Source organism: Acanthopagrus latus, chromosome 9, assembly GCF_904848185.1.
Source record: "Acanthopagrus latus isolate v.2019 chromosome 9, fAcaLat1.1, whole genome shotgun sequence".
In the NCBI taxonomy this organism is placed as follows: domain Eukaryota; kingdom Metazoa; phylum Chordata; class Actinopteri; order Spariformes; family Sparidae; genus Acanthopagrus; species Acanthopagrus latus.
In genome coordinates, this window is record NC_051047.1 from 20,719,690 (window position 1) to 20,863,868 (window position 144,179).

Here is a 144,179-nt window from a genome sequence, read left to right on the forward strand (position 1 = left end):
GAATTAGCCAAGAATTAAACAGCTATATATAATATCTGTTAGTTTAACATTACAAACTCAGAATTATATATATTTTTTTCCCCATAAATTAACAAACAAGCTGTTCTTAGAAGGAAATTATGGCCCCGGTATGGCTTGAAGCTAAAAAGGTGGCAGGGTCTGCCAAATATAAACAAAGTAATATTCTGCATGAAAAAAAAAAAATCAGTAAATAAAGATCTTTCTTTTCTTATTAAAATTCCTTCCACCAAACTACACAGCGCACCTTTAACCTTTTATGTCTTTTAAGTATCTTTAGCATTGTTTGTTGTTTTGCACCTACTGACCACAGCAAATTCCTCATATGTGTAAACTTGGTTTTTCACGCTTTTAACGATTTTTACGGTTTCCAGTTGTAACATGCTAACAGCTGTATTTTTGTGAGTGTCACTAACAAAAAGTAAGGTACAGGTCATTGCAGTGTGTGTGTGTGTGTGTGTGTGTGTGTGTGTGTGTGTGTGTGTGACAGCTGTGTGGCTCGACCCCATCACCTGCTGTAAACACACTGCGGCTGCGTTCCAGTTCGCATTTTCCTGCCGTCAGTCAGTGTGGATATCCCTCCGCGCTGCGCAGCCTGGATTCCTCCACACGGTCTGGAACTAGTCCCGCCTCTCAATGCCAACGGCTGGCCGGGGGGGGAGGAAGAGGAGGAGGAGGAGGAGGAGCCAGGTCGGGGCTAGACTGACACGTAAGAATCCTGCGTGAATGTTCAAGGAAGACCCCTCATCTTCCCCCCTCAAAGTTGATGTTGATACAGCTGCTCGGCGTCAGACTCGATGCTCAGCTGAGCCGCTCCGCACCAGAAAGCCTGTTCGGACGCTTTTGTGGGAGCGACGCGGCGCGGTGGAGGGGGAGAGACCGTGAGGACGGGAGGGAGCCAGCCGACGCACAAGATGAGATTCTCGGCGTTTGTTTCTGTGCTGCGCTCGGTCGGCCCGGTGGTGATAGGCATTTCTTTAGGGTTCACGTTGAGCCTGCTGAGCGTGAACTGGACGGAGCAAGCGTGTTACCTGGACGGTAAGGACGCGGGGGATGTGACCCTGGGGCAGGACGGGCAGCTCAAGGGAGCCCGCAAGCCCAACTCCATCTCCACCGTCAACGACGCCGAGTCCGAGGAGGATTTTGAACCCAGGATAGTCCCGTACAAACAAGTGCAGCAGAGCGCCCCGAAGAAAGTTTTCAGGTGAGCTTGTTGTGTGACTGTCACACACTTTACCGCACACACAGGCTGATAACACACACACACAGGCACACACACACACACACACACACACACACACAGACGGCTTATACACAGAGCTCAGCAGGCCGCAGTGTGGCTCATCCTCACTACATAAAACCACTGTGATGGTCCACTGTGTGCCAGGTGTACAGGTGTCACCTGTCCCACTGACAACATAACAGAAACTCATAGGACACAACAAAGTAACTCATTTTTAAAGGTGCACTGTGTAGTATCGGGGAAGAAACCTTCATAAGAATAGAGAGATCTTCTTTGACTGAATTTTATTTTTATGCAAACTGACCTTAAATATACTGTTTTACTTTGTTGACATGTGGCGGACCCTGCCAACTTTCCAGCCCCAGACAGTGTTCTTGGGAACTTATTTTCCTCTCAGAACAGCTTGTTTGTTCAGTTATGGAAAAGCTAAATATTTCTAACTTTGTCCTATTAACTCATTAATATTTGTAAACATCAAAAAACTGATTTTGAATTTCTACACAGCTACACAGCAGTAATTTGAACTTAACTTGGATTTAGGACAAACAAGACCTTTGAACACATCACTTTGCTCTCTGGATAGTTGTGGGGAACTTTTCTCACTACTTTTTGACTTTCAATTCAATGTACTTAGTCAGTTAATAAAGTTTTAATCGATAATGAAAATGACATTTCTCTCTGCAGAAGTTTGTTTCTAATTATAAAAATTCAGAGTTTGAATTTCTTCTCCAAAATTAAGTATTCTTCTCTTCCTGATGTTATCGGTCAAATCAATTCTTCCCCTTCCTGGGAGCCACTGAGCTATTATTAACCAGGCTAAGATATTTTCCTCCATGTCTCTGAATGCTGAAGGATCTCTGGCCCACATTTTCTTTGTAAACAGTCAGACTTTTCCAAGATTTCCTGGATAGAGACCTTGTTTCAGTGTTTAGCCTTCACGCCCAGAAGCGGTTGAATTCTGAGAAAGCGACTTTTCCCAGTGGACGAGTCCTGCAGAGGCCAGAGCTGTGAGCATGCAAGCATCCAGGATTCAGCAGGAAGAAATCTTATTTTCATCATCGATTCAAAACTTCTTGTTCCTTGATTAACTGACTGTTAGTTGTTAAGTTAATTGAATGACAAAAAAAGTAGTGAGAACTGCTCCCCACAACTATCTGCAGAGCAAAGTGATGTGTTCAAATGTCTTGTTAGTCCAAGTAAGTTCAACCTACTTTCAAGGGGCACTATATATTTTGTGAGAATGAATTCAAACTCAGAATTGTTATGTCTACATTATTAACAAGGTAATAACACAAACTCAGAAATATTTCTTTTTTCCATTACTGAATAATCAAGCTGTTCTCTCGTGAGTATAAGGTCCCCAGAACACTGTTTGAGGCTAGAAATGTGGCAGGGTCCGCCACATATAAACAAAGCAAGACAGTATGAGATCTTCCTTTTCTTATGAAACTTTCTCCTCCAAAACTACATGGTGCACCTTTAACAAAGTCAAGTATTACATCTTTACTGAAATGACACAAAGTATTTTGATTTCAGATGCCTTTAGTGTACGAACTAATGTACTCACTGGCATTATATACATAATTGTGTTTACTTTGTACTGAAAATGAATCATTCCCCTTTTTGCTTGAGCCCCATCAAGGAGCCCAACCTTGAGAACCACTCCACAAAACTATTAATCCATAAATCATTACAGCTCTGATGAAAGGCATTCAATGACATCCTGTTGATATAGTGTATAAATTGGGTTGGGTTGTGGTTGCAGTGATGAATCACATTACAAGTCCTTGCATGTTTACTTTTCCAAGTAGTTAACGGTTTTTCTTGTTTGTCTGCATGTCCAGGCAGTCAAAATCATCCCAAATTCCCATGGAGTTTGGTTGACAGAACCACAGTATTGTGTCTGGGTCATCTGATAAGCTAAACATTAAAATCTCAGCAACAAAATTGTCAAAACGTTGTCTTTTAGTGTGATAAGTATGAGAATTGTTGGTGAAAGTTAGTCTTCTAGTATTTATTGATTAAAAGCAACATTTATTCAGTAGTTATTTGATGTCTTTTTCAGGGCTAAATACATAAGCACAGAGTTGGGGATGCGAGAGCGTCTGTTCGTCGGGGTCCTGACATCCAAAAACACCATAAACACCCTGGGCGTAGCTGTCAATCGCACCATTAGCCACCACCTGGACACCGTTGTCTTCTTCACCGGCATGCGCAACCGCAAAGTCCCTCACGGCATGTTCGTCGTCTCTCACGGCGATGAGAGACTGATATGGAACATGTTCCAGAATATCAAATACATTTTAGACCATTACATCAATGAGTACGACTGGTTTTACTTTGTCCAAGATGACGCCTACACAGAAGCTGACAGGATCAAATCCCTGGTGGATCACCTGAGCATGGACCGAGAGCTCTACATGGGCAGTCCCGAGGAGTTCATCGGCGGAGAGATGGAGGGGAAGTACTGCTACGGAGGCTTTGGGTACCTCCTGTCACGTACCTTGCTCCTGCGACTTCAGCCCTTCCTGGAGAACTGTCGGAATGACATCCTGAGCGCGAGGCCCGACGAGTGGCTCGGAAGATGCATCATCGATTACACAAACACAAACTGTGTCAGTGAATATGAGGTAGGAGGATCTGATATTTAGCAATTCCGAGAATCTGAATCACTGTTTTTTTTTGTCTGATTGCCAAAAAGATAAACTGATTTATGAATGCACTACTTTGACTCCGATGTCAGTTAACCCAGTTGCAATGTGAGCTGTTGCAAACCACAGATATGTTGAAACTTGACATTTCTTTCGGTTTAGTATCCTGTTTTATCTTGTGCTGTGCTTATGTTCTGGTGAGGTTTAGGCACAAAAAAGACACTGTCAGGAAAATATCATGTTTTGGTTTAAAACACCACAAACATGGCTACTTAACAAACCACATGACAGTGAATGTAGATAGTCAGTAATTATTAGGAAATTTGATTTACAGGTACAAAGATCAGCCCAATCACCCGAATATATTTTGTCAATACGAGTCTCTGAAAAAACAAAGGAATTTGTTGAAACTTTGTGTTTCTTTGGGTTCAAGTTTTATATTTCATATGGTGACTAGACAATGTTTAAAATCGAATCTGGTGTTACATTTAGGCACAAAACCCACTTGATGAGGGTCAGAAAAAGATCGAATTTTGGCTTAAAATAGTCGCTCGAGTTGACCCGTTGCGTGTCAAAAATATCTCTTTTTGTTGCCACAAACATGGCAGGAAACTGTCCCTAGGTCTCTTTAAATATCGAGTGGTTTCAGACTTTGAAATGTTGAAACGAAGTCTCAAACCACAGCCAGTGGCTTGGCAGCCTTCTCGCCTATAACTCCACCACAGTCCCCGCCCCCTCCCAATATGAATGTCAGGGTCGTACACATGTTATATTAACATAAGAGTGATTTTCAGAAATGTAATCTTTTTTTATTCTGGTGACTGGGCCGCGTCAAAAGAGGTCAAAACTCCAGCAACACATGTTGGACGTGGAAAAACTTTGTTGTTAGACCATTGCATTTAGGCTTGTAGGTTGCAAGCCAGTGACCGCAGTTCAATACTGTGTTTCTGTATTTGTTTGAAGCTACAGAACATTTTTAAGGAGACAACGTCCAGTCAGGTTTGGTGCCACAAAAAACATTTCCAGCCGTGTTTGTGGCGACCGAAGCAGGTGTTTTAAGCCAAAACACGATCTTTTCTGAACCTTTGGCTTTTGATCCCAAACCCAACCAGAACATTGGCACAGCGTTGTTGCAACATAAAATTTAACCTAAACAAACTTCCACAGAAATGTTCATCACCAACATTTATTCTGGTGATTGGGTAGTAGCTGAAAAAATGGAAGTAAAGCACAAGTACCTGAAAATTTTACTTAATAGAACTTGGCATATATTTGAGTAAATAGTACTTAGTTACATTGCAATAATAATTATTCTAAATTTTGGCATGATTTTCATTTTTAATGCAAATGTATATCGGTTCCAAATATCGGCTACTGGTCTCCTTGATCACCAACAGTTGTACCGGCCCTGATGAAACCCATATCAGTCTATCCCTGTTGTATTTATTCAACGCCGTACGTCTCTTTTAAACAATGCACACATTTTTAATCCTCGAATCAACCCTTTGGCCTCTTGATGTTTGACGTTTTAAAGGGAACAGAATGAGGTCGTCGGCAGTTAAAATGAATGAGGACGCTGTCAGTCAGAACAGTTGTGAGACAGGTTACAGCGGGGGGCTCTCCCCCTCGACATGAAAAACAAAAGTGTCACTGCAGAAATCATGCTCTGCCTCCGGGACGGCACTTAAAACTGACAGGCAGCTATATAAAACTGTAATTACCATGCTAGCACAGAGGTGGTATTTATATTACAGAGTAGATTGCTAATACCCTTTAGCCTTTCATTTTTTTCCCCCTCCCCACAGCTCCAGCAGCAACGTGGAATAGGTAAACAGGCAGGCAGAGCACAGCCTGGGTTCAACCTTGCTTAGGTTCAATGGTGTGAAAATCCCCTGTGGGTCAACATGCTCTGCTCTTGTAATGTCATTAGCATTTAAGGTCAAACAAGCTCTGTGGAGCCCTGATCTGCCCTACTGCCCTTTCAGGTGATTGTTGCTGCATTTGGCACAGTTTGCTTCGTCCCCCTGCTAAAGTTTGTGGATTAAAATACATTGTTGGAATGTTTGTTCATGTTAATGTGTCCTTAAGCTTCTTTATAAAATATATGCGCAGGCCAATATTTTACTGTCGACTTATTTCCACTGTCCCGTGCTTCCATTTTCTCCTCCTTGGCCGTGACCCAGTGCAGGAAACCATCTTGTGACACAGTTGAGAGTTACATGGCTAACTAAAGTGCCCTGAGCCAGAAGAGCTCCAACAGAGCCCACCTAGATAAGGGAGTGGAGCAAAGGGGGGAAAAAGTTAAAAGGTCTGGTGTGGCTGAAGAAAACAGCTTGAACACTGAGCCAGACATCAATTTATGTGCAAAGAGAGAACATTGATGACAATTAGCCATGGACAATGCTTCACTAAGTGTTCCACTTACAAGCTGGAAGCTGTTGGCGGAGTGTCCTCGCTGCTCAGTTTAAGCAGTGTCTCCGTTCTTTGTTCTTTTAATAGCTTTATCAGATTGGATTCACTTTTTTTTTTAATCGCTCAAGCTCCTTAGGTGGTTACTCTGTTTTCATCTTAAATGACTGTGTCTTGCAGTGGGATTCAGGTTACACTGTCAGCCATTTGTACAGGACTCACCCTTAATTCCCAGACTTCTTAACCCGATCATAATTTGGTAATAAAAAAAAGTAGCAGAATTAATTAAGATAAAACATCTTATTCCCAGAGCAAATACAGTTCCTGAAAATGAGCAAAAACTGTGGTTATATGGGAATAGTGTTCTATTCTTACAAAAGGAATCTGAGTTTTTACTGTATAATTATGGTTGAAACATGGAGATGAGCCCAAGACGCTGCCTGCATAGCGTGGATAGTGTAATGTTTGTTTCAGGGGAAGTAGTGCAGCATGACAACTTGAAGTAACATAAGGCATGTTTCTGTCATGCTGGATTTAAGATGTCTTGTGAAAAGAGCTCTCTGTTTCTTCTCAGGGGCTTCGGTACCATCACTATGAGCTGGGAAAAAACTCGGATCCCAGCAAAGAGCAGAGCGAGCAGTTCAAGAACGCTCTGACCGTCCATCCAGTGTCTGACCCTGAGCAGATGTACCGGCTGCACAGATTCTTCTCTGAGATTGAACTCCAGAAGACTTACGATGAGATCGCTAAGCTGCAGGTAAGCTGATTTTCAAGCGTCTCCCGCAGTTGAGTCAAAAATAAAAACCTTAGAAACCTGAATGAGAAGTCTCCAGTCGCTTAACTCTGTTGTACCACAGTTTCAGCGCAGTATTTGTTGTGTAAGTCACGGGTTGGCAGCTGTCTGGATCAGAATGCTTCTTGTGTTTTCACAGGCAGAAATAAAGAACGTGAGTGTGGTTGCCTTTGAGGGCAACCGAAGCGCCCAGTGGCCTGTGGGGATCAATCCACCTTTTGAACCCAAATCTCGTTTTGAAGTTCTGAAGTGGGAATACTTTACAGAGGAGGAGATTTATTCATGCATCGACGGCTCTCCGAAGTGTGAACTACGCGGCATCGATCGCATGGATGTGGCTGATGTAATTGACGTAGCCATGGGGGAGCTGAACAAGAAGTACAAGCCTGTCCTACACCTGAAGAAGCAGCAGCTGATTAATGGCTACAGGCGCTTCGACCCCACCAGGGGCATGGAGTACACTCTAGACCTTCAGCTGGAGGTTGTAAACCAGAAAGGTCACAGCCGTTCCATTACCAAACGGGTTCATCTGGTGCGACCTTTGAGTCGGATTGAGATTATTCCCATGCCCTATGTCACTGAGGCCACAAGGGTTCACATCATTATACCGCTTACTCTGCAGGACCGGAGCTACGTCGACCATTTCCTGGAAGTCTTTGCCTCGAACGCTTTCGAGACCAGTGAAAATGCCATCCTAACGTTCTTGTTTATTTATGACCCAGTGGAGGCACAGCAAGTTAACCAGAATGATATATTCGCCGGCGTGAAGACTCAGATAAACGCATATGAACGCAAATACCCCACAGTGAAAATCCCATGGATAAGTGTGAAGACGGAGACGCCGTCGCAGATCAAATTCATGGACATCATCTCGAAGAAGCACCCGGTCGACACGCTGTTTTTCCTGGCCAACGCCAACACGAACATGAATTCGGAATTCCTGAACCGATGCCGCATGAACTCCATAAATAACTGGCAGGTGTTCTTCCCCGTCCATTTCCAGGACTTCAAGCCTGACGTGGCGTATCACAACCAAGAGCACCCGGTCACAGTTGACCTGGTCAGGGATGCGGGACATTTCGACCGTCAGGCATTTGAAGAAGCGTGTTTTTACAACTCTGACTACATGGCGACACGCACACGAATGGTGACAGACGTCCAGGAGAACGAGGAGATCCTAGAGACCCTCGACATCTACGACATGTTCGTAAAGTATTCGGGCCTGCACGTGTTCAGGGCAGTGGAGCCGGCGTTGCACCAGAAGTACAGCTACCAAGCCTGCAACCCTCGGCTTAGTGAAGACATATATCATAGATGTGTTCAGAGCAACTTGGAGGGTCTCGGCTCGCGCTCCCAGCTCGCCATGTTGCTGTTTGAGCAAGAACAAGGAAACAGCACTTGAAAACACCGGTGAACTTCTGCTCGAGTGTTGAGGAGCTGGTGTTATAAGTTGACCCTTAAAGACAGTCCATGATTTGGGCTGTGGTCACTTATGTGACCCTGCCTGACATTCCCCATTTTTTTTTTTTCTCTCTGTGCATCGAGGGTCATTCGGTTTAGCTAGTTTTGGAAAATGAATGCAGTACATTCCGAATGAAACCCGTACTTAAATGTTTACAATGCTTGTCCGTGCAGATGAGTTTCTAGAACCAAATGTTTTTTTTTTTTTGCTACTCGAACAAACAGAGCCTTGACGTAGGGCGGGCTTCTCTACAACATCCAGCAGACACAGGGCTCGAGTCGCTCTCTTATTCCAGAATTCACTGGGATTTAATCTGGTTTGGGTCTTTAACTCCTGGAAGAAATGTCTTCCGTTCAGCCAGTTCATGTTGAGGGGGTAAGGTAGAATATGATTTTCAGATGCTGTGCTGGTAAAGCTGCTTATAGTTTTGTTCGAGTTGAGAGGGGTGTCGGTTGCCTCGCAGTGGGATCGGTAGTACGAGCAGCACGTTTTATAGAATGTCCTTTTGATTTGATAATAATATCAGATATCGCTGAATAGAGCGTCAATGTAAAGCTCTAATAGATGTGTATTAATATATTGCTCCACAGGTTGTGTGGGGAACTGAAACATCGAGCTTTTGATATTTACTGATTTTACAAGTATTTACAAAAGCACATCTTTCTATTTGTGCCTTGACACTGACTATACATGGTGACCGTTTCGTGATGTTACACAGTTTCGCTGTTCACCCATTCAGGTGATGCACAGCGGATGTTTTTTCATGATCAATCTTAGGTGTTGTTACAACATGCGCGGCTGTTTCGATGGGAGGATTAAATGGACTGTCAGTTAATCGTATTTTTTTGTGGAGATATTATGATCAACCATCCACAGATTGTGTTAGTGCCTCAAAGCAGTTTCTTGAAAGTATCTTCTGTTAGTCTTCAAAGGTCATAGAAAAGTTAAAGACAAGTGTTTTTCCAGTTAAATGCTGCAAGAAAATTTACACGCAGGTGGCAAAGAACAAATATAAATCATGGGGCAAAAAAACAAAATCACCTCGGTGAATGTCTGAGGTGATTGCAGAGGTGTGTCATTTTGTCCTCATTGAAGTGAAGTGGTACTTTTTAAAGCAGAATTTAATTAGTTTAGAAAGTTGAGACGAATGTATTCTGTATTTTTCCACGTCACCAAGCAAAGCAGACAGTTTTCTACTTTTTAAAGTTGTTCCAAAGTGTTTTGGACTGTATTGTTAAAGATATTGTAAGTTACTGAACGCTGCCTCCAGAAAATGGTCGCTTTTTCTCCCAGTTGCAGTGCAGTTCCAGTGGGAGGCCATTTTCTACATTTTTGAGCGAGGATGGAGGTAGCAGTACTGGACACCAGAAAGTTATTAGTGTATTATAATGTGCAATATTAAAGATAACGTAACTATATGGATGTCCGATGGAGGACGCGACTTTTAATTTTCATTTTGCTGCAAGTCCAGCAGTGTGTTTATCACAATACTGTATGACATTACATCAAGTACGACTCATGCTTTTTGTTCATTGTTAGGTAAATACACTGTAATTTGTTTCGACAAGAGACCTTTTTATGTATTCTGCTGACACTAGACACTTTTCATCATTACTTTGAAATACATAAAATTGAGGCAAGTCCTTTTATTTAACTTTAATTGGATGAAAGTATACGGTGGAAACGCTACATCCACAGCGGTGGTCCTCAGCAGTGTTTCCTGCCACGTGAACAAAGACTATAGAGGTTAGTTCTTGTTGATTTTTTTTTTTTTTTTTTTGTACGTTCATTTTCAAACGCATCTCTTTCTTCACGAGAGCAGTTTTTTGGGTTTGTTTTTTTCACGGCGACAGTGCTCCAGCTGACATTAATATGAATGTTCACCTTGATTCTTTTAAAATACACTAAATAATGTGCAAAATTGGAAACTGAATCTTCCAAGAAACCACTGTGAAAGACGGAGGGCTGAGAATTACAATATGAAGTTACTGTGGTGATCTGCGTCGTCGTTGCTTCCTGTCGACGCCAGGATCTTAAAATTTAAGCGAGCGTGGCAGATTAATCATCCCGCGTTGTTAACACGGCCGCCATCGCTGAGCGGAGTCTCTGAGTATTTTGTCCATAACTTATTTATCTGTCATTTCTCGATGAATTATGCAGATTCTGAATACTTCTGCACTAACAGAGGCTTTCATGACATTCTCTGTACATGTATAAATGTTTTATAGACTCTATTTTTAAGCCTTTTTCTAGCTTTATTTACACCGCAGTTGACACTTCATTGTTTTTTGGTGACCAAATGAAACCTATACTGTATTTGACTTTATATTTTGTTCCTTGAAAATCACGTCGTTTGACAATTTAAATGTGTATATTTCACTTTCAATTGAGTAAATTTTTTTTTTTTTTTTAAAAAGCAGTCAAATACATAGACTTCTTTTAAAAAATTTCCCTTGATGTGTGGACCTGTTGGTTTACATTATTTTTATGTATGTGGGTACTAGTATAACCAAAGCAATATGTTTTAATAAATGTTCACCACATTTAAATATGTGCTGTAATTCCCAAATGAACTGTGAATTATTGTAATTTTTAATAAAGAATATTTGAATATAAACATCTTGCTGTTATTGTCTTTTATTTTCTTTATAGGTAAGAAAAAAAATCATTCTTGTATTCCAGCTACAGAATCCAGTTTGTCCTTTAGGTGTCAGCAGAAGAGCATGTTTATCGGCCGCAGCACAGGTCCTGGATCAGTATCTGCCGTCGGTATTTTGTCGAGGTGAGCGGCGTTCCTGGACAGTTTCAATCACATTTCTGATACAAACTGGCGTGTTTATCTCCATCCACGTTCTTCCCGGCATGTTGCTCAGAAAGGACTGCAGTTAACATTCCTGCTCATGTCAGAGCCGAGGTATTCCCTGTGTCTGGGCTGGGTAAAAACAGGGAAAACGTTGCGACCTTAATTATAGCTTTAGTTATTTCAAGGGTCCGTATGCGCTACCCTGAGGCATGCTGTAAAACCACATAACTACAGAGCAGCTGGGAGTTAATTGTAAGTCATTATTTTGTACTTCGTTTTACGTTCGGTCCCAGGACTTTCTCCTCCCACACAGGGACGCAGTCGTTTCAAGTCGTCTAGAAACTGGTGCTGCATGTTTTTTAGTGCTTCAGGACAACTTGGGTCCACAAGGTAGAATTAAAAAAAAAAAACATTTAGGAAATGAACACAAAATCACTTCACTTATCCTAACTAGATAATTATACCTCTTCGAAGAACGTCTGACTCGTCACGAGTCCCCAAAACAGACCTTTTAAGATGCCTCACGTCTCCTTTTAACCTTGTGAGACGTGTCGGTAACACTTCATTTTACATGTAGGTGATAATTACCAAGTCACAGGTTTGAATTTGCCTTAATATTACAACAATAACTACCTCAAAATGTATAGAAAATAAACCTTAATAAATACAATATTCAGCTGTTTTACAATAAGTTAATAGATAGCTGGTAATTATTTAGTACATTTCCAAAGGCAGGAAGAAACAAAGTACAGATACTTTGTTACTTAAGTGGATTTTTCAGGTACTTGGTACTTTTATTTTTCTGATAACTTTCACAGATTACATATTTTGCACACCTTAAGATCGACAGGTGCGCAGGATTAAGTTGAGTGACGACAACGGTACTTTGACCTTCATCAGGTAATCCTACAAGACAATGGGGGAGGCTGTCTTAAGCAGGGATGTGGACTCGCACGGCGCAATCAGGCCACACCGCAGACAGACATGCCTCAAAATCCCAAATCAAACACACCTGGACCAACAAACCTGCGCCACTGAATGACTCCCTGTACTTTAGCACAAATATCTGTACTCTCTACTCCTTAAATTTTACAAAACAGGCTTGTTACTCTCTTTTTAATGGTCAATTATTAATTATTTACAAAGCTTTACTGACCCAAAATGTCTTTATTTGGTGCGCTGGTAATGACACTCCAAAAAAATGTACAGCTGGGACAAATCCTACTGATTTTACACTGATGTGAGGTGAGATTGAGTTAGCGTTGCACAGAAATGCCCAGCAGAATTTTCCTTCAGAGGGTTGAATCAGAAGAAGTTGAATCGGTACTTTTACTTACTATTGCTTGAGCGAAGAACGTGTATACTTTAGCCACCTCTGTACATTTCCAGGAAACTCCAAACAGTTATTTGTTGTTCAACCTCTGCTGATCGTTCTGTTTTAACGTTTTGAGGTTTCCGTCTAACCTCCCCTCGGCAGGCAACTAACTTGAAGAGAGCTGCAGCAAAACTAGAAGTTTCCTGGAAATGAACAGCTATTTATCAACTGCTCATTTGAAGAAAGTATATTATTATTATCATTATTATGATTATTATTATTATTATTACTACAATTTTTGGGTAATTTAAAATTAATTTTGATGTAATCATTGTGGTAATTCTCTTTTTGAAATGCTTTATTGCCATATTTCCTTCATTATCTTTCACATGATTATTTGCTCATGAGTCCTATGCACGTTTACATTCACATTTTACTTTTTTACGCAACTGAGTGAATAAATAACGAACACCAACTCAGTAAAACAAACAAGCTCATACCAACAAATATGCAGACTTGTAAAATGAAGTGTTACCATATATATTTTGTTTTTAAATAACAGGTCAGTGGTGAAGAGGCTTTTAAAATGGATGGGAAAGATTCAACTACATTTTGAATGTAAAGAAAAGCAAATGGACAACATGGAGTGACAAAGTGAACTGGGCTCTGGACTTAGGAGGCACTGGTTTTACCAATCTAAACTTTAATAGTTATCGTATTTACCATATTTAACATTTATAAAATGTGTTTTAACAGAGGAAATAATCACAAGATCACACTTTCTGTACAAAATGTAAGCGTCTCTTGTTGCTGCGGTGACGGTCCATTTCCATCTCTGTCAGATGACTGATGATATCTGTACTTATGAATTCCTGACAGCTGCTTTTTTTTTTCCCCCCCTTTAAAATATCCCCCTCAGTGACCTTTCAGCTAAAAATAAACAGCTGGAAAAAAAGGACATAACAGCACACATTCAAAACTTAACATCAGTGGCCCGGACGGATTGAATCGATCTTTATGGATAATGTCATAATCACATACAAGGCTGAACGTCACGGAGCTATAAAAAGGTAGGCCCCAAAGAGCTGTGCAAGAAGTAGAGGCTTGAGGAATCCGAGGAATGTGAGCTACATGCTGTCAAGCGGGGAGGTTGTCCCATCTGCTACAGTGCAGACCTGCCGCCCACCTCTCGGCCCCCGCGGCACCTCACGCAGACTGTAAAATCAACTCTATGTAATCGACTCATATCTGTGTTTTAACAGACAGATTTAATCAGGTTGTAGCTGAAAAACACAACATCTGGAGGATAAAAACAAAAAACAAAACAAAACAAAAAAAAAACAACTCCTTTCCACATCGACTCCAGGCCCTACCATTCAAACAGAACTCGACAGTGATAATGCAGCCTCGTATTCATCTCGACACATCGGCGCCTGTGTGACTTGTCTGAGGATAGCTACAATTATTGATGACAGAGGAGAAGATTGTTATGCATAGCCTGTACAGGATGCCATCAGAGACTGTGATTGGGAACCTTTTGAAAATGTCAAAGTGACACATGATTATGAATATTAAACAGCCATGTATAGCCCATGATTACTTGACAGGGGGAGGGGATTTGACGGATGAAGGACTGTGGAATCTCATTGTGAGCTAAAAGTGATGTACAGCAATGTTGCGGCAGCAGAACGCACCGATCAAGTTAACGGAACAATTATGCTGTCGTTCCCTAAACATGATATCCTGCAGTGTGAAGTATTTAATACAATTTTTTCCTCGACAAATGTTGCGAGTTACAGAGTGGATTGTCAAAGGCCTGTCACTGATATACTGTGCAGGTTAAACTGTAAAAGTTAGCCAAACAAAGTCAGTATCTCTAAAGTTTGGAGAGTGAATGAGCTGCTAGCTCACTATGAGGGGGAAAAACTTGATCAACATCCCCAGCGAAATCAAAATATTCGTCTAGTGATGTAGCGCACGCAGTCATGTGTTGCAAATGGTTGTGTCCTTTGTTGGACGCCAGCTTTGTCAAATATATAAATGGATAAATAATAGACAGCAATAAAGCAACATGTCTCACATTTTTCAGGTCAGAGTTAATTAAAAGAAAGACCACATCTCAGGCATTACATCATTTCTGAAAGCACATTCATGACTGCGTCCCGACATGGTTCAGTGGTGATGAATACGGAGCTGAGCAAACATTTGCAAACGGTGATGTCACTGACATTAAATTGAAGCCCAGTAAGACAAAGGGATTAGAAGGGAGGAGCAGCAGGGAGGACCAAGTTCAGAGTTTTGCAAGTCTCAAGTCCTAAACTCTGCGCTTAGAGTCCTAAACAAGTGATGATGTGCTCTTCACCAAATTTACACTAATCGTGTGTGGTTTTAAATGAATGGAGTGACATTAACGTAACATTACATTGCAAGTTCACTGCTGTAGCGTTGGCAAAGCTTTGCCATCAAAGCACGAGGACGGGGAGGAAACCTTTCAGAGCAACAAAATGTAACCTCCTGGAGAGAGACAGCTGATTGTAGAGTATCATCCGCAGTTTGTCAAATACTGAAGCTTTGGGCTTGCAGCTCGGGTCAGATGGCCGGCCAAAGCCTTACCACCTGAGGATGACACTCAACAGTCACCTATCTTTCTCCAGGAAATTACTTTTGGTTAATTTAACACTCGCCAGTTTAAACAGGTCGTCGCTGTACGACTGCCTGCTGAAACTGAGCCCGTGGTGCTGACAAACTACAGGGGCTCTTTGGTAGACAATGGATTGCTGCGATACTTTATACTGTTATGCTAACATTAACTAAAACTGAACCATGTTAACATCAGCCTTGACTTAGAGCTCTATTTGCAACTTGAAAGAAGTTGGAAGCTTGGTGAATCTCAATCTGTGATTTTCTAACCAGAGCCTTTTTTGGAAATGAATATCATCAACCCCAGTCGATTCAGGAAATGAAGTGATTCATGGTGCGCTTTATAAATAATATAGCCTACCTTTTAATAATTTGGCTTGGGGGATTTTCAAATGAAGTCACAAGTCATTAGTTAAAGTCAAATTGGAGACCAGTTTTTCATTGATTTTGTCGAGTCTGAAGTCATCAAATAGTGACTTGGATCCACACCTCCCGTTGTGCCAGATTGCCTAGATTAGCTCGTCCAGCTAGTCTTAAAAGTTCAGCACTAGCCTGTAGTTAAAACATAAACCTATACAACAACCTAAAGCCGTTTAACACAGCAGGATCTTAATGTAATGTAACCCAAGGGTGCCACCATAGTCAAAGGTTCTACTTTTGTTTCATCCCCAAGCAAAAGTAGACACTAAATACGCATTTCAAGTACTTACAGGGTCGCAGGGTCGTCACATTACAACGAAGGTGACCAAAACAAGCACAAGAACAGCAACTACTCCTACAACTGATAGATATATTAAAAAAGAACACAGCTTAAAGACGTCTGGGTAAAGAACCATTGCAAGCAAATGATTTCTCAACATCTGTAAACACATGGACAAATGATGCAGGTAAAGAACTGGAAAATACGAAACAACTGTAAAACTATGAAGCGCTTCGAGGGACTTGACGTTTTGGGCACACCGGCTGGCTCGAGCAGCAGCCTGCAGCACCCATAAAAGAGAAAGAAAATCTGTAGCTGCTTTATTCATTACTTGCTACTTACTTAACTGTCCTACCATAAAGATTATCGTGATATGACATAGTGTTGTTGATGAGAATGTCTCATTTTGTAGGTTACGGGTTGTTAAGTTCCTGCAGTGCATAAGGGCAACAATGACAAACATGATTATGAATTAACTTTCAATTTTTACTGAACATTTCCACCTTCTCATAGCTTGTGCTCTTTAAAACTGTTGCGTCTGCTCAGTTACAGAAAATTTCAGCCTCCAGAGCTAAGTGTAACTCCTGTGTACAGTTTTGGTTCCGATTGTAAAAGCTGCTCTAATCCTTCTACGGCAACAAAACTCCTCTTTCTTGCTAACTACTCTGACATTTTTTTTTTCATGGATCAGCTCCCCCGAGTCGCATCAGTCCAATGTGCTCAGTGATGTGTGCAAAATGTTAAAGTGCACATGCAAACAAACAAACAAACAAACAAACAAACAAACCAACACACACACAACCACACGCTCTCCCTCTCTCTCTCTCTCACACACACACACTGTAAATAGCTGCTACACTTTTACAGTGATACTGGCCCACATGCAGAAGGAGATGACTTTGCAAAAAAAAATAAAAAATAAATAAATAAAAAAATCTGTTTCTTATTGCTTATGTCAGCTTAAAGTTGGGATGCTAACCCAGAGTGAAGAGTGGATGGTCGGCAGAAATGAACAAGAAGAATAATTTAAGTACAACGTGTCATAACTGAAAACATCATCCGTATGCAGAGGATTTATGTGCCGTCTTGGGGGGAAAAAAAAAAGCAGCAAACGTATAAAAAGGAAACGATGGAGATGATAGTCGGTCCGTTTTTTTGTCACCTGGAAGGATGTGTTGATGTTTGGCAGTCTAACCTGTCTGCAGATTGTAAGTGTACAGTAAATGCTACAATCGTGATATTGTCATATAAAAGTCTTTTTTCTCAAATGTATAAATAACTAAAATTAATATTACTTAAGTTATATATTAACGGAATATAAACAACAACCATTGAAACAGAACTTTTAGATCCTTCTCATTTTTAAAGTTGGACTTTATGTACAGGTACAATGCTACTCTCTAACACCTTTAACCACAAACCAGACAGAGTGTATCATGTGGAAAGATGCTGCTAGGTCTTCTAAGCCAAGGTCATACAGTTCAGCCTAAATAATTCCCCTCATATTTCGGATGGATGTAGCACGAGTAGGGTTTGCTTACTGAAGTATTCTCATCTTGTATACAATATAGAACATATAGATAATAGTATCTCCTTAAATAATTACATAATTTATAATGTGTGATGGCTTGATATGGTACAGTGTGTTTTTTCAATGACGCAGGAGGAATAGTTTGAGGGGAGGTAAATGGACGGATACCAAAAATCAGAGATGCTAGCTAAATAAATTATGCTTTTCCCCTTTTTTGGAGTATAAACTGAATCAAGGTGGCATGCAGTCCTCCTCTTCTTCCCTTACAGTGATCATGTACCAAATGTTGGTCCTGGAATCACAAAGTGCCTGACTTCTTCTTCTCACGTGAAGCTGGACGAAGCTGAGAGGGGTCCCATCCGGAGAGGAAAACCAAAAGAAAAAGCGGTGTCCGATTTGTGCCTACATACTGTACGTACAGGTGCTCTGTTAGCAGCACGAGTTTAGTGTTCGACTTTGGCTGTAGCTTTTCACTGGTGACAGCAAAAGGACCGACGGAAAATGCCAAGGGGTCTGTTATTGATCTCAACACAGACAGCTCTTATCTTTTGGTGTCACCAGGACTGGAAACGATGGTGGGCTCTAGCAGGCGAAGTCCTCAAACACGCCGTGGTGCCCGGCGTGATGGTGGTGAGGGTGAGGGACAGGGTGAGGGTGAGGGTGAGGGTGAGGATGAGGGAGGTGGTGGTTGGGGAGGATGGTGTTGGCGTACGCCCCCTCTGGGTGACTCCTTGTCATGTCGTTGGGCTCCTGTTGAAGGAACAACAAACAAGACAACTTCAAGACAGAAAAAAACATCTATATAGGTCGACTATGAAAGCAGCTTATTACGGCCAACATCGAGATTTGTTCTTAGGTGGCACCCTCCAGTGGATATAGTTATTATTACTGCAGCAAAGGAGGAAGTAATTTAAGGTGGTCAGGGCGGACCTTCGGTTAAACGATCACAGGACTTTTATCCAGGCAAACTCTGCCCGTGTTTGATGTGAAATCAAAAGTTGATGGTGAGTTCTTCCAAGTTATGAACCATAGTTAACTAATGTCACATACATAGCTTGACTTAGGTGACATGACTTATGTAAGTTTGTAAGTGAAGTTAGTCAAGTAATATTTTATCCGTATCATTTTGACCCAAACCACAAACCTAATAAAGCTGCCAGGATATGAAGAAGGTCGAGTATGCCTGTCGCTGATACACTGCCATGTTACGAGGCTGTTTTGTAAACGGTGATATATGTTATTTCAGGAGTCGCTGGCAGCCAACCCAATAAGTCAGTGAGGTTTCAAGATGTGTTGTCAAGATAATGTTCAATCATTTGAGACAATAAGTGGGTGATGATGTTCGGTGAAATGACTCAGATTAACCTCTCGACAGCGTAAACCCTGGCACCCCTGACACCGCTGTTATTGCCTTGATCTTGATTTAGATGGACGTTTGTCTCCACCTCCAAATGATCCCTGGTCCTTGAACTGGTTCTGTTCAACGTTCTTGGAACCTTGGTGCTGTCTAGCAAACGGTCTTGTGTTTCAGCCAGTTTGAGCAGGACCATTTCAATCAAAGATGCTTTACCGACGGAGGGCGTTGAACAGTCTACAACAACCTCAAAAATATGAAACACGCTCACTTCGTTTTTGTTTTTTTTTTAGCTCCAGCTATTTGGAAATAATTCATTTTTTATGGAAATGCTCTGAATGGTTCAGACTTGGTGTGCAAAACGGAAGAGGACCGTTTCCACGTTGGTAGAAAAGAGACATCATAGTCATCAACAGATGGTGTGAGGGCATACGTATATAATAGTGAATGCAAACATGGTGCCTATTCAGTCTGGTGTACTGGGAAAATGCTTTTTGAGCTGCAAATACATTTTTAGCTGCAATATCCCGCGAGAGGCTCCTCGTAAGCAAGGCTGAGCAGCGTCATTGTATCCAGCTACCTTCATGTGTAAAAGCTCGCCTGTCTCTGTCCAAAGTTGAAAAGCATGCCTCCCAACACTTGTAAATATCTAATGTTAAATAAAGATTTGTGGTTTTAGTGGAGCTTTGTGTTGCTATCTACACCACAGCTGACCAGATATGGTATAATTTGCTCTCTACAGGCCTGGAGACACCTCACAACCTCACAGTGATGACTGCACCTGGCTGCTGTTTGCTCGTAGTAACAGCACCAAACTTCCCCTAAAACCTCAAGTTGGATGGATTGAAAAAAAACCAAACAGATTTGATGTGTTAATTTGAGATCTTCAGACTTCAACCCTGCTCTTCACTTCATGAGATTAATATTGATGTTCTCACATAACTCTCAAAAGAAAATGTATGAGTGCATTTCCCCAAAATGTTGAAGCACTCATTTTAAATCTAATTTAATTTAACAGATTATGACAAAATAAGTCCAGTGAAATGATGCTGTGATGTTAATGCTGCAGGTTTAAATGACACCTGTCATTTTCTCTGCTGTCGCTGGCGATTGTTAATTTGGTGTGATGGCCGACTGAAATTCTTGGCTCCTGTCTGCTAAAAAACACTGTGTAAAACTGGTGTGTATAACACTTACACTGTATCTTTGGCCATGGTTGTAGAGAGTGAAAGATACCAGTAGAATTCCAGGTAGATGAGTATAAATTTTAAGTCAATCGACAGCTGAGTTCTCGTCAGCTTGAGTGGATTTTCTGTGAATTGTCATTGGATTTTTTTCAATAGACACTGAGGTTTTTCTCCACATACTCTAAACTAATCTGCCGTCTACATCTGTACGGGAAAATAACATTTGATGTAAGCCAGTCACACCCTCCAAACCCAATCAGAGCTGCAAATATTGAATACCGACCAAAATTAATCTTTTCTCTCCTCGGGCTGACTTGTTTCGAGATGATGTTATAGGTTCAGTATGTAGTATGGAGACACTGTTATGCTTAGAAGTGAGACAATAAATCTGCCATTCAAACACAAGAAACTTCAGAATGAAGTTGTGCAAGAACAAAATGCGAGTGCCAGGGGAGGGTGTGTAATTTTCACAAGTGGTTAAGACTAATTAGGAGCAATACATTCTTCATTATTTTAGCAGTGGAAAAATTAATTTGCTCCTCTGTAAATTATTCCCTTGTAGTTTCTTAATGCAGTTACAGCACTGCAGGGGGAGGCTGTGTACTCATGAAAACAGTGCAGCTTGTGGTACAACGTGTGCCCGTACCTTTGTCTTCATCTCCTCCAGACCCACTGTTGCAACGGTGCTCGTCTGCTGCTTGCTCTTCTTCTCCTCTTTCTGCGGCCTCAGCAGGCGCTGTAGCCGGCGCTTGATCACCTGGTTTTCACCCGTGGCACGTCGGCGGGGGAGGGCGAAAGAGCAGAAGATGAGCGAGGGGGGAGACAAGAGACGCAGCAGAGTGAAGATTTCATTCGCTGTGATGTCTGCATTACAGTCTCTGCCTCTGATTTTTTTTTTGCTTTATATTCATACATGTTTGGTAGTCAGCAGGCAGCAGGCTGGAAGTCTTATACAGCTGAGTACGGGAGTTCATTTCACGATCGGTGTTAGTGGCATGTCCTCAGCACAGACCTGAGCGGATATTAGTTTCTCCGGGCTGGGAATCAAATGAAACTCCTCACATGCACAATAGGAGATAACATGCACCCACCTGTCCTGAGCTTTTTCTCACGATTATGCCTTGGAAAAACATTTTATGTGCTAACATATACACTTTTTCAACATTGAAATTAAAACAGACAATGACATTGCTAATGTGTTGTGTAAACAGTTACAGGCTGTTGCAGCAGATTTCTCGCTGAAATCCAGCTGTTAATTAGCGCTGATTGTATGTCAGCTCGATCTCATCTCACATTGTGATTGGCTGTTATGTGTGTGCGCTGATGCTGCACCTCATAGATGTAATCCAGAATTTCTAGGATTGTCAGGATGCTGGCTCCGATGAATAGGCCCATCTGTCCACCGATGTCACCTAAGAAGAAAGAGGGCAAGCACAATGGATACAATGGCTAAGCACAGCGATTACAAACCCTCTTTATGACTCTGTTTAAACATGCAGTAAAAGAGAAAAATCTTACCTAATAAACCTGCAACATCGTAGGCTTTCTTCTGCTCGATTGTTTCATAGTTCAGGGCTTCAAAGAAGATGTCCAAGACCAAGAAGTTGTCTCTGGATAAACAAGCAGAGTGTCAATGTCAAACAAAGTGAAACACACTTGCTCACACACACACACAAAAAATCATAATCTGAAAAAAGATAAATAAATAAAACACCGTTCCGAGTCATCTTTACGCTCACTGTAAATTGTCATGATGGGATTGTCAGGCCTGCAGCGCTCTACACAGATCCAACCAGCGATTGTGAGATAATGAGGTGTTTCAGGGTTTAACCGAGATGAGCAGAACGAGCAGTGACAGCGTGCTCAGTCACTGCCACGTCTCTGATCTCTCTGGATTTAGAAAGTCTGGTAATATTAAGCGTTGTGAAGCATCATGAGCTCTTTGGTTTAGGCGTGCTTACCTTCCACATCCCCCGTTACACGAGGCAATGAGAAGGGCTTCAGGATAAGTGCTTTAAGTTTATCATAATCTGCTGGTACATGAAACATGTCGTGAAACAGGATTAAAAGTTAAAGTCGCTGCGAGTTACAATGTCAAATCCATCCCACAGTATTATTGTGCTGGATGGAACAATTGGTATGATGTTGTTTGTCAAATCAGTCTCAACACAAGGTTGATTTATGGCCTTTTTCTGGAGGTCTAGAGCACATCTCACAGTTGTGTTTGTTTGTGTTTATTTGCATAATACAAAAATAGAAAAGTAGAAAGGTTAAAACACAAGAGGAAAATCATATGGTAATAACAGATGTGCAGGCAGAGGCAAAAAAGCCAAAAGGCAAAACATCAAAATTCAAGAGCAAAACAGCTCAAGACAACAAATTTGGCTCTACAGTATTGTTGCTGTATTGTTACATACTATTTTATGTTAATGTGGCCGTGAGCCTGGATCCAGCCCAGTGTGCAGTGCTAAATATGCTAAAGTAATCATCAGAGACAGAAGGCTGCGTTGTTTTGTAATAAACTGAACAACCTGCAGTTTGCTGATTTGCAGAACCTAATGGAGACGTATTATGCTCATTATCAGGTTTATACTTTTATCTTGGGTTACCACTAGAAAAGGTTTACATGTTTTAATGCTAAAAGAACTCATCAGTTCGTGCAGCACTTTTTTCCCCCTCTATCTGAAATGCTCTGTTTTAGCTCCTCCCTCTCTTAAATACCCAGTCTGCTCTGATTGGTCAGCTCACACATGCCTGACCCAGCAGTGCTAATGTCAACAGAGCAGCTGTGTTAAATTAACTCTTGTGCACTAAACTAGCTGCTAGACACAGATTATGCAAATGTGTGACATGGTGATGCAGTGTGATGTCACAAAGTGGCAGTATTAAAGGCGGGGCTACTGGCGAGGTGTTTCAGGAACAATTTTTCTGTGGGACAGAGGAGCTTCCGTTGGTTAAAGACTTTTACCTCTTGAACTTTCAAGATCTTTTTCACGCACAATAAAGTATACAGAACACTGAAGGGATGGAAAACATTAAAGACTTGCATGGTGTGAACATGTTATTTGTTTAAGGGTTAATCATAAAAACAGAGGTTTTGTCAAACAAATACATTGAAATTTCACACTCAGTGTTTGATGGTTTTTATTATTCTCTGAGCTTTAGTTTTTGGTTTTCTTTTTTCCATTTTCGACTGTTTGGCACAACAGGAAAGACCACAGGGGTTTTTCTTTTTTCTTCAGGCAATCTGCCTGTTAGATATTTTGTCTAACAAAGTTGACAATGTTTTGGTGCGACAGAGAGGTACAAAATTGAAGGTTTTATCCTCTCCGGATCATTATTGTTGATTTAATTCTGAGACAGTCTGCTCTTTTAATATTTCTATGTGGATAGTACAAATTTCCCTAAATGAGGTGCTGGAAGAAAAACTTCATTATTTTTTCTGTGGGGACCTTGACAATCAATGACAAATTCAATTCAACCTGAGGGCTGTCATGGAGAGTTTGCCTAAGGGACTTTTATCAGATAGTGAAAAGTATATGAAATTATAATCCTGCATCGATTTAATGGAGAGTGCTCTGCAGACCTTCAGACCAGAAGAGAACAACATCTCAGATTCATATAATAAATGAATCTAATTTTCAGATTAACATTATTCATAATGCATATACTTGTAATGACATCATGGTGCCTCACAGTCAACTTGCTATCACCAGAATTTCAACAGAAATACAGAATTCACCTCAGGACAAAATTCAAATTGCTGCCTGCGTGAACATATAATTGACTTCTGTTTGTATTTATGGTTGTCAGATAGTGATCACAGCCTGGAGGTCAGAGTTTATGGCCCTTTTTATTGAGCGCTACATCACTGCTCATATGTGAGTTTAGTCTTGAAGGTTCCTGTCGTACCTGATGTAGTCCTCTGACTTGTCGTATTTCCTGGAGAGATAGCGAGCGGAGCCCTTGCTTGGGATTTTGACCATGGAGAGCTCTTTACCGTAGCGGGTGAGATTACACGGCGTCTCGCATGGACAGGTATCCCCAGTGTTCTTCTGCTGCTGCGCTGCAACACAAAGGAAACAGCGATTCAACAGAGTCAGTTTCAGTGCTGATTTGTTGGCAATCACTCTACCAGAGAAGCATATAAAAGCCTTGTATAAAAAAAAAATACTACATAGTGTCTAGGGACAAGAAAGGGTATAGTGTTGAGAATGGGAGAGTGTCCTAGAAAAATAGTGATTTTTTTACCTCTTGGGGGAAAGAAAACAGGCTGTAAAACACATCATTTATATATCCTCAACTTATAAAGATATTTATGGGTAACTTAGCAAATGGCTGCCAATTTGCACACCCTTCAGATTCGAATCAGCATTAGAATTTATTTGAAATTGAGTTTCTGAACACCAGGCAAACATAAAGTCAATATTAACATCAGTTTTAGCTCTGTTTTGGTCTCCACCACATCCTGAGAAAAAACATCTGGCCCTTTAGCTGCTAACTTGCTAACTTTGTCTGTGTTGATTGATTGAAGAGGTGTAGTGGTGAACAAAAAGCAACAGCTGGAAACAAAATTGATGAAAGTCAGTGAACCAATAAAATAAAACCAAAACAATTAGCTAAAAGATGCTAAAATGTTCTGTGTGGGAAATGAAGACTTGGGCAATAGTTATCTGTGGGTTTGTCACCCCTTTCACATCGCACATCATCATTTGATCCACTGTTACAGTAAAGATATTGATTGGTGAACAGACAGGTAATTTCAGCCGCTAGGTGTCACTCAATCCAAACACTAACATGTTGTGATGTAGCCCTTTCATTTGCATACTGCTTTATTCTTTTAAATGTAACACTTCTGTATGATGAATAAGATTAACCTAGTTCATCAGTCCAGATGAAGAGGAGGAAGAAGAAGAGTGACTAGATGCTGTAACCTCCTGTGTTTACAACAATGATTTGCCTTTAAACACTAGTTAGCGGCTTATAATCTCGAGATCTGTTGCTAGAGAAGCATTATCAACAAAATGATTGTTTTCATAAGGTACAGGGCTCCTCTCTTCAGGCCCACTAGAGACGTATTAGCACCTTGTTCTCAAAGTGTGAAGTTGTAGTGCTTTTTCAGTCAATATTTGCACACACAGCCCTGTTTCAAAAGCAAACTGTGCTGCTCTGATGAAAACGCACCACGCCGAGGGGTTTTTTGATGTGGCTGGGCCTGAAGCAACGAGTCTTTGTGTGATCAGGACCTGTGGCAGGAGGAGCTGTTGCTGCTGGACTTCATCTCAATGTCAAATTTAGTACTTTTCTACAAAACCTACTGAGTCGGGTACTCAGTGTCGATCCTGGAAGTGCTCACACAGTGGCTGGCTAGTTAGTTTGCCTGCATCCTTCTCGACTCTGCATCATGTGCTCTTTATTAAATATTATAACTTCATTAATCTCACTAGAGGTAATTTCTTTGAACAGCTTGTGCACACTAGAAAAAAACCCAAAGTAACATGTAGACACATTAATGAATAGAGAAAAATATGCCAAGGAGCCCAGTGGAATAAAAAAAAAAGTCTATACATTTTTACAATTCCAACAACTTTTAAATATACTAAATAAAATCTACAGACCATTTTAAACACGAATCACTGAGGATGAAGATGAATATCCATATACAAGAGCATAGTGATAGGAACTAGAGGGGGAAAAGGGGCTTTGACGCCACTGACAGGCGAACAAATGTAACACACTTTGAATAAAATTACAGATTTACTAGTAAAAGAAAAATCAATAAACCATAGGTCCAGTCATTCTATATACATTTCACTGCAGCACTGCTACAAATTGCGTCTTTAATTGGCTTTTAAATGACTTTAAACTCCAAACCACAGAAATGACCCATTTTCTGATTAGTTGGCTGGTGTCCACTAAAACTTCATAACACGCAAAGACATTTCATTTATGGGCATATTGTTGCCTATTTCAGACTATAGGTAGCCATAGCAACAGCACTTATGGACCACATTAAGTGAACCCGCAATTCTAATGACAGTGAACTAACACCCTGTTCCCTTTGGTGAGTGGCTACGTTGCAAGTAGAAATGAGCAGAACTGTGTGGCTTTTTCAGCTCAGATTTGTAAGGAGAGTTTTTTTAAATTCTTTTTTTTAAAGCTAACATGTGTGAAGGAGCAGATTTTATGCACTCAGCATCATTAAATTATACCACATTCATGCCTAGAAAAAATTAGCCGTATTGAGTGTTCCTCCCAGTTGCATTGACAATTTTGATGCTCGAAGACATTCGTTACAACCTTTAAATCAAAAATTTTACTGAATGTGTAGTAAGTATAGGATGAAAAGCGCAATGAAAATGTCAGGTCACATCAGATTTGACAGACTTTCATTTTTTAAACTCTGCTGTGTTAAAACTGGATCGACTGGTATAATTGGCAAAGTAATGTTTTACGTCTGACTCTTTTATTTATGAGAAAACAGCTGTCAAGGTGTTTTTGTTCGGAGAATAAAAGGCACTGCAAGCCCCAGTTAACATGCAGACATAAACTGTTCACACGTCCACTAATACATATTCACCAAACAACACAACATACACTGGAGAGTAAATAGCTTTTCCTAATCTCTCTTTTCAAATTCCACATGCATTCAGTCCAGAGAGAGGGACCACTCAAAGTACTAATTATAATTTGATGATTTATGATTTATTTTATAACCAACAATAAGGTTAGGTGCATGCAGGAGCACGGCGGCATATATTCTTTGTCTGATACGGGGAACAAAAACACCTTTGCAATATAAATATATAAATTACATTCTCATTTATTACCTTTCACGGAGGGCGAATATATTCACACTTTACGATTCAGGACTATGACCCGCATGAATACGGCCCCATTCTCGAAAGATATATCTAAGATTTCATTCAAACATCTCGTGAATAGGGTTTGAATTCAGCAAAGAGAGAGACATAATTAAATTTCTGGCTTATTTGGATGAGAAATGATAATTATACTTATGTGTTCGCAGTGATGAACATTTCTCTCTCTCTCTCTTTTTTTTTTTTTTTTTAACGCAAGCGTAAAAGCCTTTGAAGCCAAGGCACCTTTGTTCAGTTATGACGTCTGCAGGAGGAGAGTGAAGCCGGAGCCGAGGGTGGGGGCGCAGATATGCAGGACCGGAGCGCCGGTTTTAATATTAACAGTTCAACAATGGAGGCAGCACAGCCATCAAACTCTAAAGTGACTAAATCACAATGAGGAAAAGTCATTTCAAAATATCAAGTCTACCTCCAGGTATTTGTATTACAGTCACAAAAATAACAAACAACAACAAAAAAAAAAATCCTTATCATATTTACTGATTGTGTTTCCATTTCCCTTTGGGGGAACCTATTGTAATGAGAAAAGAAATGAAGGAGGATTGTTTCTTACCGAGCGCTTTGTCAACACAGTTGATTTTACTGGGAGGGCAGATATCTGCAGTTCCTGGAGAGGAGAACAGAAAATGAGTCTGATCAATCAGACACAAAATGATCAGTGACCCGTGTCTGCAGCAAACAACACTCCACAGCTTATTATTCATCTCCAAATGAAGGCAGGCACACAGAGGATGACTTCCATCCACGGCGCCTGGGCCATCTTGGACGTCCGTCCTTGATTGCACTGAGAAATGGAGCATGCTGGTTTCACCCGTGAGGCATATTTAGAGAGTCTTTAAAAAACAATCAATGAGTTACTTCCTCGCAGACAAACTATTATTGCCCTGACCATTAATGGCAGGTATTCATCAGCAGCACAATTAATTGGCAGAGGTATGTCTGTCTGACTGCGAAATGTTCGTGGGTTTAATGTGTTTGGACACGTCCCTTTTTCTGTGCTACAACACAATCACCAGAATGAATGTTTCTGCAAGCCACGGATATGTTGAAACTTAAAATTCAAATTTTAAATTTGTATGTCATGCGCACTACGTGCTTATGATCTGGTTATGTTATAACATAACCAATGTTAACTAATGTTAAGGATCAAGTTTTAGTTTGGTTTGCAGAAACATTAACTGCCAACATTTCATTGTGGCGACTGAGCTACGCTGGTATAGTGACCATGAGAGCTCAGCGCTCACACAAACAAAACATAACAAAATTCTGCATATATATAACAGCAGGACCCCAAACTTCCCTCCCTAAAAAATTATTTAAAAAAAATAAGAAAAGACTGCTTGGACTGTGGAAGAAGAGAGCTCTTTCTCTTCCACCCTCCCTTAAATATGTGTCAGGACTAATTCCCTGATGAGCAGCACCTGAGAGAAGGGAAGGAAAACAGAGGAGGAGAAAACACAGAAGGGAGGGAGTGTGTAACATACATGAGTAGCATTTTTCTCTAAATGTGAAAACAACAAAATACAGACTGGGGTGCTACGGGCCCCCCTCTGTAGCACCCCAGTCTCACACGAAAATGTATAATAGTTACGTTGGTCCACAAGGCAAAATTTTGTATTTTCACTATAACACCTCTTTTTTAACTTCACAAAGTGAAAAATGATACAAACAACGAACAAACAAGCTGTGGATTCTGCCATAGCAGGGTTTATAGCAACGACCATAGCAACGTAGCAGCGCCTATAGCGACCACCTGAGCAACGATATCTAACGTGACAGCCCCACAACTTTTTGGCGAAACTGACAGTAATTTTTGTAAAAGACTAACAAACTAAACACCACAAACATTCACTGATTCTGAAAATGAAGTGCATACTTCTCGATAAAAATGTCATCGAAACACATTTTAAAGTTACACCTATCTTAAAAATTCTGCATTCTCACTGAGAATAAAAGGAGTGGCAGTCGTGTTTTTTCTGCTCTTGCAGCCAGAAAGTTGATGGTCACTTGACGCGGATGCAGGCAAGAGAAAAGAATCAGCCAAAAGAATTATGCTTTGTGTCTCATGGGCTTTTAAAGTCCACTATCTGTTAGCGGGTTGGCAAATTAGCTTAAACGTTATTTCCTTTGGTGGGACAACAAGCTTGCTGCAGCCATGTCTGGGCCTTGTCATCACTTTTTCAGTGTCTCCTGGAAAAGGTTTTTCATCGTCATCTGTGGTTCTTGCAGCTAGCCTCTCTATTTTGCAGCTTCAGCTCTGAACACTGGCACACGTTGTCAAACTAGTGATGGTGTTTTCTTAATTTGCTTGTTTGATCTATTTCAGTGTGTTTTCCTCAGTTTCAGTTGAGCTCTGGCAGCCTTCACAATCACTAACAAATGTTGATCGATACGCAGTGAAATCATTTCTTGATGATCTGAGGAGTGAGCCTATTCACATTCAGCCGACTTTTTCCATCTGTGAGGTATTGAGTTCATACTTTTTTTTGCGATGGCTTGACACCCAAATAAATCATCATTAAACCTCGGAGAAGGACAACTTTCCTTCCTTTTTCTTGTGTTTTATTTTAGAAATGTGTTGAGTGTGGAGGCAGAAAGCTGTGCAGCGTCTCTGTCTGTCTGCTGTCCACATATTAAGAACAGGAACAACTTAAAAGCTATATTTGGGCCGGTCAACCAAAGATAGAAATAGGCCGGAACTCTGAAATATTCATCTCGAACCAAATAATCCAGGAAAAACACAATTTTGCTTCTATGCCTTGCAGTTCAGGAGTAAAAAAAAAAAAAAAAATCTTTATATATATCAACGTCACACAAGGCTCACCAAACTTTAGGAATCTGTGCAGTCGGTTGTGGGACATCCTCCAAATAAACACAGCTGAGGACGACACGGATACAAAGACGACAATATAGTTCAATGCTTTTTAAAACGACAGGAAACATAAGCACACAAAGTATGAAAATGTGAACAATAAAACTTGTTCAAAAGGCCAGAAGCGACAGACTTGTAAACAAAATGTAGCATTATGTAAACTCGTGCTGGTGACCATTTGTGGCATGTTAAGTGGACCGTTAGCAGTTGCTGGATTATGTAAGCGAGCATGAGGGAGAAACGGATTACAAACATTCGTGCCGTTCCTCTCAAAAGCCAACTGTTATAATGAATGAGAATCTGAGGCAACACCAAACTGTTACTGCTGTTGTTTATGGAGGAGGAGAGAAAAAATGGATTCTGTAAATTGTTGTACGGCGCGGCGCTCCTACATTTCATTGATATGGCACTTTGTTGTCAAATCGAAGCTGTTAAAAGATTTCCAGGTCACGAGCTGGCCTCACGCTCCCTTGGCAAGCTTTTGAGCCAGTGACTCTCTGGAGCCTTACGAAGGAATTTTTAGCAAACTTAATATGCAACAATAAATTTTGTTCACTATTCATATGTGCAATGAACTAATGCGAGCTTCCTGCCTGCATCGAAGCCCTCATCTGAAGCCAAACTGGGCAAATGGCCTGGAGAAAGCTTCCACATTTGTTATATCTGATATAATAAATATCATACCTGATGTGATACATCATCACGGGAAGCAAAGTGGTTTGGCTGCACCCTTAACACCTCTGCTCTCCGTGAACAGCCCTTTACTGTCTATTGACTCTAAAGTTTCCCACTCTGTGGTCTTTTTTCATACGTCTCATTCATTTGAATGATCGTGGCAATAAAGAATATTTTCTGTAAGAGGTGCAGTTTCCTCAGACCACTGACTGATGAGACAGAGGGCTGTTTTTCCAGGTTTGGAAGCATAAGATGGGTTTGCAGGTGTGTGAGACAAAAAAAAAAAAAAAGGACATAAAAAAACGCTGTTAGAAAACATGCTTATATTGACATACACTGAAAAATATATTGTTATCTACTAAAACATTAATTTTCTACATATTTGACATTAGATTCCAATATATTGTCATAAATGTGCATTTACATAACTAAATTGGCAAGATACTGTACACTGATATGTATTCAAAAAGCTATTATGTACAATAGATATTTGCAAATATAACTAGATACTGCTCCGCTGCCATGACGGCGTTCTCAAGGTTCTCAATGCTCGTGTTCATGTGTAGAGACCCTGGTGATACTACAAGCAAAGTTTCATGTTGTTTTCATGTTGTGTCGAGGCTTCTTGGTGTGATTCTGCTATTTCCTGTCTTATTTTGAAATTGTGCCCTCGTGTGTCCTGTGTGGCGTCTCAGATCCTCCCATTGTGTGACTTCCCGCCCCTTTTCTGTGTTCACCTGTTCAGTCAGCACAGTGTGTGCTCCCTGATGTCTTTGTGTTTCTCACCCTTGTGACTCCCAGTGTTTTCCAGTGTTTTCTAGTGTCTCCCTGCGGTAAGTTTTCTGGTTTTTGTTCCTGGCTTCATGTTTCTGCTTATCTCTCATGATTTCTGCTTTGAACATTCTGCTTTTGATTTGCACTTTGTTGAGCCTTTTGTGTTGCTGCTTTGTTTTCTGGTGTTTCCTCTTCGGTGTTTTTGTTAGATTCCTGGTTTTCGGAGAATTTGAGATTCTTGTTAATAAAGCTCATTTTCAGTTCCTGCCTGCTTGCTGTGTGTTTCTGTGTTTGGGTCCTAATATTTGGGTCCTTTAAAACAGTAAAGTTCATAAAGCTGTAACTGATATTTATAATATATAACTTTATAATACAGTGTAGTTCATCTAAAGATATTAATTGGATGGTCATTACAAGGTTGCAGCTGTTGTGTATAAACCTTCATGATACATGTTTAACTATAACTTTAACTATTCACTATTAAATCTTCCATTTATTAATGATGGGTTGTATTAATCATGTACAACATACACATTAGACAAAATATATCTCCAGTGCTGGGATAAGTAAAGTGAAATCATTGAGATTTTGATGCAGTATGATATAGGATTTTGCTAGTTTTTTCCCCAAATCATGACTCATGTTGTAACACAATCACATATCATGTACTGAGGTAGGCACTTTCACCCTGCAGAGCACACAACTGATTAGAAACGTGTCCGCCTCGCAGCCTGTCCAGATCAAATTATTAGCTGGATTTCTCCCTCCCGATCAGACCGCCACTTCGGTCTGGCAATCACAGCTCGCAAATGGAATTCTTGAAATGTGCAACCTGAGAATGTGAGGGTTTTTTTTTTTTTCTTCTTTTTCTAATTTTAATTTGAAGAAATTTCCTTTGTCAGTCACATAATATATCAGATCCGTTAAAACGAGGTTAAATCAGTATTAAGACTCGTCTCCACCTCGAATCAAATGTCTCCCGCCGAGTTGTTTATCCACATCGATTGGCTTCCTCATATTTTTCCGTCAGGCTAAATAACGCTGCAAATGTCAGCTGCTCTGTGTAGATATGTAAATGAAAAATGCTCCCTGCATACATTCCGAGGTTTCCTACGTTTGACTTCAGATGCGACCACCTCAAACATGCCCACTTATCAGACACAGTTTGCATTCGGTGACTCATCTTCTTTGACTTCACCCCCGCCACGATGACGCAGAGACTGAGTATGTCCAAACATCTCACTTTGTGTCGGTCTCTTGAAACGTCTCCCCGAGCTGAACAGGGAAACTGCGTAAATGGTGAGTGTCCAAAGTGAAGCAATATCTATCTGACACACACACAAAGCTTTGGATTGTGTCTTCTCTTGCTGCTTGATTCTGCTTTCGCCACATCTCAACAATAGATTTATCTTTATCTGTTTGTCATTGCTTTATCAGTGCAGTGCTTCTCAAGTTACCAAATAAACTTCAGAATGTTGCACTGAGTCATTGTCTCTGTGTGCTTTTAATGTTTCTATACTAACTGTGCAATTTTTACATTTAGGGCATTTAGCAGACACTTTTGTCCAAAGCGATATACAGTAATTCATACATTCATACACTGATGGCGGTAGCAGCCCTGCAAAGTGCTGACCAGCACATCAGGGGCAGTTTGGTTTTTAGTATCTTGCCCAAGGACACTTGGACATGCAGACAAGGGTGATCTTGTGCTCATTGGAAGCATTCTGTTGTTGTGTAGGTCGATGTTAAATTGATCCAACATGAAGGACATGAGCTGCTTATAAACCACCTACCAATGGAAACTAAACATGAGCGCCATCAAGTTCAAAAATAATAATAATAATAATAATAATAATTATCAAAATGATTAATGATGGTCACTGACGCTCTCCCAAACACCTGAGATGCATGAACAAGTGGATCCAAAATTCATTGACACTATCATGTAGTTTGAAGAGTTGCTGTTCAGAGAGCTGCCAGCACTGCTGAAGAGCTTCCCACTCCAAATATCAAGCATCAAGGTCAGGCGCCGAGCAGCACAAATTATATCTGGGCCGGAATTATTCAAGTGGGCCAAAAATAATGACTTGTTTTGCACAATGGGTCATCTACAGTGATACCATGCAAATACTGGCCTGGTTTTTCAATCAGACTTGGCCAAAATAATTTTTAAAACCAGAGAGTACTCTCTGTTGGAGTATTTTGTTCTCCTGGGTACCAGCGTGAGCTGGGTTACTTAATAGACACGATGTCGTGACCCTGAAGTTCCCACAAAACATGACAAAGACTTGTGTTTGTGTGTTTCTTACAGTGATTGGATGTGACTAAGTACATTTACTAAGTACTGTTCTACAATTCTGTTCTACAACAAGTACATTTTTGTGTATGTCTTAGTTGACATTATGTTTTGTTACTGCTGCTTTATACTGTATGACATCTGACATTTTGGAGGCAAATGTACTTTTTACTCAACTACATTTATTTGATAACTTTAGTTACGAGTTACTTTGCAGATTTCATGTTGCATTGGGGACAAAGTTTTTAAAACAATACAGTGATACCTACACATACATTATTTACTTCGAATTGGTAATTTTGACTATTAAGAAAATTTAACTGAATTTTTTCGAAGTTACTTTATGACTTTTACTAAAGTACTATTTGTATTTGCAACTTTTAATTTTACTGAAGTAAAAGAAACCTGGAATTTGTCTGATTATTAGAAGTTATGTTTTTTATTAGATTGATGTTAAAATGTATTTGGCTCTGATGCTGTGTACAATCTGCAAAGGAACATATAACTGCATTATTCAAATAAATCTACTTAAGTAAAAAGTACAACATTGAAGTATGAAGTTGCAGTTAAAACTGTACTTAAGTACTTGAGTAAATACAGTTATATACTTTTGAGTACTTTGATTTCCCAGTTCCGGTCACACATATACAGTTTTATGTTCTTAGTTATCAGTCTTTTTGAAGTTCCTGCTGTGACAGTAACTTGACATCAGTGTTCAGTGATTCACTAGTTACATTTCTTTGTAAAAGTGAGATTAGGGTGCTGATCTTACCGGGCATGTGCACCATCCTGCAGTTACACACCCGCAGGACCTCGTTGGTCTCGCAGAGCAGGCGGCAGGCACTGATGCTGTACGTGTCGTATCCCGGGAACTTCTCTTTGCTGGTGGAGCGGCAGTTCCCCCAGGGCTGGGGCAGGTAGGTCAGCTAAGCACACAGAGATTTATTAGACCCCAGTCCGAACCACCAGGGGTGAGTGGCTGCAGGGAGAACAGTAATCTGGTGGTGGTAGTGTGGTGGGGGAGCGGGGGAACGGTGTAGCTGTGATGAAGAAGACCTACCCTCTGCTCCTGACATGAAACAAAGGTCTGGAAGCCCGGAGAGACGCCGAAGCCCAGCTGGTGGATGTAGGGAGGCTCGTCCTGACTGTGGATCTGAACTCGGATGCCGGCCTCCAGGGACGTCTCATCTTCAGGATGAAACAGAGCACGGGCACGGGGCGTTGTGTAAAGGGAGAGTACAAGGGGATTTCAGACGGCTGCCTCATCTGACAGCTTGGTCTCAGTTTGAGGCTAACGACAAACCATATATCAGTCGCGTTCGGAAAAAAAACAAGCAAGTAGGGGGTTAATATCATGTGACAGCTACGATCTGAGGTAGTGTGTTTTTTGTCCAGGAGTTTCCTTTTCACAAAATTACATTTTCCAGGTTGCCGGAATACAATAAAAAAAATGCATTATTTACAGTACATGACCCTGAGAAATGGATGCCGGTTATTTTCGTATTTATTTATATAAATCCCAGCAGAGGTATCTCGTGCTGTGGCATAGGATGGGATTATATTGGACAAATGGTTTTGAGGCTTACTTGTCTCTCTCCAGATGGGCAGATACTCATCCTGCTGGATATCCAACATGATCTCCAGCCCATTCCCCATTCCGCCCTGCTTGGTTTTCCTGGATGTGGTCTTGTTGCCATTAAAAGTGTAGCATTTCCCATATCTGGTGTAAACCTGGAAGAGAATAGATTCCCCTATCACGAACATCACCATGAACATGACAGTCCGCATGCAGGCTGTGACAAGAGCAAACTCGTGTTGCATTGAAATGAAGGCAGAGATATGAGGGAATAAATAAATAAATAAATAAACAAGCTGAGTATCTGCTCGAAGGAAGTTGCTGAATATTACCCACAAACCTATGCGCGCAGTCTGCTGGCTCAGTCCCTCGTGGACTTTGATAAGCTGTATTTGAATGAATTCCCAACACACACCCCGCACAAACACTCACACAATGCGGCTCAATAGCACTACCGTCTCACTGAAATATCAAATGGCATAAAAGATTCTTTAATCTCCCCTCAAAAGAAAACAAAAGACAATAACAGCGAGGCCGCTTTGAATGAGCTATCACGTCACCACCTATCAGAGGAGCTGTCTCTGTGGGGGACACATCATCTCTTTATTTATGCTGCTCATCTAAACTGCTGCACTGCAGAAAATATCCATCCTACAAGTCCGTTATCTCGAGTGAGTTTTTAAAGGGGCGATCCGTGACCTGCATGTAATAAAAAGCATCCACCACCACAGTCTTCAGCGCGGGACGAGAACATGCCACCACATGAGTAAAAACAACAATACGTTTTGATCCTGAGTGATTGATCACATCGCGGATATGTTGAGGAAAAACTCGACGGACCAAAATGATTTTCAATTATTCAATTGGCCGCTCGCTAACCTCCTCCCCTCGAGCAGTGGCAGCCCCTGCATGCCGTAACAGCCGACCTCTCAGGCTTTAGATCTCCCCACATGCAGGAGGGGCTTGCATAGGGCTGTAGTGGCAGCATTTGAAGAGTATGGGGGTAGTGTATGTTGGAGCTATGGTTGTGGTCGAGTTAAAGCGATTGGTTCGAGACACAGATTCATATTTCTCTTTCCCCAAGTAATAGAGTGCTACAGGGACCACGTATCTTTGTAGGCTAGATATTAGGAAAAGAAAAAGAGAGACTGTAAAAGGAAAAAAAACACTGATTTTGATTTTAAGGACTAAACAGGCTTTCAAAAGGTGAAAAGTAAGGAATGGACTAAATAGTTTATTGTTATATGAATATACATCTAGCAAACGCTTTTATCCAAAAAGACTCATATATACATTATTATATATACTCACATATACATTCATACACTGATGGCGGTGGCTGCCATTCAAGGTGCCAACCAGCGCATCAGCATGGACACTTTGGCATGAAGACCAGGGGAATCGAACCAGCGACCTTCTGATAACAAGACACTGGCTCTACCTAACACACCAGCGAAGGATGCCAGACAATTCTTTCTTTACATATCTGCTACATGAATCAACGGACATGTTTGCTTTAGTCTTTTGTAAGGATATAATCTATTTACCCATCAAGTCTATATTATTACATCAGTCCTCACTTTGCAAACAAGTTAACTTGGACCATCAAAAAGCCAGAGACTTTATTTTCAACCGACTAGCTGGCCTAATCGTGTACCAAGCTAACCACTGTCAGAGCTGATGAAATCTCCATGTGACAGTTCTCATTTCATCCGACAGATGCTGATTGGTAGAAATGAAACGCTACACTGTTCCCTGATATGCACAAAAAAAAAAGGAGAGAGAGAGACTGCCAAACAAAAACAAAGTCCCTAAATCTGGTTAAAGGAAAACAGGCTTTTAAGAAAAAAATGTTTTCGTGACTTCTAACAGCAGCAGATTTATGAGCCCTGCTGCACATGCCAATCCCGTGGACAACTATCCCAAGACTGCAGCTTTCTCCTCTAAATGACATGCATTCATGGTACATCTTTTTTACACTGTGCAAAAAAAAAAAAAAAAAGAGTAATCTATTGGATTCGCCCAAACATCAAATGAAAGAGGACAGTGATGAAAGCATTAAGCCGAGGAAATCACATGGCGGCAGAGGTCAACCGACAAGTCGCTGGAGAAATGACAGTGAAATAACAATCGAGCTGAGTAGACGGCAGACATATCATTAAAGAGACGCTGTGACAGTCTGAGCATTCTCCAAAACATCGACTTCTGTGTTCTGACTTTGATATCGGCTTGATCCAGCCTAATGAGGGCTATGATGTCTAAATAAGGGACGCCGGTGGAACAACACAAGCTCTCATTTACAGACCACAGGGTGTATTCACATCTGAGATGGCTGAACAGCAAATCAAAGCCGTGGTGTGTGGGGTTCAGTCAAGTAATTCCCCCTTGGAACAGTGGGCAATTTCACAATATCCACAACAGTGATTAGAGCAAGAAATGAGTAGCATTTACAAAAAAAGCTCAGTGTTTAGAGAGACAGCCGTGTTTCGTGCAATAACAGACCGCGAGGCTTTTGATCTGCGCTTGTATTGCATTGCATGTTTGTATTGAGTGCGGGCGTGTTCTTGAATGCTTTGCAATTGACAACCTTCAAAGCGAGTCTTAGTTGGGGATTCAGAGAAAGAAAATGGCTGACACAATTACAGATCTCAGGTCAGGGCCGCGGTGTGGTACAAAAGGGGTCTCCATGGTGAAAATGTGCTCGGCAGCCACTTAACACTTTCTTGCAAATTGCAGCATCTTTTCCCAGCCGGTGTGATTAGAGGATTGGGCGTCGTCGAAAAAGTGGGGGTTTTGGGGGGGCCCCCGGCGAGCGGGGGGCTCAAGTGTTCGAGTGTGACTTTTGACTGACATGTGCTATTAGGTTGAAATGGTTTAATCTCTTTTCGGCTGGTGCGGAGCAGTTGAGGAGGTAAGCTGCACTTATCATTGATCCCCCCCCCCCCCGTTCATTGACACACTTAAGCCTCGGCAGGCGGAATTTATCTGATGGAGCAGGCAACAGAGGCAAAGGAGGATTTCACTTCAGAAATGCTCAAAACAGCCCCGACCAAGTGCCTGGGTTCCGCTCGAAAACTTTGGGCTCTGGAGGATGCCCGTGTGTTCACAAATGATGTCCCCGGAGAGTGCGGCGAAGTTTTCCCATCATCTCACCCAGGAAATGGTTTTTGGCAGAGCTTCTACTGGTTTTTTTTTTCTTTTTTTTTCTTTTCTCTGCCTCTGAAGCCCCCACACCTCCACCTCCACCCCCACCACCCCAACCCCTCTCTTTCTGCATCTGCAACTTGATTGATGGAGCATTTTTCCTTCCGTTACATCCTGCACCAAATTTAGCAAAGGTAACAGGGCTGACTTGGGCAATTCCCAAGAGGGAACTTGGCATCGCTGTTGACGAGCTGAAACAGAGCAGCGGCACGGCAGTTACATCCAAATGAAAAGAGGGTTTTGTTCTTCTCTCAGCGACTCGAGTTGTTTACAAGAGCTAATCATCGCGGCACTTAACGTAGCATTGTTCACTCTGTTCTCATTCTGAGGTCTGAAACAATATCATTCCATTGAGCAGACTTTTAGATGGGGACGGATCAAAACATGCAGCTCTGTATCATTCTACAGGTTAAGTCTGAACACACAGGCTCGTTTCACAAACTTGAAGCTGTTACATCTTTTGCTGAATACCATGAGTGCTGTTATATATGTTCGGTATAATATCATTTTTTGTATTTCAATCACTGGCCCTGGGATCCCAAAACCACGGAGGTCCTGAAGGCCTGAAGGGCTCGTGTAGCAATTATCTGGAATAATTACTAATTTGCGTATGCATCACCATGAACTGAAATTAAGAAAGGCTGTTACAGGGCTGTATTTATTTATTTTTTTAAAGTAATGAATCAGACTTGAATGTGTTTGGAGTTGCTTGGTCACAGGACCCACAAGTTCAACTGTGGATAACAGTATAATTTAACGCTCGTGATTTCTCTGTCGTGACATGTCAAAGTGTTTTCTTGCTGTATAGTTTAACGGGATGCAGCTTTGGTTCAGATTTACACACATTCTCTCAAACACTTGTTTTTGACAGTGGCTGGCTGGTCAAGTCGATTCAGTATTATCTCATGACAAATTTTAATTAGAGCAAGTTGAGACCAAGTTGTAGTTTAAAGAGACCCACAATTCTCACATGAGCAAGCACTTGATAACAGCAGTGAGAGGTGAAAAACTGCCTGTTGAACATAATGTATGTAACAGAAGCCAGATATTGAGTTGGTGGAGACCAAGACAGAACAGGTGGGCAGAAACATGACGCCAAATAAATGTTAATGCCACTCCGTATCTGCTTTATCATCAATAAACAGTGACCTTTTTTTGCTAGCAAGTTGACATTTTGAAGGTGATACAGTATGCCTCTGTTGTTTACAGCTTGAAAACCAACAACAACCTAAAATAAAATAATCCAAGTCGCTTATAATTTTGGGTGGATTTATCCTTTAAATGCATTTCTATCTTCACGCTCTGTCGTGTTTGAGGTTGTTGTTTTGTCATTTCCTGTTTTATTTTGAAGTTCTGTCCCCATGCTTTATGTTTAGCTTTTTATGTCCTCCCTTTTGTCCTTTTCCCCGCCTTTTCCCTCCTTCTATTAGTTAATCACCCCTCGTGTTTTTAAGTCCTTGTCTTCTCCTCTTTGTCAGTTTGTCAGTTCTGTTTGTCAAGTGTCTCCTGACCCTGTTTTATTTTTTGCCCTTGAGTCCCAGTGTCTCTCTGTCCCGTCTTCCTGTCATGTGTTTCTGGCTTTTTGTTCCTAATTCCTCATTTTATTTCTGGTTTGTTGTTTGATACTGTTGCTTTTTTTGGTTTTCTCCCGTTTTGTTTTTTGCCTTTTCTTGCTACATTTTTGGATTTTGGATTTATTACACTTGGACCTCGGCTTGAGGTAAAACTCAGCTTTTGTTGAGCTGTCTACCTTTGTGTCTGTTTTTGGCTCTCCTTTGTTTAACCGTGATGTGCTCAGTCTCACAGAGGGTTCTGTGTCAAAATGCAATCAAACACCTTTATATTCCAGCTGATATTACACACTACACATTCCTAAATAAATGTGTGTTTAATCAAATGACTACAAATTAACTCCCGCAGCCAGCCAGGAGAAGGGTTGTGTTTCAGAGTATGATGTTAAGTGGATGGTTTCTGACTCTGTGGGTAAAATAAAATTGCCATTTGCATTCTGCGGTGTGCACTGTACATTATGGGCACTTAATAGAACACATACATAATGCAATGACAGTGGGACAAACGGGAGGCCCTATTTTACCCTGGGGGCCCTTTTCCTTGTTAATCAGGCACTTCTACTGCCACTTAAGTCTGCTCTGTATACACGACGTGTACTGTATGACTGTCCGAACTGGAAGACGGATCCCCTCTCTGTTCCATTCAACAAGGCGTCTGAACATTTTCCCGTTAAAGCTTTCTGAGGCAAACCTGTGATTTAATACGCGTGGCTTCACATGAAGGTACAAAACGGGATGTCCGCGTCTGTAGCAGCAACAAACTTTGCAGCAAGTACTTTGGAAAGATGACTGACTTCACGTATTCATCGATTATAATGCAGTCTTTAAGGTCAATTCATGACGTGTCTTCTGCTGTTGGTTGTTCTTCTAAAGTGCCTCGTTACATCTCTGTCTCACCATGCTAGATGCATTAAGAGACCAACCCCTTTACATGTAATTCATGAGCCCTGGTGGGATAAACTGTTAAACACCCTCTTTACGACCGTGATCTGACAGTCTTGTGGCACATTTTAAAATAACCTGAAGGACTCACTTCAGTGCTTCTCCAGAGGACATCCATTTCCCAGACAAGGCTGCGTGGCATCGGGCAGGAGGATTTAAATTCATTTACAGAGGGTGGTCGGATGTGCCGAGGCACTGATTGGCAGTTGAAAACCATTAAGTCCGGCTCATGCAGGTTTAAGGTTGAGACAGAGCGTTCCTTGATTTAATGTGTTCATTATGTCCTCCTGGCAGGAAGATGTGAATCACGACGCGACAAGAACTGAATATTTACATGGTATCTCCAAATGTTTTCTTAGGACCAGTGATGGTTGCCAGTCGTGGCAGAAATCCCTCTGATGTTATTTATTCTATCCAACTTCTCAAAGCTTGAAGAGTGATGATGGAATAATGGTTGATCAGACCATCAACCATTTAGTTTGTTTCAATGGTTTTTCAAATTTTGGTGAAATAATTATCTGTCCTAGTTCAAGACCCTCCTCTCTGAATATCGAACCAATTGCCAGAGAAAATGTAGGTAATGTATGTTTCTGCGAATGCTTACATTTCTTCATGTTGCAAGTTAACGTTTCTTACGGTTCAGTTTTCTGTTTCATGTTTTGACAGGGCTGCGATTACGGTCTGGTTAGGATTAGGTAAAAAAAAACACTAAAACAGCTCGAGTCACACTTACGAATGTTGAAACGCAGTCTTGAACTGTGGACACTGGCTTGGCATCCTTCTCACTTAATTACACCACCAACCCATCCAAAATTTTTCCTGATATTTCCAGGAGACTCCTGTTTTTCTTTGCCCTTTCCCGGTTTCCTCTTGGGTTCACAATTCTCCCATGTTTCACACCTGATTTTTGACAGTGTTTCACACTTTTTTCAGTGTCAGTCCCCATCTAGATGACAAACAGGTCAAAAACATTCAAAACATGAATGAATAGTTATGATACATAAGAAAGGAAAATGTGATTCCTACATAAGCCAACTGCATTTACGAAATGTGTAACACGAAAACATTTTCTGCTTTCCTGACAGAAAAAGGAGGAATCGAAAACCTCAGTGTTTGAGTGCACTCCCATCTGGACGACATGCAGTTTGGATTGTGCTGCTCGAACGTCCCTGTTAAGCAACCAAACAAATAAATAAATCAGCATCGCCATGACAAAGCATAAATCTTACATAATGCATCCGAGACAGTGTCATCATCTCTACCCAGCCTGCACCGGAGGACAAAGAGGACACGCTGAAACAATGAAAGACCAAATAGCTGCCTCGGAAAGTACTTAGGGAGGCACCTCAGCTCAGTCAAAACAGCTCTTAGAACCAAGATAAAACAAAGATGTAATGTATTAATCTCGGAGGTCCTTCCAAAAAGAGCAAAATAAAAAAAAAATGTGAGAAAAACTATGTTTACAGAGTGAAAATAACCTTTAAGCACAGCACATGAAGTCAGGAACCACACTTCTTTATCTTACCCCTTGCACCCCAACTGATACAAAACCTCTCCTCTCACACTCTAAAAACAGACCGAGATTAGTCACCACCACCTCACTCGGGCTTGCAGATAGCTCAAAAAAGAACAACTGACCCTAACCCTATAAGGCAACACTCAACAGAACAAGATCTACTGTTAAACAACCAACGAGGGAGAGGGAAAAAAAAGACCTCTCCTCAGCGTCTTTGTCGCCGGTATTCATTTGTACAAGTCAGTTCTGCTGTAAATTTCTCTTGACACAAATTAAAGCGAAGGGTTAAAAAGAGGTAACACATGAATATTTCATCATTTAAATCCTTGGGTTTCCTCACCAGAAAAAGAAATCACCAGCTTTTCACTTTCACACGTCATTTGTAAGGCTTCCACTTCGCTCTGGTGCGTTATCCTGCATGTGTCCATATCACGACAGAGAGACTCGCACTTAGGACTTTATCTTTTTGTGAGTTTACTTGTTTTTTTTTTCAGTGCACAAAATGATTTTGTCCACCTGGCGATAGAGAACATCCCTTTCTTCTTTATACAGATATTTTCACAATGCAGCACGATCGCCCTGAGATTAAAAAAAGCCTGCCAACTCTGTCATGGATCGAACAAAATCTTGAAATACGAACCAGTCAAAAAAACCCCCCCAAAAAACCACTATGGACCCTCTCAAACAATCCACTGCACCCAGACCCTGCCCATTTCCACTCTCCCTTGGTCCATCCGTGTGAAGGTACCACTACAGTAAGCCGGAACCAGTTATCTTACAAAACCCTCCCACAGCGAGTCTACACTGATGCTGACTAACTGGCCACCTGCAACGCCCCGTTGTGTTCATCAAGGAAGATGCTCTGTACCAAAGTTCAGCGTGATGACCCAAACAAACATAAACTGTCCAAACTAAAGTCCCGGTTGCGTGGGACTAGTACTACCTGGCGACCTCTAGTAATTTTTAATGATTGCAGAGGATGTCTGTGATCTTAAACCCTGAATCTGCCATGTTTGTAGGTTGCAGTTCTGTTTCATATTACCCACCGCATCACTCATAATGCAGAGGCCATGCCATACTGTCATGGGACTGGAATATCAGAGTCGGCATGTCAGTGGTACGGGGTCGCATCTCTTCCTAAACATCTGTTTTTCTGTTGTCAGACAACAACTGAACAAGCAAGAAATTTAATCACAACATATGTTGCGCAGCTGTGCTGCGAGATCGGCTGTATTGACATTTACAACTATGTTAATAATGTGGCTGCTGAAGAGCAGACGCTTTGCCTCTGAAAGCTGATGTTTACAGGGATCCTTGAGATCATATCCAGTAGATAATGTCAGTAAATATGAGTAAAATAGAGACTTATCTTGTGTGAGTGCGCCACACGAGACACAGACACAGGGAGGTCATTTCTAAAGCCCACTGCGCTGACTAAATTTGATTTGATTTTCCTTTTGTCCAAATGTCCTTCTGTCCTTTAGTGAGGAGGATTATACTGTCTGTCATTGTGTAGTCATGTGTCTGTGTGTGTTTTCCCTGCATTCGATACACTGCATTTAAAAAAGATAAGATATTACAAAATAAGATAAGATAAGATATAATAAACTGTTTACACAGTGCATATTCTTAACTTACTGAGAATTTCTCAATGAGACTTTCTCTAATGATCTGCCTTTTTTGTGACTCCATCACAGGACTTAACATCCCTCAGCTGTGACGAACACTTCAGGAGTCCTCAGACATCATGAACAAGGCGAACAGGGACGGCTGCAGAGATTCCACAGATTTTTTTCGGAGCTCAAGATTAGAAAAAAATGATAGCGATGTGTCAGCTCAGCACACATGTCTGACAAACTGACAAGAAGCGATAAGAACTCATTGCTGAATCTTGTCTTCTTCCTCTCATGCACCACGGTCAAGCTGCATAATTCATAAATTAATCCTCAATCAAATGTCAGCCAGATTACTTTTATCGCGGGTCAGCCCTTAGATATCAACACACATAAATACAGTGGGGAGTAAATACAAGTCTGGATAACATCATAACCTCCCTCTCAGATATATTCGGGGGGAGAAACAGTTCGTCTAAGCAGACGAGCGGCTCAGCCGTGAAGCCTAAACAGTGCAGATCGGAATGTGAGGCACACAGGTTTTGCACCATTAACCTCCATCTCAATGCCAGCCTCTAAACACGGCACCAGGGACGCAGCTTTGGATTGCCATTCCAGGCATTACAGTTATTGTGTGTCAATTCCAACCTTCATTACACAACTGAGCACCGAGATCGCAATGGTAGTTTAATACGGTCATTCAGCAGAGGTAAATACTGTGTAATCAGCGGGCTGTCATCCTGGTTGGTCTTGGCAGAATAACATGTCAGATAAAGGAAGTAATTTTCTGAAAATCTTATAAGAAACGTGGATGAATGCTGGTTCATAATCAGTGTTCTATTCTGATTCATAAGATGAAAACTCAATGTCACTCTGACTCACTGTGTTTGTGATCAGCAGCTGAGTCACCAGGATGAAACGATGGCAATTAATATCTCTGCAAACCACTGATATGTTCGCATTTGTACGTGTCATAGGTTGCCTGCCATACTGACTCAGGATGTTTGACGGGCAGGTGCGAAATAATACAAAGGGCACCAGCTGAATGTACGCAGAAAGGGCACTGAAGGGCCAGATGGTTTGGCCATACTGGTTGGTGAATTAGTACTGCTACCATCATACACATTTTTTCTGCTTTACCTGGGAAAAGAAAGGTTAACTGGTGACCCATTTATATTAGAGAATAAATTAGGGATTAAACTCAGATTTTGTCCTGAGTAAATGTTATTTGTGACTTATTTGAGGAAAACGGAGATGATCAAATTGAAGCGCCAAAAATAATACGACTTAGAAACACTGGGAGTGAAAGTTGTCTGTGGCCAGTTAAGGTTACATTAACCCAAAGTACATTTTTTACTAAACCTAACCAAGCAATTTCAGCATGTACCTAACAAAATCACAACCATTTCACACTGTTCGTTACAGCCCAAATGTCAGAATATGTCAAGTCTTTATTTGAGGGTCAACCAGACGTTGTATAAAAGATATTAGTGCTAACTTTACCACAGAATCATTCACATGCAAACCGATGCTGTTGGAATAGGTGGAGCATCTTTGTATGAAGCTAAAGGCCACTTACCATGATAAAAGATTTAAAGGTTGGGAGCATGAAACCTGTTGTCAACACGTCATGTCATATCTGGAGGTGGATGGGGTGGTAACGGTTGAGGCTGCCGAGCCAGTGACCACAGACTGCTTTTTTTTGTATCTGTAAGCCTGATACTACTGGATATTTTTGATAGGAAACCAGGAGAAAAACAGGTGTTTCTAACCACGGGAGGCCACGGGACATTTCCAGGCATGTCTGTAGCGACGGAAACAGGTTTTCTAAACCAAAGCATCACCTTGTCTTAAAGCCTTGCCAAGTGTTTTTTTGCATCTAAACCTAACCAGAGCAGTAGCACAGCGTTCTCTCAAGATAAAATTTAAAACAGAACCTAAATATGTAGGGTTTCATCATAAAGCAATGTACATTTTATAACAAGAATATACAATGTTTTTGTGCCTTAACCTATTCAGATCATAAGCTGTTTATTTTGGTGGTTTGGTTTGTGATCAAAAACATTTGAAAAAAGTGTTGAATGTACTCAATCATTTTAAGTAGTACGTCCGTACATTTTGCTCGCCCGGTTTGACTGAATCCCATGTGTTAAAATCATAAACTGTAATATAAACCTTTGGGTCCTGTTTCAGTCATTAGTGTAGGAGTTCTGACTCATCTCTTCGCTGCCTTTGCTGCCCTCTCTCTGGTTTCCTCCGACGGAGCACCGCAAGTAAGTGGAGCACCAAAGTCAGAACAGTGCACTCAGCGGACCTCTCTCTTCAAATGTTAGTATTCCCATTTTTTTTCCCATCCACTCCCCCCCACCCCCCCTACCCCACCACCCATACCGCTATTCCCCCTGCACATCCGAGCACACTCAGCTAATGGAGCAGTGAGAGATGCTCTTGAAAAAGAGGTTGAAAATGGACAGGCTCTCCAGCACAATACAGCAACTCACAAATAGAATGGTCCACTACATTCGGCACTCTCAGGGACGTGAAAGCTTCCTGCGAGGACGGCCCGTAACCAACATCACAGCCGAGGGCCCATAAAGCTGCTGTTTTATAAATGTGATTAGAAATACACTCATGATGGGGATAATTCATTTGGATCACCATGGTGAGACAGGTCCCTAATCAGTCTTTAGGTGTAATTGAGATGAATCATTTCCTGCAGCAAGAGCTCGCGGGCTGGATCCAACCAAAATGGTTCTTGACCTTAAAAGTCAAATGGAGCAGTGCCTATTAATTATGCTCCATATGGAACAATGCTTGTCATTATCTGTTTAACTATGTTAGGATGAATCAACCTGGATGGAGCCCCGAATGGGAAAATCATTGAGGATGTATGATTCCTGGCATGTTCCAGGGGTCCTGACAAACTCTGACTCATTCAGGATACTGCACGTCCAACCCAAACAGTGCCTCTGGTTAAGCTATGTTTTGCCCTATGGTGGTTTAGGAACAATTTCAGGCTATTTATTCCACTCCCGAGCTTGAGGTCATGGCTCAGAAGAGAGCGGCACAGTACAGTCATGCTGAATGTATGAGCTAATGGGGCTCTCAAGATAGCACGGGAGCATATTGCAGGCTATACATGAGCCAAGTGTGCTTTGCTTTTCCGCTTCACCTCGTGTTGCCCGCAGCTCTGATCAGGTATTCCGCGCACCGGACACCGATACAGCTGAAGAGAAATTCGCCCTGGGCACTGCACCGGAAAAACAGTCCCGCCTTAGGCATTTGTCTGACTGTCGGCTTGGTTTTTCTGCAGTCATTTAGATATTTCAGGTTTAATTAAGGTACCTCCGTCATTAACACAGGATTTCATTTCCTAAGCTCTCAATCTCGCACCGCTCTCTTGCTTCTCTCCTGAGTCTGGCATCCTCTCTCCCTAAAAAAACTAAAAACCAAACAAACACTCCCACCCAACTGCCGCCAAAGAAACAGCGTCACACTTCCCCGGCCAAACTTTTATTTAGTATTCATCATAACCAAGACACCTGCTTGGTTGTTTTTCCTTTTCCTGAGCAACTCTGGGGAAATGATATCTGTTGGACTGGAGCCACGTGTTGGGGTTGATGAAACTACCGGAGAGGAAAAGCGGGATCTACTATCTCTTGACGTGAATCATCAATATAAAATACGGCGTCCCTTCAGGGATACGAGAGAGATACGGATGCAAATAAATATCGGCTGCTAGCGCTTGTCATTTTGTGACAAGTTATTCATAACGGAGTACATGCATCAAAGTATACAAATGCTCGTGATTGCAAAGTATTTCATGAAAACGCTGGTGGCTGGTGCACGAGATAATATGAATAAATGTAAACTTTTTTGCCTCCTCATTGGTGCCTCAGTGTCACATATCTAATGTCCTGGGACTCCTAATCACATGCAACACTTGCTTTATTCACAAGATGGTGCAATAAGTGCAGTAACTTCCCCCCTCACACTGACCTCCCAAACCTTCCCCCCTCTTTGTGAGCCGCAACAGTGAAACAATATTTGCTTCTCATCCGTGTAACGTTCATGAGCATGGGGGAAGGGGGGGTGCATTCATGCTTTTCATGCTACATAAATCATCCAAGTAAACAAGTCTGATTAGTGTTTTTTTTTTTTTGCTCAGACGAAATAGCTTGTTTTGAGGCGAAAAAGCAGATCTCACAGTCCATTAGACTAAGCTGGATCTAAAGCCGGAGCCCAAGGAAGTTTTGGCAGACGCAGAGGTTCAGGGCTGCACACCTAAACACACCCAAGTTTAATTTGGCCTTTTAATCACGGTCCTCTCAAACGGCCCGAGTTAAAGAAGGAGATAATGCAGGAGTGGAACAAAGGGCCGGCAGATTGAAAAAGGGACTGAAAAACCTGAGACCACTGATCCTGTCCTTGACTGACTCTGATCAAAGTCACCGTCAGAAAAAAGAAAAAATCTCGGGACAAAATGAGAATATTTCTGCACAGCGTATCTGCAGGGGACTGATAGAGTTTATGATTAATTTTACTGATTTCACTCCAGGTGGTGACATTTCTGGCATTATAAAGCCTCCTCTTTCTGGTGCCTTTTTTCTTTTCCAGACCCAAAAAACTCCTCAAGCCTCCCCAAACACACAGGCGCACACCGCGCCGAGTACAAATGAGTGAACGGCGCCGCCTTTTCAGTTTCAGCGAGCAAAGCACTTTACATTACCGCTACCCTATGATCATTCCATTATTTAGCATCTTCATTTCGTCTTCTTCTTCATCCTGTTGGATCCCTCGTGAGTTTGTTCATGTGTCTCTCTGTGCATCTGAGGCTCGTCCATCATTTTTTTGTTGCAGCGCCTACTGTTCGCCAATGGAGGTCGATAAAGATTATAGATGACTTGATGCTCCTTTAATACCCGGGTTATTAAGAGCGAGAGCAGAGGACCGATGTGGTCCCTGCTTGCACATCAAAGACAGGCCACATATCTGGCCTGCTATTAGCCGAGTGGCTGCATGCCACCTGCCCAGATGTTTGGCATGTGGACACCGGTTCTGCCAAACGGGGATCATGAGATTGCAGGACGCCTTCCAGGAAGCATCTGAGGCTCCCCCAAACTTCAAGGACAAAAAAACAACATACACATTTTCGGAAACATTCCATCCAAAGCCATACACAAACAGCATATACGCTCTCCGCGACGTCCACTCGGAGGGTTTTTCATAAGGCATTTTTTCTAAAGATCAATTTCACACCTTGCAAAAAGGTTATTGCCTTTTTTTTTGCTCCCGAAACCTTTAGAAGTTGATGACACAGCTGCCTCACTTTTAAATTCTAATTTCCTATAAACATAACAGGCACGTTTGATATGCTGCATCAGAGGCCGCGGAGCTCAGTGTGGATTAGAAAAGGAGTTGAGGTTGGGCTCCGTATATCCCACAGTCGTGACAATCCTGGGCCTGTTGCCTGGGCTCTGACTGTCAGTTAAAGAACTCGCTTGTGATAGGGCCTCAAAAATATTGGAAGGCTTCCTGTGGTTACAGCCCTGACTGTCAATGTGCATTTGATCTGCTCTGAGTTTACTCACACTGAAGTTGTTTGTTGTTATTTGCAGCCACAGCCTCAGAGTGAGCCCGGTGCGACTCGCACACCCAACCAGGACTACGGTAGAGGTCGAGATGATCCCCCTTCGTTATGTGTCCCATTACTGAAAGACATTACTCACTGTCACAATTAGAAGACAGAGACAAAAGGGCAGCATAAATTCTACATTAGAAAGGGAAATTATTAAACCTGCGGATGTCCTTCAGTCATCACGTAGACACAGACTGGAAAATCTCACCGACTCCTGGACAGACTGTTTTATGAAATTTTATGTTCCCCAGATAATGAATCCCAATAACTTATATAAACCTGTGAAGTTTTTTTTTTTTTTTCAGTGGCGACATTAGGTCAAAGGTTTTTTCAAAAATATCTCAGCAGACAGAAACAATGATGCCATTTTAACCAAACAAAAATGACAACAAACACTCTTGATGCCTCAGGACTGAAGGTGCATTACATAAGATTGTTTAGTCTCATTATTAGGACATCAAATACAGATGCTTCAGGTAGGCAGGTCGGGCCATTGGCCACCCTAACGCTTAAATGTTGAGAGAAAATAAAGACCCTTCATGCTCACAAGGAGATCAACCTGCTCATTTATTTATAAAGCAACATTATGTAGAAATTGGCATTTTGTGTGATTTGGTGCCCCCCGCAGTTTCTGAGTCGTAAAGACACCCAACGAAAAACAGGCTTAAAATTAAACTGAGAGCAACATTGCACCTTTAACAATAAAATAAAAATGTTCAAAGTCAATTTTGTATGTTTGTATCAGCCTGGTGTTATGAACCATTGCTTATGAAGTGTATACGGAAGATTAACTGCTAAATACATAATGTATTGATTATTAATAATAATATTAGAATTAGAAAGTAATTCAGTCACCAGCCATGAATCTTTGCCTACATCTTTTTTTTTTTCTTTTCTTTTTTTTTTGCAGAAGCAGGAAATCAAAACTGTTTTCTGCAGTGGAAACTGTGAGCAAACAGTTCTTCTGATAAGTAGTTTTTGTCATCGTAAACATATATAATTTACAATTTGTAATGCAGGAGGAGAATTTACATTACATATCTACAAGATGAAATTTTATTTTACTTTTTTTTTCTTTCTATGCGTCACAGGTGAATAGAGCTTCAACATTTATAATATGAAAATATCAAGCGGCATGCATTTTTTAACACACATTTGCTCCATGCGGATGAATCTGTGTCAAATCAATTTCAGGGGTGGTACCCTCGACTTTGACCTCCTCTCGAGCTGCTCAGATTGTGGCTGACTTCCATTAATACAACTCGGAGCAATTTCGTTGCATTTAACGGACACAAAGCCAAACCTGGATGCTTCTGGTGACGGGCACTTTGGCGGCCAGCAAGGTGATAGGATGCAATCTATCACACCTAGGAAATGAACGGCCTTTCAAATAATTATCAAGCATTTATTTGAATCCCAACACTTTTAATAGATTTTAGGGTTGTGAGTGAACATACACTTGATCCATCTTATACCTCGGTCATCGAGTGTGCAGGATTATTTCCATGCTGCAAGGTCATTTGCGCCCTTCAACCGCACACACACATACACGCAATACCACTACCTGCAGGGATGGAAGCAGCTGCAGTGTCTTTCTCCATGTATTCTGCCTCTGGAGCGCATATAGTCAGTCAGATTCCAGTCAGGCACTCAAAACGCATGACTTATTATAACAAACAACAAAGCTGTAAACCAAGAAGAAGAATTGCGACTTCCGCAACTCTTCTCGAGATCTATAATTCACTCTGACAGATGTCAGAAATGGAGCGTGTTTATTTTAGCCGCGCCGTGACAACAAGCTGCACAACACACCTCCGAGGACACCAGACGCCTCAACCTACCGCCGTCTCCGATTTCCTGTGCCGTGCATGACTTCATCATTAGCGAGCGATGACACCATTGAGATGACTAAATTATGATTACAAAGCCCCCCCCATGCATCAAAGACTCCTCACTGTGACGGACGACTGGAGAGTCTTTTGCAGAGCTTTCTCCTCTCCGTCGTTACCCTTCTATCGACATCCCAAACAAGAACAGCTGACTGCACGTGACTGACAGTAAGTGCAACGGAGAAGAGCAGGCCTTGCTATTCGCACTCACGGCACCCCACAGCATATTCACATCGGCTGTCATCAAAGCGTGAACAGTAAGTGAAGACTCCTTTTTTTTTTTTTCTTCTAAACCGACTCTGGCAACATCTCACTGACGCAAAGAGTCAAAGTAAAAACATTTTCCTGAAAGAAACAGAAAAAAGGAGACTGCGACTGTGGCGGTGAAATGAAATGAGTCTGGCCTTTGACTCCAGTGGCTTAGTGTGATGAAATTCTGCTCACTGTCTCTCAGCTCCGCCGAACAGCGGCAAAAACAGAATGTCTCTAACTGATCGGTACGGCAGTCAATACATCAGCGTGTGCATCGGGATGAAGAAATCAATGTCGGTGCATTCCCATGCCTCCTCCATCTCTGCCAGCGAGCCCTCATACAGGGATGGAAAGCCATCAACTGAACCTACCCAAAGGGAATAGCACACACCCAGATATTGATATTTGAAGGGTTGCCTTGGTGCCAAGAAAGGCCCTTGTAAAAGCCATGGTAAAGGATTACCCAAGCAAGCATGTCCTCCTTCAGCGCAGCCGAGAACACTAGTTTCCACCCTTGGTACCGTTTTGAAGGGTCATTTTTAAACACAGCCAGGGATGAAACAAACAACAGGAGACGCTGGGAGGGACCATCCATCACTCCTACTTGGCTCTACCCTGCTGTTTGTCGAGCCCGAGATAAAGTTGGCCTTATGTTCAATTAAGCTCGATCAAAAATCATTAAGGCCAGATCTGTAACGTTAAACAAAACAAAGAGGCTCGTCTGGATGTTGGGGCATTTATTATTGTCAAATTTGACGGACAGGAAATGATGGGTGTACTGGGGATGCAGTAGTCTGCAGCATCGTATCAATTTTACTGATAAAACGTGCACTTAAATTTATTACGGCTGTGAAACTACAGTCGCATCCTTATCAGCAGCAGTGGCTGTAATGTTACTGCTGCAACAAGCCAAGCTCCCCATGTGGATTAATGTCGTTTCATCTCTATCTCTGTTTATCAGCTCGATCGCCACAGTAAAATGTTGGCAGTTAACGTGCCTTAAATCACTGACACGTTCACATTAGACCACGTACAATCATGTTCACATCACACATTTCTGACCTGACTGTCACGTCCAGAGGTGGAGGGGAAGTTGGTGCGAAGGCTGCCACGTGTTTCAACATTTGTAAGTGTGACACCACTGGATATTTTAAGGAGACCATTGGACAGTTTCCGCCATGTTTGCGGCAACAAAATCTGATGTTTTTTAAGGAGCGACTGAGACATCACCAGCTCAGTTTGTAGCGACCTAAACAGCTAAATAAAGTCAAAACACAATCTTTTTTCTGAGACTAACTAAGTTGTGCATGTGCCTAAACATAACCAGATCCTAAGCACAGCAGTTTCACAGCTTGGGCTGTCACGATAATCAGATTTAAGCAAAATTCACGATAACGTTATTTTTGCAATATCTACAGAGATTTGAAGTTTTATCAATCAATTCTTTCTATACCTTTATCTATTTTTCGTCTCTTTTGTGCCAATAATAAATGAAGTGTTGGGAGGTGGAGAGAGTCTGTGTCCATAAAGAATAATTACACCTGGATTACTCACACAATATTATCATGTGTATGTCATTAATAAACTAGATTCCGTAACATATCTGGTCACAACATAAAGGAGGAAATTGAACATAAAGAAACATTTATTCTGGCAAGAGGCTGGTCTTTAAAATTCTGTATGTTAATCTAGTTTACTATCAAAATCATGCAAACCCGGTCAAATAATATCAACAACCCGTATAAACTTTATTTTTCTACAATTTCTCTGGCCGTCTGTCTGCTGTGATTGTTTTGCATTCCCGCACGTCTAATATTTACAGATCTTCGGTTCATTCAGATTAGACCCAGACAGAGGGCGAGACTCAAGGCTGCTCTTTGAGGGTCTCGCGTCAGCCAAGAGGATTTTTGTTGAGGTTTGAGTGCTCTTGCATGCAGCTAGGCAGATAAGATTGATGTGCCACTGCTCTGCCAAACAGAGAATGTAATTAAAGTCATGCAACCATGGTCTGTGCCATAACTGAGGCACATGTAACCGAGTCCCTCTGCTCAGGTTGTACCGTTCAATACACTGACATGGATTCTAAATTGTTTTGTCTCTAAAAGAAGACATTTAATGTTTTTAGATCCACAGCCTCTCATATCTAGGACTAGATATCTGTTCGAGCTGAACCGCACGTCACCTTCATAACCTCTAAGCGCTCGTGAACCCATGTTTAGTGCTCCTGTTTTGAGGCATTTTTCTATCTAGACAGTCGGCTTAATTGAGGAAGTTTTGGATTTCAAATTATCGGTACGTAATTCTGCACAAAACAGAAAATCTGCAAAACTCTGTCGAAAAGCCAGCAGTGGGGTGACACTGTGTTACTATGGGAGAACACTGTAACCCAGGAAATTACTGATTGGGATCACGAGTTGTAATTATGATGTAAAACAAAGCTCAGATTAAATCCCTGTGTTGCAAACGTCACCTGCAAATATTTTTCATACTGAGGAAATTAGAAAGAACGCACAAAGACGACAGAAGTGCTATCTTTCCTGACCATTTATCGTAAGCCGACTGTGGCTTCCACAATAGAAAGTGTAGAAATAAATAATTTGCAAATCGTTGACATAACCCTTTAATCCTGCACAATTAGCTTTTGGCCTATTAAGGGCAGCACCGCAGCGTCAAAACAACATTAAACATTCAGAAAGCCTATCACGACCTTGTAAAGTTGACTTGACCAACTTGTTAGCAAACAGATGCTTATTTAAAAATACAGCAGATACAGAGCATTAGCATTTTGTTTTGGCAAATGAATCGTTTTCTGGCCAACTGGTGGATCCAAGTCCAATATTCAATCTCATTTAAATGCTCACCAACCAGACGGTAACTTCCTCCGTCGTTTGGTGCTCGTCAGTTAGCATAACGTCGATTTATCTAAGCTCTTTTGCCGAAAGCAGTGAAAATAAATCAAAACTGTAATGTTTTGTGCCATCAAAAATAACAGCGAACATACCAATTCTGCATAGCATGATAATGGTAGACTGCAGAACATGTAATGCTAGCAGACAGATTGTGTTCAAGTGTAGCTCTTAAGAGAAGAAGCTTCTCAGTGTGTCAGGAGACTTTGGGCCTGATGCACACAGGCAGACCTTTGAAGTGGATGAGGTCTGGACAAATACATGTAATGTAGCCTTCTGATGAATTTATTATTTTAAGTTTTTTTTGTAGTTGAGCTAAAAAGATGGCAGTGAGAGAGGAAAAGAAAAAAAAAAAGAGCACCGAGATGTTACGGTAATCCATTAGATATGCACCATTTGACCAAGGAGACTGCTGTTTGTATTCAGTGTGAAGTCAGTGGTAAGTTGGTCATGTAGTTAAGTTACATCAACATAGGTTTGTTCACAAAGAAATCTATCTATCAATTGACATTTATTTGTATAGTGCCAATTCACGACAAAAGTCCTCTCATGACGCTTTCCGAATTGAACAGGTCTCGACCACACTGTTCAATTAATTTAGAGGCCCACGAGCAAGCACTTGGTGACAGTGGCGTGAAAAAAACTGCAACGAAGGTTACGTAACACAATGTTTTCCTAAACATTAACACGTAAATTGTCATGCCTAAACCCAACCAAACTACTAAGGTCTGGTACACCTGTCGCCAGTATGCTGACATATGTCACTTTGGGTCGAGGTCACTCAACCTCTTGATGTATGAAGATTTTTTGTATCTATATTATGTACCAACTAAACATTTTGGCTTGATGGTGGTACTGTGGGAAATGTCAAAAATGCCACAGCTTTTACGATTCAACTTCGGGATACTCACAAGCATTTTCTTTGCATCAGGTTTTTGGTTGTTGAAGAGAAGTCTGACCGGACAGAACTCTTCACCGGTTATATGAAATCATCCTCTGGGACCATAAAATACATGCACGTAAACTTCTGTTTAGCTGCAGCAATCGGGATGACAATGCTGTGTTTAGTCTCAAAACATCCAGGGGATTAAAAACGTACAAACATGCAATTGTCTTCTTTGAACAGGAAGCATATTGTTAGTCGTGCCCCACTGCTGGCCTGCTACACACACACACACACACACACACACACACACACACACACACACACACACACACAAAAAAAATACCCAGAAAGCAGCAACCCATGTTCTTTGTATGCAGCCTGCCAACCAGTCTGCAATTTAGCCCAAGGCGAGGCTGCAAACAACATTAGCGTAGATTTAGCACTCTGAATAAAAATAGATTCACAGCGGCGTTTTGGGGTAGAACTGTAATTTCCCAGTGCTTTTTAGTCTTATGAAACTGCAGGTATTCGGTGGGTGATAATTTGTAGGTCGGCACGGCAGAAATAATGGCAGACTTGTACTGGCGTGGTTCATTTATGGGGCAAGAGAAATGCCTGTTAAAAAAAACAGAATTTTTACTGCACACCTTAAAAGGTTAATCTGACAAATGAGGTGATGACATTACAATCTGATGATGACGAAGCAAACGGCAACATCCTCCGCTGTAAAATAAATAAATATATAAGGCCCCTCTTTGACACCGCGGAGAAGAAAAATAAGATGAAAGCAAACTTTGTCAGATCTGCCTGTCCCCTCTGCACTGCAACACATTCTTTTTTTATCACCTTATGATTTTAGTTTATTGTAACACATAAATCATCTCTGTATCATACTTGAGAACATCCGCGTGTTTGTTTTACCCATGAGCTGTGACCTCAATACACCAAACGGTCTTTCCAGCGGGCAAAACCATTGGTATAAACAGATAAATATGAGACGTTGACCCCACTGAAATCCCCACTTTAATTAATGCCAGGTCCCCTCTCTGTAATTTGAAGTCTCCTTTATTAGAAATTTTAAAAGTGCTCTCCCCAAGGACGCTCTGAGTCACAGGGAAATTGTGGCACAATATGTTTTTAATTTCCCAGGAGGTCCTTGCACAGCAACTATTTAACGACGGAGCAGCTTTGCTGAATGAAACTAAAAGGTATGCTTGTTTTTTTCTTTTATCATTATGACTGGCTCTTACATGAAATATTCCTCCTATTTGCATGGCCCTCTTTTATTCAAAGCTGTGTACTACTTACGCGGCCTCCACCGGGAGATGCACTCCAGCGCCGCGACATCTAACTACAGCACCTCAACTTCAGCCGAACAGAAATCACATTAAACCTGTCGCGTTTTAATCTGCTTTAATCTCTGAAACGCTGATAGCGCCTATTCCTTAAATCTCTGCCCCTTTAATTATGCCATGATTAGGTTTTCTAATTTAAAACTCAACATTAAGAGTCAATTATTTCAGTTGACATATGACATGGTGAGATGGAAGAATGTTAAATCCCACAAAACTGCAAAAAAAGAAAAGGAAAAAAAAACAGAAATCAGGTGCCATAATATCCAATAGTCACAATAGTGCCCAATAATATCCATGACATTTTTAATTGTCCCAGGACACAGGAGTCCCAGACTGGATTTCACCAGTTTAATTTATTTTTATTCAGAATGTAATGTCTTTATTAAATGTTTTGGAACCACTGGCAATTTCTTTTAGAGACACTACTGAAGGAAGCTCTAGTGAGTGAGTAGCTGCACAAGTAGTAGTAGTAGTAGTAGTAGTAGTGGATGCACAAGTTTATCTGCTATCTTGGACAGTTAGGTATGGCAACACCACCTGGACGAACCACACATTTAAATGTAGTAATACAGGAGTTGGGTTAGTTTGCGATTTCACTTGCTAGTGATTATTTTGTCGTGGTGTCGCATTTTCTACAATTCGATCTGATTCAATCACAGTCAGTACTATCTACAATACAATGTGATACAATGTGTCCAAATACTGGGACAGCACACATTAACAACAATATGAACATTGGTAAATATGCTTTGCAATGACAGGCAACCGTGCACCGCTGCCCCAAACAATCAGTGGAAAATGTAATCATAATCATCCTATACTTTGCCATCTAACTTTCTTCTTTCTTTCTCTGCTTCCTACATAGTGTTCTTTCTTTGCCCAAGGCCTGTTTGTGGTGACGGTGTGTAACTCCCGCTTCAGCATGCAGGCATCCATGACTAGCTAACGTTAGCAGCATGCTTGTGCATGCGTAGCCTGCTACCTGCCATGGTATGGAATCATATTGATGAGGGCATTCTCTCAATTAGTGCACGGACTGAATTCTATAACCAAGAACTGACGCAGAACTCGGAAACGAGTGCAGAGTGGCTGGACCGATCCATTTTTAGCATGGTGAAAGTGGACTGGGACTGAATTGTTAAGGCAGGCAATTATAGCAAAAATGTAGTTCCAGATCAAAACAATTAACACCACTGGAAAAAAGTAAGAAAAACCACCAAACAGATTCACCAGCTAGCTCCCTCTCCCTTTAATGAGGCACCATTGGATTATTTGTCTTTACAATCTTTGACAGTGGTGAGACCACAGCTGTAATCAGGCCGCTCTCCGCCATTAAACCTGCTCCTCTGCCACGTTTTTGATTCGGGTCAAGGCTGCAGGAAGTCATTCAAACATGAAGTCAGTTCCAGAGGAGAAGTGTTCATTAAGGCTGTATTTCCCCCGGTCTGGACACTGTGACAGCGTCGCGTCTGCCTGTTTCATCTTTATCCCACGGACTGAGGACACATCCATCAAATGCTCCTGCAGCTTAAGAAAGCCTGCTGCTGCCGGGTCTCAGTCTGACTGAAAAGGTTCCTCACCCAGTCCAGTTTAACAGATGTCCTGTCAATATCACTCAAATATGAGTTCAACTCACTGTGGAGCTCACGGACGCGCGTTTTCACCATCTTCACAGTAGGAGATCTGTCTGTCTGAGTCCACGGGCATCAAGCAATAAGGTTCAGCTCACATTTCCATCCTCACGTCTCCGCTCAAACAGTCCGACCTTGCTTATGAAAACTATTAACCTTGCAGGACGTCTGTTTCTTCCCCTTTCATCAAGTTCAGCACTTCTACTTTGAGTGGTTCAGGTGCATATTTAGAAAGAAAGCATGTGTGTCGGCGTGATGTTAAAACAGCCTTTTCAACTCCGTCGCCACCTGACGGAGCGGCTGTCATCCGCCGTCTCGACAAAAGACAGTCTGTGATTCACAGGCCTGATCTGGATGATGTCCATCATCTCATTGTTCGCAGCATGGACGTAATGATGGAGGTGAATGATGCAGTCTCTCCAACCATCCTCTGAGAAAATCCTCCAGAAGGCTGTGCAGTCTTTCTCATTAATGTTACTGCTCATTGGGTATTTATACACCTGCATGATTTTCAGCTCAAGGACAGCGGTCAGTGTTTTTCTTTCTTCAAGCAAATCAAAATACTCAACACGCTCGGACGTGTGGACTCTTTATATTTAAGTTATCTCCACCACTCTTGCGCAGCTACAGCACGTCAATCATAACTTTCTGTATTAATCATCTTTAACATTTGGGCTTGTCTGCTTGCGCGCCGTGTGTGTTTACGGCGAGCTGCGGTGGTGTTACAAATCACACAAGCCTCTGGGAAACTACCTGCAGTATGTGAGCCGCGTGTCAATGCTGCTGGGGTGTGAGTCTTTTTTAATGGCTGAAAGATCAACCTCCCACCGTTTATTTATGTGTGCGATTTAACTGTTATTCTGCTCACAATTATGAATATGAGCGTGAGGTGTTCATCAATAAATGTAACACGTGCGTTCACTTGTATTTCCTGTAAAAAAAAAAAAAAAAAAAAAAAAATCATGGTAGAATCAACTGGCGTGCCCCGTGGGGAAAAAAAATAAGCTTTTAAGCCGTAGAAAATGCTGGTGATAAGGTAAGAAATTGTTTAGCTTTGCTGGACATTGACCGCGCCATGGTTGGCTATTTTTGCTCCAGCACAGCGTCTGTGCAGGTGTGACGTACGGGGACAGTGTCAACACACTGCAGAGTCAACACACTGTCAGGCGCTGTGGTTTTTACTCCCCAGTGGGTGACTTTAAGCAGACAAAGCACAGAGGACTGGTCACTGCAATGCCAGTTCCCTTCGCCCCACATGCTGTTTTTGAAGTAACATCAAATTCTGTAATCTCGAGCATTAGCAAAGTTCTCAGCCCGAGCTGGTAGATAAGGAGTTTCTTTTCTGCCCGTGGCTTTGATGTTGGAGCTCTAATGAGAACACATTACTACATACCTGTTGGGAAGAAACACACTCAGCAAATCAGTAAGCTGCTAAGCAGCTGTTTGAAGTGCCCTTGCCCGTTTCTCTTCGCTTCACATTTTAATGTGGAGGGATACTGTCTTCTAATGTGCTTGTAATATAGTGCGCGGTCCTCGCGATGACACAAATCAATAGATATACTAATCCCGGTGTATCCAGTGGGGCATTCTCTTATCCTGCTGGATTTTCACACACTAACTTAAAAATCCGTTGAGTGGTCTTCAGGGCAAGTTTCTTATTCCTGTCAGAAGCAGGAGGGATTATGTACGATACTTAAAGCTTCACCCACTTAGAGTTTAACTTTTTGCCACATGAGGCAAAAAAATAAAAGAGAAACTAGAAAAAAAAAAGGACCGGTTTTTACATTTGCTGACATCGTGGGACATGATAAACAAACCTTAACAACAAGGTTTTGTGCAAAGATTGCCCCATCAAACTGGCAGATAACATGCCTTCTGTTTTCTCTGCTTGTTGACACTTTTTCTCAGCTCAGTGGTGAAGATGGAAGAAAGTCTTTCAATGCGAAACTGAACCAAAGAAAGAAAAAAAAACATAGCATGGTGGGGGTGGGTGGAGGAGGCAGGGTAATAGGGGTTGTATTGCAACCACACAGCCATCCTCTCTGTTGTGTGAACGGGTTGAAACATCATCCGCAGCTCTTACAGATACACACCGCTGCGCGCTGCTGGTGAAGACTACACTTCAGCTGTTCATTAGTGAGCGGCGTCCGCACACCTGGGCAGTTGGACGCTGCGGCCAATCGTCAAGCTCAATCGGGGTTAGGAGGCTGAGCACAAAAGTATAATGTGCCAACGAATGTGTGGGTTTAGTTCTTAAAGTTGAAATTACATGACTTCCCTCCAAGCGTGACACGCTACCATTTGCGTCGTCATGAGCGACCAGTGTTCATTTTCTTGTCCAAACAGCAGGTTGTGATCTAAACCATTCCAACATTAGCGGCGCTGGTATTCTCGGTCACTGACAGACTAGCGATTATGTTTGAAACAGACTATATTTGACTTTAATCCACTCCTATGTTCGCGCCAGTGATCCTCTTAACCGAACTTATTCCAAATTAAGGGTGTTTAGAATCAACATGTTCCTCGCTGCTCCCTCTTTCCATCAACCTATGACTGCAACGCTGCTGTTTGTTGCTATTTTGAGAGTATCCAAAGAGGATAAAACGAGGCACGATGGTAAATTATGCCCCCTCCCGCCCCAATCCCTGAACTGTGCGTCAAAGCTTAGATTTATGACTCAACTCGCATCTAAGAGAGCATGATATCCGACATTGTCACAGAGTAAAGACTCGGCGTGTAATTGAATTGAAAAGCACAAAAGCCAGTGGTAGATCGCACAGGAAATTCCCAAAGCCTGCAGATTTGAAACCAAGTCACGACCCCGGTAGCCATAAGTGCCATCCAAGTCAAATCCCAGTTGCTTGCATGTGTCTCTCTCTGTCACACAGAATCCAAACTCCCCCATCAATCGTGGCGGTGGGCGACACGATCCCTGACAACTTTTCACATCAGTCTGGGGATTAGAGGCATAAGGTTTACGCTGGCCTTGCCAGAATCCAGGATAACATTTTTTGATTCAGCAATTTAAACTAATTTCAAGGCTGGCTCTGCAGCAATTTTCTGGATCAATGGAATGTCATAGCTCACTTGGTCACTGGCCCTCTTATCGCAAGTACCTAACACAGGGGGATGCTATGCTAATTGCCCAGTATGGAGAGTTGGGGATCTTCATTTCCTGCATCTCAGCCTGACGTGTGACGGCCGGAACCAGACATTTGATATGATTGATTATAGCTGTTACCTGCCGGGCGACAGCCTATATACACAAAGACAAAAAAGTCAACAGGACTCTTTTTGTTGTTGTGTTTTCAGGGAAGAGCTGGGCACTGTGATTTGAGGTGCTGCAGAGAAAAATGTGGGTTTGGTGAAAAACCTAAAAACTATGGATTGACAAGAAAAGGCAAAAGTATAAAAATAAATTGAGTGTAAAAATAACAAACCTGTGGTGTTTTAATGTAGTTTTTATATAATTTGCAACATACAGAAAGCCTTGGGCAGAGACAGTCAAAATGCATTACCTTCTGAATGGATACTGACTTTTGTGCATTACAGTTTTATGCAAATATATGCCATTTGCATTGCACATGCTCTCTGCATTGCATCTGAGTAAACTGGTTAAATGTATATATATTTTTTTATTGCTCTCCGATAAACTGCAGAACTGGACATGTATTGTTGTAAGTGTGGTTGTAGCCCCTGAACGCTGGAGCGTGAAATAAATAAATATGTGCAAATCATTTCCGTAGTGCGGCTTCAGGGTGGCACAGCTGAGGACATTATCTGTAGGACTATTTATCGGCGCCTCTGGCTCGCCTTTTTTCCTTTGAACATGAATAACTCAGATGTTGCGACCGAATCTTCAACTTATCAAATCTGGCAAGCACAAAGAAAAGATGTCGAAAAAAGCTGACAGAAATGACCAGAGATTGCTGTAATCGGTGACATATTCAGCAGGGTTTCTAGACGTGCTATTTCAAGCAAAGTCTGGCTCGGGACGACGGCAGAAAGCATTTTTTGGGGGGGAAACAGTTCTGCTTTTTCTTTTCCTGGCAGGGCCTGTTCCACTTTCTTATGTTTCAATTGCCAAGGACAGAGCTAAGCCTCATAGGGTTAAAAAGCAATTTCCCACATCATGACAACTGTACAAATGTATGGTGGCAAACGTTGGAGGAGAAAAGGGGGAGGTGGGGGTAGATAAGGGGGTGAAAGACACCATGGTGGCAGTGGTGGAGTAGAGAGGTTAATCCTGCTGTTTAATCTGCGGAGGTATGGGGGGGCCTTATCTCTGCCGCCCTGCTGCCGTTGCGCTCTCCTTCTGCATCCAGCATTCCCGACTGCCTGACATCACTCAGCGCAGGGTGATGGTGGAGGTGGTGGCGGTGGTGGTGGGGGGTGATGGGGGAGAGGAAGGAGACAAGCTAGCTGAAGCCACATTAAGTGCCAGTGCTACCCCAGGCACACACAGTGCACATACCCTGTCGTGATGCCGTGTGACGACCGCGGAGAGTCAGATCCTGCTCCCGTGGGACCGAGCGCTGACAACCTCCATTTCCATATTTTGTTTTGGTGGAGCTGACGATGAAGGAAGAATCCAAGCCATGAGATGCTGGAACTCATTGGCCTGCTATCAGACAAGACTGCTGGCAAACCGAACAGCTGTCAACCACCCTCAGGCAGCAGAGAAACAAGAAAAATCCCACTTGGGCATAAATTTCAGCTAGCACGCCTATTTGGAAAAAAAAAGAAAAAAAACTGAAACATGGATATTCATATGTATTCAGAAGCCGAACCTCACTGCAACTTAGCTCATGGCTCTGATTAGAAGATGACAGTGTGATATGCACAAGGGCAGCTAGTACTGTAGGCCCCGCAGCATGCTCAACTCGACTGCTATTAACAGCACAAAACACAAGACTCGCCTCCAGGAGGAGAGGAAAAGAAATCTAAATCTTTTTGATGATGACTTCCACTTGACCTTACAACCAGCATTTAGGTTTCAGCCTTACAATCAACAAGCTTCTTTTTTTTTCCTGGAGGACTCCATGTAACAAGAGGAGCCTTGAACACTCCAAACAGAGCGGTATGACTGTATTCACTGATTCAGAGCGGCAGTAATTATAAAAAATCTGCATAAAAAGGGAGAAAACATCAAGTGAGCCTCATTTATTTGAACCGGCTCATACTGGCTGCTCCTGTAGATCCATCTTCTTGAGATAATAAACCGCATATGTTTACATAAAAAAAGTCTATGTTCTTTACTTCACTTTAAATGATCTCTAAATCATTTCCTTAAACTACAAGACTGATGTCTGCTAGGATCTGTTATTATAATACAAGTTACATACAGGCGTACATACATGTACATTTTTAGATTCACACTTTTATGTCAATATGATATATTATCTGATATAATGCTCAAAATACAGATTTTTCACCAAATGTCCCTTGCAGCAACTCATTTTTTCATTTTATTGACTGCCCTTTAAAACCCCCTTCTCAAAAAGCCCTATCTGCTCTGATTGGTCAGATTTCATAGGTCTGAGCAGGCACCACCCACTGTGTTTTCACATCAACTCTGCTGCGAGCCCCCCCCCCCCCACAAAGGAAGTCCGCCAGGCTTTGAAGTCAGTTTTTGTAGTCACCAACCTGTGTAATTACATCGTCACTTGATGCACGGGGGCCCAAAAAGACTTTTCCCATAAGCTTCCATTGTGATTTTACAGCTGTAAAACTGTGGATTTTTTTTTTCCAACCCCCATGAAATGACTCCTTTCGCTGCCGTAACTCGGTCCACTAAATTTGGAAAGTCTAGAAGATTAAATCATTGTATTCCCACTCAAGTCTCCGGTGCGCTCACTGTGTGGGACCCACAACGCGGAGTATCTGGGTAATTTTACAGCCAGGAAGTCGAGCTTCACGCGCCACCGAGCAGCTTTCATAGGACGGACAGCCTCCGACACTTTATCCAGATTTTCATTACTGTATACTGTTTATGCTACATGGGCTGTTTTGGGGCGGGGGGGCCAGCATCACTGACATCACAAGGAGTCCTCACAGCTCGTTCGCTGGCAGTTTCAGAATTCAGGCTGTTTGCATTTCTCAAAGGATTTATCATTCTGAAACTTTTACAGTAATTACAAAGCAACTAGACCTGCTTCATTATCACAAAGACTCTAAAATCTCCCTTTCTACAATATTGGACATTTACTAATAACACTACCAGAAGCCACTGGAGCGCTGTATTTCACAGCTTGTTTTGTATTTTATGATTGTACCACAACTAAATGTAAAGTTTTTGGGTTTTTTTGTTTTTTCTGGGCAGTTTCTAACAGTCTGACTTATCTAATCCTGACACAACAAGAGTTGGTAAGAGTTAATAAGCGTTGGCAGGAAAGATGCCCCGTTTAGGACTTTCGAACCTAATTAAAACGACCTGGCATCCACACTTTTTGCAAGCAGTATATTCATGCAGAAAATGAGCAGCCCTTTGCCATGATACCGAGGAAATAAACAGACCAACAAAACAAATCCGTGTCCCGAGCCTCAGGCTACAAAAACAATTACCAGAAAATCCATTTATACATATACAGCTTCCTATTCTTTTAATGACTCTATTAATGATAACATTGCATTGACTGGCTGAGTTTCCGACTCCATTGTCCATTCTGTTTATTTTAGATTTTTTTTTTTTTAAGGGCAAAATGAGAGAAAATGTTGTTTTGACAGAAACTGCCTGTTGTCTTTACACAGTAAATCTGTAATAAAAGCAGCAGTTAAGCAGCAGAATGTGGGAGATTTTCGGACAGGCCAGTCGATACTGCATTTGTTTATGCAGACAACTTCATCCAAATGCCAGAATCAGGAGAACACCGTTTCCAGTCTGACAGCGCTGGTTAGGGAACGGCGTCTGAGCCCTTTTCATAAAAATGAGATCTGCAGGTTTGAAAATGTGTTGCTCCCCATGAACGTGAGCCCCAGCGACACATTTGAGGACCTGTGCGTTTAGCTTTTGTTTCCGCCATATCATATGAAGTGCAAATGAGACTTAAATTAGTGTCAGATTAAAAGTGATCAGGATATATATATATATATATATATATATTTTTTTTTTTTTGACACGTAGTGAGACAATGACAGAGTCATCGAGACGCTCCCTGGATGGGATATCTGCAAACCCAGAAAAAAAGGGAGATTAAAGACATCAGAAACCCAAAAACAGCTGTCTCCAAAGGGGACTGCCCTTATCAGAGAAATGACAGCGCCAGTCGCTTCAAAGCAGCAAAAAGGCAGAAGTTGTGTGATGTATCGATACGGCCGTAGAACATCTTAGGAGGAGGGTCAAGGTGGATTGGGTCATTCAAAGCCTGTGGCATCGATGCCAGAGACGGCGGTTTCTAACAATGAGTGTCTAGTTTTAGGAGCTTTTAACTGGTTATGAAACAGTCTCAGTTTATTGACAGTAAGAGGAGCGACAGAAATTTAAGTGCAACGCTTCACTTTGCTCCGACAGAACTTCTGCAAACATGCTGATGGCTGATTACATTATCAGTCACTACTATTTTTTCCAAAATGCCGCTGTTATCGACAGGTTGCGGAGGCTGAATCAGATAACCCCTGACAGGAACAAAAAGGGGGATTAATGGGTTTTATTAGCTTAATGACTATTAATAGGCATTGTGCTTCACCGCACGTCGTCGTCCTCCGAAACAAGGAACGACAGGTTTGCTGAAAAGGCTTTGATAAAAAAACAAAAAGAATAAAAAAAAAAAAAAAAAACAGGCCCACGCGAGCGATGACGCAGATGTTCTGTCGAGTTAAATGAGTGTGTTGTTCGACTGGATGAAGAGAACAAAGTCAAAAAAGAAACTTGGGAGAAACCGAGAGGCTGTGAGCAGAAAGCTGCCCATTTGGCAGACAGACAGCTGCTGCAGCAGCTCCCAGCAGCTTTCTGTAGACTTTGACAGCCAAGGATAAGTGGCCATTAAAATCCCATGATCACTTAATACACTTGTCATTAGCCATCAACTGTGCATTAACACTGCGAGCCGGGGCTTACCACAGAAGAAGAAAATACAGTATTGCTTCAATTAAAAAAAAACAAAAAATCTCCCCACGTTTTACCAATTTGTCCGGCCATTATTGTGCTCAGTAAAGTGCTCTCAGGAGAGTTAAGAAAAGAAAAGAAAAAAAAAAAAACTCATAAAGACTTCACCACACTGAAGTCACATTAAATGTGTTGAACATATAATCTTTGGCAGCCGTTGTCTGTGAACACAGTAAGCTTTAATAAAGGGTGGCGGTGTTGTCAAGGAAAACCTTTTCAGCATTTTGTTTTTACCAACCATGAAGGAAGAAACTTGCCACTGCTACAAACGTACATCATAAATAACAACAGCTAGTCTTCATGGATGATGTATCCAACTGGGAACAGTCAGGACTGACCGGCATTAAGAAGAACTTCTTTATATAAATAGCCAATCCTCTCTCTGATGGTCTTATTTAGGTCATATAAAGGCGTAAGTGGTCGATCGATATGGCTTTTTCAGACAACCAGTGATTACTACTTTTCTGAAGTACAATTTTGAGGTTCTTTAATTGAGCGTTTCTATTTTCTGCTACTTTATGCTTCTTCTCCGATGCATTTATTATTTGATAAATACAATCAGTAGTTCCTTTGCCGATTCAGATTATTCAGTGTTTTGAGGCTAAAAATTGTGACATGTCACCGATCAGATGTTGTTGTGGGCGGGTCTTGAGTGAGGGGACACTGCATCAGAGCATCAAAGTAGCATATTTTCAAATTAGTTTGTTTTATCAACAATCTTTAATATTTACAACATGCATTTTATTTACATTTAGCAGACGCTTTTGTCTGCTAAATGTAACTTACAGTAATTCATATACATTTATACACTGATGGCGATGGCTGCCATGCAAGGTGCCCACCAGCCCATCAGGACCAGTTCTGGGATTCAGTATCTTGCCCAAAGACACTTTGATACGCAGACCAGGGGAATCGAACCAGTGACCGTCCGATAACAAGACACTTGGTCTGGCCCTGAATTGCAGCCACCCTTTTCGGATGTAAAAACTGAATGACCTGAAATCCTCTTTGTGAGGCAGCCTGCACTTGGTTTAGTCTCATGCATCTGCAGAGAAACAGCAAACAAATCTTTGCGCTCTGCTGTATGCATGTAGACAATAGGCCGCACATGAGAAAGTGACAACGATATTTAGAAACACCAGCTTTAAAGTGCACAACAGCAGCATTTCAGGCACAGAGAGAACAAAAATGAAGTCAAATTAATTCATGTTAAGTGAGGGTTTCTATTTTGTGTTTTGACACGGACAGAATACTATTTGTTTTAAAATAATGAGATGGTGAGATGGGGAGGATGGCGGCTCACCTCTGAACTGTGCATCTCAGAGAGAGAAAAGGTACGATTGCATTTTCTCGCTCTCTCCCTTTTCCTTCGGCAAAGAACATTTCTCACCGCGATTCTCATGGGGGACCTTCTAAAACACATCCAACACCCACATAACTTCGATTTAAGATCTGTACCTCAGCTCGTAATATCACACACTAACATTTCACAGTATCCTGCCCCGATGCTTTGTCTGGTGTTCCTGCCGGTGTTCGGTACCTGTGATTACCCCCGAGGCATCAGTCCTCTGTGAGCTCTCGGCTGTAATCCTCAACAGTAATATTTAGCATCAGGTGTTTTTTGACATAGCAGCGGTTGGACGACAGTAAACTAAAGGTCACCCTGCCTGTGTTTAACTTGCATCCGCTTCCTGTGAGAGGCATTATGCAATCTCATTGAGTGACATCTATCAGTTCAGCCTGCATCAGTTCACCCCTCGGATCAATTTATCCCTTTTTTCTTCTCGGTAACTTCACACATCTCATCAAGTCACATTTGAAATGCCAGTGGGTTTCATTGATTTCCATTAGTGCAGTTCACGTCCCTTAGGAGAGGCCACGGCGATGCCGGTCAGGATATTTGAACATTCATATTGTTTAACACACTCCAGTGCCTTTGGAGATCACTTCAGTGTTCCTGTCCCTGGCTGAGCAGCGGTACACTCTATGTACATTTGATTAAAAAGGGAAAAAAAAGCAACAATCCACGACATGCATTTCTTCCCCCTCGGTGACATTCACTCACTCTTTTCCACCAACCGGACCACCTGAGAAGCAACAGCGCTATAGCTGGCGCTCTTGCTGCCTCAGTGCCGAACCAAAGGTCCATTTGGAAAACAAGAGCTGATCGGCTCATTCCCTGTAGGATAGAGGAGGGAACCGGAGAGCCGGGCCTCTTCCGACTGGTGCACGGCACTAAGAGCCATCCGCTGGTCCAGGGGAGATACTTGAATGTCATGTTGGATCACATCACACATACTGGGAATAAGGTCAACGTAGAGAAGCGGGTAGACCTCGGTGGCTACAAGGACGAAGCTGAATCGAAGTGTGTGCGCGGGGCTGGGGGTCACAACCACAGCTGCCTCTCAAGGACAGATAATCAAACTTAAAAATGAAATATTTTCTCTTGCGAATGGTGCCACGACATCAAAAAAGACCCTGGATATGTTATGATTACCCAAAAGTGGACAGACCAACAGTTAAATGCCTCATCACATGTAGATAATGGACATTTTTTTCCCCCCTCTACCAGTTCTCACCATGACAACAGCCAAACAGGACTGTATTATCAATTCAGTATAGAGGTTAACATTGGAAATTTTTAATCTCAAGATAACCTGGTATCACGATGAGGTGCTACAGATTATTACTGATCAATAAACGTAGCTGGATAAGGCAAATTGAATTAACTTTCTAACCAAACTTAAATTGATGAGAGAAGGAAGATGATGAGACCCGATTCGAGGCAAACTGTGATGGACAGTGCAATGGCTGCAGAGGAATCCCTAGTGAAGCAGAACAATCCCAAGAGAAAAAGATGCATCAACACGCGAAAAGTTCCGGACCACAAGAATTACTTGGTAACAGCACGTACACCCTGGTAAAGGCAGTGACCGTAACACTGTCATAGACACTGAATATAAAGCAAGCAAGACTCTTTTCGCCCCTTCATCCATCCTCCCATGAGCAGGACGATTAAAGTCACCCATAAAAGTGTAACATTAAAAATCTTGTTCTGTGTCACCTGGTTTGTCTTGCTGACCTCCCGTGTGATCATCGCGCACGTGGCCCCGCCGAGCATCGCCTAGCGGGAGCATTACCGGGAATGCTTTTGTCAGCAACACGCGAGCACCTTCACCAAATGTCAGGTAACAAGGCTGAAGGAAAAGGGAGTGCATGCACTCTGTAGCTCATTAAGACGTACTATGATCTCCCTGGCCTCAAGCTGTATCACTGGGTAGTTGTAAAGGAAATTTAGCCCGGGAGAAAGTCAATGAAGTGATGATGAAAATGAGCCTCCCCGATGCAGCTGATTGATTTTTTTCTCAGTGAAAAATAGCAGGTGCGTAGGGAGTACTTGTCGGCACTACACAAATCGCAGGTAAAAAAAAGGGTACGGGGATCGTTTTCACAAGGTGCTCTCACACTACCCAAATTTATCTTCCGAGGGTGAGCGGATTCTGTATCGCATGCCTTGATTTTGAAGTGTTTTGACCCGTACTTAAATCAGCAGACTCACTCTGGGTTTATTTTTGTAGAATTTTTTCCTGAAAAAAATCAGACAAGATGTATTTAAGGGCGAAACGATCCGGGGGAGCTCAGAGTGCTTCAGCCGGCAGCCTCGCAAATATTTAGACACTGAATCGATACGGATGCTACAACCTGTGTGAGGGGTTAACAGAGGCCTGAGTAAATACAGCAACCGAAAACAGCCACAAGATGAAGGTTTAGTCATCCAAAACTGCCACCTGAATCACGCTGTCATATCGTGGACCGAAAAACCTTTGCATCTTCCAGAAATAAGCAGCTGAATCAGGTGCTTTTCAGATCAAGGACAGCCAGCTTCAGAGGCAAAAAAGGACTGGAGCACTTTTATTGATTTGCAGCCTTTAAGACCAGATTTTTGACTTTACTCAAGTGTCTTCATCCCACTCAAATGCACAAAGGCAGAAAAAAGATTGTATTAAAAAAAAAAGCGTTTGAGATTAAATCTCTGCTATGAAGCGGGGCCCCGAGGACACGGACATGTGGACTGGACATGTGGCTTGTTGTTGCTTTCCTTCACATCTGCACACTAACCGCACCATATAAGAAATACAGGGAGTCGTTAGTATCTTTCTGAAACCGACGATCGTACTATCACACTCCCTTCATACCGTGATCAGCCAGCTGTGCATGGGTCAGAACGAGCAGGGGGTTTGAACCGCTCTCTCCGGCTCTGTGCTTTTATTTGCTGCACAACTATTTGTAGCACCTCTCTCATGAGCTCAGGAGTACAACACTAATGTCCTCCTGAATAGGCCGCCTGAAAATGTGCACCTATTTCACCATATTCCAACAACATGTCCTCACTCCCAACTTGTCAAATGAGGCGGCCTGGTCGGCAGCTGTCAGCTTCAAAATATGACGCTATACGAATAAATGCTGTTTACATATCATGATGTATCATGACACCTGGACTGGTACAATGCTCTGACGTGGGTGCAGTTTGGTTAGCGTTGGGCACCAAAATTACCTGGTTAGGTTCATGGAAAATATCATTATGTGTGTCATGTAAAGGCATTCATGTTATTTACATACATTAACATACTTAGGTATTAATTTGTGGGCAAATTACTCTCAACTCTTGCACTCACTTTGAGCACGAACAGCGTTTGACAGTCCAGCATACGACCCATTCAACAACCCCAACCTCCCCAAAACAGGAGCCTTTCTTGCTCTTTATTCTTCTGTACAGGAAGGGATATTTAAACAGAATCGCTTCTCTGTGACGACCAGCATTTTACTACGCGGGCCTGCATTCTACCCTACTCTCTAGATAAAGTCTGAGCACTTTTGACTCAGTAAAAAAACATGTCGCTCAAACCTCTTCTTTTTCCCCGCACAGCCCAGCCCTTAAACTTTGGAGAGCTCCCTCCAGAGCCAAAGAGGACATTAAACCACTGCTTTCACAGGCTAAGTAGTACATTGGTTGTGACGTGTAAACCGCACTTCATTTGAAAAGATCGGTGGAGTGCCTGTCTAAACATCCAGAATTCGTCAACGTGGGAAGTGAATGTGATCAAACTGTTCCTGGAGCGCTGACGCTGGGAAAAGTGGCCTGTCCTGACGTGATGATGCGTGGCATCCCACAATAACACACGCCGCTGCAGGGGTGTCGGGTCTGCAGGAAACAACAGGTGCCGTGATATCATCTCAAAATCATCTGCACAATGTTTCTTCCATCGAAACCTGTTTGAACTTACCCACCTCCTAGATGTCTAAGTGCTTGCTGCACGCCCTCGGTCCGCTCTACACAACTGCGAATATGGAGCCAAGAGATTAAAACGTAAAAACAGAGAGAAAGCATCGCTATGGCAGCATCTATGAACATTTTCCAGCTTTTTTTTTTCTTCTGGTGGAAGATGAGAAGGAGGTGGGTGGTGAAAGGCGGGGGGTGAGGACGAGTGGGAGATGAGTGGGGGGGAGGGCGAACAGATGAACTGATGGCCTTTTGCTGTGTTTTACAGGACTACAGCCTGGCCAGGATTGTTCTCTTCTTCCCAGAAGACACCAGTCAGCTGCTGGAGGCTAATGTTAATTAGAGCCTGTCAGCAGAGCAGCCTTTAAAAAAGGGTCAGAGAAAAGGTCAGTGTGCTATATTCTAATTATTTTACATGTTTAAACCAGAGCCTGTTTCTCTCTCAGAAATCTGACACCAACATGATCTAATGATCTTTTTTTTTCTTTTTTTTCCAGAGTGGTATTTGTCTGTCTGCATAACAGAAAAGGAGCTTCAACCACATCCACTGTAGATGAAAAAAAAAGTGGACTGGCTGTTGACCCACACAGCCTTTGTGATGGGGGATCTTTAAAAAAAAAAAAAAAGTTAAATGTTAGTTTTGTACTGATAGTGATGGGATTTATCTTATCTTTTTATTTCAGAGATGGGAATTCTTTATTTGTTATACTGTCTGACTGTCCGCGCAAGAAAAATTACAGCATTTGTCACTTTCTCGACATCATGATACGACCTCTGGCTGCCGTCTGCACACATCCTCACTCTTAAACAACAGAATAAGTCTTTATTCAGCAACTCCCAGTATGACACACACACGACTGTTCCCAAAATGACATGACATAAGTTATGTAGTGCTGTAACTGGAAATTTGAGTGTTTTTAAACCTATATGTGTTGAGGTGTAAATGATTTATACTGCATACTGAGACACGGCTGCGATGGCTGCTACTTATTCCTTTGGGGCAACTCCGTCTGTCAAAGTTACATCCACTTAATGCGCTTGTTTTTGCCACAGACAGGCTGAGGCTGTTGTTTTAAGTGCCCACCAACATTATGGAAACAATTCCTTTTTGTTAAATAATAATGTCCATTTTGTTACCAGGAACTGCTTGAGGTAATCTAATGGTTCAGTTCTAAAACCTTTTATAGGTGTGCATTATTTACACACCAGACCATGTGGGCCCCAGGTTTAAAAGTACTGGAGCTTCCTTTTACTTTGTTTAGATTAGGAAATGGTCATTGTTTGAGTTAAATAAGTATGCCACATTATGTACAGTATGTAAGTTATGTAAGTTCTGTTTATAACACCCAGTGAACAAATCCACTGACCCCCTCCTCCTCCCTTTCGTGGCACTTGATACTTGTTCCCCTTCCTCGTGTCATGACAACCACGGCCACTAGAGGTCACTGCCATGGTAGACCGTTATAACCCCCTTTAACAAAATGACCAGTGGTGCTGTTTTCCTGGTGAGGACTGGCTGCTGTTTTGAGCCAAATTGGAGGCAGTGTGACTCAGTTATAGAGCCGGAAAACCTCGTATGGCCAAGCGGAGACCAAATCTGTCGCCATGCACAACGCTGACATCCAATAATCAAGTTTCTACAACATCTGTGCATGATAGTTAAAGTGAGGGGCATATTTTGCTTATGGCAAAACCAACAACGAGTAATGTCTGGTTCCATTGCAGCAAACACGACTGGCACCACTTCTTGGGTCTTTATTTTAAATATGAGGATACAGCTAACAGTTAGCTTGGCTTAGCATGAAGACCTGAAGCGGGGGGAAGCATCGAGCCTGGCTCTGTCCTAAGGTAATGAAATCAACCTCCAAACTGCACCTGTAACTCTCACAGACTGACAGTTAATATTACGTTTGTTTAATCTGAATAAAAAATGGTAGACTTAAAACAAACAAAAAAAATACAAATAAATATGTATAAGTTATATGTGATAAGATCAAAGAGACCAATACTGGTTGATGGAAGGAAAATGGGAAACAAATGGTGAGTACAGGAACACACATTACTGATGTTACTTTTGGCATCCATAGGAATTATGTGCAACATAAGATAAACACAGATATGTCACAGATCACAGAGAAAGATCTTATAATTAATTTCTTTTACACTTTTGTAAGACACTGAGAATAAGGTTAAAATTTAGTTAAAATTTAATTAAGGGTATGTGTTAAATTAAGGTCATTTTTGAAGGCTGGCAGACATGTGTTTTTGGTTAAGTCTGGAGAACTTGATTTACATAACATGGGATTTTCTGTTCACCACATTTTGTTCATGATTTCCCAATAAATTTTTAAAAATAGTTTTTACATTACTGACTTGTTATCACGGCATTGCATCTTAGATTTAACATACAGCGAACGGAATACAGGGATTTAAGACAGGACTTGACAGAATCAGTTGCGTAACACCAGAGTAAAGCAGAGAGGAATCCAGCCTTGTTTCACAGATGCCTCTGTTGTGGGCTGAGCCGACGGCAACATCATTCGGAGGCTGTTAACCCACGATACATCAGGTGACACCTGTCTGTCCTGTGGTGACCTTCCCATTTCGTCCTCGACCCGCTCCTGTGTGTCCTTCCTGACAGTGTCAGACAGAAATCTCCCAGGGCCAAACTGTGCCATGTCCATTCACTGCTTCCACCCCGTCAACCAGCAAACATCTTCAGATTGGATTGCCTGACTCGGCCCCCGCCCTCGCGGCTAAATAGATTGCCCCCCCTCCCTCCAACACACACACACAGGTAGAGACAGGTAGGAATGTGTGTTTGTCTCTGCTGGACATTCATCACACCTGCTACCTACAAAAGGAGGGACCTTTTGTATCCACTAAACAGTGTGGCGGAGATAATGCAGCATTAGAGTCCTCACCTTCATCATGCTGACATTCGTCTCGGCAGAGGTGCCGTTTTGTTTCAGCACATGTGCCATCGCATCTTTAATCTGTGTAAACAAGTCAAAGGCCAGCGTGGCTTAGGAGGCGCAAGGATTGGAAGAACATCAGCTAGAAGCACGTAGCACGCCGGGTGAACCCTAACGGAGATTAGAGTGTATCGCCGTGTCACGAGGAGTCAAGATCGTCACGTCTTCTTGTGTGTGTGCCTGTGTGTGTGTGTGTGTGTGGGCACATTAATGTGGCTCTAGCAGGTGTTTTCTCTGTGACAATCGAGTGGCGAGTCCTCCTCTAGATTCCTGTGTGCGTACCCATCCCCCCCGGGCTGTATATATCGAGGAGCAAGGTGTGACTTCCCCTCATGATGTTATCTGCCACGCTGTCGACATGGACCGAGGGGGGGGAGCATTTATCTGAGAAACACATTTACTATTTCGTAAAACCGCAACCGATCACAAATATGAGATGATCTACTACAACGACTACGGGAGAAAGATGGCAGGTAAATTACATGTCAAAGGTAATGCAATGTTTAAAAAACATTTTAGATTTAATATGCCAAACGCACGTCAAAGCATATTCATATGCGAAAACGTCTATAATGGAAGTCATCTGTTCACATCTCCAAAGAATTTACATATCAAAAGGTTTAATTAGGCAAAGAAAGACACAACAAAACACTCAGATGTGGTCGGGAGAAAAAAATATGGATAATAAATTCTTCAACACACTGCCGTCCTCCATCTCACTAATGTCTGTTGCCAGCGATGGAGCATTTGTCTGTGATGACTAATGAGTGCGCCGTTGATAACAGGCATCATAACAATCTGTGATGCATGTGGACTATTATGCAGTATTATAACATTTGTCCTTTCTGCAGTTGTACTTGTTATGCCAAGCGTTCGAGAAATTATTTAGCGAGATGATGTAAGGCTGATTGTTATTTCTCAGAGGTCTAACGCTGTGATTAACCGCAGGCAGATTAATTTCAAACCGAACTTCGTCAGTGTTGCCGTGTTGCATCCGGCTGACATTTGTCTTATTCAAACAGATGTAGAGGTTGTAAAAAGCCTTGTGCTGTCACCAGCGGAGGAAACACAGTGCAGATGAGGTAACAAAAAAACAAAACAAAACATAAAATAGATGAAATCACACACACATACACACACATGCCTCAAAATGAAAGCCCCAGCTCCACCAGATCAGTCTCTAAGCCCTGTTGAGACTTGACAGTGCATACGAGTTGGCATATCTACCCAAAAGCACTCACACAATATTTCACTGACCAGAGATGGAGTGTGCGTCTCTCATTGAGCAGCGAAGTCAGATGAGAACATCAGTCAGAACACAGTCGCTATTCGAGGTTGTCAATTTGTACGAAGTAAATAACAGGCTCGCGCCGCCAGTTCCTCCATTTAATGTGCCGCCGTTTCAATGCAACGCGAATCCTTCCACGTATCGAACATTGGATGAAATGAAGACATATATTCATGGAAGGGAAGGTAATTTAATATCTTGAAAAGTATTGAAATTCTGAGTTTGAGTTAAGAGGTGCTGGTTCTGTCTATATGGCTGGTATTCTGAGCTTTTCCTGCACATTGTTACGGTTTTCTCTCTAAGTGCACTAAAGATAATTTATAACTTTGCTACTATGCAATTATCTCTTTATTACAGCAAGGTCTGGGTGGATACTTGATTCTGATTGGCTGTAGGGTGTCAATTAACTCCTGATACACTGACACCAATGAAACTACTCATATGGTTCCAGTGAGACTCCAGTGACACTGCATCTAATTTGCATCATTGGTCGGTGCATCGTCCTCTGAACACAACAGCTGCAGGAGGTCGCCTGTTCTCTGTCCCTGAACTCCAGCGATCACCTCAAATCCCATCAGTGACACAACTCGCCGCTTCAGACTGCAGCTGGCAGTACACTTGGCCTATCATTAGGCTGTGACAAGGCCGGCTAGCTAGTCTTGTTGGTACGACACACTGTCAAATTAAATTTACCATCTGTGAGCTGTACACAGTGTTATTGACCTTGAGCCTTACTAGCATAGCATGTTAGCTTTTTATGTAATAGGTCAGGCAAAGGGTTCTGTGAGTTGAGCGGACTTGTTCATCTCCTGTTGCTAAGTCGTATCTGAGGCTTGTCTTAGTAGCGAACATTATTTCCATTGCATGAGAACCTTATGGGATTGTAGTGATTGTCTCAGGTATTAGTCAAACCCTCAGGTGTTGTGGGGAAAACGGTGTTACTTCTTGTTAAAAATGTCTTGATCTCAAAAGGCATTGATAGATGAATTCATGTGTCTTGTTGGACAGTGCTGGCCTCCATGTCATCTAATGATTCCTGATAATGGATCCGTTGTTGAGCCTCATCCCTCACCTAAACACTAATGGGTAAATATGTCATAATAAAAGTGTCAGGTATATCATTTCCTAATATAACTGAAGGGTCTGACAACTAGATTATAAAAATGTATAATATGTTACCATCTTGGGTAATACAACTTAAATACAATCAGAAATACTGTTTTACTTTGAGAACATAAGAAGTTATATCCCAACAGATGTGAAACAAAAATAAATCAAAACTCACATCATCTCATTTGTTAGTCACCTACCCTTTTATCTTGTGATGCCTTTAAATAGTGATTGGGACATGAAATTATGTCCTCATAATCTCCACGAGGATTCATTTATCAATATATCAGTACGCATTTACGTAAATAGGAAAACAGATCAAAGAAATAACAAGCTGAAAGTCTGAAAACTTCATCACTTGATTCGAAGGCTTAATACAATAGTGCTCGGAGAACATGAAACTGAAGCCAGCTCATGGCAGTTTTATGCTTTGTTAGTAAAGGTCAGGCCGGCACATTGATGATGTGCCTATTATCTGTCTCAGCGGCAATCTGTTTAAAATTACCTCATTATGTTGATGACCAAATCAAGTGCACCCCTGGGCCCCGTGCACCCCTCCTTAGATACTGCTTATGCCAAGTCACGGGCTACCAGTGCTGCATGTTAGACCTGATGAGAGCTGCTGGGGATGTAATACTACATGTATGCCAGCTAAGCCATGACATGTTATTAATTAAGTTAAAGCCTTTCTTGTCAGGCAGCCTGATCTCCTTATTAGGATCACAAACAGGTGAGGCTTCAGGCTCCTTCAGCTATTCTGAGCGTGATGAGTATGCAATGAGCTAACATGTTAAGCGTTTTCAGAATGCATTTATTCAGTTGTGGATATTTTCACGTATTCCACAGTCTATGTTTTTGCCTGCAGACGCGCGCCATATATTTACTGTTTTATTGGATTCCAAACAGGTCACACAACAATTAGAATAAATGAATTGCACAAATATTTTGCCTTGAAAGATAATGAATGGAAATTCAACTTCCTGCAGCACTCGAATGCATCCAAGTTCTGGCACGACTTTGGATTTCAGTATTTTAAAGATGAACCGAACCTTTGATGATAAAACTGCTTGTAAATTCATCCAAATTCAAAAATTCATGGCGGAGGTTTTGTCTCACAAGTGTAGAAAAGCTGACTTTACATAGATTAGTGTTCAGTGTAGCTGAACCATATAAATATACACAATAACATAATTAAATTCAATTTACACTGTTTTCTGTAGTATGTGGAAGTCAGTCTAAAACAGTTTTTTAATCAGTGAGTGGTGTCTTTTCAGATCAAGTTGTATTTATATGCATAAAATATAAAGTCTCCATTTTGATCATTATATCTTGTCACAATTGGTCCAACATGTAGGCCCTCCACCATAGAGAGTTAAATGAGGATGAAGAAGAAGCAACAAGATAGTTTATTTGTGATCAAACGTCACCTACAGTAGCGCGACTGATTTTTCCATTTTCATTTGACTCAGTTTCCCCGGTGCTTTGTTTGTGAGGAAACGGTACTCGAGCGAATGTTTTCATGCAGAACATGTAAGTGGCCACCCAAGTTCTTATTGATCAGGCTGCAGCACACTGAAAGAACAGACTCTCGCAATCTTTTGAAACCTTGACACATAACCCACTGGGATCTGGACTATTAAGCAGCTCTGCATGATGGGCTACTTTTATAGCTGATAACATTTGTCGAAAAAACATGAAAAGGAAAAAACACTTGGTGGCGGACAGAAAAACGAACAAAACAGGACGTCGGCAAGGTGGGGGCAAAATGGAGTCCACAAGCTATAATTGCACAGCAGCCACATTAAATGCAGTTTTTTGAAAAGACTGTTGAGAACCACCCAGATAATTCAGACCATCATTAACCTCTGGTTGACCCTAATTCAGCTTCACAATCCCCTGGATTCTGAGGATTAATGCTACATTTAAATAATTAGGGTCAGCGGTGGACAAACACCACATATATAAAACCTGAGCTGACATGACCGCTATTGAATTTAATAAGATTGTGTGGCTCCAATGAGCTGTCATCCTATATGGAAGCGGTGGATAAAAACATGGTTGATTAGTCTATTTTGTACAGCAAGCTGTTCTGTTTATTACAATCCCCATGCACTGAGTGCCAGTCAGATACAAATGCGTGTCAAAAGGACAGTTTTAAAGTCAGAACTCGGCATGCATCATAATTCTCTGTGTAGTGGTTTTCCTTTATTAGACAAGCGATAAAGCACAAATAAAAGCATTAATATCCATAGCTCAAAACCTTTGAACATCAAACTGTGGGCTGGGTATATAGTTTTGTAGACAATAGTTTGTTGATCTATTGACCATCTTTCAGAAATACCGAGGCTGGTCTTGTACAATTACAGATACACACACAGCAGGCAGCTGTTGTCAGTGAACAAAGCTCTCAAAACAGTCTGTCTGGCGCAACACGGGAGGCAGACACATTTAGCAACTAGTTGGTGAAAATAGAGGAGCATTAAGCAGCTGAGGAACCAGATTGTTTCCCTCAGAGGTAAGTAGAGAGGGAGACAGGTTGAACATTAGCATTCAAAATGACTGCTAATGTCCTACGCTGAGCAACTGTTGGCTAACAAATGACATTTGTAAAGTAAAAATATGTCAGTGTTGTGTTCAAAGCTGTTCTGCTGCAAATTTCAATGATACCACACTACCAGTACCTTTGGAGCGGTGTTTTCTTTGTGTATAATATTAAAGCTTCAAGATTGGTTTTATGTCCATCTGCAGCCATCTTGGTTGTTTAGAGCCAGAAGTGCATAGTTAGTAGCATAGTTAGGCAAACAGGTGGAGCTGGGGAAGCATAACCTGCTTTATCACCTATTTTACTCTAGAATGTAATTTACAAAATGAACATCATGCTGTGTTGAATAAGACTTGAAACTAGCATTTGAGATAAACTCTGAGGTAATAAAACAAGTGAGAAGTAGGTTAAATTTCTCATAAGCTTACATACAATCGAACCTCAAAACCAGTGATTTGCCTCAAGGTTCAAGGAACATTTGCAATGGTTTTACTTTGGCTAATGATTGACAGCTGGTGGCGGTAAAATAGACATTACGCCGGTTTACCAGCAAGCCAACATGGACATCACCAATGCAGATCTCAGAACTCATCACTGCAGTGTATTAGGATGATGAACTTTTTAACATCATTGTTAAGCCTAAAGGATGCGCATAAAATGTGTCGGAGATGAAAAACTGAAGAATGTAAAACTGAAGAAGAGCCTTTTACAGAGGACCTACTTGCTATCGCAATACCCAAGAAAAATAAGCCTAAACATTTGACTGCCATATAATCTAAAGCTCTTTTGAATCTACACAACTGGCTGTTGGCCAACCAGCACTGACTGTAAGACTGAAGACATACAGTATCTGTGAGTACTGAATATAAAATAACCCCCGAGCACTTGCACTGCTCGCACTGAATCTAATTTAACACCTGCTGTTGGTATTTTGGATCAGTGTGGTGTACAGCATTAAATGCCATTGAAAGGGAACACGCTTTGCCGGTAATTTACATTACACAATGTGAGGCGTGCGCTTTGGGGCTAAGCCGTGTATTTCGGCTCAAACTCCATGCAAAGTTACTGTAAATTGCCTTTTAAGAGAGTGCCGTGCACCTCCCGTGTCCCAAGGAGGCCGAGGGGGCTTAATTTATCGACTTCAGAGTGAGAATACTGTAGCACAAGCAAGATGACACTTCAAACAAGCTAATTGATCCACCTATTGGAAAATATAATCTGGAAATCTGACAAATACTTAAGGCCGCGTTAGAAGTGCTAATTAGGAGCATTGATCCCATATAATAATGTTTTAAAACAGACAGCCTGTCTCTCACCATGTAATCTACTGTGAGACTGCCAGCTCACCACTTTTGTGAAGGGCATTTCTTCCCAAAAGCTTTGATGGTATAACGTCTGCTTTGTTTGACGTGTGTGTGTGTGTGTGTGTGTGTGTGTGTGAGTGACTGAGAGCAGGGCGTGTTGGTCAGGAAATATTTCTCCTCTCGCCTCGTTTTCTTTCTTTCTGTCCCTCCCCTCCTCGGTCACAGCTAACGTCTTTGCTGCTGTTGAGGTTAAAATCAACGTTGCCTATGGCTCTAATGGCCGAATGAGTGACAGGTCAGTGACAGGAAACAAATGTGAGCCTTCATCACACTGGGCATCCACATAAACACTCGGCAACCCCAGGGCCACGCTCTGAATTGCTAATTCGTTTGTGATGAGGACGACGGGGAGCGTATTTTTGGGGGGGGGGCATGAGTGTCACAAAGTCTACCCCGGCTTCCATTTACAAAGTCATCAATTCAGTGTGTTTTTCACTTCCACCACCGCTCGCAGACCGAATGGACAGTTTTCTGTTTTCAACAACATTGATCAGCCTCTGAGCTGCTGGGACTGGGGATATTAGAGGGAAAATGATCAGCTAGGCCTGAAGAAAATGGCTCACCGCTGGGAGGCTTTGATTGACTTCCCTTGGGGGAAGATCTACTTCGAGGTCTCTGTTGATATACTCAATGCAGCAGAAAGGACAGAAGCTATGTGTTTGTGCAATGTTGGAGAACAGGAGTAACAAAGGGCCAACAGGAGAAGGTGGGATGTCTGGCCCACTCCGTGTGGGATGCAAAACTACTTGTATGTTTTCTATTTTGGGTGGAGTGGAAAGATGCTTTGTGTTTCATTTTTGAGGCCAGGGCTCCAGCGTGAAAAGGAAAAACGTTGCAGTAAAGCAAATGTGTAGATGTAAAAGTGGGCACAGGGTGAGCTTGAGATTTCTGGCGATCCAGGTCGTGCAACTCAACCTTAAATTAAGAATATCTTATCATTCTCTAATATATGAAGTCACATCAGATTCTGCTAAGATCTGGAGCCATTTACCACCAGGAGGAGTGCTCAGAGATTACTATTTGACTTTTTTTGGAAAAGGAAGTGGATTTATCTTCACTCCCGTATATTAACCTGACTGCAGCAGCAATCCACAGAGGTAACCTCCATCGTCAACTGTTTACGTTCTGTTATGTCAACCGCTGACTGGAGCTGGAGGGGAAACATACTTTGTCTCCTGAACATAAAGTTACAAAGAGAAGAAGGGAATAAGGAGAGAGAGAACTGCATATAGTTTATTTACAATCTCCCTTTCGATATATTGTTAGGGTCACGCTGGTGCTCTGAAAACAACGATAAGTTAGTTAGTGAAGGTCAGTCCACAGATTTGCCAGCAAACTGTTGCAATTAGGGTCAAAGTCTCAGAGACACACATAAATAAAATACATATTTTTAGATCTTCTATGTGATTTATCCAGGGATATCATTATTCCAGATGTCCATTGTGAATATATTTTCAGAAATCCGGTGTAGAAATCATGGAAAAAAGATGCTCCTCGCAAGCTTGAGAAGCGTTCTGTTTTTAAGTTTTCTTCAGTATCCAATTAATTAAGGGAAAGTTGTCTGTTCATCTGTGGATTCATTGCAAAAATGAATCGCTAATACCTAATTTGGCTTGGATTTGTGTTCGAGGAGGTTTGCCTGAGGGAGGCCCACAATGTCTGACTTTGAAAACCCCCTGCTAATGTAAGGTGTGGCCTTGATCTTTCACATGAGAAATCAGGGCCTCTTAACGTAACCACCACATCGGCACTCAGCCCAATTAACATATGGAGGGAAAGGTTCTTTAAATATAACTATCTGCTACTGTATATTAAAAATAACTGCTTCACTTCTGCTCTTTACCATCTGGATAAATAAAGAGTCTGAATCACTCGCCGGCGATGTATCCAGGCATGCATCACAGGTGCGTTATCATCACAGGTCATGCTAACACATCCAACAGGCCACCAGTATTTTTTGGAAATCTTCCATACTCACATCTTGATCAACATCCTCGACATGATTCAGACTAATGTCCACCTACAGTCAGTCTACAGAGACCCTCTTCAAGAGAAAAGCCTCTTCCCTCCAGCCTCTGCACATCGAACACAGTTTTATTGTATGAAATGTTCAAGTTATCATCACCATATCTTAATGTCTGGCGTGTGACCCTCTGGTAGTGTGTTTTAGTATTTCGAGCAAGTTTGAAAATGGGCCATTTTCGCTACACAACCTGCTGTTTATGGGCTGTTGGGACAGCTGTTTTGATCTAGAAGCCGGCACTATAGAAAAAATGCTACATAAATAGCCCCTGCACACAACGCTGGCCCAAACAGTTGACAAGTGAACGCTGAGAAGTGCATTGCATAAACCACTCGGCACAATGAGCTCATGGCGATATGGATACTTGGACTGAACCGTGATATTCATTATCATTGTTTCAACCTGTGATCCTAACATTTGCCAGCCAGACAAAAAAAACAAACAATTGTAAGATAGGTGAGGCGAATAAATGAGCCTTGCTCAAATGTTATATTTATTACCCAATACATCAAGGCCACCGCGCAGGAACCTGTGTTAGTTTATGCTCCTGTCCAGCCGCACACAGCCTTGAATGACGCTGCTGAATGTGAAAATATAGTCAGGCGGTGGCGCCTCCAGAGAACTGGTGCTTTGTTGTTGCACGGTAAGACCTAATCGAGCAAATGGGGAATTTTCTTGGTATTCGTCAAAACGGGAACTGATTTTGAAGGAAAGCAATGGCTGAAATAGTCGTTTCTTACCTGCTAAAATTGTTTCGCAAAGAATGTGTGTCATATTTACAAACTACCACCAAACAAGAAAAAAAAAGAAAAAACATCAAGAAATAAAGTTCAAAACATCCACAAACATATCTGCTCTGCAGTAAATATAAATTAATTGCTATTGAGATAAGTGTGTGGGCGTTTTCATCTTTTCTCATTCACAGAAAACAGAAAGGCGCACTACATCTTAGCCTCCACTTACTAATTGAGGCTTGTAAACTTCTTCTGTACCTTTTTGAAGATATCTCTCATTAAATATATATAGATTTCACAGCTATTTTCCACCGCTAGTACAAAAAACTATAACATTCCATATCTGCAGAGGTTAAAAAGAAGGTGATCAATAAAAAATGAGCGAGTTTTCGGTGTCTTTAATTAGGTAGCTTGCTTATCCCTATTTTGAAGCATGTGGCAATTTGAGGTGACTTTACCTCAATGGATGTGAAGGATGCAGTTGTTGTGCTGGATACCGGATACCTGGTTCAGCTTCTGTGGTTACATGGACAGTCACTCTGATTACAGGTTCAAACTTAACCGTTAACATGGACGTTAAATAAGGTGATTAGATAAGATGTGCCTTTACATTCCCTCAAATACTTTAAATATGCAACATTTTGACATGAGCAGAGTGGTTCTGCTTGCTGTGAAGCGTCAAATCTGCAGGATGTTTAACAGAAGAAGAAGAAGAAAGAGATATTTTAGTCATTTATTCAGTCTGCCTGTTAATCCAGTTTCCAAGATAGATCTACACATCGTGTCCTGGGAAATAACATGGGGCTGTGAATATCAGATTTTCACTCTGCGATGATCAATACCAAAATAATTCACAATAACAATATTATCACAACATCTACCTGCACTGGGGGTAGAGCGTCTTGCTCTTGGCTGTCATCTCGTCCAACTTGATCTCTTGCAGCAGCAGTCGCCGCACACCGTGTTAACAACCAGCTGAGGTAATAACTAGCTCGCCAGTGAATGCGTTGCCTTCATTTTTCGGTCTCACGGCAGGTGTCAAACAGCCTCAAGGTGCATTGTTGGCATCGAACATGGCAACGCAACAACAGAAAGAAACGGACATGATTGAAGGCACTGGATTGTTCACAGGTTGTTATTGTATGTGTGTCACAAACACAATATCAATATGTGTTTCTGGTTTCGATGGATTCTGGCTTTGCTCATCTTTTCAAAACACCTTTCTGAAATCTTTTAAGAGCTCCGACAAAAAGACAGCACCACCCAATGTTAGCCCCAGTGCAGAGAGAATACATTTATTTTAACCAGATGACAAACAATCAGAGTAAATGTTCACATGGCTATTAGGCCCTTTACATCACTCCTCTTTGATCAGTCTTTTGCAATTGAGACAGTCATATGAGTCTTTTTTTTCTTATTATGATTATTAGTGGAATATTGTCACTGTAGCTAGTCTCGGTAAAAAATTATGCAAATTCCGCAGGTTGTTTGATCCATCTCCACTTTTGGAAAATGTCTATAACAAAACATACGTGTCTGCTTACTTTTCTCGATATTTGTACAAAAAAAATGTTCTCTGCAATCAACAATGTGAGCGATTCGACACGTTTTATTTTTTTATTTTTTTTCCTCATCCCAAGCGCCATCATGTCTGTAAATCAGCCTATTTCCATTCTACACCAGCTCCCTCATTCTAGACTAATGGCAAAGGATCCCCGGTGGTGCTGCATCTTTTTCCATCTCACTGCCAATTGTACAGGACATCTTTCACATTCTGTCTCTTCTTTGACATTGTCCCTTTTGGGTTGCCAACGCCAGCGAGGAATACACAATACGTAGGTGGATCTTCAAGCAAGAATCAGACTGATCATACTTCAGAAAAACATGGCATCACATATGTTCCCTCTTATCATCATGGTGAACATTTGTGTTCCTTGTGTGCGTGTCCATTGCTGGGTGACATACATGAAATCTCGGGGAAACCAGAGGGAGAAAAACACAGCCTCGAACTGGTGTAAACTCATTACAACTGAGGATTATGACGCTGTAGCCGGCTTATACGAGCAGTGGAAATGCAGGTAGCTGAAAAATAAAGTCGAATGCCACATTCACCAGATTCCAAAGGGCATTTTAAGTATCCTCTTGCAGCTGCTGGCATGGTGCGGGGAACCAAACAGAATGCAAAAATAATCAAACATCCACTCCCTCATGCTCTAATCTCCATGACTCTCTGCACTATGGCTGATAAAGTCCATTAGAGTGAAGTTAATATATCGCAACTTGACACATTTGGCCTCTGAAGTTAAAGCGCTGCGTTTTTTCACTCCACACATCATCAGCGAGCTTGACGGCAAGAATAATGCGAGGCACACATGGGAGCAGTCCAGCACACGACACAGCAAACAGGCTCAGCGCGCGATCGGGAACAAGAAGACGGTGCAGTGCCGCCACAGTCTCATGTGAACGACGGAAAATATGTTGTATGTGTTATTTACGCAGCTGCACCATGCCGGCAGGATGTGTACACAATCATTTTGTTCCGTAATACAGGCGGCGGAAGATTTACATTAATTTACCATGAACTCTCAACTGAGAGGAGCCGAGATCCTGTAGAAATTCAAGAAAAACCTCCCTCCCGATGGACTCCACCTTACATCAAGTAGAGCCCTGGTTAACATTCAAATCATGAGCCTCTTGGCTAGTTTTAAAAAAGAAATGTCAGGTCATTATAGATCGCAATTTTTGCCGGGGTAAAACGAATACATGAAACCTTTATTACCCACAAGGCAGAGCAGCAACAGAGGAAAGACACCTTCAGAATAATTCCTTTCTTCTCCTGGTTTACTGGTCAGATCAAGACGCTCTCCTTCCACCCCCTCCCCCCCCCTCCCTCCATGGGCTTCTTTTACCAGTTCCTGTGCCAGTCATGTCAGGGTCACTGCCTAATCACATTAGGGCTTGATCAAAGTTGCAAGAGCAAGAGGGAGAGCAGGAGAACCTCATTTCTCACAGTGTGGGGATTAAACTTCCAGCAACATCTCAGGATCATCGGCAGCGAGCCACGTCCCACAGGCCCCACAAAGGGCTTCAGCTGAGTGGTGGGCGGCGGACAGGCTGCTGAACCGGGTTGTAATCTGGAAGACAGAATACAGAGGGCAAATCCGGGCTCCGTGCGCCGGGGCCAAGATAGATGATCGGCTGGATAAAATATAAAATAAAATACAGGGAGTAAATCACTGCTGCGGATGTCTCTGAGGTGGGTGATCAAATGATCTTAACTTTCCAGCACGGGGAGACTGTCGGAGAGGTAGTTCCCAGACACGCTTCTCAATATTTCACAGGAGGAGTTAGTTCTAGGTTAAGAGTGTTTTGAGTCAGATCTCGCATCGGCTGCAGCAACCACAGTCCCTCCGTCTACATTATTACATATGCATAATGATGAAACAGGTGAACTACATAAGAACAGTTTGCATCAAACAGTGACTCTAAGTATTATAATTCATTTCATCTTAATCTATTACCATTACAAGTGTCACATTTAATGCAGTGTGTGTTACTATCATGTTGAATACATTAAAGAAGTTAAGTGGGATCTATTAAAGGAGAAATTTGAAACCAGTGTATAACAGTTGAATAATGAATACCTTGTGTTTATGTAGAAGCCATTAACTCTATATTCAATAATTCAATGAACACAATGCTTATATGCAAGTCTGCATTAATGTCATTTAATCCAACAAAGTTATGTAATTTATTTCCATTGATTCAATGTGACAGAAAAACTCTTCATTGAATGAGCCACTTTACATTTAACTTATTCAATCTCATTTTATGGAAAATGTAGATGTAGTTAAAATACGTAAAAATCACTGTTTCAGCCAAATTAGGATTTTTGTAGTAAACTATAATAATGATATTAATGGCAGGTAAAAAAACCCAAACATTTTAAAGCTCCCACCTTACAAGAGATCATAGCAAAAGGTGGATCCAGATAGGGAGGTGGAAGGTGGTGGAGTTACAGGTGAAGAGGCTGCAAAGCCAGTGACTGCATCCAAGACATTTGTGTTTCAACATTTGCAAACGTGAAACCACTGAAGCAAACTTCCAGCCGCGTTTGTGCCGACAAAACCAGATAGCTAAAGACATCGTCAGCTGTGTTTGTGGCAACCGAGCATGTATTTTCCAAACCCTAGTGTGTTTTTCCCCCCTTAGTACTTTCAAGATCTTCAGCAGAGCATGGTCACAATGTAAAAATTGAAAATTTCACATAATGAAATTGAAAAGTTTCATAGATACCAACGTATCTGTGGTTTGCCAACATTTTTTCTGAAAATAAATATAAGTTACCCAAAGCATCTTTCTTTGCATCATGTTGGCATATCAAAGAACATATACACTGACACTGATAAATACAGATATATCTCTGATAGATCAATCTGGCAATACAAAACACTTTTTTGTATTTCAAAAACAAAAGATATGAACAGTTCAATCTTTTTTTGGCATGACATTTTCAAATATCTTGCACTTTTATCTAAGGCAGAAATCCATTTAGAATAAAACAGCCTTCTGTCTTTTTAAAGAGAAATAGGTTATTATGACCATTACAACCTTTAAAAACCATAATCGGTCTATTTACTACTGAATAAGAACTTGGCAGTAACATTTTAAGGCCTTGGTTCTCACACTTTATCCCCGCTGTCTGCACACACTGTCCATCAGTTACATCAAACAAAAGAAGAGCTCTGAGTAGCTTTTCCATTATTCAGTCTACACAAAGCCGTCACATTTTAACTTCTGTTTTTCCTGCACTGCCTAGCGACTCTGAGCTACTGCAGCTCTTTGGTTTCAGTCCTGCTCTGTTTGATCATTTCCCTCTGTGTCTGTGAATCTAAGGAAGAAATTACAAGACTGCCCTCGGGAGAGGAGGATAGTGCCTCCCACCATTTTTCCATCATGCGTCCATGCCCTTTCTCTTTCTGTTTAAATTATAACAATATTCGATTTCCCTGCTAACATGGTCTTTACTAATGCTGACAGCGTAAACAAGCCCCATCATCGTCTGCACATCTCTGATTATGGAACATTTAAGCTGAGAAAGTGGCATAGTTAGATTTTCGAGGCTGGCGACTTCCTAGATCTTTTCATCTGAGACGGCAATTACTCTATCCATTTCTGCAAAGTGACGGTTCTTCTCCTTCATGAGTGTCCCCACCACAAAAGCAAACAATAAAACGTTGGTCCTCCTCGGGGGTTTTTCAAGGATTAGACAATGTTAAGATACTCTGCCACTTTGTGCCGAAACCAGACCGTGTTGACAGTGATAAAAGTTCTCTCAAGAGCATCACTTTAAATGCATCACTGTCAACTGTAAAAAAAAAAAAAAAAAAGAAAAGAAAAGAAAGAGAACAAGTGCAACCTTTCCTTTTTAGGATGATGTAACGGTGGGCTCTGAGACAGTGTAGCAGGATGACCCACTTGTTAATTAGAGCTGGTCACTGAAAGCATAAATCACATTAGTCGTAGGATGCGTATTTGTCAGAACACAGGGCAGCTGAAGCCCAGCTGCAGTCTCCTTTAACAGTGCCTATGAACAACTATTTTCTTTGTGAGCTCTGCTGTGACACCCTAGAAGATGAACAAAGCCACAGAGCTCGGTGAAGTGCAGCATAACCTTCTATCAGTCACCAAAATAAACCTTGTTTTGATTCGCCCCTGCAGGTCTATGTGCTGCTGATGGTGCAGGGCAACAAAACCGTCCAATGAATGAGTCACCTGCCGGTCCGTGCCACTTCACCTAACTTGGTTTCAAATAAGTCACAGTGACCGCAAAATGGACAAGACCCAAGGAAAACAATAACCCTTGTCTTCAGGGGGGATGGGGGGGCCGTTCCAGACCAAATGACTTCGACAAGTGTGGACAACTTCCTGTGTGGTAGACAGAGTATACAAAGTCTTAGAATCGGGTGCGTGTTTAAATCCACTTCCCTAATAGAACCAAATGTTAAGGTTTTGCTTGTCATAGTTTCATATCTGTACTTTCACCAGATAGAAAATCTCGTTTCTGTGCCTTTTCTTTCTCTGCTGACCGATGAACTGTATTTTCATCGTATTTGTTGTGGGAGATGCATCCCTAGGTCACACTAAAAATGTAGTATTTCACCCGGATGGGCGTATTTTTGCAAGACATATCGGTGCACACTTCAGGGCATACCAGGACTGTCTAAGCCTGTGCTACGGGCACCTTGTCTTTCTACAATTTGTGTATTGGTCTCAAATGTATGTGGATTGAAATGATAGTCTGTCTAGTACCTTTGGCAGGTTATATGTGAAGTGTCCTGCTTGAAAGCCTTTGGTGAAGCCCTGTGTGATAGTATAAAGATGAACAAATGCTGAAAATATTTAGCAAATGGACCTGGATACATGGATTTTGCCAACCTATCCTCATATCTAAATGACATATATCACTGTTCCCAAGTCAACATGGTTTCATGGCCACTGAAGCATAAAATCAAAACACCGACTGGACCTCATAGGCTCACAATTTGCCACTTGGTGAGGGTGAGCAAGACCAATATTTGGTTGGGTTTAGAAATACTCTACTTTGGAACTTCCATTACAAACAGACCTACATTACCTTCCCAACGTATGTTATGTACCTGTCGTTACTTAACTACATTAGCTGTAATGACTATTACAGCCTGTAGAGGGCTTCACCTAAAAACAGTTGTTGCTAATAATGACATCATTGACAACACAATCTTGAACACTGCTATCACAGAGTTGCTCAGCTCGTGGAGCTCTGTTTATCATAAACCAGAAATGATCATTGTCGAAAAATATGTTTTTTGACTTAAATGGTCTGAAAGTCTGATATACGATACCACACCACGTGCACACGTTGCTGCTGCTACAGTTTGCCCTTTGGTGTCTGCATCGAAACCCTCTAATGGACTGCTCACAATGTGCCCGAATAAAACCCTTTTTAACCTATCAGCAGGAAGAGACGCTCAATACTTCTTGCAGTGAAATCAACCTGTGAAACATTTCAACAGATCATCGGAAAGCCAACCATTCAGTAAACCTTTTTAGCACTACTCTCTGGACAGTTCATTAAATTAATATAATCTGTATCCTAACCCTGCTCCACTGTGATTGTGCCATAAACACAAGAAAAATAAGCAAGTGAGAGTATCAGAGTATGAAGACTCATCCGCATGCACTGCCTGACTCTTTTCAGTGTGACATATCTCTATGAAAAACATATTAATTATTTTGGCTGATAAGGGCTGGCATTCTTGGCAGGTAATTTTTTAGTTTACAGATCTCGGCACTGAGCTAAAACGTTCATTTCAGGCACTTTTCTAAATGCCACGATGACACGGCGAAGCGAGGCAGTTTGACTTAAGTAAAAATTCATAGAGAGATTTCTTGCTCGGCTTGTAGCGACATGCAGATTGTTAAGATAGCGTTGCACACTAACGAGGAGCGGTCCTCAAGAGTTGGAAAGAGATTACGTCGCTATCGACAGCCAGGAGTAAACACGCTGCTGCCATTTCAATCAACAGTCGGCCTCCGTTTAGAGCACATACTGTACATGCTCTCAGCTCAGATATGGAAATGTGTGATTCACAATCCACATGGGAATGACAAACTCCAGTTCGACCGGCCACACAGCACGCATGGGAATGCAACTGACATGCCAATGCTAAGCGTCTTTATTCCATGCAAGTCCATTAACCTAGCTAGCGAAATAATGCTTGTACGGCTAAACTGAGGTGGTGCTGGTGTGGAGGCAGTCCAAGGCATTTCATATTTCATTCATACCTGTCAGTTATAGTGCATCTCCCGGAGACATCTAGGAAATCACAGCGGTATATAAAGGTTTGTTTTGCTCTGCGTGTCAGAGCGATGCGGGAAGAACAAGCTGACACCCAAGTTTTATCTTAATAAATGGATACTCTGAAAAAAGAGACCCCGATGTTTACTGCGGGCTGACAATCTGAATATCTAAAAATCTTCAGAATCGCTGTGAATTAGGGTTTGAATTTGTCTCTTCAGGCAGACTATTGCTACTGTCTTTTGGGTTCTTGTCTTTTGTAGTTTACTGCTCGGCCGAATGTGTTTACTTATCCGTGGGGAGCACAATCAAGGGGAAATTGCATGTTCATGGCACAGATAACACAGACCGGCCACCAGCAGGAGACACTTTTGCTGAGGCCAATTTATCTCGGATGCAAACTGTCACCAAGTTTTTTCAGTGTGAGTGCGCTCTAGATTACACTTCCTCTTCCTTGGTGTGCGTTTTCTCAGGGATAATCTTGTGCTTTTTAAAAAAAAAAAAAAAAAAAGAAAGAAAGAAAGAAAAGAAAAGAAAAGAAAAAAGATAAAAATGAGTGAATTTTGCCTCTCTAAGCTAGTCTGTCCCCCAGTACTCTGTAATGATGCAGCTGGTAACGGAGCAGGTGATCATGTCTCATAACAAGCTCACAGTATCCACACAAAAAAAGGAGGATCTTTCTCATTATAAGTGAGGCTGCACTCTCAACATTTATAAAATTAACTCCCCAGGGAAAGCAAAAAAACTAAGTCTGTTCCACACACAGGCAAAGGACCTCAAACAGAGCCTCTTTTGCTCGTTTTCTCACTCCTTTGTCCTCAAACCACCAGCACAAGTACTAACTAATGAGATGCTAATCCGGGCATCTTACACTGGTGTTTGGAGGGGTGAGGGGTTTTATTTATTCAGTGGCATCTACTCTGTATACAGGCGATGTCTGGTGAGATCAGGCCAAAGGCCCCGCATAACCTGCCTTATGGAAGCGTGGTTAAAGGTGACCTCATCTGAGTATCACCATCAGCTCTGTGAGGGTCAGTTCTGATTTGTTTTTCCACATCAGTGCAGAATTCTAAGCGCGGTAGGTTCAATTATTCAAAGGCTTACGAAATGATCACCAGCTTTTCAGTGGTTGTGTTCGAATGGAGAAAAAAATCATGTTGCTCTGGCCAAAAAAATTCATTCTTATAGTGATCATCTGGAGTGTAATGCTTTTAGTAATATCAATATTCCTTGAGCTCTCAGATTTCTCTCTCAGTTATTTTTTTTTTCCCCGAAGAAGGACATGTCAGGCTATAAGGCAGAGCAGCTGACTTACTTGCAAGCTGAGTCACTCAGCAAGGAAATGAAGCAGATAATGGCTTGATTTGGAACACTTGAGCAGCATACGGCAGGTGGAAACAAGGGGGGAGGCTCTAATTCGGCTCTCGAGCCAGCTGGTCCTGAAGCGGGGCTGCAGCCAATCTCACTGACCGCTCTGTTTCCCACTGAGCTTTTTTTTCAGCCCGAGGAACTGCGCCAAGAGGTGTGGTGCCTCTCTTCAAATCACCTTTCCCTAGGCTTTACAAGGCTCTCTCCAGTGTATAATCATAACATAATCATACCCACTACATCTATTGATCTCTTCACAGTACACTTCCACTGGAGCGGCCAAATGTCGTCCTTAGGCGAAGCTCTTGCCAAGACAGATATGATGACACCAATTAGATTATACTGATATTCAAAGTACACAAAGGTTTTAATGCGCCTTTGTCTACAGTTTTGGTCTTAGTTGGCTTGGTAATTTATCCTGTTGTTGCGCTGTCCCAGAAGTCCCTCAATGTCATGCTAATTAATTATTTATCATTACCTAAATGCACTAATTAATTGTCAGTTTAAGGGCATACTTTTATGGAAGACGTTAAATCTGTCTCAGGGGATCACTTTCATCGTAGGATACATACAGATTATTTATTAATATCCCGCTAATTCTTGTCAGAGTAGACACAGTGAAGGTCAGGGAAGAGGAAAAAAGCACAGTGATTTGTGAGTGAAGCCCACTGACATTTATCCCTTTTCCCGTGGACTTTCAAGATCTGTTTAGAAGGATGCCATAACCCCCTTTCCCTTATTCTCAAAGTGAATGTCAAGGACACGCGTAAACAGAGATGCCATACCTCATTACTGGTCATATTTATTCTAAGGAGATGCCCTTATCACAGTGTTTTATAATTAAATGGATGAGACTGCAATTTTGAAAAGATCTGTCATTTTCTTCCCTCCGAGGCTCCTGGGGGGGCTGTTTAATGGATGAGCTATTTGTCTTTTCTCAGCCATGATGCATGTTATATGCTTTTTCATCCCGTTGTAAGATCAGACAATCACATTGTGAGTGAGTCTAATTATAGCAGCCTCCCATGAGTTGGCATTAAACTACAGCGGCGCGCAGACATCTGGTATTGAAATAATTGGCACACTTAGAAAGGGTCCATGGCATTTTACAGATGTTCTTGTGCACTGTTTAAAATGTGTCAAAACACCCATTAGCTGGTTCTGAGATGACACCCAAAGTGCAAAGGAACTGTAACTAGGAATTCAAACCTGCTCCTAACTTCAAGTGCTCAGTCTGGTGTTAAGGGCACCTCAAATGCCAAATCGTCAAGAGCTTAAAAACCAGAGCTACAAAAAAATGACGACAGAAAAAGAGCTTACTCACTGTTGAACGTGACAGACAGCACAATTAATCTGGAAGCCATGATAATATAGATAATAATATCGATATATAGATATGATGTAATTGGCTGAAGAATAAAAACAGAAACGATTTTTTTATCATCAAAAAGAGAGCAATAAAGACAAAAAGTTACTCCCACATCATTCAACCCTGTCTCTGAGAGAGAACTCACATTTACATTTGTATTATACAAATATGTAGAACTTCTAGAATATGTAGAAGGTGCGGAGTGTATGAACCTAGTGGTTGTCTCACAGCCCACTCGCCAGAATAAAATGCCGGTAATTTCTGTAAACCACTTCACATTACATGTTTCTTTGGAGTTGATGGTGGTGGAGTCAGATTTCCTTAATTTGACAAATTAAGGAAACAGAAGCAGGGAAAGGAAAAGGAAACGGGGACATTTTGTGCTATATTGTGCATATATATATATATATATATATATATATATATATATATATATATATATATATATATATATATATATATATATATATATATATGACAAAGTGCACATGCTAGGTCTATTGGGAGAACTGCTGTACAGTCTGACAGAAAACCAAGCTACCAAGCTTCCAGGACTGACACGGCCCAGTTTTGAAACTGGATAATCTCCTGGGGCCCACCCAGATTTTTAATCACAAGTCTGATCACGACATTGACATATATATATTTAAAAGACATGTAGATGCTCCGTTGAAGTCTGTAATTCTCCTGTTAGAATTGAGTTTTAATTTCATTTGGGTGCACATTAATGTTGGTAGATGGCAAATGTATCAACAGATTTCAACACACCACATAACACATCATTTAAATGAAGAATAACTCCCACGCTTTATCGTTTCTGATTACATTTTAAATGTAAATATTTAATCATTATACACTAATAGAGACATAATCTGTAAATGTTATATTGTTATATTCCAATACTGCTAAGAGATCCCACTAAATTCCACACACTGGATCTTTAATACTTGCCTGCGTTATGTCCAGTGGCTATTGTTTCGTGCAGCATGCTAGTTTTGCATGGAGTGAATGGCAGACGCAGGACCTTTGACACTGGAGACCGGGTTTCGCTTCATTAAATTCAGGTGTCATAACTTGTCTTTCGCTTTGATTGTTTATTCATTTCTGTTTTGTGTGCGTGTTCGTGCTGTGGCATCGGTATATGAAAAGTGTGTATTTAATGTGACTACGCATGTATGCTGCTCTCCTGATGTGATCTGTTAAGATAAAATGTAATAAAGTGGGAAAACACTGTTTGGTAAGTTTTGTTAAATATCATTACTAAGTCAAAAGTGACTCGAAGCACAAGGCTCAATGTGTTTGTTGTATTAAAATCTCAGAAAGACTACAGTCTCTGGCTTTTTGTTGCATAACCTCAAGCACAAACACTTAAATCACACTTTAGCTGCAGCGAGTTGATATTGTACAACAGTAGAAGGGAGAATACTAAGTGAAAAATGTCGGTGAAGCCTTTAATCTTGGCAGATACGTTGATTAAAAACGTAATTCGGGGAGGGATTGTGTTTCTCAATACCTGTTTGCACATCAGCAGTATATGAACAAACTTCCTAGGAGACGGGTGGTTGTATTAGCTGTGAGACCGCTGAGATACATCTAAATCTTACTGGTTCGAGACGATGCTGTCTGTGCCACAGAGTGCATACTTACTTTTGTTGTTCTTAGCACAACATGGAACTCTCCAGTCGTTTTGGTTTTGCTTTACGTGAATATTCTGAATAAGAGAACAGATTTATCAGCATAAATGCTCATCTAATAGTGCAGCTACAGCTCACAGAGATAGTCAGAGAGGTTGCTACTGTTCTTTGTCCATGATGCTTTGCCCCTGTGCATCTCATAAATAAAAGCATTTTATATGGTCTAAGTAAAATCTGGGACAGTGGGCTATTAATGGCCAAGGGACTCCTCTCCTGGGGCAACAGTGTTAATCGGAGCAATAGGTCTCCTTCCTCTTGGATCAATGTCAGCACAAATTTCAGATTGCTTTCCTGATGCGCGCCAAGTTATCTGTGATTCAACTTTAATAGGTTATTGAACGGAGACAGCATTTAGGGAGCAGGGCCGTATTTCACGTTATTGACAATCAAATGCACACAACTTTCTCATTAGCATGCATTAGGAAAACACAGAATTAATCCTGACAACACCACTGGGGAACACGACTACAGTTACACGCTTGTTTAAACAAACATGCCTTACGGTGGCTCCGCGTCACGTGAGAAGTGGACATGAGGGACGTAGGTAAATGCAAACTGACGGACGTTATACTGGACAAACTGAGAAGAGGAAATAAGTGGCTACAGTATGTTTTTCTAAATATAAAAGAAACATTTCTTCATACATGTAGACTGATACAGCAGTCCACAGTATCCCCTCTGATGTATCAGGGCCTCGGTGCGTCATGGCTTCGCTCGCTGTCATTTTGGATAAAATCATGTTTTTCAGCATGAATGCCTCTTCAAAGATTTGTAGTCCATAAATATCTGGGTAGGGCAAAGGGTCAGAATAAGCTAAAGAATAACGTGTAATGGATGTTCATCTATCCTCATATTCTTTACAATTACATTGAAGCAAACACACACACACACACACACGTACACACGTGCATGCATGCAAAAACAGCTATGCAAATGCTATTAGGACTCATGGTGTGCATGATTCTCCGGATTTAAGTGAGCTCATTATGCTCAATTGCTAAAGAAAACGCAGCGCTTGGATGACATAATGAGTGGTGGCAATTCAAAGTCGATGTGCTAAATCAGATGACATTTTGCTGCACCTGAAGGTCAAGTGTTTTGTCAACATGGACGGAGGCTGACGACAAAACTGCCAACATCAGGTGACGGATTTACAGTCAGCGTGTTACCAAAAGACTTGAGTGGAACCAAAAAGACAGGTGGGAGGATTTTGCACATCGAGGGCCCGACATTGACATTGTTGTCCAATGGTACAATGGTGTGCATGTAAAATCATACAGATGTCTGGAAAGTATGAGATGTATTTAAGTTTGTAAAGCAGAAAAGCTTCAACAAATTCATTATTGTGAAGACGGAATATTAAGGTGGAGAGAAAAGGTATATGCACATGTGGGAATATGACACAACAACAATCAATAATTTTTACATTGAAATTCTAATTTGAATAAGTGACATTTTTCAAATTGCACTTTTAATTACAACCGATATAATTAGGTGTCGAAACAAGTTGTAGCAAGCTGGAAGTTAAACCGGCGACCATTGATTTCCCTGGAAAAATCTCACTCAGCTCTAACTAATTAACATTAATTCTGTGAGTTAGCAGAACATTTAAAAATACATTTTGCCCATGGTTAATTCACACTCTCTGTACTCAAGGGTCTGCTTTATTAATACTTGCCAGCTTAGCCAAACAGCATATTTATTTTTTAGACGTGAGTGGGCTCTTCCTGCAGTCCAAAAAAATATACTGAAGCACTTACATTGTTTAATGTAGGTGAGTAGCGAGTTGCTAGCTTCAGTTGTCGAGTAAAGCAGGTAGCTGGTAAACAAACAGAGCTGTCAGAATCTCAAAGGGAATCTTAGGAGCCCTTTGTATCACTGTTGTAAACTTGTCAGCATAGAAACTTTGATTAAGGACCTTCTGGATTTAGATCTTCTGTCAGCCTGTGATGCTAACGTCAATGTTAGCTTAGGAAGCTACAGCACAGCAAAGTTGTAAATGTTATGCTGCCAGCCACATCAAAACACTGTCAGACATGACTAACCAGCAGTTTCACAGCTTGTATAGCTGATATCTATATCTTAAGTTTTTGATTTATTAATGTTAAGTAGTGCAATGTCCTCATATATGTTTTGTCTGAATAACTTTGGTGAAAAACATATTTTTATTGTACAATCTAAACCACCAACACACTCTCATGGCAGTTTGTGAAATATTGATGGCCTTTACAGGATGTATAAGATAGTATTCATGTAGATGGGCATGAATTCTCCATCTTTTCATGACACTCGGAACAAGTTTAAAATGGACATTTTATGTCCATGTTCACAACACTAAAGATTACATTTTGTCAGTATTTCATGAGCTGATTTTTTGCACATGAACATATAAACAATTATCACTATATTATGTGAATCCTGTGTATTGAATTTCATGACTGTCTCTTAAACAGAAAATATCTTTCCCTAAACAAAATGTATTGCTAAACCTAATCAAGGACAAGATGTGAACCCTGATTCCTGACGTGCCAGACCTGGGTTGAGTAAACTTGCCATCTATGTCTACTACCTCCCCAGAAGGATTTAAAAAGTGTGTCCATGTACACAAGTCCAACACATCCTTAAACCTAAAGAACCACATAGTCTTTATACTACCTCATTATTTCCTTCTTTGCTTCTGTAATTACTACTCAGGCCACTGGAGGTTGCTGCCTAGCAAGAAACATAAATATGGGTCGTAGTATCTCTTTCACAAACTGCCTTGGCAGTATGAGGAGACTGCATTTTACAGATACTACTGTTTAGTTTATTGAAATAATTGCAATCATAATCACGGAATTGGTTTACAGAAATCACAATTAAATATTTTCTCTGAATTGTTCCACCCTAACCTAGATTCGCTGGCTGGAAAAAAAAAAAAATCTACTTTTGTTGGTTGTTGTTCTTCATCTGCAGTTGTTCTTGGGCTGCAATAGTAAAAAAGACAACTTAAATATGAATTTGATGAAACTGTTTGATCTGCCATTGATTCCTCTTATCTTTAGAAAAAAAAAAAAACTATTGAAACATAAACAGGGTCCCTCTACAGCAAATGGCCCCAGCGAAGGCAAGTCGGAGCCACACATTAGGAAGGCATTAGCTTGAATTATTCAGCATTTTCTATCATAGAGTACTGTTCCATAAGCTTGGTGTACATTATTAAGTAATACAGATCATCAGGGATTTTCAGTCAGTGTGAACATTACACCAGAGACAGGGGAAAAAATGCATTTGGTGCATTCACTGCTGACCCAACTGCGAAGCCATCTGACAAATCATTCCCAAGAGCATGCTACAAGGTATGCCAAGTACCATCATACGGGAAGGTCTGCTCATGAGGTTTACGCCACCAAGTCCTATAGATTCAGACAAATTATCACACCTGTCATGACACCTTAGCGTTCATGTACAGTAGTTCAAAACATGTTTGCATATCTGAAGCGAACAGTAATGTACCCAGAGAGGGAGAATGAGACAGAAAAGGGATGTTGCGAGGCATGTTCGCCGAGCCAATGTTGTGGTAACAAAGTCGAAATAGCAGCAAGGGGCACAGGCAAGTGTGTGACATTAGACATAATTCAGAATAAGGGCCAAGTGTCCAGCCAAGCGGACAGACGAAGCCCTCATGTTCAGACTATGCCAGGGGTAAATATTCACTGTGACATTTGTGCTGTATGCTATTTCCATCGGCTGAATTGTAGCCGACTGACATTTTCATCCAAGTCGCACTGGCCATGATTTCTACATTTCAAATCTCGACAACATGATGTGAGTCGAAACACAGAACAATAGATTGTGAGGTGGTCATGATGAGCAGAAAACACCCACAGAGGTGATGTAACACCTCTCTGACAGTCTCACAGTCGGTTTTGTTGTTTGAGCTTTTGACCAAATCTGTTCTAGTTTTTAGTTGAACGCCCTTTCAATTAGAAAAAATAGTGTAGTTTTATGAAACACTGTTTTCCTCTATGAAATGCTGGTGTGTTTCGTGGAACATTGTTGTCTTTTGTGAAATTTTGTGTTTTGTGAAATGTTGTGGTTTCTGAAATGTTGTTGGCTTTTGTGAAATGTTGTTGGCTTATGTGAAATGTGTTTTGTGAAGTGTTTCATGAAAAGCTGTGTTGTGTTAATTGTTGGCCTTCTTAAATGTTTATTTTCAAGTGATTTTTAAAAATGTTGTGCTTTGTTAAAAGTGTTTTGTGAAATTCTGGGTTTTGTGAAATGTTGGTTGTAGCGAAATGTTGTGTGTCATGCCATAACTTTCGTGAAAAGTTGTGTTTTGTATCATGTTTTGGTTTGTGAAAAAAGGTGTTGTGTTTTGACCCTCTGAGCCACCGTAGTTTTACCGCAATTTACTAATGAGTAACTGACACTAAACTGGAACACCATGGGCATCAAAAGCTTTGGTTCCAACTCTGCTCAGTCAGCCTTCTGAAAGTAAGTGCTTCACAGAATCTTGTAGTTATCCCTCGTTCAAAACAGAAAGTCACCACAGCCACTTCTCTCACTTGCATCCTGCAGACTGCCCAAACCACAGCAGCTTTATTAAAGCATGACATATCCCTGTTCGCTAACCACTTTTCATTCGTTCATGCTAGCTCTGGTATTGTTTTTTTGGCATTTCTCCCCCTTAAAATGTTTTTACTGCGACAGCTGAAGTGTGTTTTGGGATTTCTTTTGGTTTTCACTTTTGGTTCAAATTCTCAGACAGCTGCCAGAAGACATTAAGCACTTCCGTTTGATACTTTCTGGTGTGTATTCAAAATGATCCCACACACTGCTCTCTCTCATTTGAAACCTCTAATTTGGTGGCACATGTCCATCATCTCAATGTGCAGTCCTTCTGTGAGTCAAGCAAACTATTCCATATGTGATACTTATATATTCAGCACAGTTAGACATTGAAATGAAGAGAATTTAACTAAGATTTTGTTCTGTGTCAGCCCATTTTACCACTGTAGCGATGCAGTTTTCATAAAGACGTTGCAAATGCTTCGTATTTTGATTAATTCTCGGATTCTTAAGTGCTAGTTTAGCTTTCCTTGATGAAAATACTCCTATCACATCGACCTGAATCACATCACAAGGTGTCTCTATTTTTTCGTCCACCTCCCGCATGTGCTATCTCTCGCAAAGTAATTAAACAGCACGAGCGAGGGAAATGAAGAAGCACAAACCCATTATGTGGCGGTGGCCTAAAAGCAAGCTTGGTTAATTTTTCAGAGGAATTTCCACTAATGTATTCAGAGACTCTGAGACATGACAAAATAAAAAGCTCACATTGGCAGCTAAGAAGAAAAGTGTGCATTTAAAGTGTGCCTGGCCAAAGGCTTTCATAATCATAGTTATCTGTGCTGTGAATGCCATTCATCATCACTGTAAACTGCAAAAAAAAAAAAGAAAAGAAGAAGCCTTATTATGACGGATGTGCTAGAATACTTCATTAGCCAAAAATGGTGTTGAAGCCAACTATATTTTTTAAGAAAAATGCACACTCACTGCTAAATTCATTTAGTAGCTTTATTCAAGCAGGGAGGTTTAAGTCTTATGCTAAATACACTAGTTCAAATCTTTTTTTTCTATGAGGAATGATAGCAGTATTGTGGGGAGTGCTGGACGTACCTGCATTTGAATTCCTTTGAAGCTTTTAAATGTTGGCAAAGTACATTTCTGCAAACCAAGCACATCTGTAACGTGTCTTTATGTTGAACCTGCCACTGATAGCTGTTAGCTTAAGGATACAATATTGTAACATAAACAGGGATCCTCTGTGACAAATGGCCCCAGTGAAGGTCATTAGGAGCTAAACCTTAGGAAGGCATTAGCTTGAATTATTCAGCATTTTCTATCCTAGCATATTGTCCCATGAGCTTGGTGTACATTATTAAGAAATACAGAATGTAAGAGATTTAAGAGTTTAGCTAAATACACTGGTTTAATTATTTTTTCATATGGGGGAATGATAGCGGTATTGTGGGCAGTGGTGGACGTAGCCACATTTGAAATCTCTTGAAGCTTTCAAATGTAGCTATTGTAGATTTCTGCAAACCAAGGACATCTGAAACTTTATACATCATTAGGTTCAGTTTTGTACTTTATGTTCTGATAGCACTTTAGTTACATTGTGGTTAGGTTTAGCCCAATAAAACTGTTGGTAAGGGTTAGGAGAAGATCATGTTCTGAGTTAAAATAGTTTTGGTTGCCCCAAACATGGCTGTAAATGTTCCCTAGATCTCCTAAAAAAACATCCAGCAGTGTCACGTTTACAAATGTTGAAACACAGTCTTGATCACTGGTTTGGAAGCCTTCTCATGTGTAACTCCATCACCATCCCCTCCACCTTCCAATTCGACAGTGAGGTCACGAAGATGTTATGTCAATGTGTTATGCCATGTTTTGTAGAAATGTCAATATGGGACATGAGATACCATTTCATATGCAGACATTGTAAAGGGAACAGTGATTGTAGAACATCATTTTCTTTTTCTTTTAATCAGCTACATATAAAGAACTTCTGTTTGGACTTTTGGATTCGACTTTGAATTTTATTTCACTTTATCTAAAAACCTCATTCCTTCCCATCTCCACGCAGTCCGAGCTGTGAGTCATCTCGTATTGCTCGATCATTTCAGCGCCCTTTAGGGAAAAGGTAGACAGTGTATATTGATTGATTTGGGCTGGATATACGCTAAAACAAACAGATATCTTGTTCTAAAGATCAAATTCTTCACCAACTCTGGCGGCATTAACAAATGCAGCTGAGACTAGGCCCAAAACACAGGCACAGGATAATTAGTCACACCAGGCTCGGAGTAGGAAGGGCAGGGAAGCAATCTGACTGAAGGATGTATTGATCCTCCAGAGAGGGAGGGGCGCCCAGTCAGGAGTCATGATCAATCTTGCGAGCCAACTCTCTCAATCTGTGACGAAACCCGTGTGCGTTTGTACGGGGAAACATTCTATCTGCTCCATACACGTGTGTGTGTGTGTCTGGTGTGTGTGTGCAGCCACATTAACACTACCAACAGCTTGCTGTATGACTTGTCAGAAAGAGACAAATGTCTCTGTGAGTAAAAGAGTCCCAGGGGTTGGAGGGAAGGGGGTGGGGGTTTAGCGGTACCACAACATCGGAAGCCTTTATCGGTGAGTTAAAAGCCGTCCCTGAGCCGCAGATTCTCCTCATCAAACCGAGCGCTCCAAACCGTGGCACAGTGAGAGGCTCAGGGAGTGATGGAAAAGGTAAATCTTCCCAAGTATAAACAGTTTGCATATTGGTGTTATCTGCTGGCTGGTCACAGGTGGGCTTCATCTGATTAGACAGTGGTGATGCATATCGGGAGGAGCAGCAGACCAATTGCACTGTAATTCATCTTCCCCTCATATGCTGGAGGAGGAGAAGGTGGGGAAGGAGTGCAGTGGGACTAAAGTGGGATGCAAAAGCAGCAGTCCTCCCTTTAGCATCAAAAGGGAGATATGGGATCAGTGTCATTTTTTCCTCTTCTATTTTCTTGCATTTTGCACCGAAGGAAAAAAAAAAAGACAAGGAAATCCATGAATTTGTTTGTTTATGTGTCGTGGAGATGTGGATGTAGTAACGCTACGTGCCGGCCTCCCGGGTGGGGTGTGTGGATCAGATATCAGACAGCATGCTAAGCTGCAGGGACGCCCACAGCAGTGGAACTGTAGACGGCTAATTGACAGGCTGTTGGAGACGAAAGCCAGTCCAGATAGCCAGTCACTTTCACGCTCCCACACTCCTCGCTCTCCACCAGGGGGAAGGTGGGTGGCTCGGCGAGACGTGTGTGTGTGTGTGTGTGTGTGTGTGTGTGTGTGTGTGTGTGTGTGTGTGTGTGTGTGTGTGTGGGTGGATGGGTGGTTGGGTATGCTGTTAAGGGTGTGTGCAAACATTGAACCCAGGGAAGTGGATGTCAATCTCGGAGTCTGTACATTGAGACAGTACAGTTTAACACATGCACACAAACATACATATCAAAGTGAGACTGAAAGCCTGTGCATGGGAGATTTTTTTTCGCAGGACTCACAGACAACACCAAAGGTTCTTCTCTTTCGCAGTAAACAGAGACACACACATCGTGCGTCTTTCTACAGATGCATCGGCTCGACGAACACATCTTACACCCCACATCAAGCCAGGGGGACTGACAAGCGGTGTGACCTTGCACATGGAAGATAAAAATGAAATCCGTGCAAGGCAGGAAAATGTACAACTTTTGCCACAGTGGAAGTAAAGCTGCTGTACCAGATTCGTGGATGTCTCATCTCTATAATAACAGTCTTATTCTTAAGGATGGGACGATAAGGTGATCGCGGTGAATTTTCATTATCAAGATAATCAGGAATATCCTCACATCAGTCAATGTAAAAAGATGTCTTGCTCACTGACGACGTGCAGTCATACATTGATTTCCTGATTTATTCTGAGTTGCCCAAGCCTGTACCCATGTCTGAAGCCATGACTCGCACATTGTTCCCCCCAACAAAAACACGTTTAACCAGATGTGTGTGAATATTAGATGTTCCAAAAAAAAAACAAAAAACACCATGATGACGAGGTTAACCACCATTTATGTATTCTTTATTTGAGCAGTAAGACTTCATTATTCATGATTGTGATGCAATAAACACATTTGTTTCACCAAAAAATGGAATGTTAAAGTGATTCCAGTATGTTCTTAGAGAAATTTTAGTTTTAATGTCAAGGTTTCAAGAATATTTTGATGATTATGTCATGACTTGAAAATGATGTCGAGTTATATATACATTGCACTCTACTGCTAATGCTGTAGGCGCAATTCAAACACCACACACTCAAATGCTGGACTACTTTATGTGCGGTCTTGGGGGTTTATGCACACGCTTTGCCCCCACCTTGTTATCAAGACATCCTTTTAATTAAATATGGTGTTTTTTTCTGTTCTCACACCATCTGAGGCTGTACATTTATTGACATAAAAGCACCACAATATGTCTTTTGTGCCATTTCTTACATGAATACGGTTTAAGATTCAATCTCAGTATGAATGATAGGACACAGGAGGGGGATGAGCATCATCTGTGGCTTATACCATTAAACATTCAATTATCCATAAAACACACAATAGGGGCTTCAGTCGGTGTAATGACAGATTGCAGGTAGAGAGCTCTTCGGCGCTGTCCCCGTTAACCCGGGTTTTTATAGATCACCTCGCATGCCACCCTATAGCTGTTTAGTTTTCTCCATGAATATATGCAGAAGGGATCTGTCCTTGCTGAGAGCAAAATCTGATAATGCAGCGGCAAACACAGCTGAGAGTCAGAGCAAACCAATTCAGAGCTCTGTTTAAAAAAAAGCCAAAGGGCTCGCTGCTCATCTCTGCGACAGCGCCACACAATAGATGAACAATTATTCAGAGTTAGACTGGAAGAAAAAAAAATAATCTATTTATTCATGGCTTGTTGAATCAGCTTTATCTTCTGTGATTAATCCAAGTCAATAATGTAATCTTTAATTATAAAGAATGGCCTTATTACCTACGTCAAATAATCACGCCGGTCCAAGACGCCGGTGGGGGAAAACAAATTTCTCTGCTACGTGATTATGTGTTTTCCTACCATAAATTACCACAGCCAGACATTTTTTTTTCTTACTTATTTAACTATGAGAAAAGTGGGAGCATGGAAGCCACTTCATGATTTTTGGTAATAGCTGACTTCAAATTACAAGAAAAAAAAAAACTAATTTCCACCCAGGATTGTTTCTGTGATTCGACTATTTTTAAAGGACATGTTTGGTACGGTGAGTTTTGACCTTTCAGTGTAATAATGAACTAAAATTAGAAGTGTCTGCTCAAAATTCTTTGCATAAGACAACAAAAAAATGCTAAAGAGAGGTCTGCTGCACGGAGCATGGCGTGTTTGCAGAGGAGCTAGAAATGTCAGAAAACATTGCAATTATATTTCATCATGTAATTTTCCCCCGAGAGCCCCACATCCATGCAGCTATTATCAAAGTAAAACATCTGGAGCTCCTCGCGATGATCAATCGAAAGAAAACACATTACAGGGATTCGATCCTGAAGGAGGGCCCCGCGAGAGCAAGAGTAATGACCGCTGTGAGCGCAGGCTTTTGTATGTGTGTGTATGTGGGTTTGTACATGCTTGCATGTGATTAATAGCACATCACCTGTAATAATGACTCCTCTGCCGTAACAAATGATGTGCGATTTGTAGCTACAAAACACACGCTCACGCAAACGGGAGCAGAGGAGCGACTGCATGTTACTCTTTCACATTCTGCTCTCCTGCCTGGTCCCACAGCTCCCAGTGCTTCCTCCCCGTGCACTCCGCCCGGACTTGGGAGTAAGTGATTTGTCATGCGTGGAAGAAGCAAGTAGCCTGTGACAAATCTAACTGACAGCCCCCCGAAAATGCAGATCACATAGCCGACAGAGAGGAAACAGCAGCTTAGGGAACTTTCAACAGGATCTTAATCTGTGATGAAGTCGCCCGGTGTCCAACGAGAGCTACAGGACGACTCATCGACTGACACGGGACAGACATTTCCTGGATGTCAGAGTTGTCTGCTAATTAATGTACTCAGGGAGGACTGCGTGTCAAAGTGTCACAGGGCATCGGCGTCAAGCGCGCTTGCAGCACGTTACAAACTTTTACAGTCATGTTGCCGCTTCAGACTGAATTTCGTCAAACTTTATTCGCCGCCCTCGGAGGAGCGTGACATTTTCTCTCTCCAAGTTGATGAAACAACTTGGGAAAAAAAAGTCTTTGAGGGGGATCTATTTCCTGTGTCACAGGTGATTTGACAACAACAGAGAGGAATAAATACCTGCACTCGCTGTCTGAGAAACCAAATGAGGAGAGAGGGAGATGTCATTATTTCTTTGGTGTAATTTGGCACATCAGAGGTAATGTAGTGCCATTCCCGTGATAAGACAGAATCTTTAGGTCTCAGGAAGGTGAGCATATCAATGTTCAACATACCCTATTAAGACTTGACACCCGCACTTTATCATCACTAAAGCAATTGCATATTCCTATTCCTGCAGGAGAGATGGGGAAATCCATCTCCTGCAAGGACAGTGCCTTTAATAAATAGTGCACAGAACACAGGCACAAACTCCCCCTTTCACCTGATCCTACCTTCCTTCCCCCCTCTCTCTTTCTCTCTCAAACACACAGACACACACACACACAGACACACACAAACACACACTTTCCTTCCCTCATGGAAATTGTTTCATTCCTTTTAGTCAATCTGGCTAATGCAAAAATCATGTATGTCTGTCTTTAAATATTTAATCTTAACAGCAGCAAGATTGAAATACAACGTTGAAGAAGCATTACTCCTTCTCCTCCTGAAAGGTGCAAGAGCTGAGAGAGAGAGAGAGAGAGAGGGAGAGAGAGGGAGAGGGAGAGGGAGAGGGAGAGGGGGGGCAGCTGCTCTGCAATGTCAGAAAGAGAGAGAGAGAGGTGGAGCGACGGGGAGTGATGGAAAAGAGGGGGAGAAGAGACTCGGCTATTTTCGATGACAATTTTGTTGCCATGCACTCTCAGCTCGCTGGAGTCTGAGGCAGCATTAAAGCACAGTTTGCCTACGAAAAAAAAAAAAAAAAGTATACAACCACATACGACAGCTCTCTGTTTTTCTTCCTCAGGAGCAGCCTTTGTTCTTTGACGTAATAGATTCGGGTACGGGCAGAGACACACGGCTGGAGAGAAAAACACTGTTGCTGCTCTTGGAACTTAGCGAGAAGAGATACAGCTCAATGACTGAGCCAAAGCCATGAATCTTGCATGCAAGGAATGTGTCGCGGGAACCACATGGCCCCTGGAGATGAGTACCAGCACAAAGAGAATTTCAATTCCTCTTGCCTTAAAGTGTTCAGTTTGCCTTCATGCTTATTGGTAGTTTTGTGTGAACAAGACAACACTTGTAAGAGTTAAATGTGTACAACATTTTATGAACAGATGTCTTATTTTTTTTTATTTTATTTTTTTTTTAGGATTTTTACGCAAACAAAAAGTTTATATGAAGCAAATAAATCAGGATGGAGTCATGTTATATGATTGTCACAGAGACAGGCTAGGACAGAACTTTGAGAAAGTTTTCCACTCACCACAGAGAAGTCATCGGCTGAACAGTTCTGTCCACTGAAATTGCAGCTCATGAGCATCTCTTCCAGCTGATGTCCCGTCCTGTTGAAGATGTCCTGCATGTCAGGCGCAGGATACATTAAATCTGTAGGTTTGTGCCCATCCTTGTTTTTGGGGGGCAGACCCGTCAAGTTAGCCAGGTGGTAGATATCGGCATCGGTGAGCGCAGAGAAGCGAAAGCGGTTTATGTTGCAGATGGTCACAGCGGGGAAAACCATCTCCGGGGTTGCCTCCTCGTTCAGAGCCGTGACATGAGGGTGCTCCAGGTAAGAGATGGCACACTTAGCCGCCTGGTACAGAAACAGAGCCAGTGATGTCAAAAAGGCAAGAGCCCAGAGAGTCTGCCGGATGCCCAGGCGACCAGAGACAAAGATGTGGTTAATCCCATGGAGGGAGCAGGAGTTAGCAAACCCGGCCAAGTCCTTAGCCGGAGGTGTGCAGCTCTCCTCGATCAGGCTCTCCTTGTCCCCATCCTGCTTGCTTTTCTGCTTCTCATCCTCCTCTGCAAATTTGATTTTGCAAACAAATTCGATAGGCATGGGGGCAGCCAGGTCTGCGTTTTGGTTTTGTTTTTGATGGCAGCTATCAGCCCTGGATCACTTCCCTCCCACTTCCTCGGCTTTCGTCCTCTGAGCAGGAAACAACTCCAGAAAGAAGAGGAAAAGACGGGAGAGAGTTTGTTGCTGCTGCTGCCGCTGCTGCCTCTGCTGTGACTGATAGTGCTGCTGCTGCTTCTGCCGCCACGGCTCCTAGTGACTAGAGCGCTGCTGCTGCTGTGCTGCTCCTGCTCTGAACGCTTGTCTCACTACTTGATCAGCTCACACAGTCTCGCTTATCAGCAGTAATACAGCTGTCAAAAAAAAAAACAAAAAAAAAAAAAAACACCCTTGCACGCTGCCTCAGACCCACTGATGAAAATGCAGCATTTTGAGTCGGACTAAAATAGGCACAGGGTACTTAATAATTCATGAGAAGGTAACATTGTGATTATTTCCTCCTCACTGGCGCGAGTCGCAACTTCCCCCGGTCATCCCCGAGCTTCCCGCCGACATCCCCCCCCTGCCCGCCTGTTCTAATCCACTTGTTTGGACGGCTGTGTCGCCTCTTGACCTGAATGAAGTTGGTGTCAAAGGCTGTTTTCCGGCAAGCATCCGGCGTTTGATGTGAATCACGGGGTCACCGCTCCTTAATGCTACCCCCTACGAGGTCTCCGGAGAATGCCTAATTGAAACAATAATGAGGAGTGCGAGAAGTGGAATTGAGCACAGGCAACTCCTGGCAATCAATCTTGTGTTCGCAACAAAAAAAGTAAAAGAGTATTGATCGAGTGAACGTGTCTGTCAGAGATTAAGAGAGGCAGTACAACGGCGTTTTCTTATCAGCAACTAATGGTAGCATCACAAGACTCCTGCACGAATTTGAATTAGTGAATGCCTCCTGATCTGGACAACGATGCTGCTAAAGATGTTGAAATGAAGTATCGATCCTCCTCGCGTCCCCTATCCTTTACAGTGTGTGTCTTGGTGCTGTTAATGGCCCTTTTCCAAGTTGCCAAACAAAATTATGCAAATGCGAGGCAGAAAAGTGAGAGCCCTAATGCATGTTATTCCCCTTTAAATGGAATTAGTCATGCGGGTCACATCACAAGGGGCTGAGACCTCCAGAGAAAAGGCATATTTAAAAGTGAATTCAACCGCACCGAAACACACGTGCCAAGTCGGGTCTGAGGGAGCATCAGAAACTGCAGGACTGAGGGGACACAGTGAATCGTACCCTCCAAAAACCTCTCCATTGACGATGTTAACTTGTTCTTGAAAGGGAAATTCATGGCATAATTAAACACTAAATGTTCAGAGCAATCTAAATCAGATGAAATGCTTTGGCTGTCTAATAAAAAAAAAAAACATTTCCAAAACAGTTCCTTTGTATTTTTTTCATCACCGCGGTCTCCCAGACATTTGCTTTTTTACACTTCTTTTTTATGGTAGGATTCTCTTCTGATGGCGTGTTCTCCCTGCTAGATAAACAGAGATATCTTGGATATTGCCTTTACTTGATAGAAGTGAAGCGTCCACTGTTCAGCTATGCCTCTGGCAGGCACTGAGGTCTGCTAACCACAGAGTGTTTTATGTAGTCACTCCCAGAGGATGCTGGGCTTATTTACAGTCTCACAGAGGAAATGAAAGCTCACAGTCCACGCCATGACTAAATACCAAATGTGAATAAAAAACACGCAGGCACATCTGGCACATGAAAACCGTTCAAGGAGTGGATGGCATTATGTTTGTTTGTCAGAGCCAATAACACTCCAAAACCCCAGCCTGCTTTCTGCTTGATGCCCTAAAAATGAGATACAATGGATTAAATGCCGCTGACCTTCTGGTTTATTTCATTTTTTTTGTGTGTTTGCCACTGTCAATAATGTGTCATTCTGAGGACAGATTAAAAAACATTAGTAGGGGGATTTTAAAGGGCTTTGTAAGGCACTTCCTATGCAACCGTAAATAGTTTGAATCGCTAATTTTCAGACAGCTTGCAAATGTAGTGACTGCAGTGCTCCTCTCATTTTCAAATACAAGGTTCAGCTGTGAATGAAAATGTTTGAGGTGGGCTGGAATTGGTCTGTTTGGTCTGTTTATTGAGAAGTAAAAGCAGTTTGTAGAACTAGAAAGATGTGGACTGAAGATATCCCCTCTGAGAGAGCAGTCTGACAGTTTTATCATCTCATCCAAAGGCTCCATCTATTGGACGCCGGAGAGGTAAACCTCTCCATGGAAATTTAAACTGGCAACGGACACGTTTTGTGCTTTAACGTGTTATCATGTTGTAAATGTTGATTGCACAATGTAATGGATATAGGATAATGAAACCATCAGCGTTTACAGTAGTTCCCTATAAACCTCGCTGTCACTATATGTTGTGTCTGCCACCCAGCACATGGTGCCCCAGGAAAAGAAAAGACTAAATGGCCATACATTTCTATTATAGAATAAATGATTGACTAATTCACATTCAGTCCTGTGTTGTTGATATTTGTGACTCTGGTGAAAACGGAAACAATACAGGTGTTTGTACAATGGTGGCATCATGAGGTATACCACTTAGAAACGCTAGGAGGGAAAAGTTGTCTCTTACAGTTTTATAATTCCTTTAAGGATGTTAACTTTTTCCCTTTATCCATTAGTTGGTTGATTGTTGGTTTGCCAGCAGGATTACACAACTGATTTCCATGAAACTCAAAACCAGAATAGACCCTGTTAACCTTTGCTGTGCAGCTAGTTAAAGGGGCCGATCCAGGATTTTTTTTTTCTCATTTTTTTTCACGTTGTAAGATCGGTCATTTTTCATAGCCCAGTCACTCGGATATAATGTAAGCAGTAAGCAGTTTATGCAAAACCACAGATGCGTCCAAGGTAGACATTTTTACCAAACGTGGCATATCACGTTCACACGATGTGCTTATTAGCTGGCTCACACCGGGAGGTGGTGGGGGATGGTTGTGGCATTGATAGGGTTAGGGTGGGGCGATACAAGAGATACAAACAACAAGGGTGGGAAGCAGACACCTGCAGTTTATCTGTGTCGGGAGATTTTCAGCCGTTTCTGTGGCGACCAAGGCCGGCTACATTTACGAGAAGGCGCACCATCTCCATCCTTTTTGTGGCAACCAAAATAGGTAGGCCACTTTAAACCAAATCATAATTTGTTTCCTTACCCTAACCAGGCAGATTTTATGTATAAGCACAGCGTTATGTCGGGAGAGAAAAAGAATATTTAAACAAACATAGAGTTACAGCAATAGTAACGTTTTGACCCATCTGTATTTTTGGATAAACATTCTTAGCTAAAATTTATTCTGACGATTTTCTGTTTCATTTCTCAGGAAATAATCCATGGATGTTGATTACAAAAAAAAAAAAAAGAGCATATATGGGTGGCTGGTAGCTTTGAGTGAGAACAATCTGACAGGCTACCAGTGATACAGGGCAAATTAAAATATGATTGATGAGAAACACCACAGTGTAGAGCTGAAAATAAGATATTTGGCAATAAAGAGTTACTCCGCCTTGATAGCTGTATCACAGAGTTATACTTTTGGGAGCAGAAACTTTCCAAGTTCTAGAACTCCAAACAGAACACAGTAAATGTTCCTGAAAATGCTCCACTTTTATTCTGGTCTCTTGCCAACAAGTTTATTTTTTTAACAGGGTTACTTCAGAAGGCATACAGTACATGCTGAAACATTAATCAAAATCAATACAGCTTTTATTTCCCTCCATTGGTGAGCAAAAAGTAATTTACAGTAGTCAACCAGAAGAGGTAAAACTTTCTGAAAAGAAACATCTCTCAATAACCAGCTTCAGTTGTGGACCAGTCTCTTAGCGACGGGTCAAGGTCATATAATCTTTGCAAACTATCATTTATAACATCTCAAAATGCAACTGCAGTGCTTTTACCTCTAGGAAGCTGTAACGTCAAGATGCATCTGACCAATGACACCCACCAGGAAGTGTTCAAACGTTGTTAGCTGTGTGATCTATTACTTTGAGATCTGTACGCTGTGAGGCAGACCGGAAGCAATTAAACATAATTATAAGTGTTATAAAATTGCATTGTATTAAGTGACAAATGTCACGTCCACAGAGTTTTTTATTCTTCAGTTTCTATGGCGATGAATGGCAGTCTGATGGCTCTCCATGTCAATTAAGAGTCAAAGCTGTGTTTCCTGCAGGTTTGAATTTTTTACACTTTGAGAGAAAGGAGGCTTGTGGCAATGTTATGATGTATGTTTGTCAGTGAGAAAACTGTGGGTCTGAGAACAGTCTCCAAACTTTTTAGCCTTCGAGCCCCCAGACTAATAATCGAATAGTAATTTTTCAAGACCCAAGCGGCCCCTGGAGGCCACAATGTTCATTAAACACTTGTAAGGCTCAAAAGGGTTTATACCCTTGAGAGCATGAATGCCAGCTATCTTGTTTATTCATTTCACATTGGATTTTTTTTCACAATTGAGTACAAATTAAAAGTCTGTGAATAAAGCGTTTGAGTGACGAGAGCTTGAGTTCAAGTTCAAGTTCAAGTTCTAATATTATTCATGTGCACACTTGTGGATCTCCCTTCATCTGTCCTCTTACAGTAGCATTTAAAGAAGTATAGTTTAAGTGGAACGAAGCTGACATTGAATTTGGAGAGACAAGAGAAAATGCAGCTAAAATGCAGGAATATAAAATGGTATTATTTCAACGTCTGTGAACTAGCTGACCCGAAGTGTCTTCATTCCTCTCTTCTTTTATTTTCTTAATAATTTTTTGTTCCGGTCATTGAGCTTTGAATTAACGTTCAAAACTTGGGCTTGTTATGTCCTCACATTAAATGCTGTGCTTTGTCCTCATTCTGAGTTACACTGAATGTATAAAACAAAGAAATAAAAATACATTTACCTTGACAGATTCTGTCGCTGTCTTTTAAGACATAATATTGTGAGAAAAGGCAAACGCAAACAGCTTAAATAGGCGTCTGAACATATTCCACCCACAAAGAGAAAAAAATAGTTCATGAGAGAAAGCATTGGAAAAAGATGGTAAGCGGACCCGACACATTTTAATTAAACCTGAATTAACTTCACGCTGCTCCCCGTGGATACTTCCTCATGCCCCCTGCGCACAATTAGAGCGGGGGGCATGGGGATCCTTGCCGAGGAAAAAAAAATAAAAGAACGTAATGACGCAATTTTCTGCAATTTGACATACAGGACACAGTACAATCAAAGACATTGGGGGTGGATTTACTTTACTTTAATTTACTAAAATGTCACTGAATCAGTTTTATTTTTTCCTCAATAATCTCTCACTCTAGATCAGGGTAAAACGTGTATAATTATTTTAATGTCAGATCAGACTGTCCCAACATCTCATAGCAGTGTCTGCTCCACTGCCAAATAAAAGGCCCCACTGAGCAAAGGTAACGTGTTTTGCAAACTATTCAGCCTCCTTGAAAGATCCATCATCGCCACCGGCTTAAAAACATTCTAGAGAGAGTTAGGGGAAATTATAGCGTAACTCTCTCCACAGCCCATCCCCATCAGAAAACAACCATATACAGTAGGTCAGCTGTGAAAGCAGCTTATTATGACCCATATTTACGTTTCTTGTTTGGCGGCGACATCCAGTGGCTGAAGTAGCAACTATGGCAGTAATGGGGGAAGTCGGGCGATGTTGTATTAAGTGCTGCAAGTCCACATAGGGATCTTGGTCATCACACATCACCACCAGCATCCTGACTGAAAACATCACCAACTGGCATGGTTTGCACACAGCCCTGGACAGGAAAGCTTTACAGCAGGTGATTAAAGCTGCCAAGAACACCACCGATACTGATCTACGGAGCATCAACAACATTGGCTAAAGTGAGATGTCTGCACAGAGCCACCCATCAAGTTACAGAAGTATCCGCTGCTGTACCACCAGATGATGTAAATGCTTCTTTCCGCAGACTGTGAGACTCCTGAACTCACCACCAATACTCCATTTTGGAAAATTAGATCCAGCAAGAATCCTTGTGATTTAAAAAATGACAATGAAATTACCTTTAACCTACCTTTAAAATACATTAATTCCCCATCTGGCAACTGAGTCTAAACTACTGAATTAAGGGATAGGCGCCTACGTTAGCTTGTGCTAACCAAACATATTGCACTGCAAACTATGCCTGTATTTTTCAAAGGTTTGCATACCTAATTGCATCTTAATTAGAACATGTTTGATAAAGGGATTGATGCTCTACTTACCATCAGCAACACACCATTAACCTATGGTCTACATCTCCTACAATGCAACCTGCTGTTGCTAAACAGTTGCATCATGAAACCTTTGCAAGAAACCAATTCCATAAGGGAAACTGGATCCGTGGCTTTCTAAGGTATGATCTATGACCTGATTAGAACAATCTGTGTCACTCATAATGTAAACTGATTGTTAGTACATATTATAAAAAATAAGTGCAAAAAATGAAATACTGAACAAAATAACAATCTAAAAAAAATAACATATCAAAAATGTTGCTGGGGCACATCTGCCACAAAATGTGAACGACACGCCTGATTTACTTGATTGATTGCACCTCTGTTTTAGCTTCGTTAACACATTCACATTTAATCATTAGAAAGTGCATATACAAATGAGGACACATACAGCTGATTTTCATAATAATCTCATGATTTTATATTGCAGAGTCTTGTGCATGTCCCTGGAAAAGTAGGACACTTTTACTTTAATGACAATGAAGTTAAAAGGACCAAAGAAGCGCTGTGGCGTGTGCTGGGAAGACAGTATAAATACGAAAAAAACACAATGACAAACAGCAGTGACGCTATTTCTAATAGATTATCAGTTTTTTTTTCTGGTCAGCGTCACTCTGGGCTGGCGGGAAAAAATACAACAGATGCCGAAGAGATCGCTGCAGCTCGTGAGCCTGAGCTCCACATGCAGCCCTGACTGAGCAGCCCAATAGGTTTACATGGCCACCGAAAGGAAGCACGCAGCACTATGATCCATTCGTGGTGCTTCCAGCTCACCAACGTGATATGAGGCAAGCTGAAGAGAGTACCTGCAGGTTGTAAGACATGCCGGTATGTATGAAAAGGTCACGGTGCGCCAAAGAGTAAGATCTAAAAATGCCGGTGCTGCACCTCAGTTGGTACCAACCCACTTAATGAACTGTTCTAAAGTGAATCAAGTGAATAATCGTGACAGTTCTGCTACTGAGAGCAGCTTTATACATTTATTGGATTAATAATCAAACACAGATAAAACGCTGTCATTAACATAACAGATGTCAAAAATACAGCTTTAATTAGACAAATTCTTTAGTGATGATCGACACGTTACTGCAATATTTAAAAAAAATAGTATCAGGATGGAATTAAAGCTACATGGGGTCAAGATTTACAATTTGCATGCAGTTTTCTCAAATTCTTGCAAATGCCCTTGAAAAAGCTGCTGAGAAAGATGTTTTAATTCACCAGTTGGCCGAACGCTGCAGTTCCTGCTCTGAATGTAAATAACAAATGAAATTAAAACTGTCAGCGGTCGATTATCGGTCAATTAATGAATTTCATTGATCGGCCCGTATCAATAACACAGCAACGAGAAACAGGGAAATGCATGACATGCATTTACAGTGATGTAAACGTCAGCATTAAGAAACACTGGAACTGTTATTTCACGTATAGGTCTGTGTTGTATCTCTGCTTCGATCTCTCTTCAATAATCCCGAATGTAAATAAAAATGCCAGCACTGCGCTGCTATTGAAATGCGAGGGTGCAGCAGTAAGATAGGCCAGCACACGGAGGTTTGACACGCACTACACCCACCCCTGCGCACGAGCGGCTCAACTTTTCGGCTCGCTTGTGTGTAAATTCTATTTGACAGGTATTAATGTGTTGATAACAAATAATGAAGACTTGATGCAACAGAGGCTGCTGCTGCCTCAGCAGTAACACGGGCAGGTATCTGTGGTCAACAGAGGACCTGGCTCTGTGGAACCGGCAGGGGAAATGTCATATTTGCATAAAAGCCACAAAATATTGTAATACTTGTTTTTCTCCATGTTACATATTTGAAGGTTTGGGATTGTGGCGGCTGCAGACGGCGGGCTGATAATTGCTCTTTTATTCCCTGAGCAAACAGCAGAGATCTGAGCTCAATGAGAGGGAAATTTAGATTGAACTGTTATGATCTAATGAGGAAATGTACTGAAGGGTACTTGATTGAATTAAGTCAAAGTCTGCGTTCACATGGCCTTTTGCTGCATGTCATGTGCCCGCTTTTGCATGTTCTAAGAGTAAGATTTATTTTAAGCAGCCCTACTTTCATCGCTGTAATTAAAATAATAGTTTCACTTGAATCAACATCAGAGCTTTTTCTTGGTTGTACCTGTTCAGTCTGTTTCATGAACAGAGCGTTGAACACTGAGGGCTACTCAGTATAATTGTGTTTTGATGGTAATTTCTGCAGTTCCTCTGCCTCAGTTTCCTCTGCTAAAAGCAAGAAATTTATGCACTCCAAGATGTGCGTAAACAAGCCGTGATAATAGGCGGCGCGCACGGGGAAAAAAAAAGCCATCTTCGTCACCATGTAAGCTGTAAAATGAATTCACAAAGGATCCATGCACCCCTGAAGCACATTTATGATAGCAGGCTTCTCTTATCTGCATGTATGATGTCGTGGTGCGCCCCCCCCCGACACCCTCCTGCTGCCCTCACCAGTCCGTCTGGTATTCACATCTGACCCATGCAAAATCACAAAAAGATCAGACTGTCAGTTGTGATGACTTCCTCGTCTGTCCATGACAGGTTGATAAGTCATGGTCACGTCACGGTCAGTTCAAGCAGGTCATGGCAATCAGTGTTGGGGAGTTACAAGTCACATGTAACAGCATCACATGGTTATATAACAAAATGAATTGAATTGTGATCATGTAGTTAAAGTCAGCAAATTTGGATCTTTCATTATAATGTCGGTGATTAGAGAGGGGTTGCGTATAATGTGTTCTTTTCAGTAATACGCTTATATTTAGAATATAACATTAATTTTGTTGCTTAGTGTCTTTTTGCTAAAACAGGTCTGAAAAGCCATCCGGACTAATAATTTGAGCGCAACATCATGAAGCATAGGAACAGACGTCGTCTCTACATTTGAGACAGGCTCCATCAACTGGGCAGTTTGGGCACATCTGGGTGTTGATTTTGATTGGTTCTCTTGTTTAGATTACTCTCATCTGCCAGTCAAACTGATGCATATTGCGCTAGACAACTTGAATAAGACATATCTGGAAATTCAATCATCTTTTCTGGCATTACTGTACAGATTGAAGCTTGTTTACCATCAGTAAAATGTTGCACAGGCACTGAAATGCTGGATGTAAAACCTAAATAAACATCTACAGATAAATAGAACTTTTCAGCATTTTATCCGGTTCAAAACAGTTGATCAAAGTAATCAAATATAATAACATCACGTTGATGAAGTAATTCGTGATGTGATACCCTAAAAGGTGCCCTAGTGTTTTTTCTATAGTCTGTAGTTTGACTTGTGCTTAAGTATGCATTACACCATGTAATCTGTTTAGTTACTTTAAAAAATACTTTAAAGGGTACTGATTACAGTTTGAACTAATAGCTAAACCTTCCACCTGCATGTTTTGTAGCCAATAATGATTGATGATTTTAGAATGAGAAAAACAAAGCACTCCCTCTGTTTGCGTGATTTCATTTCCATGAGAGCAGGTGAGCTGAGTATGGAGGAGGCTCTTTGCTAATCCAAACTATTGAAACCAACGTGGTACCGAACGACAATGCACAACCAAGTGCACTTAGAAGCTTTTACGAAAATGAAGGCATAAGAAGGGCGACATCAAATATCCCAGTCAGTGCGTCTACAGGAGCGACTTAAAACGATCTCTCTGCGGTCTCTGTAGAGCATTGTGCGAGTGGATGGGAGGTATAGGGCGAGGGGAGAGTGTAAAAGTAAAACATGCGAACATGTACCTCGGTGGCCGGACCAACTAAAGTCTATGTGTGGGAAACACTGCAACGTTGGTCTCCCCCACTCCCGTATGCAGCCCATCGCTCTAACACAGAGAGCCTGTAGAGCTGTAACAGACTCCGACAACCTACTCTACTGTCGCTTTACTCTCCTTCCCCTCAGCCGGATATACGGGACAGTCAGGTAACAGAGCGCTGACTCCAACAAAAGCTTTCCATCTTTTCCTCTTTGTACAATCACTGTAAATAACTGAAACCACTACCTATACTCTCTGTCCCTTATACCGGTGCTGTTTGTGTGCATGGTGTTGGTGTATAAACACGCTCCATGTACTGCTGAAACATATTTGTCTATCTGTGCATAAACACACTGGAATAATTGATACTAGTTTGATAAAGCATAACCCCTATTATAAATGAAAATCAAATGTTTGAGATAAATGATTTTTTAATTGATATGGCATGATTTTGATTATCACTTGGCTGCTTCGCCCCTAACTGGATGATTAGTGTGGCTTTCTATTCAGGTAATGATGATGACACAGTACACTTCATACAAACCTAAGTGCAGATAATTATTGGTGAACTGCTTTTTGAGAGAAAATACAATTAACTGCACTCTTCAGAGTGGAGTGGAGGCTGAAGACCGGTTCAGGAATATCAAAAAAGAAAAGGAGGGCAAAGCAGCCTCACACTTTATGCAAAGAAAGAGAAATAATGTCAATTTATCTGCTTAACTGATTTTTTTTTTTTTTTACCTCAATGTTTTTGTTTTTTTTTTGTTTGTTTTTTCGTGTGTTCCAACAGTTTGCACCATAAGTTCAGAATCAGAGCTGACATTTTTGAGGTTTGAAAACACAGGTAAGTGACAATGTATATGTCAAACAGCATATCCACCATTACAGGATCTAATTACCTAAAAATAGGCATAATAAAGACGGCTGACTGAGAGGCCTGTCTGAGCTGTTACTGATGAAGTCTGTATTTCCAGCTCTTACAGCAAATGTGCACATTCACAAATCTAAATACACCTGCCAATCAGATAGAGATACAGTTACACAACGCTTGAAAGTATCGCTGCAACTAGAGCTGTCACGCTATCAGATTGTCATTGCATTATCACGGCCAAATTAATTCACACTTATGATATTATGAATGATGTTACCATAGACATTTTTTTAAAAAGGAGATGCTCTTGAACTTTGTTTGCTGTGTGTATTGTCTCTTTCGTTGGCTCTCAAAATATGAGTGTAGTGAGGTTGGGGAGAGGCTGTAACAATAACTTTTAAAAGAAAAAGTGTACGGCAAGTAAGGTTGCAGTCAATTACTAGTGAAAAGACAATCGGATTGACTCATGAACAAAAGATGCAAAAGGCCAAACATCGTTCATCGCCGGATTATTCGCACAGTAATATCATATCTGTATTATAATCACCATCTCAATATTTCAAATATCAAGCTTATCATGAATGTATTGTGACACAGTGCAACAGTAACTTTACTCATTGGCCATCAGGAAACACTGAATCATCTTAATCATAGATAACTGCTACATTTATTGTATACTGAAGTGAAGAAATTACTTAAAAATCATTTATTAAGAAATTGTTAATTTTTGTAACTGATGATTGTAATTACTGTGACGTTGGTCTATAAACGTTAATTGCATGTCTGTTATGAAGTTGCAAAAGATGTTCCAAAGAAAGGTTTTAAAGCATTTTGTTGTTTGTTATCCCTGAAATAACTATTAACTGAAGCTGAATTAATTTCAACTTCACCATTTGTTAAGGATGGCTGTTATAAAGTGTGACCTGTTAGGGCGGCCTTCGTGATCTCAGCACTTCTCACTAGAATTGTGCCGCAGTAATAAGCAGAGTCACAATAATCTGCAGTCCCTAAACGTATAGAAAGTGGGAGAGGAAAGCTTGAAATTCAGTTTCTATCAAGTGAAAAGGCCCGTTGAAGTGGCCCGACTCCACGCGGTGAGACAGAATGATCAAAGTGAAGCACAGCCACGCTCATGTGAACCCGCGCGGCCTAAATGTCTGTTCGTTTATGATTTTGGATTAGTCCGATTCTGCTGTGAGACTGTGGAGGGGAGCTCAGAAGGGCATTCACTCACCACTTCATTGCAAATGCAGAACACTTGAGTTTTAGTGGGGCTTTCATCACTCTGAAAACGCTGAAATGACTGGTGTGGCTTGCTAGGTAACATATCAGCCTGCATTAATGCTGAGATTGGACATGGTGTGGTTCAGTAGCTTAGTTCAGCCTTCGCGAGGCACAAATTCTGCCACCATGTTATAATAGTAGATGAAAGTCAGAGGTTCCGCCGCCCAATGAGAGCTCTCATTATTAAGGTTGTACTATCTTCTGAAGGACCATATGGGTTCTCGTTTTTCTGTATATGTAAGAACAACCTGCTCAAAGGAGAGAAAAATATGGGGAGCCTGTGCAGTGGACTGAAGAATTGCCATGCTTTGCACATGAGTGCAAAGAGCAGGGTTCAGTGATTTTTTCATAGCCCCGAGGATCACTTCTCTTCAAGTCCACACACCCAGAACTCCGCTTTACATGGCGCTGCAACATATTACTCATACACAGTCTTAATATTTGTATGCAAAACAGAGGAAAAAAAGTTAAACAATGAACTGTGTCATTTGCTGGGGGGGGAAACATTTGTGCATAATGCATAACTTCTTCAGAGGCTTGAAATATGTTTGAGAGCAGGCGTTTGGCATTAACTTGTCTCACTCCTGTCGCCAGATGAATGCCAATGATTTCTCCAGAACTGTACTCCCAGGAGAACAAAAATAAATGGAAGCAAATGTAAAATTATCGATCGAAAAATGCTGAATTAAAAAAAATTGTTGGCTGTTGACAAAGGGCACCCAATAATCGACTTGCAAAATAGCAGGGATCTGCCTTTGTAGCTGAAGGTCACAGCAGCCAAGCAGGTAACTGAGGCGAGCCTTTTCGCTTCCTCTTTTTCTAAAGTGCATTTTTTTAGTCCTCCAAACTGACCCCTGCATGAAAAATGAAAGAAACTCCCTCTTCCCCATAAGCGAGTGGAACAAAAGCTAAATGTCACCAGTTGAATCTCTTCCGAACAGGAATCCATTCATGCGAAAACATCTACAATATATGTAGGTTTATTGTAAATAATAAATGAGCTTACTTTTGTAACAGCCTCTTAATAAAAAAAAAAAAAAAAAAAACACTCTCTTGCTCCTCTTTTCAGGGTTCATGTTGTTAGGCTGCAGCAGGACGAGGAGGAGGAGGAGGAGGAGGAGGAGGAGGAGGAGGAGGAGGAGGAACGACTGATATCTATTAAAGTGTCAACAGAATCTGTGAACAGACCTGAAGACTGACACCACACAGAAATAAACTCAACTTCTGCAAAATACACAGATTTTTTTGTGTACGAATATTTATGAAATAACCTTTTTTGAGAGTGATGAGAATCTTACTGTGATCTCATGTTTGCACATTAAATGCAGACGCGGTGGCAAATTGTTCTTTCCGTAACTCAGCATAAAGAGTGGAATGTAAACTCCAAATGATAAAAAAAAAAAAAAACAAGTAGCACCATGTCATTTCTTGGGTGCTCAAACTGTAGCAGTCCCATTGTTTAAGACTTTCTATCTTTCTTTGTTTTGGGCTGATTTCCAAAATCCCTCTGGACTAATTGCTGGGGATTCAGATCACCTGTGGGCAGGGTGGTGGAGACTGACTCCTGATTGAGGAATGGAAGCAGCTTGGGGCATTTCCTTCCCAGTCAATCACGGTGTGACGAAACCCTTTTTTTTTGTGAAGGCTTAAAAGAGGTGGGGAATGGCACTCACAAAAGAGTTGTGGACAGTTACTATTTTTATGCTAAGCAGCCAGACACAGCTACTTTGTGAGGTTTCCAGGTTTGGAACCAACTGTGCCTGTTCAAAGATTTAAACCAGCGCTCAACGGCCACATCTGGCAGGCCACAGTGTAGCTGCCAACATTAGCGGATACAGTTAGAAATGTTGTTCATCGAGAAAGAATGGCACCACTCCCCCTAAATCTACCGCCAACAAAAAGAGATACGTGGTGTTCATTTGTAAGTTGATTCCTCCTGCTTCCAGTCTTGTGATAAGTTAAGCTAAGCTAATAAAATTCTTTCTGTGCTTACACAGAAATAAGAGTTGCATCAGTTCCCTCGTCTCACTCATGGGGTGCAAAAAAGCAAATAACTGGATACTAAAATTCTGAATCGCTTTAATGAAACTTTGCAAGAGAAAAACTTCAGCTGCGTGCCGATGGATTTCATTGTCCAGTACACCTGTGCATCATTCATCCTATTGCTCAGATTTTCTCAGGACAGCCATGCCTGCAAATTAATTACAAATTAATGATTTCAATATTTTACTAAAACAAGCGTTGTTATCCTGAGATAAGGATATAATCAATCCCTTATCACGAGGAAACCAAAAGGGTTATTTCACTGATTACTTAAAATGTTTATGAAAGATAACAAGCCTCGCAACAAAGCACAGATGGGGAATTATGCTGAAAATGTCACATAAAGGGATCCTATGTTTTTAAAAACATACTCCTTTATATACATACTTTATGCAAACATTGAGACACCTAGCAGTCGATTACTTTTCCAGTTCACCCATGCCAACAACAATCTTTTTGTTTGCAGCCCACTTTACAAAAACATCTCTGGTTTAAGCTAACCACAGTATGTTGTCCTATCACTCACAATAATTAACCATAATTTAAATAAATGGCAAATGGCAAAGGGTCATACAAATTTCAATCTGTTTGTCTTTGAAACTCCCAAACCGAACCCACAGAAGAAGTGTGTGAGTGAATCTGTTGTCTAATTGCAACAAGATAAAGATAACATGTGAAAATGAGTTGTGTTATCTCAAGATGACGATATAGTAAACTTGTGGCTCTCGACGGTGACGTTCAAAAACATATTTGCAAGCACAGCCAGTCCCTGCTTCCGCAGATCAGCCTGTCACTGTTTTCCTTAAAGTAATGTAGTGCAGACCGGTCCAGTAATTACAGTTTAGTGTACTTGGAAGACGAGCATGTGATTACAGTGATGAGTACTGATGAGGTTATACTACTATCATCATCTACCTGTTAACATCTGATATGTTGACGCTGAGCTGGGGATCTCATTACTGGACAGATGCGAACTTGTTATTCTGCTCACATCCTGTCAGTGCAGGGCAGATGGGATGGGGGGGGGGATGGGGCGGGATGCAATGGGAAGCCTGGGAGGTACCGCTGACCCTCTTCCCCTCCCCATCAGCTGCACCAACAACATGCCACACGCATCATGGGCCCGACCCATCCTCTACTCTGACAGGAGCTCACCTGCCCTCAAGCCCCCCAGAACAACAGGGCGCATCCCGCTGCCAGCTGTGTCGAAACAGCCTGCACAACTGGCTCGCTGAAGCCTGAACAAATTCCCGACTAGCCAATGGGAGAGACTTCTCGTTCGTTAGGGCTGTGACATTTTATAAACAATGGCATAAATAACTGTTGTTCCAGATAGATGTTCAGAAGACTGTGGGGAATATTTTTAAAAAGTCTGAGAGAGCACCGAGATGATCCTTGTTAACAGACTTCATCACAATATAACAAATGTTTTATTCTACTTTTTGGTTGCATTTCTAACATCTGTGCAGGGAAAGAAGAAGAATTTACAACTCTTTTTTTTCTGTTGATCAAAAGTGCAGTGTAATGTTAATAATAATTCTAGTAAATTAAGAAATAATGTTAACAACTGACAAAGTCACTGCTTTAAGCTTGAGACAAAGTGTATTTATAAATCAGGCACATTGTTTTGAACAGGTTTAAATGAGGACCTTAATCTCCCTTTTAATGCTCCTCTATCTTGTCTGGTGAGGTAAACAAACAGTTCAAGGCCAATTATGTATTAAGGTCCCTGGTGGCCTACGAGGAGAATTGCATTCAAATAGAATTGGGAGACTCAAAAGAGAGAGATTAAAACCTAAAACAGTAAAAATTGAAGCAACTGTCTGGACTTTCAGTCTCTAGCATGGAGCGAACACTGAAAAAAACACTAGAGCGTCGCATTATTTCCCACAATGCAACTCAACTGTGTCTCTTATCAAACTCTCTCCCTGCCTGGTAACATACCACATCGTTCAAACTCCAGATAGCCTGTTTGTAACACAAGAAATAAATCAATAGATAGACATTTGAAAGCTCCTCCATAGCTAGGGAACACACCCACCACCACAGCCAGCCACCGACGTTGGCACACAAAGTGAACAACTACTTTTTCACCACTTCTTCATGCATCTAGTGTTTGTGTTGTTTTCATTTTCATTTCCATTGAGCTGATTTAAACTTGATAGAAGATTTTGCTATAGCGCGCATTACGAGCCGGTTCCTTCTGTCTCTCCTTAAAGTGAGCCAATTTGTTAAATCAGCTGCTGTCGCCACTTGTGAAGTTCACAGACTTGCCATACAAACACCCCTTTGCTATCCATTTTTTTCTTAAGCAGACACAATTGGGACGTATTTAGACTGGAAGTCAGGAATAGCAACTCGGAACGCTTGCAGCATGTATTATACAGTATATACTTACATATGAACAGTGGAGCCAATATTAGGAAGGCAAAAAATGTTAAGTTCCCTGAATGACCACTTGAGGCTGGCTCCAAAAGTGAGTCAGTCTTCGTAGACCCCCATCGATCCCCAACTTTACAGCATAAATTCAAGTGTTTACAAGTGTATTCAAAAGAAATGCTATGATCTCCATAGCTAATTTCCCTGTTCATGAAAACTGCATGGAGGGAGAATTTTCATATAACTCATTTGTTCAAACAATATAAAGACTTAAAATTAAGCCTATTTTGAGGGTGTGACCACTTTGAGTGACAGATGGCCTCCTCTCTGCCCATTTTTGGATCAACTGGGGGTAATGGCATGTCAAGATGGCGACACCTGGATGACATCACAGAGATGTCACAGTCCATCATTATACAACTGCTGCCACAGTAAACTGTCCCTTTATAACCGTTAGTAACTATCCATGCATATTCCAGCCGTTGATACACAGCAGTGTCAGTGTCACTGTATGCTTTGTACACAAGTGGATTTGTATGCAGTAATGTTCATGGTGATTTAGAGGAGGAATAAAGAAGGTGAATCCCGGTACACTGATAAAGGTCACAGACTAAAAACATTTCTACTTGTGTCAGCTGCTCATTAAATTGACTGAGGAGCCTTTGGCATCATATAGTCATCTTCTTTCTCTTTCTCTCCCTTTTATTTTTTTTGAGTGGGAACGTGAAACTATTTACTGTCAGCTGCGCGGAGCAGCCTGCCTCATTGCCCAGCTGAAGCCTGAACAAATTCTCCGCTTGCCACTGGGAGACAGTTTGATTTTGTGTACTTTAGGTTTGTGAGATTTTGTAAACAAGCAGCATAAGTTCAGCGAGCGTGTGTCGTGAGTATGTCTAATGCATCACAAATTAGTTTTCCCGACTGATGAATACTGATTCGTTATTTTTTTTTTTTTCTTTCTTTGAGAGGCGAGATTGTCTTGTTTTTGTGAAATGGAAAACTGCTTATTCGATTGCTTTAAAAATGTTCCCGTCCATGGAATGCAAATCATGTAGCTGTTCCGTAAAGTGGGAGACGGAAAAGGAAATGCAGCCTTTCTATTGACAACCTAATGAATGTAAAAAGCAACAGTTTCCAAACTGTGTTGGATTTGTTTTAAATAGTCAGCCTCGCTACTAAATAGAAACCGTCACTGCCTCCAGCAGTTGCGGTTGGAATCTGTAAAGGAGAGTCTGATGCTGGGGATGGATGATGAAAGTACACGGGGCCCAGACAGCCGAGTCCCAGAGGGGAATTCCTGACGCAAGATATTAGAACCTGAATAAATCATGTAATGTTGCTGTATCATCCCTGCCCTGATCAATCTCGCCCGATCAATACATCCGTCTTCAAGCATGATATCTGAGGGACAGTAGAGCTAGCACCTGGTCATTAGCATTAGGTGAATGATTGGCTGACAAAAAGGCTCAGCGGGGGTAGGAGGCGGGGTGGCAATCTTAGCAGGGGCAACACAGGGTGAAAAGCATAAATATTGCAAAACGGTCGCCTAATAATGGAATTCTTGCAATCGCAAATAGGGACGGATCAATTTTACACCGTTTGTTAAGCTTTTCTCATCAGCCATCTGCTCCGTGCAAACTCTGGAGATGGGCGCTGCTTATTATGTTCCATTGGATAACACTCTTCCCTAGGTCAGTCGCTCATAAACAGATATCTGGCTATTCACAGCATGGCGCTCGGCTATCTGACAACACCTCATATTGTTCAGTCGGTTTATGAACTCACGTCGATTCTTATTTTGTTCTGCGGTGGGAAGATAAAGAAAAGCAATAATCCTTTTGTATTAAAAGTATTGCCGTGGCCTCCTTCAGTTCATCAAAGCGCTGTTTGTGAAATAACAGCACACTGTGCTACTAGTTGCTGATTAATTCGTGTTACACTCGCTCACAGCAGGAACAAAGAGTCTCACTGTACAATCTCACGGGGGCTCATTTCCGTGTTTTCCTCATCAGTGGACTTTTAAACTCAACGGAGCCTTGTTTCGTTTTTGCTGTATATAAACGGTGTGTTTTACTCACTTGACATACTTGGCGTTTGCTAATCTCTCCAACTGTTCTGTGGTAAATTATTGCTACTTGTTTGCAAACCCAACACTAATTTATATTACGTCGTGTTATATTGTTTGTATTTTTATATTCTTAGTTGTTATTTTACTGTTTTGTTTGCTGCCCAGTCACAACGGATGTAACTTTTCTTTCTTTTCAGAATCAGAATTAGAATACTGGCACATAAAAGTGTATCGAAAAAACAAGTACTGAATCTTTAACAAGATAAAGACAATTAAATGTCTGTTATGAAAAATGACTAAGACTTTTGAATGTAGAGAGTGACTTTATGATAATGTATTTCTTAATAACATTGGTAGGTGTAAAGTCAACCAAAGTAATAATTTCCTGTCTGAGGTCGACTGACTCCCAAAAATACATACATGACTGCTCCCAAAATGACACAGCCAACCGTTGGTGATCACTGGTGGCTACCAGCAGCCGTAGCCCCAAAAAAAGTTCAACTTCCTGGTTATAAGATGAACCGAGTCTTCCACACTGCGGGGCCCACAGAGTGTGTGCACTAGTGACTGTACCCTAGCAAGGGACTCTAACTTCATGGGACTTAAAAGATGGTTTTGCCATCATATTAAATTGCCTTCAAAGCCTGCTGCTCGTCCCAGGCACTCAATGTCACTTGAAGTTTCTCCTTTGCTCTTATCATAATTAGTACATCCACTAGAGGTTGCCGCCTAACAACAGGTACAAATATTGGTTGTGATAAACTGCTTGCAAGGATGACATTTAATGTTTTTTTTTGTTTGCTTTGTTTTTTGCATAGCGATGGGCTGACCGTCATTTTTTGAACACAGGCGACCAGTCTTGGTTTGGGTGGATCACGAGTCCCAACACCTCCTCACCTCCGTATCTCTGGATAATAAGAGTAAGCCACTGTGATTGTTAAACTCTGGTATAAGTGTTTTTTCCACAATCCATATAAATGTTAGTTAACGAGCCAGAAAGCATAATAACTTTTACAATTCGGAGCAACGAAGAAACACCAATCTCGAATTACAGCGACCGTTCATCAGTGAAGGAAAACAAGCTATGAATAACAAGCAGCACGCGTTTATTCGTAAATAGCATTCTGACTCTACTGTATAAGAGACCCTATGGAACTTGTGATGTATTATTGTCGACACTGATCGGAGTTTGGGTGAAACACAAGAAATATTGCTTTGGTGCTGCTTAAAGCTCCCCCCGCGACAGTAAAACCATGTAAACGTCAACACAAACATGGCAGATTACTGACCAACATTACATTTTATTGAGCTTCATCATCAAAGTGTTTTGTTTTTTTTTGCCTCACATCTCTCACACTCAGATTTATTTCTTTGAAATATCCACTTTAGACTTTTTTTTTTGTATTATTTCTTTTTTTTATTTCTTATAAGGATGCGTCTGCACGGCTGTGGGAGAGAGAGAGAGAGAGAGAGAGAGAGAGAGGTGCATTTGCAAATTGTCTATGGGTGGCACAGAAACCACCCTGCCTTAATGCATCAGTAGACAGAATCTTCAAAACACTCCTGACAGTCAGAGGGGGGGAAAGAAGAAAAGCGCAACCACAATCACTGTTGATCTTATCTACTCATTATTTTTTTGTGAAATTTTGAGCAGCCTATTGTACAGTTGAAGTGCAGTCATTCAATACATTTACAATTTGCTCCTCTGAAGTAGTTTTTTACTGGTAGCAACCATTCCCAGATTACCTTCACGGGCCCCGGGGCTCCTCGGGACATGATGTCCGTGTGCGATCCAGTGCATTAAGTTCTCGATAATTTAAACAGAAATTTAACCATTGTGGAGGTCTTCATTCAGTCCGACTTTTCGATGCACTAGAAACGTGTCAAGGAGCCGAATTAAGAGGCAGCTTGATTGCATACAGCGTCATGGCCAGTACAAAATATACACACTGATCATAATAAGCTGTTTCATTAAATGACAAAGTCTGATTTTTCTCACAAATATGCTCTTTTTTCTACTGTAGTTTGTAGTTACTAGTTATGAAATTGAACTGGAACTTTTATTCATGAACCAATAAAACAAGTAATTCTTAATGGCACGTATTGATCACTAATCTGAAATAGTTACTGCGTTAAGCGCCAGTGGAGGAATGTGGTTGCAGTCGCTCTGCTTTGTTGACATTTATCCCAACAAAATGTTGCCACACAGCTGGACTGTAAGCGGTCACTGTAGCATGAAAACTAAATAAAAAAACAGCTGCGGGCTTACAAATGGAGCCACACTGTATGCTCAGTCGAGAAGCTTTGTAATCTGGAGGGTTATTAATGTCAAGATAACCTTTTTTCTTCAAAGCTCTTTTTACTAATTCAAGATAAATGTATTAAATTCTGAGCTAAATACTACTGAAAGGAGGGAAAATAGATGTTTTAAGAAAAGACAGTCAGTCTTGCCTTAAGTGGCAAAGATAGCAGCTGTTTAAACTGATTAGTTCCTCCTCTCTGGTTAAAGGTGTTCATCTGTGAAATCACCAAGAAATGTTGTTAGGATTGAAAATATATGCGCGGCACATCATGACTTATTGTAAGCTCTCCCTGCTGAGGTAGGTTTTTGAAAAGTCATCGGATGTCACATGTTAGCGCCGATATACATTTCATGATTTGGTATATTTTTCCTTCACTTCCTCTACTATGATTCAATGTTGCATTAGCACTACAGAAAGAGACGTAATCCTCACTAAGTGAGTGGGAACAAAAGCTGATATTGGAGGTGACTGTCTCTTTGAGTAACAGGTCAAAAATCACACAAAGACAAATTTAATTTTCTCACCTAAACAAGATTGGCTATCTAGCAAGTATTTTGCCCACGAATTAATGATAGGTCCTTTGACAGACTGTAGCGCTAATAAGATCAGCGAAATGCACAATGGCATGTGACCTTTTCCAGTGCTTTTGGCTTCACCTCCAGATTGGAACATTTAGCTGTCGCTGTGGCCAATTATTTCTCAGGTACCTCCTGTTGTGCAGGATAATAAGACTTAATTAGCCAGAGAATGCAGGGCGGGCTCGCTCTATTTTTCCCCCCTCATCTCCCTTTTTTGCTCGGTCTCTTTGTCTTTCCCTGTTGGAATGCAGCTCTCCGACAGGGTATGCAGTAAGAGTCAATCATGTCCACTCTACTGCCTCAACACTCACTGGCACAGCAAGGGGTCGCGGGGCCTGCGCAGCCTGGCCTGGCCATAATCAGAGTATTCACAGGTATCATGCTTTCAAGGGACATGAAGGTCAGCCCAGTGGCAGGCGAGAGGGAGGATAAGGGGTCCATCTGCCTCTCTCCCCAAAGCTACTCGCATCATTGTCGTCATCATCATCATCATCATCATCATCATCATCATCATCATCGTAATCCAGCAGGGCAGAAACATTGAGTCGCCAGCAGTCACTAAAAATGCTGCATACATGCATACTCCTACACGCTGCGTTGAGTCTGAGGTCACATTCAAGAACCTGTTCCAACTAAAGACCCGTTAAAAGGATTTTACAAAATCAATGGCTAGTGGTGCTGAGGGCTGTACTTAGGCTTTCTTTGGAGCTAAAAGCTAACATTTGCATCATAGACTGTGTAGTGTAGAGTGCTTCCTGGTGTGAAAAATGAAAAACTGTAGAAGTGCCTTAAACCTGCATTCTTTCCAACAGCCAACAAGGGGCGACTCCACCTTCCAACTGTATAGAAGTCTATGAGAAAAATGACCCTAGAGTACTTCCCTCTTGGTTTATCAAGTCAGAAAGTCAGCATAATGTTGACTTTGCAAATTATGGCCCACTTTTAGTTTTACCTTTTGATTGACAAGTCGCCACCAGGGCCACCTGACTGGATCTACTTTACCATCTCATTCAAATATGATCACATCTGGCTACAAAAACCAAGATATATACTTAAGAATGGTAGTGATACTGTGCAAAGCAATCTTATCAGGCAATTCAGCTGAAATGTTACCAAACCATTTTCAGGCTTTCAGTCCAGCCTGGTAAGTATTTATCCATTAAAGAAGTATTTCATCACTATGGTTGTGGTATTCCCCGATTGCTCATAAAGTAGAAAAACCCACAACAACCAGAATGCACAGCCTGGAAGCAAATACTGGAAAATTCCCTCATATCTAACTTGAGCAGTAATTATGATAGTAAGCTGACAGACTTTCTCAGCTGGAGGTTTGTAATCACGATTCAACCCGACCTGAATACGGCAGCAGGCACCAGGAGCTGTTACAGATTTTGCCTCCTCACACTTTAACAAACGTGACTGGCTTTAATTCACTCTCTGGCGAGGTAGCATCACCCTCACCGGTTGGCTAATGACCTCCTTCACAGCAACATCCAAACCCACTCGGACACACATTCTTCCCTCCTGCCTTAACATTAAAAAAAGATAACGCTCCTTCCAGCACAAGATGTTTTTTGATCAACAAAATTACATCACTCATCTCCTCATGCCTTCTTGTTCACGTGTTGTTTGCTGTCTCTTAAATCTCACAGCCTGGATACCAAAGGGTCCAACTATGAATAAACTACAGTACTTCACCTCTGATTAAAGCAGACGGCTGCCTGACACGTCTGAAGAGTAGACGGTAACACAGGACTTTGTCTCACATTAATTTGAGGATACAAAGAAACATAAACCAGAAAGACACTTGAACATGAGCCAATAACAACCATGACATCCCATTGACCAAAAGCAACATTTCTGTTGTTATACAAGTGTGGATCCTTGTATGATGTCGCTCAAGAATCAGGTCTGTTATTCAAAATGCAATTATAAGTTTCATCAGAACAATAGTTCCTGTATTCAGTGTGAATTATCACTTCTTGGAGAGTTTTTTTTTTTGTTTTAATAAAATCATTTCATCCTCGTTTTGTTTATTGGTCGTGCCGTTTGGTGAGTAGTCGCAATGAAGGTTACAGGGAAATACTGAAGGTTATGCACACAGATTGATTCATTTTCCTGGGAACTGAACCTTTAAAATCACATCTGTCGGTACGTGACGCGTATCATTGCATTCATACATAGGAGATGTGTGTAAGTCTCTTATTTGTATAAGCCTGTGGTGAACTTTGCATGAGCTTTGTGAACAATGTGAAAGAAATTCTCAATTAAAAGTGTGAGGAATGAGCAGACCTATAATCACTGTTTTAGGACACACCACGTCACTGTCTTATTTCTATATACTTCATGAGTGTTTTGTTTTTTATTTATCTTTTTTTGTTTCCCTTCATTGGTTGTAAAACAACAAGAACATATTTGCATTACATTTATCAGTAAAACTCAAAACTAATAATGACAAATAATTAAAAAATTTATTAAAATAAGTGTTAAATAGCTCTATATTCCAACAGTAATCACCGTTAGAGAGTTTGGTCAGCAACCCATGTCTCTCCTCACACTGCTCATGCAGTAAAAGAGAGAATACATTATCTGGTATAACAGTTTTGATGTTGTGATGTCATTGTATTGTGTTGCAGAGATTATAATCATCAATTGTTATATAGTTAAGTTAGCATGCTAACCAGCTAGCCCCAGCCCGGTTGCATCCAAAGCCCCTGTGGTAGACATAAACACTTCTCCGGTGCTTGGAGCCCCCTGTCTGGGCTGCTAGCAGTACAACCAAGCTAACTACCGGTGCTACAGTTATCAGCAGTTAGTGGTTATTCTGGTGATGTTCTGCCCTGTATTTGATTTAAGTATGAAATCGACACAACACCAATCCTACATATTCTAAACTTGGTTGCTTTGAGTGTGATGTAAGATGTCTAACTGGAGGTGACTCAGATGTGCTTTTCCACATTTTTATCAACTCGTCCTCTCTTTCATCTGGACGTGGCTGTTGGACAGTGTGAAGACAATCCCCATCACCAGTGGAAATGAAACCCATGGCTCCTTACACCAATTTCAGGGTTAATTCTACTGGCCTCCATCTAAGAACAACTGGTCTCAGTCTGACACCTGTGGTCTAAATAGGCCAGACACACCTCGGGTTATATCGTGTGAATGTGATTATAAGTCTCTTGTGTAAAGTATAGTTTTATAGCATTAAGATTTAATTTGGGAGGTGCACAAAAATAATTCACCAGTGTATCTATCTGACTTGTCTCACAGCGAAACACAATCAGTTACAGCAGCTCTCTCTGCGTGTTGTCTGTGTGGCCTGTGGGTGAGTGTACGGGACTGTCTGTATTCTCTATCTGTAAGATTTTCATGCAGAAAAGCAAAACCAAGATATTCATCTTGGGGTTTTTATGAGGTGGGACTTGGCTGGATGATTTGTAGTCTCCACATCCTCAAATGTGTGCCTCTTCAGGTTTTAAAACTCTTGACCTACAGTGAGTCTTCTCCACTGACTGTACAGAATATGGATAGAGCTTTCTTGGTCTCAAAAGTGAAGCCGCTGCCGAAGTGCCTTAAACCTGTATTCTGTCTAATTATCAGACTTCACTGTTAAAAAAGTCCAGTGGTATTTAAGCTTATAAGAAAATAAACCCAATGCATCATCAATTTTGCACCTCACTAAATGGTTTCCTGGTGAGTTTATGGTCTCAACCGCTCGATTCAAGTCCTCTTCACAGCATGATATTCATTTAGTAAATGATGGTCCCATTCAGAGTAAAATAGATGATAATGCAGGGTATGCTGTAGGACATGGCTACCTTGATTGAAAAGCTGCCAACACGGTGTGTCCTTGGGTTCTCAGTCAGATCCAACACACCTCTTTTCAAATTATGATCACTTCTGGCTATAAAAAAAACAAAAACAAAAAAAACAAAATGCTGACAGCCGTCATGCCAAACCTGAGGCTTCAAAATGGTTGGAAACAGTGCGAAAACAAATTAATCAGGCAATTCAGCTGAAATGTTACTGAACCATTTACAGTGTTTCAGTCCAGCCTAGTGAGTGTTTATCCATTCGGTAGATTAGCTTAGAAGATTAGAAATGACTGTCTGGGCATTTCAAGCAAACGTCGCATTTGATAATTACCGGAAACTTTTGAAAATGTATCATTATTTGAATATCTGCTGTTTGTGATTGTCGTATATAGCGGCAGAGGCCTATACTGACTTCTTATGGAAGAGATCGTTCAACACATGTTCTACCAGAGCCTGATAATGATATGGCCTCTAATCATTTACATTTTAGGGCATTTAGCAGAGGCTTTTGTCCAAAGTGACTTACAGTAATTCACACATACACTGGTGGCAGTGACTGCCATGCAAGGTGCCAACCACCACATCAGGAGCAGTTTCGGGGAAATCGAACCAGCAAACTTCTGGTAACAGGATGCTGGCTCTACCCTTTGAGCCACAGCCGCAACAATCGTGCAATGTCGGGTAGTATTGAATTATTTCCATACTCAAAAACGATGGAAAATTTATTTTTTACATTTTTTACAGTTTTTTAAATTGGCAACATTGTAAAAGTACAACTATATGAAAATCACGACACGTCCCTTGTTGAAAGACACAAACACAACTGGTGCTTAACAATACATGACGGGAGAAATCAGGGAAAGGCGCTGTTTTTATTCCAAGTAAACACTTCAGCTTTATCTGGAGTGTGAGCACGGGGCTCTGGATGCTGGTGAAATTCACCATTGTTCATTTACATACAGTTTACTACCAAAAATTGTACAAAGCAGGTTGAAAATAGGCAAAACTCCTTTGTGAGTGCACACAAAAAACACCCACTTATAATCCAATTCTTATAATGTGAAGCCTTTTTATAAAGATCTGCAACAAAACTGCAGCAAACGCCTACTACAACGTGTGCTTTCTTATAAAAATACTCCCTGCTGCCAGAGTAAATGTTTCTGATAAAAGGCCATCCGAATCAGAACCATCAATTATATTCTAAAGGTCAAACATACCCATACATATGGTACTGTCCTTTAATGTTTGGCTCCCCCTTTTCCCTCTGTATGTGTTTGATGATTTGAAACAGTGTAAAAAAATTTCAGCGTTCATCACATCTTTTCAGCCGACGCCAGGGCTAAAAATAGGGCAAAGATACCGTAAATTGCTAAACGGTACGCGCCGTTTCCCCTTTTGATGTGACCACAGTGAAAGTCAAAGCCATGGCGAACTAGCGGATGTCTGTAGTCTTGGTCAATCATTGTTCGAAATGGCAGCCGGCAGTGGTGAGATCAGAACAATAGCGCGGACGGTCAGTAAATGACTTCAGTCAGTCATCAATTACCCAGAAGACTATGTGGGAAGTACAAAAGCCATCTAATTACATTTAATCTCAACCCAAGATGTAAAACAGGAGGTTAACATAATATCACTTAACCATCTTCATGGTTCAGTGATGCCAAATGACTAGGCTAATGAAAGCCAGTCTGCCTCACTAACACCCTCTGACTGGTCATTTTTTGCGAGACAAGGCACTCTTGAAAATCCAATTTTCTGTGTGCTTGGTTTCTTTTTTATGTCTATTCACTTGTCATGTCTCACGTCAAAGAGATTATTATTTTTTCTTTTTTGCCATTTTTTTTTTTTTTTTTTCCCCCTCCCTGCCTCTCTCTAAATCTATCATTTACAGCAGGTACAATGCTTGGATAGGGCAAATCCTTTCTGCATGAGCTCCCCTTCTGTGGCGAGGACTTGAAAGGGGGGATGGAAACTGTTGAGCAGAAGGGAATGAGTTCTGGGGTTTTGAATATGTCATTGGTGTTGTAATCTCAGGGGGTATGACTACAGTACAGTCAAAAACACAGACATTAAATTTAAGTCATTTGGGGATCAAGCAGGAAAAAAAAAAACCCTCTACAAACTGTGCTTTTTAAAAAAAAAAAAAAAAAAAAATACAAACAAAGCCTTTAAAACCCACACCGGGGATATATACATAGGCATAAATCGAGCTTCCTGCTCGGGGTTCATGTGTCTCGCCGGTTCGCCACATCACAGTCATAGATCATGGGGAGTTATTACGGTTGCAGCTTGTAATGGGTCTGTACAGGTAATGGGAGAATGGGCCAAATGTGACAGACAAATGGCCAATTTTCTCCCCAACCTCAGAGGGCCTCTAATACTCCCCCATATGCTTTGTGCTCTCATAAGACACATTGCGGGACTTTGGCGCTTTCATTTTTAGGCAGCACATTTCTAGTAAAAAAAAAAAAAAAGGACTGTATGAAGGAAGATCTATCAGAGGAATGACACATGAAAAGTGATTGAAGGAAAAAAAGAAAAGAGACACCATGCTTTGTGAAAGAATAAATTGATGTTGAACCCCCCCGTTTGAGATGTTCGCACTGAAGCCTTGTCAAATACAGACAATTACCCCAACAATGTTTTTCAGGGACTTTTCCGAGGCAAACTCTTGAGTAACCTCGGGGCATTTCAAAATCGAACTGTACAACAAAGCATATACCACCTACTGTAAACACGTCTATAAATAAATGACTTGCCCCGTGGCTGACATTGACAGCAGTCAGCGTGCAGATCCTAATGAATCTCAATTAGGTTTTTAGGGCAACATAAGGCCGGTTTTGACTCTTTCAAACACATCGCTGTGTAATTAAAAAACGACCACTGCCGTTACCATTAACGGCAATGACATGGCATCACAGCCATATTGTCTGTTATATGGAACACCATGAAGTGGCTTTTGTGTCAGTAGAAGCTTTGCTGTCATTGTAAATTCAACCGTACTAAGTATCAATGGAAGAGTTTGATCTTCTGAAAAATTGCAGTCAGATGAGAAGATTGGTAACATGCTAATATATGAGGCCCAGTTAGATAAGCAGTGAACGTACAGGGGGGAACAACTACCCACAACCGCAAGTGTAAAAACAGCACTTAGTGTTTTTTTGAGAGGTGATGTGCAGCTCTAGTTCAAGTTCTGACAGACGTAGTGACTAAGTAATCAAAGAAATAGTGCAGCACATAATCCCCTGTAACACCACAACGTGTTGTTTTACTGTTGAGCATGTGCAGCCTTATGCTAAGCTAGGCTAACTGGCTTCTGGCTGCAGCTTTGCATTTGCTGTGCAGACATGACAGTGGAATCAATCTTCTCATCTTGACAAGAAGATAAAAAAAAAACATGGACTCCTTCATCTGTGGACGTGAGTTAAAGTTAGTCTAAGCTGGTTTCTCATGGAGCGCAGAGCTTGTTTCCTGAGAGAAAGCCCAACTTCCTTCCTTTGCACACGCAGAGGCGGATCACAGACAGATTGCGATGACATCATCACCGGTATAACAACTGCCTTCCTACGGTATGCCGTGTCTGGTGGGCGGTCCTCTCCTGCAATGCGCATCATGTTTTTTCTAGCAATTTTTGGAGGTTGAAATATGTTGAACTTTGCAGCGCCGGGCACAGGAGTCGTACTGCATTTTCCATTAATTACATATGATGGCCAGTCGAGCATGCAGCCCAGCTCCACAGGCACTCCACGCTGTCAAAAACATGCTTTTCCGAGGCATTTTTAAAAGCAATGGCATCTGTAGCAACTCGTCTCTGTGTGATCAGCCCCTCAGTCACTTTTTCCTCCTCTGCTCCCATCATAATTTTCTAACAAACAAACAAAACTATACAGTCTTATTTCTCGACTGTCTGTGTGATAACGATACATCTGTCGCTTCTCTGAGGCCTCATCTGCCTTCATCTGTATTTCCCCTTGATGTCTTGTGCATTGCTGACCTTTTCGTGTAAAATCCGACTTTATGGTAACTCAGGTTGGATCAAAAAATCCAAGACGGGGATGGAAAGAAGGGCCCCTTCAGACGCCTCGTTTGAATACTCTGCACCAGCTGCAGGCTGGTCTAAGCCTCTGGGGTTAATCTGCTATTTAGTAGCAAACAAGAGCACATTAAGTAGATTTCCACTCAACACAATCCTCTGCAAGATACGTTCTACTGGACTCTGATTATTTTCAAGGGCTCACACTCATGCTTGAACAAAAAAGGTGTCTTGTGCCAAGAAGCTGATTTTCATTCAAAGAATTATGCCATCACTGGCATGAGGGCAATTGCTCCTGCCCTTTGAGCTGTGCACGCCAAAGGGCTTTGTTTAAAACCTTTATCCGGCTAGCATATGCCAGCGCCCTTACAGAACACCACCATACTTAATTTTTACCCCAGCGTCACAGCAGAAGAGAACTTGGCTAGCTAAGTGACCCCAACCCTGGGCTTCTTTTTTTATTTTTAGTTTCACCCCTGCCCCTTAGAGAGTCCAGAGACACCGCAGATATGTGACGTGACGAAACATAATTTAATGGTGTTCATTGCTTAAGTGTCTTTATTGTCATGCAGAACATCCACCGCTCAGTTAAAGTGGGGTGCAATGATTTGTGAATACTGTCCAGCTTGAATATAGCATTTAAGTACAGACTGCAAAAAATGTATTGTTTACACATTACTTCCAGATTTCTTAAGTGCCGTAACAGAATACAGCATGTGTTGCAAATTGTGTGTAAATAACCCTCACCTGCACTAACATAATTCCACCGACACAGTTTTGTGGCCCTGTCAGCCTTGAACTGTTATACACTGTACGACAGGCTGTGTTTACCGAGGTTTAATCTCCCCCTCATCATTAGATGTGCCACATTATCGACGGAAAATAAAAGATTAATGCGTTATGTGGCCATACCTTCAGCGTAAACCCTCTCGCCTAATTCAATGTCCATTCCTTACAGGCTATTGTGCATGTGAGCCGAATAGTAATGTCACTCCAAGGACCTGATGGCTTTGAAGTGTGCAGAGGATCGGGGGGAAAAGTGCAAAAAAGGCTCCACGAAGACTGAAACCGACGGCGTGATTCCATTTAAATACATTAACTATCTTTTAACGATATGTGTCATATTAAAGCTCTACACTGACGTTCTGGCTTGCTGGCAACTGGATCAAACCTAAATTTATCTTCATTTTAAATGCAAAATTGCGACATCATTTTTTATGTTTTCCCTGTTATTCTATAGGTTTATAGATTATTCAGATTTCCATGGTGACCTCCAGCTACACTCGAGTCATCTGCCTGACTTGAGCTGACCTTTGACCTTTCATTTTTGAATACTTTCTCTTATAGTCTTTTATATTTATTTATTGTTATTGTTATTATTATTGTTATTATTATCATTATTATTATTATCATTAGTAGTAGTAGTAGTAGTAGTAGTAGTAGTATTACCACCTACTACTCCCTGCATTTTTAGAACTAGAACTAATTCAGCTGTTGAACATATAGTGCTTTAAAATGGCCATACTTACAACACATTAATTAAGAGTTGCTATTAAAAAAAATTAAAAAAAACCTGGAATGTGTAACTACCAATTTTTAGGGACACATTTTGGTACTTTTTGATAAGTCACCTGCTTATTTAATTCGGAGAAGTGGTACTCTGAATAATGGGATCATATCTAATGCAGGTGATGAGTGTGATGGCTGACACACGGCTCCACGGGATCAACAGCCCGCTACACCTCAGTGACATGAGAGCTGGGGGCTACGTCTGTGGTGAGCTGCTTCAGGTTTCATACTGCACCGTTCCCACTGTCACCGGGTTCAACAATAGCTGTGACTTGTTGTGTGACGAGAGGTATGAGAGGTGAAAAGCAGATGTGGCGGGTTGCCTGGAGTGTAAAAATAATAAAATATGTATTCAGTGGAAAATAACTGATTACAAATGTATCTGCTGTGTTGCCGTTTGTCCACAGAGAGCTTCCCAGTACATCCTACAACCTACAACCACAGAGGAGTCACTGGTGCACCTCGGGTTGAGCTCCAATTGCTCAAAGGTTGTTGTTGAGATGAGGAGAGGATAAATGCTCTCCTCATCTCAACAACAACCTTTGAGCAATTTTTTGGTAATTTGTGTTTACAAATACTGTATGCTTTGAAGGAATCATAGTTCTCCTTTAGGCATATTCTTTCTTTTATTTGTTGTACCACTCTTAAAAGGACAGGTGTAGTGCTGACTTTGAACTAGACAAAAATCAGCAACTGAGTTTTTGGTTGGCTCAGAAAACAAAAGCATTTTGTCACGGCCCTGATTTTTTTTGTTTTGTCATTTCCTGTTTTACGTTGAAAGTTTATCCTTGTGTTGTGTTTTACTTTCCACTTCCTGTCTTTTTCTGTTTTCCCACCACCTTCTCTCCTGTCTTGTGTCTATAAGCCTGTCTTTTCACCTCACTTTGTGTTTCTTTGTCTGTAACCCAGTCCTGTTTTGCGCCTTGTGTTCCCTCTGTGTTCTTGCCTGTGTTCTGCGTGCTTCATCAGTCTGTACTTTAAGTTTTTGTATATTTGTGCTTTGTTAGTTCTCGGGTTTGCCAAAACCTGCTTCTTCTGTTTTTTTTTTTTGTTTTGTTTTTTTACTTCCCAGTTTTATTCTTATACATACATACATTCATACATACATACATACATCACATTTTCATCATCACAATAATAATAATTGTATCCATGTAATTACTTTAAAAAAATAAATAAATAAAATAATGACACCAAAATAATGACACAATGGTAAAAATTAATTAAAATGAAAAGTAAAAAGGCAGGGGTGACCGATTCCAGAGAAAACTTATCTAAAGTAGTGTGTTTTTGAGGGAGATCTAAAATGAAACAGAGGTAACCCGCAAACCTGGACATAAGAGAAACTAACAGACCTCTGTCCAGGGATCAAATCAGTCCAGTAAGGGGTTAGTGAGCCAGTGGTGTTTGTAATCAGTGGCAAAACCCAAACGGGCTTTTAAAGTAGTCATTAAAAAAGTAAAATCCATTCTTACAGGTAACCAGTGTAAAGCTGCTGGAAAAGGTGTTATGAGGTGTTTTGTGAGCACTCCTACCGCTGCATTCTGAACTACAAAAAGTCTGGAGAGGTCATATTGAGTGAGACAGGAATACAGCGAGATAAAGTCTCGTAAGAAGGATCTTTAGATAATATGAATGACTGACTAAATGACTTCACCTGGTTATGGTTGGGAAAAGACCACAGTTTTAGTTAAATGTTGATAAAGAAAACAGGTCTTCTCTTGTGCTAAAGGCTTACAGCTGCCGTCTAACATGGAGCGTGTTTTGTAATTCTTCATCGTATTTTTTTTTTTTTTCCCCACAACCAGGACACACATGCACCAGGTGTAACTTAACACGTGAAAATCAATGTTACAGCACCGATCAGCCAATTTATTGTCGGAAACTGATGTGAGCCAAGCCGCTGCCCTGGGTAAAACGCCAGCAGCTCTCTCAGGTTCTGTGACAACAAACACTCAAATACTATTTCATGGCAGTGTTATTTAAAAGATACCCCCAGTTCTAGTCTATCTGCAACAGGAAAAAAATGACCCAAAAAACTTTTTTTTTTCTAGGAAGAAAAATACAAATGTGGCTTTACAGAAGAACTATGTAATATCTGAGGCGAAGGCACCTTGGTTAAAAGACACTTAACCATTCGCTTGAGCCCTGTACAGTTACCTTGGCTTTCAGCGTGTTTGCTTCGCAATCAGAGCCCACTTTACCCCTCAAAATGGTTCGAAAACAAAAAAGCACTTGTTCGCAGCCTTGTTATTCTCCCTCTATCACATTAAAGCTCTGAGTGAGTAGAAGAACAGAGGAACGACGCATAAATCCCCCCGCATTCTCATTAGCACACAAAAGGCATCTAATAAAAGGCTGACCTTCACACCATGTTTTTGAGGGAACCTGCAGTTTTAAAGTCAAAGTCTTTATGCCAGATAAGCAGTAGTGCATTTTAATCCTCTCTCTGCTGAGTGGGGCATCTGGTTAAATAACTGCCTTTTCACCTCTTCTCTTTGTAGTGGGGGATTTCTGTTATGACTGCGCTTCCCTCCGCAGATCCCCAAGACCTCAGATCCAACCATTGTACGGGCACATTGTGTCAAGCTTAAGCTCCCGCTCCAAATAGCCTTCACAGGCTAAGGCAGCATATTCCTGTCCTCGGCACGAACCAATCCTTATTTCCAGTGAATTCAGATTATAAAACTTTTTTTCAATATTCCCGTTCCTCGTCCTGTGTTTACAAAAGCTGCTGTTGGTCAGTTATGGTTGGATCGCGAAAAACCAATTAACTTTTCTTTTCTCTCCTCACTGAGCTGATGCTGCTTCCAACATTATCTTCTCCGCTGCTCGGTCGTTTCCAATCCAAATGTTTCCAAGGCAACAAGGCATCGAGCGAAGATGCTGCAGGTTCTTTTTTTTTGCCATTTTTAGGCCATTTCAACTCTAGCATTTCAGCCAGGTTAATTACTTATTAAAGATTTAAAAAGAGCACACGGGCCACGGTCAAGACATGAAGTGAGAGGTGGGTGGATTCCTGTAATGAACCTCATTATTCTTACCTTGCACTCCACACCCTGATACAAAGCCAGAGGAGGGGGTGCACCCTTTAAATATGCATGTGCCGAACGTTTGACTGTACTACCTGGTAGGCAGCATGTCCAATCAAAGCCGTCTCCACGCCATATCTGAGAGATCACAGGAGGTGTCAGCGCATGAAGGTTTCTGTGCTGCTGACTCTGATGATGCCCTGGCAATGTCCCTCAGGCAACAGGATCCTCGGCTAGCTTGTTCCCAGCTGATATGTGATGCTCGGGAGATGATGCAGGCTGGTTTAACTAAGTGGCCCTCCTCAGTGTCCGACCCTTTTAATGCTGTTTCTGCTCTCCGCTAATCATTTCAAAAGCCTCAACTTCCTTTTTCAAAGTCCTTGTCAAACGTGAACCTCCAGGAACTACATACACAAAGCGCGACACTGTCTGTACCCATCACATAAAACAGGAAGGCAGAGAGAGAGAGAGAGCCAAAGCATGAACAGCATCTTAAATTGAAGATCAAGTTGGTATGACCTTTCTGCCAGTTGGTGTTACTGTACGTGGAGGTACAAGCACGCTGAACGACGAGGGTGCACGACCTCGGTCCCTGGTGACTGACACACTAATCTTCGTCCCTGGAAACACACTGACACAAGGCATCCGCCCAGACAGATTTGCACACATGGATACCTTTCCTGGTCTAACTATCCATGCACTTAGGTTACGCAGTGGCAGAAATAAAAGCCACTTCATTAACAGGTATTCATTAGGAGACACCATTAAAAGCTTTAGGATTGCAGTGTAGTTTGGCAGGAGTACTGCATGTGTCAAATTAAGCCATGAATGCATCCTCATTGTGTAGTTATTTGTTGTTTGTAAAAAGACATTTTCCATTAAATTTGCATATCCAAATGTTCTGACACAGACCACACATAAAGCTACATAGCTTTAAATAATCTATCATGAAAATGTATTTTCACTGCATTAAGCAGAGTTAATGTAAATCACATCAGAGATTTGATGCATGCTTTTGCATTTTGGAAGCTTCGAGTCCAGAATTACAGTGTCGCCATCTTGTTTTTTTTTTTTTGTTTTTTTTTTGTGGAGCCAGATTTGATCATATCTGGATGAGAGGGTGGAGCAGGGGTATATCCTGGCGGTGTAGCCCAACTG

General features: G+C 41.4%; 2 protein-coding genes and 2 long non-coding RNA genes across 5 annotated transcripts; 2 read left to right on the forward strand and 2 right to left on the reverse strand.

Moving 5' to 3' along the window:
• Positions 1 to 607: 607 nt before the first annotated feature.
• Positions 608 to 10,369, forward strand: chpfa (chondroitin polymerizing factor a). The gene is made up of 4 exons (XM_037110769.1): positions 608 to 1,222; positions 3,327 to 3,891; positions 6,896 to 7,078; positions 7,254 to 10,369. Exons 1-4 carry the CDS (start codon positions 933 to 935, stop codon positions 8,514 to 8,516), a joined length of 2,301 nt encoding a protein of 766 aa, XP_036966664.1. The 5' UTR covers positions 608 to 932; the 3' UTR covers positions 8,517 to 10,369.
• Positions 10,338 to 12,891, reverse strand: LOC119026405. Its single transcript, XR_005077139.1, has 2 exons — positions 12,717 to 12,891; positions 10,338 to 11,508 (listed from the first exon to the last, which is right to left on the reverse strand). It is a non-coding gene; the product is annotated as an uncharacterized LOC119026405 (long non-coding RNA).
• A 282-nt stretch (positions 12,892 to 13,173) lies between these two features.
• Positions 13,174 to 109,394, reverse strand: asic4a (acid-sensing (proton-gated) ion channel family member 4a). 2 transcript variants are annotated; one of them, XR_005076919.1, is made up of 11 exons: positions 108,449 to 109,394; positions 35,191 to 35,335; positions 34,665 to 34,792; positions 34,377 to 34,530; positions 27,541 to 27,594; positions 24,019 to 24,172; positions 21,625 to 21,716; positions 21,439 to 21,518; positions 21,020 to 21,143; positions 20,753 to 20,863; positions 18,286 to 18,315 (listed from the first exon to the last, which is right to left on the reverse strand). XR_005076919.1 is itself a non-coding variant. In XM_037109752.1 (10 exons), the coding sequence occupies exons 1-10, from the start codon at positions 109,022 to 109,024 to the stop codon at positions 18,148 to 18,150; spliced, it is 1,662 nt and encodes a 553-aa protein (XP_036965647.1). In that variant the 5' UTR covers positions 109,025 to 109,235; the 3' UTR covers positions 13,174 to 18,147. The 2 variants fall into 2 exon arrangements, 1 of the variants encoding a protein (XP_036965647.1); XM_037109752.1 differs by lacking the exon at positions 21,020 to 21,143 and having other exon boundaries at positions 13,174 to 18,315; positions 108,449 to 109,235.
• A 13,507-nt stretch (positions 109,395 to 122,901) lies between these two features.
• On the forward strand, positions 122,902 to 139,730 carry LOC119025807. Its single transcript, XR_005076920.1, has 3 exons — positions 122,902 to 123,122; positions 128,510 to 128,611; positions 139,379 to 139,730. It is a non-coding gene; the product is annotated as an uncharacterized LOC119025807 (long non-coding RNA).
• The last annotated feature ends 4,449 nt before the right edge of the window (positions 139,731 to 144,179 follow it).

Excerpts from the sequence above, each read along its gene's own strand:
- chpfa (XM_037110769.1), top strand. The coding sequence starts at position 933 with ATGAGATTCTCGGCGTTTGTTTCTGTGCTGCGCTCGGTCGGCCCGGTG. Across the intron at positions 3,892-6,895 it reads ACTGTGTCAGTGAATATGAG|GGGCTTCGGTACCATCACTA; the intron begins GTAGGAGGATCT and ends GTTTCTTCTCAG. Across the intron at positions 7,079-7,253 it reads ATGAGATCGCTAAGCTGCAG|GCAGAAATAAAGAACGTGAG; the intron begins GTAAGCTGATTT and ends GTGTTTTCACAG.
- asic4a (XM_037109752.1), bottom strand. The coding sequence starts at position 109,024 with ATGCCTATCGAATTTGTTTGCAAAATCAAATTTGCAGAGGAGGATGAG. Across the intron at positions 35,336-108,448 it reads CAGCCGATGACTTCTCTGTG|GTTTACACCAGATATGGGAA; the intron begins GTGAGTGGAAAA and ends ATTCTCTTCCAG. Across the intron at positions 18,316-20,752 it reads TGGAGGAGATGAAGACAAAG|GAGCCCAACGACATGACAAG; the intron begins GTACGGGCACAC and ends TTCCTTCAACAG.